Here is a 143,171-nt window from a genome sequence, read left to right as displayed (position 1 = left end):
CCTCTGTACAAGATAATCCCTCCTCGTTTAAGTTGCCTTGGTTGGATATTTTGACCCAAGGATAAGAAAAGTAACGAATACAGGTACTAATAATTTTTTAATGTAAAAAAAAAGTAAGTTAAAGTAAAGGAAAAATAATAAAAGTTTGAAATGGCTGCTGAGACGGCTCAGCAGGTAAAGGCATCTGCCGCCAAACCCAGCGAACTCAGTTCAGCCCCTGGGTCCTCCATGAAAGCGGTAGAGAACTGACTCCCACAAGTCTGACCTCCATGTGTATACCAAGGTGTGTTTTACCCACACAAACACACACGTATGCAAAATAAGTAAATCAATAGAAAAATATTTTAAGGTAAAAATACTTTTGTCTGGTTTTTGTTGTCGTTTTGTTTTGTTGTGCTTCATTTTGTTTTGAGACAGGGTCTCACTATGTAGCCATGGCTGGCTTTGACATTGCTTTGTAGAGTCTCAGACCTGCCTGCCTCTGCCTCTGCCTCGTGAGTGCTAGGATTAAAGGCAGATGCCACTATGCCCAGCAAGGGGGAAAAAGTACATTGTCATTTGATTCCATATGACAGTCCTACATGACTCGGTCCCTGTGGTCTCAGTCAAGTGTTCTGTATGAGTATTACCATGTCAAACCCTCTGCCTGGAAGGAGCTTCTCCCACAGAGACATTCCACACAGGTGACATTCTACATAGTCACTGACACCCAAGGGAGCTAACCAAATAGAATGGCTGCAGCTTGAAGGACAGGGGCAGAATCCTAGAGACAGAGGGATGCCTGGGAGGAGCAGAAACATGGAGGCTGAGTGGCTCAGGGAAGCCTTTCAATATTCAAACACTACCAGTGTTCCCATGTCAGCCTGGCTCAGAGAAACCTGCATCTCCACTCCTCCTGGAGGTAAACAGGGAGGACTTTTTCGCTCTGTCCTCCTTCATTCCCTCCCTCCTTCCATGTTCTGGGTTAAGTGTCCCGCTGAGTGATAAAATCCAGCTGCCTGTAGGAGCTCCTGGCCTACCTTCCTGGGAGAACTCTTTTAGGAATCTAGGCTAGTCGAGCCCTAGGCTGCCATCTTGGTCCATAGACTGTTAGGAAAATTGGATTCCATTTTTATGGGTTCCCAGCCTTGTTAATAATTTTATAAGAGTCTGAGAGAAAAACAACAGAGTAAGCAGGCAATAATCCTGGCAGGGGGTGGGAAGAGAGAGAAGGAAATGAGAGAAGGCCACACCTTCCAGGTTTCAGTCCATGAAAGCTGACATTGCAATGGAGGTCTGCAAGCAGCTCAAGAGGAGGGGAAGAGGGTGTCTTCAGAGAAATAGAGGTCTCAAAGAATCAGCAGAAATATCCTAAAAACATAAATTTAACAGAAGGGGGAGGGGTGCTGACAAGATACACCAGCGGACGAAGCACCTGTACAGGCCTGATCACCTGAGTTTGAGCTGCACAGTTCACAGAAAGATGAAGGGAGGGAGCTGACTCCAGGAAGCTGTTCCCTGCTATCCATATGAGCGTCAGGGTGCTCAAGTGCCCCCCAACACACACTACAATTTTTAAAATAAACCAAAAGGATCCCACTTTAAAAAGAGGAGAAGGAACTGATACTTTTTGACTTAAAACTTAAAATGGCCAGGCTTAGTAAAGCAGATACTCTATAAGCAGCTGTTAGGGGGTGGGACAGGGCTTCTGTGAAGTGTGGATTCATTAGATCCTTAGAGGGTAAATACTCCTCACGTCTCTTTGGAAGACTGGCAGGCGAATCAGCTTTCATGAGGCACAACTTTTAGTGCACGCCGAGTGCCCATGTGCGTGTGTATGTGCATGAGTGCCTGTGTTCCTGCATGCATATGTGCACATGTGTGTGTATGTGTGTGTGTGTGCTCATACGTGCATCCAACCCATGTGCATGTGGAAGTCTCAGAACTTACAAGAGTTGGCTATCTCCTTCTACTATGTGGGTTCAGGGAACTGAATGCAGGTTGTTAGTGTCTTTACTCAACTGAAAGGTTTTACCACTTGGATTAAGTTTTAAGGGAAGGAGACAATAGTTTCTAGTGTTCTAACCTTGGGGACAAATCAGAATGCCACATCTCTACCCAGGACCATTATTATGATCAGAGGATATAGTTTTCAGGGAAACAGGAGGTAAGTCCAAAGCTGACCATAATGGAGAGGTTTATCTCAGTGGCCCTCAAGGTTGCTGATGTCTGCCTACCTACGTAACTCCTAGAATGGAGAACAGATCACTGCACTCACAGAAAGCTCGGCCCTTTCCAGCCCTCAGTGGATCCCATCCTTAATAGCCAATTAAAAGAACCAAGTTGGGCTGGAAAGATGGCTCAGCGAGTGGTTAAGAACACCAACTGCTCTTCCAGAGGTTCTGAGTTCAAATTCCAGCAACCGCATGTGGCTCACAACCATCTGTAAAGAGATCTGATGCCTTCTTCCAGTGTGTCTGAAGACAGCTACAGTGTACTCACATAAAATAAATAAATAAATCTTTAAAAGAACCAAGTCGGTAGTAAAAAGAAACAATGTAGCCACACAGGTGTGGCTTCCCAGTGTGGGAAGGACAATAGCAGGCACACACAACCCCAAGTCCATCTCCAAGGTCCTGGCAGAAGAGGAAGGTACAGACGGCAAGAGGCCCAGGCATGATGTACTTGAGACAGGCAAGCATCTATAAGTTTGAGGCCAGCCTGGTCTATAGAGTATGTTTTCAGAACAGCCAGAGTTACATAACAGAGATACCCTGTCTCGAAAGAAAGAAAGAAAGAAAGAAAGAAAGAAAGAAAGAAAGAAAGAAAGAAAGAAAGAAAGAAAGAGGAAGAAAGAAAGAAAGAAGAAAGAAAGAAGAGAGAGAAGGAAAGAAAACGGCAGAGAGGAAAGAAGGAAAGAAGAAAAGAGAAGGCAAGAGACATGTATGTGTGTCTAAGCAGTCTGGAAAAGATGTGGCCCCCTCACCCACCATTGTTTCAGCTCAGAGTCTCTTTTTAAGGTCACCACTTATAACTTCAACCTTCTCTTCAGGAATATGCTCATGAGGAAATTTGATTTCTTGGAGTCTTTTGTTTTAATAGTCTGATAACCAAAGGCAGGAACACAAGGCTGCTGGGTACAGAAGGATACAAAGGGGACTGTCTGTCTCTCTTCCATATGGGACCAGCCTGGACCCTCATCTTTTATAGTAACTTTTTACAACTAAGTGCTGGACAGTGCAGTGGTGTTGTTTCTCCTTCTGCAGAGTTGATTGGTAGTTGTAGTTTTTTTTTGTTTTGGGATTGATTGATTGATTGATTGATTGATTGAAGTTTTAGAGACAGTTCTCACTATGTAGCTCTGGCTGGCCTAAAACTACTATGTAGACCAGCTGGCTTTGAATTCACAAAGATCTGCCTGCCTCTGCCTCCTGCATTCTAGAATTAAAGACAGGTACCACCACATCTGGCATGGTTGGTATTTTTTCCAGTTTTATTTCTCTGGCCTAAAATGTTTTCAAGATTCCAAACTCTGTTCAGGGAGATCAGTTTCTCTCCTAGCTGAAAGAGAATATTCTCAGTGTCACACAAAGAAATATACCGGAGAGATGGCTCAGTGGTTAAGAGCACTGACTGCTCTTCCAGAGGTCCTGAGGTCAATTCCCAGCAACCACATGGTGGCTCACAAACCATCTGTAACAGGGTCCAGCGCCCTATTCTGGTGTGTCTGAAGTGAGCAATAGTGTATTCATATACATAAAATAAACAAATAAATCTTAACAAAACAAAACAAATATGTGAACAGAGCAAAAGTAACCTGGCAAGGCAAGTTCTTTTTGCAAAAAGGGTATACCATGACTCAAGCAAGCTGAGCAAGCACACTAAGGGGCAAACTCACCTAGCTTTAAATCTAACACTGTATCTCATCCCATTGGTAGGAACTTGATTGTGCAATATAACAGGATTGACAGATTCATAATCTGTGCAAAGGGGGAAAATGTGCTAGAGTCAAGTCTCAGGAATATCCAGGTGTTAAGCAAAACAGACATGCGCAAGAGTTTCAAGATGGGGAGGTTTGTGGAGTAATGGTCTTTGGAGGGCCATCTACCTTTGATAAAAACAAACCTATTTCTTACATCTTGGGGTCAAACAGCTGGGGCCGAGTCTTTCAAAGGGCTGAGGTCCTTTATCTCAATCAAATCCCACGACCCCAAGCTAAGCCCTTCTTCTCTGTCTAGTTTGGAGCTCTTCCATCATCTTGGGAAGTTAGGGGATTTCCTTGTTAGTTTGAGTGCAACTGTCAGTCTTCAAGTGTTTTCTGTAACATCTATATCAGAAAGAGAAACTCTGGAATAGAAATTTCCAACTATCCAGATAAGATCAACCGCTCCTCTGGATGGTCAATGAACCCATCTCCCATCAGGGGACAAGTCCCCGAGTGACCCACCAATATCACAGATTAAATGTGGACAGTCACTGCCTTTATTTTTTCAAACATACAGCTGAGTTCAATTTGCAGGATATAGCAGAAGAAATTACTCTCATGCGTGAAAGCCTAGAAAAGCAAAGTAGAGAAGCAGAGGAAAGATTTCCATGGTTTCAATCCAAAGAAGAGGACACTTTGAGGGATATCCATCTTCTGAAAGGGATTGGTAGTGTGGGACTGTGAAAGGCAGCCTGGTTCCTGGTTGAGCTAAGGCTAGAAACCCCGGTGACCTTGAAGGAAGAAGGTAGGTCTTTCACCTGACTCCTGAGAAACCAGGCCCCTGTCACTAGCCACAGCGTCCCATAGATTTGTGGCCATCAGTCACGTAAGGGCAATGCTCCAAACCCCTCCACAGGTAGAGGACATGACCACAGGTCACATAGGCTCAAAGAGGTCTCCATCATAATGAGGTACCTCAAGACCTGGAGGCTTAGCCAATAAACTTTCCTTCCCAGACACTCCTTCCTGCAAAAGGTATTTAATCTCAGGCCCACCTGAGAAGTGGGGTACAGTTTTACTCATCTACTTTCTGCCTTGACAATATATGTCTCAAAACCACGGACTGCCTCTTTTCATCAGGAGTCCCCCTTTTCCCCCTTGGCCCCGGGCTAGATCCAGCCCTCCTCCTACTCCATTCTCAGCTCTTCCATGGCACCCAGAGCCACCTGGGTGTCCAAGAGCCTGAATCTCAGATGACCCCGCCTTCTTCACAGGCCTGGGGACTCCCGAGCCAGCTACAGCTGTGTCCAGCACCTCAAACCATGAGGTCCCAACCCCCAGAGCAGCTTCCCTACAGCCAGATATGCGCCCAGAAACAGCATGGGGTGAGGAAGGTCAACTTCCCATGCCCTGCCTTCCTAAGCAGCTGTGCCCTGTGGCAGAGCAGACGCGGCACCCCACCACCACCATAACCCAACATGGTAGTATAATGGGGAGCTCAACAAATGTGTATGTGTATATCTCTGTATGGTGTGTGTGTGTGTGTGTGTGTGTGTGTGTGTGTGAGTGTGTGTGTGTGTGTCTATGTGTGTGTGCATGTGTTTAGCTCTGGGGATTAAACCCAGGGCCTTGTGCATACTGGGTAAACACTGTATCACTGAGTCATATCCACTGTCATTGTTTTCTCTGAAACAGTCTTGCTGTGTAGTCCCATTGGCCCAGAACTCAATATATAGTCCAGGTTCCTTAAAACGTGCAATCATCCTGTGTCTAGCTTCTGAATGCTTGCAGTACCGATATGTACCAACATACCAGTAGATATGTGTGTTTGTACACAACTGAGTGTGCACTTGCATGGAAGCCAGATGTTAACATCAAATGTCTTCTCAGTCACTCTCCACCTTATTTTTGAGACAGGGTCTCTCACTTAACGTGGATCTCACTGATCCAACCAGGCTGCTAACCAGCAGGCCCCAGGGACTCTCCTGTCTCTGCCTCCCAGTGTCAGGATTACAGGACCATGCTGCCATGTTTGTTTTACATGAATGCACAGGATCCAAATTCAGCTCCTCATACTTGTACATCAAATACTTTACCAGCTAAGTTATTGCCTCAGCCTCTCAACAAAACGTTTTGTTTGCTTGTTTGGTTGGTTTTTATTTTTGTTTGTTTTGTTTTTTCAAGACAGGGTCTCTCTGGGTAACCCTGGCTGTCCTCAAACTCACAGAGATTCCTCTTTCCCCTGCCTCTGGAAGTGTTGAGATTAAAGAACAACAGAGCCAGGCTCAATAAACATTTTAGATGAACCCCCACCCCACCCCCACCCCTGCCAGGAGGCATCAGTAGCTAATGCTGAGGGCTGTTGAAAGAATTCAGTAATAAAATATGTAACATCTTGGCATATGATGGGACTTCAGAAAAGGTAAATATTAAATACTCTTGTCTATGAAGGCAAAGACCTGTGCAAATGGCTTCCCTTGACTGAGCTCTCGCCTGTACCTTGGACAGTAGTGGGCTATTTCTGAAGAATATAAGTCAGCCCTTCCCACTTGAATGGCCTCAGTATCTGACATGAGCCCATGACTGAAGATAAATTGGCTAAATAGTAGTTGGAGTCTGGGCTGAGCATTGCTAGGTTCTTGACCTCCTATCCGAAGAACTGAACATAAGGGTTTGTGCAGATTTAAAAGGATGCAGGATAATTTCACTTGAAGCAATGTGCTAGTGCAGGGAGAAGAGAGCTACTCTGTCAAAACTGACAGCAGGCCACATGGGAGGAGGTTTAAGGGCAGGAAGGGCTGTTTTTGAAGGGTTGTAGTTTGGGTGGTTGCCTATTTTGATTGATAGATAAGGTTATATAATCATCTCTCTACTGCAAATATTCCTTCCCACAATGCATCTGACTTTAATTATATCCACACCCAAGCTATACATAGGCATAAAATGGTAACTAAGGGGTTCTCCCCAAAAGGTGACTAGAGGACACAGCTTTTTCTTTTCCTTCTGCACATGTACCCAAATAGTTCAGGCAGGATTGGCCTTTCTATTTTTCAGACCTGGACACACAGGGAGTAGATTTAATTAAAAGGTGTCTACATTTGATTGTTACATCAGACCAGGGAAACTCATACTGTTGTTCAGAGGTGAGAAAACATGTATCCCATTGCAGGTGGAGAGTCGAAAACTCTGACAGCTTCAGGTGCATGTCTGGAGAGGGGTACACTGCTTAGTGTGTGCAGAGGAAGGAAGGCTGCCAGGTGCATCATTACAAGAGCAGAAAATGCACATAGCCAATGCCAAATGGGAGTCCCGGGATACTAATCTATCTTCCCTGCCTGCCTACCTCCCCATCATTTATCAACTGGTCCCGTCCTGCATAAGGTCCCTGATCATATTACTACTGGGATCTCCCTCTGGTCTCCCTTTGGTTCCACGGTCCATGCAGTCTCTGTCAAATAAATTCAAATAAGACACACAGAGTACGGTGTAGAAGATGGGTAGAGTCTATTACAAAATGGCAGACGCTCTTAAGGGTGGTGAAGAACATTGGCCAAAGAGCCCCCTGCAGAGGAAAACACTCTCAGGGCTGAGAGTGCACTGTGCTGACCTCCTTTTTTGGTAGACTTTATACTGTTTCTTGGGGTTTCTGGGATGGTTTCCTGAGGCATGCTTACTGTTCAGGTGATTGACGGGCTCATTTGAATTGACTTTTTTTATGGTAGTACTGAGGATGAAGCCTAAGGCCCCATACTTGCTAGGCAAGGGCTCCCTACACCTGAGCTCCAGACCCAGCCCCTGTTTGAGCTAACTCTCCCCAGAGGGACAATGGTATGTCTCTGCCGTTTTCCACAAAGCCTTCGCTGTATAGTCATCGTCCAGACTTCCTTGTGATTTCAGAGGTACAACTCATAAGCCAGGTGTCTTTCCACAATGCCTTTAGTCTCAGCACTTGGGAGGCAGAAACAGGCAGATCCCTGAGTTCAAGGCCAGCCTGATCTACAGAACAAGTTCTGGGACAGCCAGAGAAACCCTATTTCTACAAACCAACCAACCAAACAAAAACAAAATTAAATAAACAAGAATCACCAAAACCCCTCACATTCTATCCTTGACCAGTCCAGAGTCCCGATGTTCCAGCTTCTGGATTTCCAAGTGGCTGATTATGAGGGAGGGGCCCAGCCTCAGTGACTTTTAAGGCTGCAAGCCAACATAAGGATCCTATTCCCCCATGGACATTTGTGCTGCAGAGACTCTTTCTCTAGAAATCACATACTTGAGCGATTTGTGGGGAAGAGCATGCACTTAATAAGTGATAATTGACTTACTTCTGCATTTTAATTAATTGAAAGGTTTCAGCTGCCAGAGCCTCTAGTCAGCATGGGATAAGATAATTTTAGCCCAAAGCAAGGAAACAAAGCACTGGAGCCAGGCTGTGAGGCTTTTGCTGTAAGGGAGCCCCTCCCCCATTCCTAGCCCCAGTGTTTTAAGGCTCTAAATAAGAAAGTCCTGCCCTGAATAATCTTCCAGCATCAGCAGTGCCACTAAATGGAACCCAAGGATAGCACTAAAGTGGTATCTAAGGTGGTTCCCAGGGGCAATCCCATGAACATTACAATCTCAGGAGGCTAGCTGGCTATGGGGAGGGAAGAAGGGAGTTGACAAGGTGTAAAACAGGAGAGTGCATGCATATAAATGTGCATGTATGCCTATTCATGTCTGCATTGCACGTGTGTGTGTGTGCATATCTCTTTGTACAAGTTTCTCTGTGTGCACATATGCATTTGTGTGCACATGTGTATATATGCATGTATGCATGTGCATATGTGTGAGTGTGTGTGTGTCTTTGCGTCTGTGGTATTATAACAACTTGTTTAGTGGTTGGAAAGAGGTCCCATCAGTGAGGGACTTTCAGCTATGGACTATAATTATAAATAATAAATGTCTGTTACATGACAGGCAATCTGATTTAACTTAAGCCTGTTCTTCAAAACTATTAAAGGTTTCGTCCTCCACTTTACAAATGAGTAAACTGAGTCTTAACTGGTCTCAAGATTAAGTCACCAGTAGGTCAAAGGCCAAGCTCCTCTGACTCTCAAGGCTAGTCAGTCTCCAAACAACAAAAGAACATCTCTCCTGTTCGTGAGTCAGTCATTTGGAATCCTGATTCCAGCTCTGCTTGCTGGAATCTTCTGGGAACTTTCAAAAACACCCAGGCCTGCCTCCTACTCCCAGGGACTTTAATTTAGGGGTATGGCCATCTCTAAAAGCTTCCAGGGTGGTTTTAACATGCAACCAAGACTGAACACCACTGGCTTAGTACAGGGCCATCCCTCAAGGCCCCCAAGCTCATTTGCTATGCCACCTGACCTGACTGTCCCTGAGTAAGACTGAGGACCCCCAGAGTTACAATTTGGTCTCAGTGATCTGGATCCAGGTCTGGCTCCAGAGTCAAGCCAGAGAACAGGCAATGGTAACCAAAGTACAGTAGCAGTAGTGGTCGGAGCAGTCACTTGATAACTCATCGATGGTGATATGCCAAGTCCTCTGTGGTTTGTCTCATTTGTTCCTTACAGATGTAACAGAGACAGTCTATATTTGTAGAGGACATTGCTGCAGTCATATCAAGGGGCCATTTGAAAGCTACTCAGCTAGGCTGGCTGACCTGTGCTTGACAGCACTAGCTTCTCTGTCATCCCAGGTCACCCCCAATCTTGTAGTCCTTGGACCACCTCCAGATACCCCCTCCACTTACAGATCCTGCTGCTGAGCATGCTCAGTGCCTCTCTGCCCCAGGACAGGTGGGTAGCCATGGTGGGTGGGATGGGGTACTGGCTCTCATTCATCCTTTGTGGGGGCTATCAGGTCAGAGCACGTAGAATGAAACATTTCTGGAATGACTTTCCACCAACTCTCTTGGTCAGCAGACTCCCAGGTCCCACAGTTCTCAAGAGGCAAGAGTAAGGGCTGGGTGCTGGAGCCTGCCTCTGCACCAACCAGTGCTTAATGAGATGCTTGGTCCAGGTTAAACACACCTCTTTCTTCATGGTCAGCCATCTCGTATCTTTGGACCTCACTTTTTCACCTGTGACATTTCAGCTCACTGGGAAGACTGGACTAGTCCAGACACAGCCTGGGTTGGAGTTTTCCTGGCACGGAGTGGACACCCGGCGCCACAGACACCCCCTTACCCTGCATCCTGGCGCCTGAGCTGGCCGTGAAGTACTTCCCAGCACTGGCTTCCATGGGGGTGGAAACTCTGAGACAGTAGTATCTCTTTGTATTTCCTCAGCAACCAGCCACGCTCCAGAGCTGTTGGCCAGACCCAACTGTTCTCAGTTGGCAGCCTGCAGGAATGACTCGCCCCTCCTCCCAGGGAGATGCCCCAATCGATCTAGCAACCCTCATGTTGGTACTTGCTAGAGAACACAGTAAGTACTGGTTTTCAATCAGGACTGCACAGAAGAGTTGGTCAGAGGATGGGAAACAGGAGAGGGCTTTAAAGTCCTGATTCCCAGAACTCCCAGCTGGCCCAAAGAAAGCAGGTCTCTACTCCTGTCACTAGCAGCCCTTACAGTCAGTCTTTGTTTAAAATACAGACTCCAAGTGCAGGGCACAGCCAGATGCATAGGACTCTGGGGTTGGGCAACAGGATTTATCCCTTGCCCCACTTCCCTGAGATTGCCACTTCTTCTTCTTCTTCTTCTTCTTCTTCTTCTTCTTCTTCTTCTTCTTCTTCTTCTTCTTCTTCTTCTTCTTCTTCTTCTTCTTCTTCTTCTCCTTCTCCTTCTCCTTCTCCTTTTCCTTCTCCTCCTCCTCCTCCTCCTCCTCCTCCTCCTCCTCCTCCTCCTCCTCCTCTTCCTCCTCCTCCTCCTTCTCCTCCTCCTCCTCCTCTTTCTCCTTCTCCTCCTGCTCCTCCTCCTTCTTCTTTTTTCTTTTCTTCTCCTTCTCCCCCTCTTCTTCTTTTAATAGAATAGAGTTTTGGGGGGTATGGGAAGGGGAGCTGAGAAGGAACTAGAGGCAGAGAAAGAGAGGGGACAGAAAGAAAGGAAATTAACTTCTTTATCATGTTTCTCCAGTAAGGTTTAGGCATCTCTACGGATAAGAATCCAGTATAAGGCATAAACAGGCTTAGCTGACTGACAACCTTCAGTGGTTAGATCGGAACATGTACCCAGTCCTGCCCAGGAGGAGGAAGGGACTTGCTGGGGGTTGGGGCACTCTGAAGGGTAGGGTAGATGTTCTAAGAGGGTTTCTAGAGAACACAGCTTCCCATTCATTCATTGGAGCAAGATCCTTGGGTAGGCTTTCAGGGGCTGACTAGAGAGTAAGGTGAGGCATAATCATTCCCACAGTCCCCTGTCCCCTGCTTGGGTAATCTGCTGCCCCTAGAGCTGCTGAGCCTCTTGGGTAGATGTGGCAGTCTGTTGAGGAGACTATAACAAGATGTCACAGGCCAGGTCCTTAGCACAGACATTTATCTCTCATAACTCGAAGGCTGCAAGTCTAAGATTAAGATACCCACAGGCCACCCTTTAGTCTAATTTCTCAGACAGCTGTCTTCTTGTGGTGTCTCCAGGAGAAGAAGAAAGAGAAAGGCTGAGAGGGCAGGAGCACACACTCTCTCCCACTGCTGTCTTCCTCTACTCAATCGGATGAGGGCCCTGCCTTTACACACTCATTCAGAAAGACTGAGATTCAGCGAGCAGGGCAACCCAAGCTTTACAAACCAGAGGTAGAAGTCAGGGTAGTCTCAAGGTCAAGGTCAGGAGAGAGTAGAATGTTAGGGACCCACAAGGAGCTGCAGTTAGTTGAGAAATTACGATGAAAAGGGGACCAGAGGAAGTGAGCAAAATTGCTAGCAGGCTGATGTGCAGGGCCAGAGGGACAGTCCAAGGGAGGCAAGAAGGTAGTTTGTTTCAACAGGACTTAAGTAACCGGCATTGGTTCAAACTTCCAGAGTCTGACCCTGAGTGACTTATTTTAGGCATATTTAACACAGCACAATTTGGTGAAAAATCCCCTGGTGATAATGCAATCTCACAATACAGCTTAAGATGTAGCTACATCAAAACTCTTTATAAAGTACATATAGTATCTTCCATGAAGATGGGGGTCTATAGATTGACTGTGTGATGCCTTCCATAAAGATAGGCTTTAAAGGAGTTGGAAAGATGGCTCTGCAGTTAAGAGCACTGACTACTTTTTTAGAGGTTCTGAGTTCAATTCCCAGCAACCACATGGTGGTTTATAACCATCTGTAATGGGATCCCTTTCCCTCTTCTTGTGTGTCTGAAGACAGTGACAGTGTATTCACATGCATAAAAAAAAGACCTAATTTATTTTTCTTTTAAAGATAAGGTGTACAGATAGACAATCTCGAGATAAAAGTATGAGGAAGGGTCCAGGGTGGCCTTGGCCACACATAGTGTTGAGGTCACCAGGCTATTAATCATTCCTCTCTCAGCCTTCTGGGCAGAAACAGTTTGTACATCTCTCCCTTTAAAGAGACAATCTTGTGTGTTTAACATTCCTGGTTTTCCTAGAACTTATCTGTGAGCACAAGAACCACTATGCCTCCCACCGTCCCTGGGCAGGCAGCGTTAACTGGTCAACCTCTCCGCCCTGCTTTGTAGCTACAGAGCCTATGTGGCCTGTCTGCCCATAGAAGCATGAAAGCATTGGCCACCCGCACTGACTCTCAGACGATGCATTCTGGAAGCACCAGCAGAGCTTTAAAAAGCACAGCAATCGCTAGGCATAGTGGCTCACACCTTTATTCCAGTATGCTGTGAGTTTGAGGACAACCTGGTCTACATAGTGAGTTCCATGCCAGCATGGGATTCGGGATGAGACCCTGTCTCATCAAAAATAAAACAAACAACAGCAATAATAACAAACCAGGCACAATGTGTAATACCTATAATCCTAGCACTTGGGAGGATCGATACAAGTTCAAGTCCAGCCTTGTCTACATAGTAGGCTCCAGGCTAGCCAGGACTATTGTGTACCTGAGACCTGTCTCCAGTCCCCCTCTGCCCTGACAAAAGTACAGCACTGATCCACTGATGTCTTCGTATCTCTGCACTTCTCAGAGATCCCCAATTTTACAGTCTATGCTGCAGCACAGGTCAAAGGTAAGAGACAGCTTGTGACTTCTCTCCTTTCATCCAGAAGGAAAACACTCCCAGAATCCCTTCAGTAGAGACCTCTTGATTCTCACTGAGCAATCACAGGCCACCCTAAGCTGAGGAGGGTCTAAAGAAGTTCATTTGGATTTTCTGGGTTTCTGTAGTAAAACAAACAAACAAAACAAAAACAAACAAACAAACAAACAAAAAACCAGGGAGGGAGGTGGGGGCTAGAAGAACCCATTGAGAGCAGCTGCTGGTCATCAGAACGGCAGACCATGCAAACCCAAGATGGCCATGCATGTGGAAGAGAACAAATTAAATTATTGAGTAATCAGCTCATTAATCATTTGAGAAAGCAAGCCAGTATTGAAATCGTTAATTGATTTGATCAAAAAGTTGTCCCTTTTTTGTTTAATTTTCTTCACATTCAGAAAACATCTCTGGAAGGTTTTCCTTAACACAATAAGCTCTTTAGAGACTGGAATTTGCATTTGTATGTAAGTTTTGGGTGCTGTTACCAGTTCAGTGCCACAGCAGTTGGTAAAATTGTAAGCAAGAAGATTAAAAAAAAAAATAAGGTGAACCACAGTTATTAACACTCTTTAAATTCTTTTTTTTTTTTTTTTAATGCACTGTAGCCCTGTGGTACAGTACACTTTTAATCAGCATTCGGGAGGCAGAGGCAGACAGATCTCTGCGTAGCCTGGCCTACAGAGCTAGTCCCAGGACAGTCAGGGCTGTTACACAGAGAAATCTGTCTTAAAAAACAAACTAACAAAATTTAAAAGGCACAGCCTGAAATAGCAGCTTTCGTATATATTACTTTGGGGAATTTGTCCCTGGAATAAAAACATGTACAAATTCCAGATATTGTCACTGCCAAAGCTGCTCATAAAAATTGAAAACAATTAAGAAGAAAATTGGATATAAATGACTAAGGACCAGAAATTAGCTAGATGGTATAGCCAACACATAGCAGAATACTATAGACAGCGCAGAACAGTTCGTATGGCATAGGAAGTGAGAGAAACAGGATAAAGGCTGTGCGAGCACAATCGTCTTCATTGATTAAAGCATATTTATGCCAAAAACTAAACCCAAACAAAAACTCTAGGATGAGATGGGGCCAAACCAGGGGGCATCATGTGGGCTTAGCAAGCAGACTGCCACCTCCCTTCACCTCCTACGGTTTTTCTCTTGGCTTGCCTATGGTAGCATGTTGGTTTTACTGCAGGGAGAAAAGGGATAGTCACTAGAGGACCAGGTTCCCCTTCTTCCACCTGCTCCTCATTCTGTGCCCTACCCCGGGCCACACAGGAAGGCTTTCTTGTCTCTGGGTGCGCTCAGAGGCTTCTGCTGACCCAGTCCTTCTGCCAAGCTTCGTTTCAATGGAAACTCTTACTGTTTCCATTGTCTGACTTGAGAGTCTTCTAATGACTGCACTTAATTATGTGTGGATGGGTGTTATTTGAACAGAGCCTCTGGCAGAGCTTTCTTCACCTGTGCTTTGTGCTAGAAGCCAAGACAGAAAGGTTTAGAGGAAGGGCAGGGGGTGGGCCTTGAATGGCAGCCATTCTGCTAGAAGAAAGATCGGGCTCAGGCTGGCAATGAGACCAACCAACAAGAAATGTGCTTGCAGCAGCTGCAGCTGCCTGGGATCTGAGGTGAGGCAAACATCAGCTTGCACCCCAGTTCTGGGAGTCAGTTTTAAAAGCACATATCATTTGTCCCAACTATGATGGACACTTGTTAGTAATAGACAAGTCTCACTTTGTAACCCAGGCTAACTTAGAACTCACATGGTACTCTCTCAGCCTCCTGCGAGCTAGAATTATAGGCATGTGCCAGCACATAGGACAGACAGACACTATATACTAGGGGCTGAGCAAAGCTGTCAGCTCAGCAGAGTCTTTCTCTCTCTCTCTCACGTGCGTGACATACACACACACTCATTTTATTTTTTGAGATAGGGTTTCTCTCTGTGTGTAGCCCTGGAAGCTCTGGAACTCTCTCTATAGGCCAGGCTGGCCCTGAACTTCACCTGTGCCTCCTGAGTGCTGGGATCAAGGACTAGTACAAAGGCTCTCTCTCTTTCTAGGGACTGAAGATGGGGTGCTGAGTGGGAGGGACAACTAAGGGAGTCAGCAGTTAGACAAAGCAATGCAGTGCCAGAGGGTAAGAGGGATGAGGGACAAGTAATGGTGGGAATGTGAGAGGCGGTGGGAAGGGCCACAGATCCATCTAAGGATCCAGAGATAGTGGAACCAAGGCTGAACATCTGCTGGGGCGTACATGTGGTTTGAATGTCCCTACACGTCATGCCTTCCCTACTCACCTGCTCTCTCTCTCCTCCAGGTTGCATCCCAAATGTTGGGGAGCTGAGTCTGCATGGTGTGGGTGGCACTTTATTGTTTGTCGTGTGTGGATGGTGACCTCACTCCTCACTCCCTCCGGAAACGTGTCCACTGACGTCATGGAGCCTCACTGCCTGGGTTTCAGGCATTAGTGAGCAGGTTAAGGAGACCATTGGGAGAAGTGTGATATCTCCAGATTTCACAGTGACAGGCAGTTGGGTGTGTTAGGAAGAGTGTCAAATTAGTCCTTTGAAGAACTGGGACCTGGGCTGGGGGTCTCAGTTACCAGACCCAGTGTGCCCCATCTTGTCACTCTCCTGGTTTTATATTCTTGAACTATTTGTAAAATAGAGCTAAGAATTATTGCCCCCATGGGATGTCCCCACATGCTGATGTGCACACATAGTATCTACATACAGAAGACGCACATGTGGCATTTGACTACTGAGGCTGAGGGGAAGGGATCCCTCTAGCTGGCACTAGACAGAGGTTGAGCATTGACTCCAGACAGATCATGGCTCAGCAGCCTCCACTCTCCTTCCTTTGTCCAGTGTCCTAGCCCTTTTGCCAGGGGGTGGGGTGGGACTAGCCTTGGCCAATGACATTACATGACAGAGGGGCAGAGAGATAACCTCTCTCAGAGCCCGATGACATGAATTCCATCCCTAGGACTGGGCGAAAGAAGAGAACCCCAAAGTTTGCCCTCTGACCTTCACACATATGCAGCGTTCTTCCCACAATAATAAATAAAATGTAAATGACGTGATAGGAAGCCCATGTCTAAGCAGAGTGAAACATCCTCACATGACGCTGCAGCCTCCTTTGTCCCACTGTGGCAATGCTAGAGGAGGCTTTCTGTTGACACAAGGGTGGAAATATCAGCCAAGACAGCTAGATTGCTGTCTCATTGACCAGGAAGCATCTATGTGATGAGGAGAGGGAGGGGAACACATTAGTTATCAGTGGATTCTTCCTTACACTACACAGTCTAGTCTACACTGAAATCTGAATCTCAGTTTCCTCCTCTTTGAGAGAGTAACACCTATTTTGCATGGTTTGCAGTGAAGCTTTAGTAATGGGATATATGTCATGCTCTTAGCCTGATGGAGAATCTTATGCTTCCCTTCTATGGCAAAGGCAGGTAAGCCCACCTGACCAGACCTTCCCATAGGCCTCTTGGCCATAACAGGAGGTCAATAGTTCCTCACTGAAGCAGACACACAATCCCTATTATGCACAAGGCAAGGATTAGAGTTCTGTCTTTCCACACTTCTCATTTCTTTCATATAAATCCTGCGGCAGTAATTTGAGGCTGTTGAGAGATGTGCTTCTGACAACCACTGATGTCCATTTTCCATTTGTAACAAGCTGTGATAACTCCACCTTATCCCCCTCCCCCAACCCTTCATCTACTGGACGCTGGCAACTAGAGGATGAGAGTCTTCCCACCCCATTCGTCATGATTTGGCCACTCAGTGCCAAGAAGGCGAAAGAAAAATTTGGGAGTGTCAGTATTGGGGCTCTGACATCTCACCTGACCCCTGCCTGGACAGTAATAAAAATAAATAAAACTGAGCTGTGGGGGAGCCTTTGTGTTTTGTAAGTAGATTGGTACTGTTGGGAAAGAAGGAGAGGGGGAGAGAGAGAAAGAGAGAGAGGGGGGGGTAAAATAAGCCAGCCTATATACAAAAGAACACCATTTCCTGGGTCTTAGTGGCCTCGGTTTTCTTCTACACATTGATCCTGGTAAGTCACTGAGAAAAGCAACTTCTTCTTGAAACTCAAAGAGAAAGTGAAACAGTGAAGCAGCTTAGCCTGATGATGACTTGCAGGAGTCAAGGAGTTTGAGACCAAGGGTGGGTGGCAAGGGGTAGAGGACTAAGGGTGTAGAAGTGGGGCAGCAGGAGTGGGGGAGGGGTGGGCAACATTTCAAGACTCAGCACAATGTAAGGCAGAACACACTCAAACCAGCACATACTCACAGAGCTCTGATGGAGAGGAGGGCAGCATCCACAAAGTCCTTATCCTCAAAGTGTAGTGAGGCTGTGTTGGGGCTTGGGCCTGACCCACAAGAGCTTCCACAGAACAGGTAAGGGGCTATCCAAGGCAGGTGGCGAAAGTAAATTCCATGCCACATTGCTTATGAGAAACAGATGACTCCTAACACCTCCAGAAACCATCTCCGTCTCTCCTTTGTTCCAAAGCAAACACTTCCTTGGCTTCTGTTTCATGCCCAGCTGAACTCTGTGGGAGGGAAACTCCTGGAACCAAGCACCTGGATGGGAATAGCTGTCACCAAGCCTCTGGGCCAGCTGTGGCCACAGGATTGGGGGACTGCTTTCATAATGACATCTGAATATCCAAATAAGTGTGTTTCGGTATAATTAACACCCATGCACTCCATGAGTTGACTTGAAGTGGGGCAGCGACAGCAGGGCATCGACATTTCAGCATGTGTGGCAGAGACCAGGGACTGTGCTCAGAGCTTATGGATATAAGCCCACAAAAACCTGTTAACAACCAAGGAAATCGAGGTCCAGAGAATCACATCCTGTGTTAGGATTTCGATTGCTGCAATGAAATTCCATAACCAAAAGAGAGTCAGGGAAGAAAGGGTTTATTTGGCTTACACTTTGATATTGCTGTTCATCACAGAATGAGGTCAGGAAGACAAGGTAGGAACCTAGAAAACCTAGAAGCAGGAGCTGATGTAGAAGCCTTAGAAGGATGCTGCTTACTGACTTGTTCCACCACCACCACCCCAATCACTAATTAAGACAATGCCTAAGAGTTGAATCTCATGGAGGCATTTTTTTTTTCAACTGAGGCTCCTTTCTTCTGATGACTCTAGCTTGTGTCAAGTTGACCCACAAACCAGCCAGTATGTATCCCTGTGGAATGAGGAAGCCAGAAGATGAACCCAGGCTGTGTGACCTCATTCCTCTATGAATGTAGACTGATTCTTAAAGCTGGGAATGACTACAGTGTTTCAGATACCCACTGCAGCTGTGAGGGTCCATCTGCCATCCTGGAACAGGCAGGACATATGAAACACACAACCTTTCCTAGTGTCACCACAGTGAGAACATGGTACTAGGAGGCCATAGATTGGCTGGCCAGTGGTCCTACAAGAATTCTTAGAAATGGCTTAGGTTTTGGAAACACACACAGGAGTTGGAGAACCATTTACCAGACTGAGCAAGTCATCCAACTTGGCACAATGAGGTGTGTTCTCTACAAACCTACACAAGTCTGGTATCTTGAGTGTTTCTTATGGTCATGAAGGCAGCTGGAGAAAAGCTGTTTCTGGGGTGGTAAGGAATTTATTCCCAATCTGAACTGCAGTCTGCCTCTTTGTCACTGGTTCTTATTTGAACCCAAAGGCAAAAAGGTCCTCTGCCCAGTCCACTCTATCTTAGCAAGCCCAGCTGTCTACTTACCAACCCAGGCAGACTAGAAGCGGCAAGTTGGAAAACACAGATGCACATAGCTCCCGGGTTCCACCTCACACTACCTGTGTCTATGTGACATGCTTAGGTCAAGTATGACATTGTTGTAAAGTCCAAAAGGTAGATTTAGCCAGAGGTGGGGATTGCTGCATTGAGAAGAGAGTAGCCTGGCTGGGGAGATGGCTCAGTTGATTAAGTACCTAGTGTGCTCGCATGCGAACCTCAGTGTGATTCCCAGAACCCATGTAAGAAAGAGAAGGGGGAAAAAGCTGGATGCGGTGGTGTAAGCCTGTGATCCTGATGTAGGGAGGTAAAGACAGGAAGAGCCTTGGGATTGCTGGTCAGTAATGTAGGCTCATCATGGAGTCCTAAGCCAGTGAGATAAGTCAGGGGAACTGACCTCTCACAAGCTAGACAGATGCTCTACCGTTGAGCAGAATCTCCAGCTCCTGATAAGATTCTGAATCATCATCTAATTTATTCTAAAATTAGAGTGACAGACAGGCAGACAAAGAGAGAAGAACAGAAACAGAGAAACAGACAGAAGCAGAGACAGATAGACAGCATATGGGAGAGTTTATTTTGGCCTCTCCAGCAGTTCCTCAAGAGCAAAGCTATGCTCTCTGTCCTGGCTGTGCCCTTGGGTCTTTGGATCAGTGGTCATTCCCATTTCCTTCCATGGCTGCCCCATCCTCAGCTCAAGAACACTCTCTAGTTTCGACAGAGCAGGTGGAAATTTCAGGTGAACAATAATCTTTGCTATGATTTACCTATCCAGCTTCTGTCTGTGAAGTTTACTCCCAGGCTCTGTACATGGGATTGCATCTGGTTTATGCTTGAAGTAACTTTGTGTCATGGTTAATTTTACCTGTCAGCTGGACAGGACTGTGGGGGTGGCCAGTGACTTAGTGAAACACTATCATTGTTGTCAGTGAGGGTATTGTTTTGGCCTAGACTAACATTTGAATCGTTATCATGAATAAAAGCAGTCTGTACTCCCCACTGTGAGTGGGACTGGTCTAGTTGCTGAAGACTGGCTGGAATAGAGCAGGAAGGTTCGTCTTCCTATGGTAGAGAGGCTTCTTCCTGGCTGCTGCCTGTATATCAACTTCTCAGCTTCCCTGGGTCTCAGGTTTGCAAGTCTTTGGTATGGGACCACACCAGTGGCTCTCCCAGGTCTCAGCTTGCTGACTGACTCATCCCACTGACCTTAGAACTTGCCACCTTCATGATTAAGCCAGTTCCTTATAGAAACACACAGATACACACACAGCTCTTGCAAATGAAAGCATGTTTCCAACTCACAGCCACCAATGACTTTACCATAGAACCATCCTGGAAAACGCGATAACATGTGTTCATGGTCAGTTACTACTGGTGTGGTGATATGAACCAGGACTTGAAGCAAATTTAATTAAGTTTTATATTGGGGCTCTCACCAGTGCTCCCTTCACCAACCATGGGATCTTGCTTGAGAACCTGACCCTGGTTGGGGGGATGTTCCTAGGCCTAGGGTCAGCCCCTGCCTCCGAGGAACCAGAGAAGACTGGAGATTTGTTTCCCTTACCCTATTGTCTCTAGGTTAAAACTAGCTCTCCTGACATAGATCATGGGCATCCACTCTGGAATCCCCTCCTCCCCTCTCCAACAGTGTGGGTTTGAGTTCTAGCTTTCTCACCTGCCCCTCTCCCTCTTCCTCTCCAGGTTTGACTCTGTTCTGCTCACCTGTGCAGGTGAATACTCCCTCTCCAGCCTTTCTCCTCAGTCAGGCTGCCCTATCTGTCTGTCTGTCTATCTATCTATCTATCTATCTATCTATCATCTATCTATCTATCTATCTATCTATCTATCATCTATCTATCTATCTATCTATCTATCTATCTATCTATCTATTGATGATGCTCTTTCCAGGAAACTGGGCCAACCAGTGTTGGGTCGGTGACTGAAGAAGACACTGTCTGTGTCCCTAGAGCTGATGTCACGTCTTTCTTCCACAGGTGAAACTATCTCGGAACTCTCTTTATCCCCTTTTGTTCTCAGTCTCTCTGCACAGAAGGCCCCACTCTCACCCCCACCTCTGGCTACAGCCTTTTGCATTCTGCATGATCCTTGCCTGCCTGCAGGGTTATTTCCAAAACAAGTGAGGGATGGGCGCTTCGAGGGCCCACACATTCTCATCTGCTATGGCTCCCAGAGACAATCTGGAGAAGGAATGTGTGTCTTAGCAGGAACTGAGTTCGGCTGGGCTAGCATCTTGATTTCTACACGGAGGGAAGAAGGGCAGAAGGAAAAAGAAACAGGAAGAAATGGCTAGCAGCTTTCAGCAACCCAGTGTAGATGAATAACTCTGGAGGAACAGCTTGTATTTGTAGGTACCCTATAAAGCTGGCACACTGACTGAATATAAGGGGACCAATGTCAGCATGCCACATGCCACTTACACAATTGTACATCTCAACTGATTCCCATTCTCCGTATTTGAAAACACTTCAACAATGTTCTTTCTTGTTCCAAACACAGGAACGTGTAAGGCAACAGGGGACTGCTCAGGAGGGTGGGCATGGTGGGGCTAGGAGGACTTTGGAGACCTGGACAACCACTTCTTCAAGGTCTCCCCTCAAGGCAGCTCTCTGAAAGATCATTAACAGGGTCCAAAGCTGTGCCAAGATGGAGTTACTGGGCTCATGGAGGCCTTTTGGGAACATAATAAGAGGGCCTTGAAAACAAAGGTGTGTGGGAGTATGACAGGTTGGCATGAGGTAATGTTCCCAGAGTGCATTGGTTAAAGGACTATTTATCCTCGAGTCATTATCCTGCCTAGTATTTGTATCTGCAACGCCAACTGTGACAATGGAGCCCACAAAGGCCAACCCGAGGCTGCTGTTGCCTAACGTGCATAGAGAAGGCTGGAGGCAGACATGAGTTGATGAAGTCTGTCTTTGATCCAGGCACAGGTTCAGCTGGCTGGGGTCTACAAGAACGCCCAGATGGATTAATGAAGAGTTAATGTCTTCTGAGCCTCAGCAAGGGTGGCAGCTCAAATTTAGTTTGAATATATGTAAGAAAAGGCTTGAAGTGCTCATTCCTTCCTTCTTCCCTCCCTCCTCTCCTCCCTCCCTCCCTTCCAGATGGGATCTCTGTCCTACAATTCATATAGACCAGGATGGCCTTGAACGTGAATCCTTCTATCTGACTCTTGAATGCTGGGATTACATGAGTGTGTCATCCTATCTTGTTTCAGCATCTTTTGTGAGAGGCAGAGCTCAGGGTGATATCCCAATGTATGAGGACCCTTAGTGCTAGGCAGAGATCCTACAGGGCAAGCAGTACGCCTAAGTGGATGGGCCGGGGTCTGATTTCTGTGTGGCTCAGCCACACAGGCCAGAGCTGCTCTTCTCCATCTGGAGACAACTCGAATCCCATTTCGCGCTGCTTGGCCCTTAGAAAGAATGGCTCAAGTTCACCCAGAAGCTGGAGATCTGGGCTTCCAGTTGGAATATTTCCCCTCTGCCTTGTCTGCAGCCTCTACACCCAGCCAGAAGCTGGTAACTGTCCCTATCCCAGCTGTGAGGGATAAAGCCTGGCCAGCATCCAGTTCTTATTATACTGGCTGTGCGTTCCAACATGTGCTTTCAGAATGCTCGTTCCATTATCATACATGTCAGGCATGGGCTGGGATGTGTGGTTTGGGGTTAGACTTTGGTCACATCTCTCTTGCTTCTTCTTCAGGAAATGGACATTAACTGTCATGCATCACACGCTTGGTGAGTGCTCTGTGAAAGACGGCCTTCCAGATGGATGGTGGCGGGGCCACACCTTTAATCCGGGCACTTGGGAAGCAGCAGTGGCAGGCAGATCTCTGAACTTGAGGCCAGCCTCATCTACAGAGGATCTCTGTGAGTTTGAGGCCAGCCTGGTCTACAGAGGGAGTTCAAGTACAGCCAGGGCTGTGGCATGGAGAAATAGTGTCTCAAGAAGAAAAAAAACAACAACAACAAAGGGGAAAATAACGAAAGAGGAAGATGGTGAGAGGAGAGAGAATGAGAGAGAAGTGGGGGTGGGGAGAGAGAGAGAGAGAGAGAGAGAGAGAGAGAGAGAGAGAGAGAGAGAGAGAGAGAAGGAGGGAGCTATCCAAGATGGAAGCGAAGCCCTCAAGAAGGTCCAACTCTCAAGATACAGTACTGAATGAAGGCTCAGGAATAGAAGGGAGAGATAACATTCTACACCTCAGCATCTGTGTGTACACGGCATCCCTGCCTTCTCCATAGAAGCTGGAGTTTTCGTGTCTATAAAAATGGGATAATGCGAGGAACACAGAAACGCTGGACCATGGCTTCATGGCTGGAGATGAGAAGACGAAGTAGAGGCAAGCATGTGTTACTTGTGAGGTCAAGAAGTACAATGAAGCTTCCTCTTCACTTTCTCTCTCTTGGATTCCTCAGCTCCAGAAAGTCAGCACCATGTCTGAAGGACACTTAACTGGTTACAGGCAGCCTGGGTGGCAGGGAGCAAGCCACATCAGAGCACCATTGGGACAGATTACCCCTCAGGCTTCAGTCTGAAGTCAACAAAGAGACTGTGAGCCACAGCTTGCCCCCCCCCCCCCCCCCCCGCAGCAGTGCCCTGCTTGTCCTTTGAGTCTGCCAGCTGAATCATGCAGCCATGTTAACCAGCTATTGGCTTACACAGAGAGGTGTAGGTAAAACTTGAAAGCAAGGGCTCAAGATGACGGTACAGCAAACCAAGCAAGGTTAGCACACATCTGGAATCCCATCACTTCGGAGATGGAGACAGAGGATCAGGGATTCAAAGGCATCCTCAGATACATACTGAGCTTGTGGACAGCCTGGATTGTGTGACACCTCACAGAGATGAGACGGCTCAGAGGTTAAGAGCACTGGCTGCTAGGACTTTGGGTTCAGTTCTCAGCACAACCATCCTTAACTCTAACTCCAGGGATTCTGATGTCCAGAACTTCATTTTTCTTTTGTTAGGTTTTTGTTTTAGTTTTGATTTGGCTTTTGTTTCGCCTTCTCAGTTTGAAAGTTCGAAAGGCTGAGTTTTAGTGCTGGATCTCAGGGGAAGGCAGTTTCTCACTCAGCTCTCATTCTGATTGGGTGTCATGATCATGCCCAAATCTATCATTATGTCTGATTGGTCAGGCCCGGAAGGGGTGGAGTGAACCCTACCTGAAGCACCAGGGCGGTGCTTTCCCACAGGAATATAGAGGCACAGTTGCCAGGAGCAGGAAGCTGTTGCCGAGCAGCCAAAGAATAGATGCTTATTGTCCCTGTGTTTTTATTGTGTTCTTCAGTGTGTCTCGGTGTGGCTCCCCTCAAGCCACCTGGCTTCCTGGCTCTTTGTAGAATGCTCTTGTTTCTTCCTCTCATTTAGGTCTGAAACGCCACCCTTCAACACTTCCCTTCAACACTGTTTTAATCTTTTCCAAAGTCAGTTGTTTTTTATATGACTGTGTCTGTGGTGTGTGAGCACAGGTGTATTTGTGTGTGACATATGCAGGCGCGTGCACCAGTACCACAGGAAGATGCTGTGTGTATCGCTTTATTGTTTTTTACCTTATTCCTTTAAGACAGGGTCCCTCCCTGGACCTAGGTCTAGAAAACAGCTATCTCTTGCGATCCTCCTGTCTCACTCCCTCATCGCTGGGGTGACAGGCACATACACTGTCATGACTGCTAAAGGAGAAAAGAGGCTAAAGGGAAAAAACCCAAAAAAACCTAGAGTTTGTACCTAGTTTTATGTTTGTGCATATTTTAAAATATTTTAAAAATTGGGTGCAAGAACTCATGCTTGTAATTCTGGCACTAAGCAAACGGAAGCAGGAGGATTGCTGTGAGTTTGAGGCTAGCCTGAGCTACAGTCTTTTAACTTGGGGATTTGAACTCAGTCCTTTATGTCTTTGCAGCAAGTGCTCTTAAACATCGAGTCATCTCTCTAATAACAGTTTTTAAATTATTTATTGATTTTTATTTTATGTGCATGGATGGTTTATCTGCATGTGTGTTGGATCCCCTGGACTGGAGTTACAGACAGCAATGAGCTGTCATATGGGTTCTGGGAATTGAACCCAGGTCCACTGGAAGAACAGTCAGTGCTCTTGACTACTGAGCCATCTCTCCAGCTCTGAACTAGCTCTCTAATCTGAACCTCACCTTGAAAACTCAAGTGCCTTTTCTCCCTTTTATCTCTTCTAGATTCCCTTTCCCCTTTTTACCCCTTGAGACAAGGCCTTAATTATTTTATCAGCCTCTCCCACTGAAATGTAAGCTCCACAGGGCAGAGACTTTTATCCATGCTGGTCCCTGCTATATCCTTTCTACCTGGTGCCCATCACAATGTAGGTACTCTATAAGCAAAGGCTAAATGAAGAAAGGGGTGTGCACAGCTACCCCAAGAAGTAGCTGAGATGAAGGTGAGGCTTTTGCAATTACAGATGAGGCCCTAAAGCTTAAAAGATCTCCTTGGTTGGAAAAAAGCAAAAACAAAAAACAATTGCTGTTCTAAACACTAATTGTTGAGTGTTAATGAGAAAACGTCAGAGGGAAGCTTCATGCTTTCTAGTGTGTTCCCAGAAAGTGAAGGGTAGAAGGCACCCTGATGCAGCAGTTCAGACTGAGAAAGTGGCAGGGGACTGATGTCACTGTCACTGCCTGGCTGCTGGTAACATGTTTCATCCCAGGCATGGAGGAAACACCTGCCTCAGTTCAGGTCTCAGTAAACAGCAGAGGTCACTTTTAACGTTACAGGGTTTATAGCTTCTTTGAAACAGAATCTACTTTGCTTTTTTATTGTCAATGCTAAATGAAAAAGAAAAAAAACCTAAAAAGTTTGTGCCTGGTTTTACGTTTATGTGTGTGTGGAAAGAATATTCTAAAAATTGGGCGTGGTAGTGCCTGTAAATCCCAGTGGATGAGGAAACTGAAGCAGAAGGATTGCTGTGAGTTTGAGGCTACTGAGCTACCTTGTTTCAAAAAAGGGGGTGGCGGTGGGAGAGGATGAGAAGAGAAGGGAGAGGAAGGAGAAAAAGAAAAGGGAAAAGAAAAAGAAAACGATAGAAGAGGAGTGGAAAGAGGGGGGAGTGAGAAAAATAACCAAGTGTAGCGACATAGGCCTGGCTGTTACAATGACAATGTCACTTTGTAAGCTAACAAAAGTAACTAACTCAAACATTTGAACAGAAACTAGTAGGTTTTTAAGCATTTGTATCCTTTACAAAGAAACTTACTACTCCAGATGGCCAAACACTTTTGAAAGAGTTAAAACTTTTGTCTTTGGCACGGGAGGTGGGAGTCTGAGAAGGTTTTCAAGGGAAGGCCCAGGAACACAAATGTCACCTGGCCAGCCCAGTCTCTCTGCCTCTTCTAAGTAAAGGCTAGGTTTACTTAGCTCAACTCCAGGCTCAATTCCTGACCTTCTCACGCCTCCCACCTAGGAAGAGTAGACCCCTCCCCCCAAAGCAATCTCATCAATTCCAGGAAGTGACCTGAAGGGCCTCTGGGGTTGAGAGCAAGTGCTCCTAGTCCCTGTCTCCCCCAGCCTCAGGAATTTGCCTGCCAACACCCAAATGGTGTGTGTGTGGGGGGGGGGGTTACTCACCAGGAATTCCCAGCTGTACTTTGGGTGTTTGCGTGTTGATTATTTGCTGGGAACTAGAGATATCTGGGAGGTCTTCCCAGCTTTTCTTAGCTGCCTGGGGCAGGGCAGCTGTCGAGCATGGCTATCTTTGTTCTTAGAGCTGACCCCAGAATTGCTGCTGGAGCTGGAGATTAGCCTAGTGTTCTTTCCTGCTTGTAGCCCAGGAAGTTGGGAGAGAGACACAGAGAGAGAGAGAGAGAGACAGAGAGAGAGAGACACACACAGAGAGAAATAGTTTGCTCACTGAGAAAAAGAGGATACCAGAAAGCTAGTTGCTCTGTCCTGAGACCAGAGATCTGGGCACAGTGTGGGAAGCAAAGAAACTCTTGCCAGCTTCAGGCCAGTCTTTTCTTAGAGATCCTGTGAGGGCAATCTGCCCACAGTCCCACACACCCTGCAGTCTGTGGTGGGAGGGGAGGAATGGCCCTCAGGAAACAGTTGCAGTCAAGTAGAAGATGAAGTCTGGGATAGGCTGACTGGGCTGAACAACACAGACCACCCCAGCATCACTTTCCCCAAAGGCTTGAGAACTTATGAGCTGCTTATGTAGACCACGACAAAGGAGTGGCTTCTGTCTCAGGTTTGATAGGGAAACTGAGGCAGAGGGCTAGGATTTTACTTAAGCCATATTTCCTACAGCAAATAACTCATAGAAACACTGGAGGTGGAAAATGTGGACAAAGGGCTCAAACAGAGCAGAGAACAATGTCAGATCAGAGAGGTGTGCTGTGAGGGTTTCAGAGAATGTGAGTTCAATAATTCATTTGCTAATGGGTCTGAGGACCAAGCTGGTTTCAGCCTTTGGGACCTAGAAACTCAAGAAATCATAGTGTTGCTTTCTGTTACCATGATAAACACCATTATCAAAATATAACTTGTGGGAGAAAGGATTTATTTCATATTACAGCTCCAGATAACAGTTTATCACAGAAAGAAGTCAGGACAGCTCCTGGAGATAGTAGCTGAAACTGAACCCACGGAAGGATACTGCTTACTAGCTTGCTCTCCCTAGCTTCTGCTTAGCTAACTTTCTTTACAGCCCATACCTCGGTCGAGGAATGATACTCCTCACAGAGTACTGGACCTGGACCTTCTTATATCAATTAGCAATCAAGAAAATGTCCCATAGAGATGTTCACAAACCATTCTGATTGATTTGGTCCCTACATTGAGATTCTTCAGAGGACTCTGGGTGTGTCGAGTTGACAGCTGAGGCTAACTAGGGAGACATAATTTCCCCATCTCCTTCTACCATCTATGGCTTAAAGTTGAATATCCTTTATTCAAAGAGCTTAGGACTATGAAGTGTTTTTGGTTTCAGGGTTCCCACCCTTGCTTTGGAAGTACTTACATATACGTAATGTGGTATCTTAAGAATGGAGTCAGAGTGTTAATACAAAATTAATTGCTGTTGTAAATGCACAGCCTATAGGTAATTTTACACAATATTTTTAGTACATCTGCATGCTAACTGCAATCTATCATGTGAGGGAGGTGTGGAATTTTCGACTTGTGATGTTATGTTGGCACTCTTGAAGTTTCAATTGAGAGAACATTTCACATTTTGAATTTCACTGTGCATGGTGATGTATGCCTGGAATCCCAGCATCTGAGGTGCTTGAGAGATGGCTTAGAAGTTAAGAGCACAAGCTGTTCTTCTAGAGGACCTGGGTTCAAATTTCAGCACCTACATGGCAGCTGCTCACAGCTATCTGAAAGGACAGTCCCAGATCTGAAGTCTTCTTCCCCAGACAGCAGGCACACAAACGGTGCACTGAATTACATGCAGACAAAAATACCAATACACGTAAATAAATACTTAAAAAAAAAAATTACAGCACTTGGGAAGTGATGGCAGGAAGACAAGAGTTCAAGGTCATGTTGAACTAAGGAAAGTTCAAGGCCAGCCTGGGCTGTGTGAGAACTTGTCATAAAATAAATAAATAAATAAATAAATAAATAAAACCAGGAGCTAAAGTGATGGCTCAGCAATTAAGAGGGCTGACTACTCTTCCAGAGGTCCTGAGTTCAATTCCCAGCAATCATATGTTGGCTCACAACCATCTGTAAATGGGATCCAATGTCCTCCTCTGGTGTGTCTGAAGATAGTAAGTGTACTCATATACATAAAATAAAGAAACAAATCTTTAAAAAAATAAAAAACAAACAAGCAAACATAGTGTGGCAGTTCAGACTAAGGGTGTGTATTCATTCTGTGTTCAAGTGACTACTGTGTCTCTGTGTTCTTAGGAAACGTCCATAGGAACCCATGGCCCTCACCCTATAAAGGAAGAGAACCCAGGACCCAACCAAGGGAATCCCCAGATGATGGACTGGGGGCCTCACAGTGGTTTTAGTTTCTAGTATCTTACAGGTCCTACTTCTCTGGGTTTCCCCGTCAGACTCTGCAGGGCCCATACCTCACAGAAGGGCAAGGAGAATGAGTGGGAGCGGCTGTTTGGAGGTCTGCTGTCTACCAGGCATTCCGTGCTTTTTGCCTCACTTCAGATGTCAGTCCAAGGACCGGGGCTGTAGCTCCGTGGAAGAGTCCTTGCCTAATGGGCACGAAGGCTCAGGTTCAGCCTTCAGCAGAAAAAGAAAAAAATACATTGACTTGCAGTTGCCTTAACAAATTCGAGTCCAGTTCATTTTCTCTCAGATTGTGCCCGTCTGTAACTAGCTGTTGAATGGCCAGAGTCTACCAGAGGAAGCCCCAGGTCTGAGCCCAGCTAGGGCATTTGCTCTTTGGAAGCCTTCTAGCATGCTGCCTGACATGGAGTGGGGGTGTGCTATGCATTCCCAAAATTCTCAGGCATCTCTATGCCCCCTTCTTTCCCAGAGAGGTTTGTTCCTCTACAACCACCAGAAGGGCACCTGTGGCTCCTAGTGACTCACTGAAGCAGCTGCCCTGAACATGCCTAATGGAGGAGGCCGCAGCAAAGTAGGAGGTGACGGCCTCTCTCTTGAGAGGCTCCACAGAAAAGTCTGACATGGTGGAGAAGCTTCAGGGTTCTCATCTTCGTCACCACCTAAGAGCAAATGTCTTAGGTTTCAGCCCCCACCCTCTAGTGTGTATAATGGCAAAAGCTCTTCCCACAGCCTCTGCTCTGTTGTACCAGAGAAATCCAAAAGATGCAGAAGAGAGTTCCGGCTGGGCCTCCAGGAGGGGTCAGCATGGCTTCCTAGTTGACCCTTTGCTCTCTGTTCACCACTTTGCCTCCATTTTCTCTGCACATATAACTCTAGGGAGTGATGGGAATTGAACCCAGGGCTCCAAACACACTACATACCTCCACCATTGAGTTACACCTCCAGCCCAGGACTCTGTTTTGACTTGTTTGGTGTGTCTTCTTACGTTACCCAGGCTCACCTCAAACTCAGTCTTAGTGGTCCTCTCCATCTACATGGTAGTGGTCCTCTCCATCTACATGGTAGTGGTCCTCTCCATCTACATGGTAGTGGTCCTCTCCATCTACATGGTAGTGGTCCTCTCCATCTACATGGTAGTGGTCCTCTCCATCTACATGGTAGTGGTCCTATGAGTATGAGCCACCAGCCAAGGGAGAGATATATTTCTTTTAAACTTTCATGTCACCTGATGCATGGAGGTAGAAGACTTTAATCCCAGCACCCAGGATGTACAGGCATGTGTATCTCTGTGAATTCAAGGTCAGCCTGGTCTATAGTAAATTCTAGGCTGGCCAGGGTTGCACACTGAAATTTTTGTCTAAAAAAAAAAATAATAATAAAATTAAAAAAGAAAAGAAAGAGATCAAAATCAAAGTGAAATGTCATTCAAAATAAACTTTATTTATTCAGCTGGATCATTTCTACTACAGCAAAACAAAACACCTTCCACTTAGAGACAAGCAGTCCTCACAAGCAACCATCCACTGAATGCTCACTAAACATACACTGTTTTAAGAGACACAGGCTCACGGCTACCTTGCTGGCCAGCCCCATGTCTCACCTTTTTGCTTTGTTGTTTTTTGATTTTATATTTGCAGTAGCATGTTGCTATGCTGCTAAGTCAAGCCTTGCACTCAGGATCCTCTGTCTTTGTCTCTCAAGTGCCAGGATTAGAGATTTGTGTCATCACAGTCAGTCTCTTTACTGTGTGTTTGTGTGTGTATCTGCATGTGCATGTCTGTGTGCTGCATGTGCAGCTTCGTGTCAGGGGTTTTCCTCAATCACTCCATCTCTTACTTCTTTGTCACTTATTGAACCTGAAGCCTGCTGATTCAGTTAGACTGGCCGGCCTGAGAGTACCTGGAATCCTCCTGTTTCTGTCTCCCCAGTGCTGGGATGACAGGTATGTGCTACCACCATGCCCAGCTTTTACTAAGGGGCTGAGGATCAAGTCCTCCTACTCACGCAGCAAGCACTTCATTGAAGGAAACATCTCCTCAGCCCCCTTTCTTCATTCCTCTAGCACAGTGCCAGGCACAGGTAAATACCTGGTGAGTGCAGGAAGGAAGGAAGGAAGGAAGGAAGGACACTTGAGGAATTAGTGGAATATGCATGGCAAATAGAGAATGAATTACTACTGGATTCTATGGTAGCAGGGATAGGTGTTATTTATTCATTCAGATAATTAATGACACATAAAAACACCCAAAAGAGCCCACTGCTTACCCACCATCATGACTTTTTTAAAAAACATTACCTGGTGGTAGGAGCACCTGAAACAACTGAAGTCCTCATTTCCTGCTGCTAGAGACTAAGTTGTTACAGCCAATTTGAAGAACGGTTTGAAGTGTATGTGGACCTTGTGACCTAGCCGTTACACTCAGAGGTATACATTCAAGAGAAACGAATGCTTATGTTCATCAAAAACACACAAAAATGTTCATTGTGGCTTTCTTCATAGTAGTTACACCAGCAAGCAGTGAAAACGCCTGTGGACAGTACTCAGGATATACTTGTATAATGAAAACACACACACACACACACACACACACACACACACAGCTATGACACAGGACTAGTAATATAATTTCTTTGATAGAATATGGCCTAGCATTCACAAGTCCCTAGTTTTAATTTCTAGTAGTGCATATACTGGGTATGGGGGGGGGAAAGAAGTTCAGGGTTATCCTCAGCTACATAGGAAATTAAGAGGCAGCCTGAGCTACATGAGACATTACTGCAAAACAAGAAGACAAAGTTAAGCTTTGTGGCCACTGCTTTTAATCTAGGATCTTGGAGAGAGAAGCAGGCTGATCCCTTTTTAAAAAGGCCTGCCTGGTTTACAAAGTGAGATACTATTGGGAAGGAGGGGGAGGAGGTGGAGGAGGAGGAGAAAGATGGTAAGAAGAGCTTCAGGGTATGAACCAGGCTGGGCCCCAGAAATGGTTTGTATCTTTATTTGGCTGACAGGCTGTAGATGCATGATGTATTCTTGATTAACATACTTTTTCTTTAGATATGGTCCCAATTAAAAGTGGATGTTACAAACCTGCAAACACATTAAAATCTGTATTTAAAAAAAAAGAAACACTTTTAGTAACTATGTTTTCTTTATAGCAGGTTGCATTACTTTGGGATTAATGTCACCGGAGAGAGGATCAACTGTGAGAAGGTGTGTTCATCAGCTCTGGCCCACCTTTCAGGTCTCCCACCCACTTCCTGACCCACCCTACATTTCATGGTCACCCTCATCCATCATTACTTCTCTCTTACAACATTCAGGTCTTCTCGGGAACAACCCATTCTTAAGCTGGTGTCTTTGAACCCACATGGTCCTGTCCCAAGAACTTCATGCAGTCCCTCAAACCTCACTTTCTCGTTTTCAGCCATCTCCTCCAAATTGAATCTGTCTTTCAGACAACAAGTAAATCTTCCTTTGATTGCAGGTCCCCTCTGTTGGCCACATCTCCTTCTGTGTTCATGATCTTAACTTATTCAACACTTAATGAATACTTTTCTTCTTTTTTTGTTTTTCTAGGTAGTCCTGGCTGTCCTGGAACTTGTTCTGTAGACCAGGTTAGCATCAAACTCAGAGATCTGCCCACCTCTGCCTCCCACTAAGAGGCTGTTACACTCACAGCTGTGGCCACTCTATTGAAAGTCTAGACAGATGAATTTTCAGCTCTGAGGTCCAGAGACATAGTTTTAGGCGTAGCTCCCAGACTTTTCTAGTATTTCTGATGTGGCCCATTTCCCCCATCCTGAAAAGCTATCAGCCCCTCTACTTCTGTGGCACATAAGCTCCAAGTTCTCTCCCTCTGTTGCTAACTGCTTTTTCTTTATCTCTTTCATGAGTTCGTGCTCTTTACTTTTTCATTTATTTTCCTCCCTCCCTCCCTCCCTTTCTTCTTCCCTCCCTTTCCCTTTCTCCCTTCTCACTGTACAGGGATCAAACCCAGAACTCCATATATGTGAAGCAGATGCTCTAGCATTGAGCCACTGGACTCTACCTCCTAAGTGTTGTGTGCCGAGGATCTGCCTTTGACCCCTTCTCAGTCCACACTGGTGTCCATCACTGCTGCTCTCCTGGTATCGATACCATCCATACACAGATGTTTCTCACATCTGCTTCCTCTGAGGTCAGACTATGAAGCCAGACTGCTTTGTAGACAACAGAAGCTGGACATTTGAAGGGTATTTCGAGTATGTTCAAACTCAATCTACAGCCCTGCACCTAAACCTTTTTATCCCAGCTCATGTGGGCAAACTCCCCTCATTCACCAAATTTCCCAAACTACTAATCTTTGTCAGTTCTCAGCCTCTGCACTAGGGACACTTTGAGTCAGAAAATTCACTGTTGTGAGGAGGTTGTTGTAGCTAATGTAGAATTCAAATAGCATCCTGGCTTGCTATCAACTAGGTGTCAATAATGACAACCAGAAAATGACTCTGCCTTGAACTCACAGAGATTTGTCTGTCTCTTCCTCGTGAGTGCTGGGATTAAAGACATGTACAGCCACAGCCTGGCTTCATAAAGTGATTCTTGAAATTGAGATATCCTCCTGTAAGGACAGGGATTAGAATCTACCAGGATCGAAAGACACTAGATTAAAGGCATGTGTTTAAGCATCACTGTGCAACCTGGACAAGTTTCTACTTCTCTGGGCTTTGGTTTATTTTCTGTTATATGCAACTTAAATATTTGTTACAGGTAAAACTCATGGTCTGTTCCATAGTTTATCATAGAGAAATTGCTTCTCCTCTTTATATCCAGTTAAACGCCTGTTTGTTTCCCAGTATGGCCTCTCTTTACATCTTTCCTGCTACAGCCTGATTTCTATAACAGGCCTTTTGGTTTGCAGCCAGCTGTTTCCCTCTGGACTTCACAGGACACACTAGGTCTCTCTAGCCCTGTTCCCTTTCCCTGTTACAGTTCAGTCCGTAGTCTCCTGCTCCTGTGTGCTAACTTCCCTGGTCCCTCTGCCTGGAATAAGCTCCCAAGCTCGCCTGCTTACCCCTCCCTAAAGCTTACTCAGCTTCTACCTGGAGCCTTCCTCCCCACGAGGCTCAGCACTCTTCCAGGTCCTATGGAGACGCATCACATCTCCTCCTGCTTCTGTCTCATTCAGGTACATCTTTGCCTCCAAGTCTTGTCTCTGATGTACTTGTGGGAGGGAAAATTGTGGATTTTCCATCATTATCATATACACGGCGTCTAGCATGTTCCCCAACATGCAGAAAGTATTCAGAAGCTATTTATGGAGTGAACGAACAGATATAGCACCATTGTTGCTCTGTTAGATTTAGAGCCAGAGTTTAGAAGTGCTTATAAACTAGGTCATAAATGTGCTGTCTGTATCCCAGAAACAGTTGTTTTCTTGGCCAGGGGCTTGGGGAAGACAGGGCACTGATGGTAACACTAGCAGGAGTGTGTGCGGCTGACTCATGGCTGGAGGATATGTTTACACCCCATCACTGTGTCCTCTGACCACCAGAGGTGCCTTTTCTCTCCTACTCTGACCATTGTGGGCTTCAACTAACCTAATCCAGAACTCTTCCTGTCAGTAAACGCCTAACAAGTAAACTACACGATTCCTCTGGATTAAACAGCCATCCTACAAATACAACTGGCCTCCCTTTTCACATTTTAGAATCTTGGATTGAACTAACCACGGATTAAAAGTATCCCAAAGATGGGAGATTGTTGACCCTGTAGATGTCATTTTCCTGTCAGGATTTTCTCAACAGTGTAAGTAGTTACATGATATTTCTTTTATTATTATTATTATTGGCTTTGTGTACATCTGTGTGACAGTATTAGAAGCCCTGGAACTGGAGTTACAGATAGGCCTGAGCTGCCATGTGAATGCTGGAATTGAGGTCCTTCCCTCTGAAAGAGCAGCCAGTGCCCTTAAATGCTAATCCATCTCTCCAGCCCTCGAGTCACATGGCATTTCTATTCGGGAATGATTTAAAGTGTACAGTGGATATATGAGGGTTACATATCAATCAATCTTGTTCTGCTTTATACATGTGAGACTTAAACACTTCCAGATTTTGGTATCCACAGTGGTTCTGAAATCAGTCCCGAGTATTAAGGAATGACTATATAAATTAAACCCTACTGGTGCAAGAAGGATGTATCTGTTGTCCACATCAGAACGCACAACCAACTGCAGGTTTCTTTGCTACTGATTTTCATACTCATAATCCCTCAAAAGACCACCAGGAATCCAGACGGCCTCTTCCCAGGATGCAACACTGCTGGACCAACAAATTCCCACCTTCCTTTACTGATCCCCGAGCCAGGCACCGGGCAGTTTAGTTAGTCTTGCGCCGTTTCTTCCTCTTCCAAGGTTAACAAGGTTTTGTCAGGCACAAAGTTACACACAAAATGGGCCTGTAGAGTCCAGGCCTGCTAAGTTTCTTGACTTAGCTCTTTGAGCCTCAGTTTCCCCATCTGCTAGGCATATGATTCATGATACAGGTAGACCATTTTAGGGCTCTTCCTAGTTTCAGGAAAGTGTAGGGAAGCAGTAAAAGTGGGGAAGGAGGAAACTGGTCTCCAGAAGGTAGCTTCAGTTTTGTCAGTACCCCAGGGCATACCTGTCAGGGAGCCTGAGAAGCCCGGCAAACACACAAGGAGTCCGCAGCGGGCCAGTGCACCGAGCCCCAGAGAAGTACCCAAGGATCCTTGGCGAGGCGGGAAATTCAGTGGGTTGAGAAATGTCAGCTAGCCACAGACCTGGCTCTAAAAGGACAGGGATCAATCAGCCTGATCTCGAGGGGTGGGGCTGGAGCGGTGGTGGAATCAGGAAATTCCTTTTTAGGCCCTTCCCACCCCTTTCCAGGGTGCCAGCTTGTCCCAACCTAGGTTCCCCCGAGAAAGAGAAAATGAAATATGTCTCGGATTTCCCCGCGTTCTGCCGGGATTTGTAACTTGCATGGGACCGCAGGAAGACCGGTGTGTCCGAGTTCTGGGCCTTCCCGCCGGCAGGGAACGGGACCAATCCTCGGCGACTCCTAGGGCTCCCGAGCATAGTGCCATTTGGTCCCCGAGCTCTGGGAGGCGTCCCCGGGCTCCACTCCGGTTCAGCTTAAGGTGGTGTCACATGAGCGGCGGGGGAGTGGGAACCCAGGGAGTGGGCGGTGGCGTGTGCGCTCGGAGGGGGCCGCCCAGTCCACCTATATGCACAGAGACCCGCCTGACGGATGCCAGGAATTCCCAATGAGAGACGCTGGGGGGAAGTTTGGGCAACTCGGCCTGGCCAATGGAGAACCTCGGGAGGGCTCTGCCCCTTCTCCCCGCCCCCGCCCGCCTCTGCTCCCGCAGCTCGAGTGTTCACTGAGCGCAGTGTGCGTGGAGATTAGGTCGGAGCGCGCGCCCTAGGAAGGCAGTCCGCGAGCTCCAGCCGCCGTCAGCAGCAGCCTCTGCGAGCAGAGCCGCGGCGGAAGCGGGCGCAGGGGAGCGAGCCCGGCCCCGCCAGCCCAGCCCAGCCCAGCCCAGCCCAGCCCAGCCCAGCCCAGCCCTGCAGACTCCCTCCCCACGCCCGGCCAGCAGCCGCCGTCGCCTGGAGAGAAGGTGGAGGAAGAAATCCAGCCCCTAGCACGCACGCACCATCATGGACCATTATGATTCCCAGCAGAACAACGACTATATGCAGCCTGAAGAGGACTGGGACCGGGACCTGCTCCTGGATCCGGCCTGGGAGAAGCAGCAGAGAAAGGTTAGCGGCCACCCCCACCCGCCACAGCCCCGATCCCTGATCCACTCTGCCCGCTGCACTCCTGGGCTCCGGGTTGGAAACCAGTTCCCGGCGCGCCAGAGCGGAGGCGGGGACATCGCGGCCACTGCGAGGTGGGGTATTGGATTACAGTCACCGGGCGGGAGAGGGGAGCACCCCTGCCCTGGAGCCCGCGAACTGCTAGCCGCCGCCGGCGGGCAGATCGCCTCGGAGCGGGTGGTCCGGGCCACCTCGGTGCTATCGAAACCGTCTCCCCCTGGGCAAGGCGTGGGGCAATGCTCCAGAGGCTGGGGCTGAGACTTAGGCTTCATGGCTGCTTACTCGGGATCGATTTTCCCCCTCCTTCTCTTTTTCCTGGCGCCTCCATATGGCGTGCGGTGGCAGCACGCTTCCTGGGCTGCCCCTGGGGCTCTGTACCATAGATAGGGGCAAGCTACCCCGGACTCTGCGCCCCGAGCTGGGTCCGAGGACAGTGGGCCAGAGCTGGTGTCGGAGGGTTTGGCGGCCGCCTCGGGGTCTACCTAGAAGTGGACGTGCCGAAGTGCGGCGGGAGCTGAGCAAATGGGGGGTCGTTCGCGAGCTCCCTAGGGCCTTGTGGGGGCGGGGTCAGGACGGTGAACCGTTTTATTGCTTAACTCAGTGAACTGGTGACTGCTTGCCTTGCATCTGCGTTCTGCCCCGTTCTTTTGCTGGTGAAACGCGAGTTTGAGTAGCTTGGCTCTAGTTGGGCTCCTGGAGGAGGGACAGTCTCAGGAAATATTTGAGGTTGTTCTTCGAGGATCCCTGCTTAGCCACGGCCCTGTATCCTAGTCGCTATCAGCCAGGTTTGGGATATGTTGCCCGGTCTGAGCTGGGAAATTGGCGATGGGTCCCTAGCCTAATGGCTAGTGGCAGGGAGAGGTCAGAAATCACTCTTGGTTGGGTAGGGGAAGGCATTAACCTTACCATGGCTTCCTGCCTGAAGAGAGAGCGCTTTCCTAAGGCGGCCACGTACCCCAACCCTCAATTCCCGTCCAGTCCCTCCCTATTTTATACCCCCCCACACACTTCGAGCTCTGGGAATGGGGGGGGGTGTTACAGGATGGCGCGTCCCTCTGGATAGTGCGGTTAGGGCTGGGCTTGAGGGAGAATGCTTATGTCCAAAAATGGTAACATTCATCCCCTTTTTTAAACTTAAAAGGGGGGGAGTTTAGTGAGTCGGCTGAAGTTTTTTTTTTTTTCTTCTGCTAAAGGCATCCTGTATTAGCTCACTCTGGAATCCTAGGCTCTGAAACAGTGCCCTTTTACTTCATCAGACAAGCAGAGGTAATTTAAAACACACCACAATGGGCTTCCTTAAACAGGCGACCTGGGGCCCTGCCCCTGTCTCGTACAGCAACCGCAACTTAAGAGCATCCCTTGGCTTTGAACTGACTTCTTTTGTAATGTATTGGTAGCTTACAGACACCGCCCTCTTCCTGTCAGCCCCCTCCCCCTCTTCTGGGAGGGCTGAGGGTCTCTCCCCGTCTACTTCTTCACTCCCGAGTTTATTTCCTGGAACTGTTGGTGGGAGAGAAAACTGAGTGAGCAGTTTTGAGATTCCCAGGGAAGACAAGAGATCTCCCTCCTTCCCCTGCTTCTTTCTCTGTCAAAAATAAGTTTCTTAAAGTGACTTTTTTTTTGTGTGTGTGCATTGATGTTTTGCCTTGCATGTATGGCCCTATGAGAGTGTCAGATCTCCCGGAACTGGAGTTACAGTCATTTATGAGTTGTCACATGGGTACTGAGAATTAAACCCGGGTCCTCAGAAAGAGCAGCTGATGCTCTTAACCGATGAACCATCTCAACAGACTTTAAAAAAATCTTAAGAATAGATCTTAGATAGTTGGACGGGGGTGGGGGGGGGTGGATCACAATGGTGGAAATCTTGAGATCTTCCATAGAGAATAGAAGTCTGTTCCAGGAGCCCACCTGGAAGAGAGGACACAAAGCTCCATCTATTTGGAGCTATTGAAGGGCCAGGCCAGTGTCCAGATACTGAACCTTGGGCCTATGTACTCATTCAGTATAGAAAAATGAATGGCTGAACAAACATATTCAATAGAGTTGAAGAGGAAAGGATAGCTTCCCAGAACACTTGTAGGAACAGGCATCAGGGGAACATGGTCTGTCATCTCTGGGCACATGTAACATATGTAGGCTAATGTTGGCTAATGTGTGGCAAATGTGTGGCAGTATGGTACCCATTTTACCTTGGAGATCCCAGCAGCCCTGTGAGCTAGACACATGTGAGGATGAGTGTAGACCAGATAAGAGAGAAGTAGCCTGGGCTGAGGGCTGGTGTACAGCGCACTGGAAGCATCAGGAGGAAGAATGGAGAACTAAGTCTTGCATCCCAAGCCAGTGGGTTTTGGACTCAGGGAATCCACGTTTGCTTAGGTTAATAGAGCCTGTCAGAAGGCCCTCTGCTTTTGACTGGAAACCCTGGTCCAAGGTTGTGGCCCTGGCCGTTCATTCTTACTGCCTTCTGTGAGCATAAGTTCCCCACTGCGTAGTACTTAAGCTTAGCAGAATGATAGGGGCATTTCTTAAGGCTCAAAGCAGCACCGTGCATGGTTTGCTATTCTTCCTGCTGACAGGAAGTGGGGCGTGTATTATATGGGACCACCACCTAGCACCACCCACGAGTGCCAGAGGAGGCGGGGAGGGGGGGGGGAGAATTGAGGTGGCTGGTGCAGAGGGAGCCAAAGGACACAACCTGCTTTCCTGGTGTACCATAGCCGTTTGTGGCACTGGGGGCAAGTCACTTACTTCCCTCGCCTCTGTGTGTGTGGGGGGGGTGGGGGTGGGCTGTGTGGTGGCTAGAGATTGATGCTTGGTGACTTCCTGAGTCACTCTTTACTGAGTAGAGTCATTCTGTGTCCTGCCCTGGATGGCCTGGAACTCTGCAATATTGAACAGACTGGCTTTGAACTCAGAGACACCATGTGTCTCTGCCTCCATACCTGGCCAGCTCTCCACTTTGTTTTTTAAAACAGGGTCCCCCCTCCCCCTCCCTCCTTTCCTCTCTCCCCCCCCCCCAAACCTGGAGCTCTTGGTTCAGCTAGTATGGCTGGCCAGCAAACATCAGGGATTTGCCTGTCTCTCTGTCTCAGCCAGTGCTGAGCTTACAGGCATGAGCCGCTGTACCCAACTTCTTATGTGGGCACTAGAGATTGAATTTAGGTACTTAATACTTGTGCAGAAAGCCCCTTCATGACTGGGCTATCTCCCCAGCTCTGAGCCTTTTTTAGCTATGATTTTTCAAATGCACCGTGAATACTGACTATGAGCCAGACTGAGTTCTGGGTGTTGGAAGTGGGACAGAGCAGTTCCCGCTGTTGTTTCCTAATCTGTGGATGCATTTCTGCCCTATCCCCCTCCCCCAGCCCCACATTCCTCAGCTCTTACCCGCTCCTCTGAAATGGTGGGGTGGATTCAGGTAGAAGCTTGAGCAGGCAGGAGGCATGACTCAAGGAGCCAAAGTGGTGTAGGGTGGCTATGCTTATCCCTTCTCCAAAGAACGCTTTGCGGCAGAGTTCTTGGGGCTCATCCACATACCTCCAAATGCAAAGTAAGGTTATGGTACAGAACCTGTGGCCTGGAGGAGATCGCTTGGATCAACCTGTCCAGGATCAGGCCTGAAGTCAACTTTCTTTCCCGAGACAGTTCTTTTCATGATGACCGAAGGCGTCTCTCTGTGGGTTCCCTCTCCAAGTTTTTGCCACACCCTTGAGTGTACTAGCACAGGTGTATGTCACATCCTTGAACTGTCCTCTTTCACTGTGACCTTGGGCCAGGTCCTTTCAGCTTCGGCTCAGGCTCCATACTTGTACAAAACCAACTGATGCAGATTTTTTTTTTTTTTTTTTTTTTTTTTTTTTTAATGTGCATCGGTGTTTTGCCTGTATGTCTGTGTGAGGGTGTTTGGTCCCTTGGAACTGGAGTTTCAGACAGTTATGAGCTGCCATGTGGGTGCTGGGAAGTGGACTTGGGTCCTTTGGGAGAGCAGCCAGAGCTCTTAACCACTGAGCCATCTCTGCAGTCTCCTAGGTGATGCAGCTTCAGCTTGAGATGTAGGGTGGTGCTTTTGCTGGTGAATTACGTTCTCTTCTGTCTGGTCTTGGATATTCTGGGTGACTGTATTTCCACAGGTGTCAGTCAGCCTTGGGGCTTTTTGTAATGAGACACTTAATCAATATTTGTTGAGTATTCACTAGCTGTTGGCAGGTGAATGAAAATGGCTGTGGATAGGACTCAGATCCTGATTCTGCACCAGTGATAGGCTGGGTTTCAGCAAGATAGGCCACCTCATCTACACTGGTTTCTGGGCAGCTGGGCAGTCTCATGGGAGCTTACCCATAATTCCTGAAAGAAAAGGGCTTGCATGGGAAGGATTAGACATCCCAAACCAGGATGGTTCCTGGCAGAGGTGAAATTAGAAAGAGCAAAGACTTACTTGGCTCTTCCATCCTCAGACTTCTTCCTCTTTGTCTGTCCTTCTGACTGCCATGCCTGTGGCAGTGTCTTTGGGGCCAAGAGCCCAGGCTGCCCTGTTCTTTCCTGAATTTCTGATGCTGAGCACATTGATAGGACTGACTGAGGCTGCTGCTTGGGGACATAGATGCTCTTTGTTCTAGATAAAGACCCAATCCTAGGCCTGCATTCTGGTTCCAGCTTCTGCAGATGAATATGCACTGAGTGTGCTGGGGTGGGGTAGGGGGTCTAAATGTTGGCTTCCTCACTGATTAGCTGTGACATCTTAGATCTACATAGTGAATTCTAGGCCAGCTTGGGACCCTGTCTCAAAGTCCCCCTGACCCTCCCCCCGAAAAAAAAACCCAACCAAAAAATAAAAATAAAAAACCCTAATCAGAAGCCAAGTACTTAAAACTTGTGTCATTGTATCATAGTTGCAAGAAACTTGACATACCAAGAGTGAATGTCCTTTTTTCAAAAAAAAAAAAATTTTATTTTATTTATATGAGTACACTATAGCTCTGTTTTCAGAAGCGCCAGAACACAGTATCAGATCCTGTTACATGCAGATGGTTGTGAGCCACCATGTGGTTGCCGGGAAGTCAGGACCTCTGGAAGAGCAATCAGTGCTCTTAAATCCTGAGCCATCTCTCCAGCCTGTGGAATGTCCTTTAAGAACCATTTAGCCCAGGAACTTGCCCTCCCCTCACACCTCTCAGCAACTTCCCCAAGCTCACTCATTCTAAAACTTGATGGAGCTCCTTCCTCTTCAAATCCTGCTCCACATGGGTAGGCAGGGAACAGGTGACTTCTCCCCCAACTGGTTCAGCAATGGACAAAGCCTGAAGTTGGGCAGGGCAGGGTTGAGCCATCAGACCACAGATGCCAGCTGGTCCCAGACCAGGCAGGTATGAGAAGGCCTAGCTTGTGTCCTGACAACCAGATCTTCTAAGATGAGGGACACTGGAGGGTGAGTTTGAGGGAAGAAGAGGCTGACAAGCTCCCGAAGGGTGTGTGGTCAGTGTCCTCTGGAAGAATCTCTCTTCTCTGAGGATGGCTTAGGGAGGTCCCCTCTAGAAAGGCCTGGCACTGGGCACCTTGCTGATGGCCACAGACTAGAAACTGGTCTTAAGGGTTTGTCATACAAGATGTACATTTTATGGGTTAGAGCTGAGATGGGGTAGCCCTAGCCTGAGATATGACCTAGCCATGGGTGTTCTGCTATGTGGCTCCTGGAGAGAGTTCAGACCTAATGTCACTGAGTTACTGAGATGACTACTGGGGCCAGTTACAGGGTGTTAACTGAAAACCTGGAGTACTCTGTCTTGTGGGTCATGACAATGACCTCCTGCCTCTACATCGTAAGTGCTGGGAGTACCGATGTGTAACAGCACACACTGTGGTGCTGGGAATTGAACTCGGTGTTCTCATGCATGGTGGGCAGGTATTCTACCAGCTGTATCTATCAGGCCCCTGGTCCTTTACTTCCTGAGAGTGATGCCTAAGCTAGGCTGTCCAAGCAGGTCACTGGTCATGCTCCTAAGGCTCATACCTTAGGTACTGTTGGGATCCTCCCAGCCAGTCAGCCCCAGTGCTCCACAGGCTGACGTGCAGCCAAGGATTGCCTGCTCTACTGGCCTTACCTTTCTCCTCTGGATATGGCCAATGGCCTCACATCTCTACAGGAGCAGTCCTGTGAGCTGGGCCCATTTATCCAGCAAAAATACTGTCAGGACTAGATGTGGGGTGCACCCCCTTCTTTAATGGTAGCACTTAGGAGACAGAGCAGGTGCATTGTCTACCTGGTCTATATCTTTAGTTCCACGCCGTCCACACAGTGAGACCCTGTCGAAGTAATAATGTGCTGTCAGGTTCTACAGCTGCATGTGACGGTGAGGGGGACAAAGAGTTCTACTCTCAGGCCTTCTTTCAAGGCTTCCCACTGACTGGGGGTTATTTCACAGGACTTTGGTGGGTAGAGCACTAGGAGTATGTATAGAGCGCATACAGCTTCCAGAAGGTATCCTGAGGGCCTGTGTGCATGTATGTCCCTGCCATGTTTCCCGGGTGGAGAACTGTCTGACCTTTTCAGGATCTCAAGGTCAAAGTGACAGTGGCTTCAGGATCCGAAGCGGGTGGTCCCACCCCCCTCTGCTGTTTGCTATGCTGTACCCCTTATAACATAGTCTGCATGCATAGGAGCATTAAGCAAAGATGGATGTATACAAATAAAACCCCAGGGGTGGACATGTTCTGGAATTAGACTGTGGTGGGGGTTGCATGGCCTCGTGAGTGGATTCAAAATTACTGGATTGCACATTGCGAACATGGTGACATTGATGTTATGAGAATTACGTCTCAACTGAAAAACCCAAGAAAAGACTAGTAATGTAAAGAAGAAGCTGACAGCTGCCTGTCATCCCATCTCCCAAATGTGAACACTGTCACAGGAGTTCAGACGGTAGCTGCCGGCCCTGTCTTTGGTAACAGCTCTCCTATGCTCTTTCCCCCCCCACTCCATTTCTTCTTGTTCACTGTCTGCTCCTGGACTGGGATTTAGGACCATTCACTGTGGTAGGAGCAGAGCTGAAGAGTCATCAGGAAGAGAAGCGAGTCGTCTGATTGGCCTCTTGGAGACTGCCTGAGAATGATAAACATAAACGCCAGAACAGGGCTGGAGAGGAAAGGTGGATTTTCTTATTTTCCCAAGTCCCAACCTTGTGAGAGAGTCCTGGGGACGTTCAAATACAAACCCTGTTGTGGTCACGTCTCGCCTTCTGCAGTCCCCAGGGTCAGCAGGCAAGAGTGGCTTTCCTTGGGGTCCAAGGGCACGCGTGGGCTGGGGAGGCAGCCCCACCTCCTGGGGAAGTTGCCTAGCAATAGTGGGTAGGTGACTTAGCCCACTATAGAGGTGGGAGGAGAATAAAAGGCAGTGAGGATGAGAACTGGGTGGAGTTGCGGAGGATGCTGTTCCCCTGGAAACTGTCTGCTTGGTCCTTGGCTACCATGGTCCTCTTGTGGGGCTATGATTTGCTATCCACTGGGATGGATCAGAGTCATCTCCAAGATTGTGTCCCAAAAGTTCTAGGGGGGAGGAACCCTTGCATGCCAGCCTGTCGGTCAGACACACTTAGTGGCTTCCCTTAGCATTCCTAGCAACAGGGGACAGAGATGTAGGGTGGTTACTTTTCCTGGAATGACCTGGATTTAGGGTCACAGTGTGTAACATGCTCCTAGGCCCACAGAGAAAGGGGTGGACACGAAGACCCAGGTGTTATTTTTGGTTTAAAGTATTTCATAAGCCCCAGGTACTGAGAGAGAAATATAAATACTGTCCACCTCCTGGGGAGGGATGAGAAGATTCTCGAAGGTGGACTGGCCAGGAGAGCTGTCTGCTTTGCATCAGTCAACCAACTAGTTTTTTTATTAACAGTAAGTAAGTAAAGAGACCAACAGCTCGCAGTTATTAAGGGTTAACAGACCGAGATGACTTCAGTCTGCACGCCTCTTCAGGGAAGGCACTAGAAGGGGATTGAAACACGGAGAAGAAGGTTGCCCAGGAGCTGAGCAGCTAAGCTGAGTTATGAACAAAACTAGGCGGATTAACCTCAGAATTCTGACTTTTAGCCATCAGTACAGACAAACCCTCTGCTGTGTAGGGGCTTATGATGTAGCCGAGTCTTAAGTGTGAGTGAATACCTCAGGGTAGTATGTAATCAAGGGCTCATTTTATGATTCATGGCTTTTCACATTTATATTCTTGTATTAATCATGATGGGATTTCTTGCCATTCATGACGATGAGCAAACTTGTGAAGACTAATCTCCATTTTAGGGTAGAGAAAACGGGGCTCAGAAAAGTTAGGTGACTTTAACCAAGGTCTGGACACAACTTGAATTTTAGGGGGAGTTTTGGCCAAAGTCTTTGGAGGGTCTCTTAGGCTGACGGATTCTGGCTGACGTGGACACGTCTGAAGTTACTTTTCTTAGCTGGAGAGAGTGGAGAATGCCAGTGGTCACACTGCACACCTCCAAGCAGCTCTTAGCCTTGACTCCAGCTTTTAGGGAGTAGCTTCCCTGCTCTGGGGTTCAGCAACTCCCTTCCAGCTGCTTCTTTTCCTCACCTGCCCTGCCCTTTGTTTATGGCTACCTGGGACCAGACAGGCTTTGCCCCGAGTAGCAGGACTATTTTGGCTGCAGGTGTTCATACTTGCTTGGAGAGTGATGTTCAGAAAGGTATAGGGGAAAGTTGAGGCCTAGGCTGGCTTTTGCCAGAAACTGGAAGTTTCTGGACCAGGCTGAGAAAATAGCTCCTGCCAGAGGACAGTGCCATTTATTGAGCCCCAGCACTGAACATCAGAGGGCCTCAGAGGGTCTAAACCAGAGGCTCCAGCTGTTGGTTCTGGGTGGAAAGGCAGTCAGTTGGGGCGAGTGCCTCTTTACCTACCTTGCGACTGCTGCTTGGGGGTTGGGTTCTGTAGGGCTGTCTGGAGTAGGGTTGCAGGCTCAGGACTGTGTTGCTAAGCTACAGCTTATAGGGCCCCGAAGACTTATTTATTTTAGTTGTTTGAGATAGGCTTTTGCTCTGTAGCTCAGAATGACCTGGAACTCACTGTGTAGCCCACTCTGGCCACAAATGCTCAACAATTCTGCTTCAGTCTCCTGAATGCTAGAATTATAGGCATGTTACAGGTGTGAGCTGCCACACCCCTCTTCTGAAGAAAGATACTTTAGTATAGGCTTAGTCACAAGGGTAAAGGGAGAGAAAGGTGCTCAGAAGAAAGTAAGGTTCACCTGAAAGCGTGAGTGTGGGGTTCTCAAAGAAGAGTCTCAAAAGAGACAGACATCAAATATAGATATGGACTCTTGCAGGGAAAGTTGCCCTTTTAAAATGTTCTTTTAAAGCCATCTGCAGAGGTGGATATGATGGGAGAAAGATGGTGTTGGGTTCCCTTTTTCAATCCTTTGTAGGAAAAATGCCACAGGGGACAGAACCTGGAGGTAAATGACCTCCTTCTTAATGTATCTTGTCTCCCTTGTAAGGACATGAGACCCCTTCCCTTTCGGATGGGGGGGTTGTGAGGGTCAGGTCCTCTCTTCTCATGTCCCACATAGAGAGGCTGAACAGCTTGTATTTTGGGGGTGGAGAAAAAGTGGAACTTTTAATCCCTCTCAGTCCAATGCTAGCCTAGGAAATGGGGCCCTGCCCTGATCTGCCATGCTAGCCAAAGAACAGACCCCTTTGTGTCTCGCTGGCTGCCAGCGGCTCCTCTGTTGTTTCTGGCTGAAGCCCTGACTCTGGGGGAGTGGTTCCTTCAAGCACCACAGACATCCTCCAGATAGTACATAATGGCACCTTCCAGTCCAGTTCTGGATATTTCCGAAAGGCCTTTCTTTCCAGGAACCCAGAAGTGCTTTTCCAGACTCCACTCTGGGAGCTGGGATGAGGTGGCACACGAATGTGTTTTCCTGGAGGCGGGAACTGGGCCCGGATTCGTTTCCTGCCCTTTGGGTGACTATGGACAGGACTAGAGGTGGCTGTGCACATGAGGCCCTGAGCTCACTCACCCACACCTGTATCTCTGGATCACCCCCAGCTCGCCACCACCGTTAACAAACTGTTGTGTGGTTCTGGGAATGTGTTGCAGCAAATATTAAAAAAATAAAAATTGGTTTATCTCTTTACCGGCCCTGAGGTCTCATTCCTCAGGCCCAACCCTGATACGGAGTCGCACGCACCTCTGGAGCCTGGTCCGAGCCACCACGGCTCAACTTGTCCATGCAACTCCCTTCCTTTGGCAGTTTACTACCACCTGTTCTCCGCCTCTGTCCCGGGGTATTTCTGTACCCCCAAATTCCACACAAACACAACTCTACAGGCTGATAGCTTTTCATACAGGTTTGTATGTTCAACTCCCAATCCACAAACCCTCTACACAACAAGATTACATCACATAGACAAAGATACAAACTGCCCTTCATATAAGATGCTAGGCCTATAAAATCCTTAATGTTCATAGCTATTTAACACCAATTAATATCACCTAGGTCTAGCTGGTCCTTGGGAAACTGTTGCCAGGACGACCTTCACCCTCCATCCTCTGACCTCCTTAGAGCTCTCAGCCCTCTTTACTTCCCTTGCCCCGCCCAGTCACTGGCTTTCCTTTATTTTACTAATTAAAATGGGAAGGGTCAGTTAGAGTCACTCGACTAGGCAGCCCTTCTTGGGGAAGTGGAATTAACATTAAAATACAACAGCTTCAGGAAAATCTACAGGAATGGGCTCTGGCTTGGACTTTGTGCATACCAGACCAGGGTGACACTCCTACTCTCTTAAAATTTACCTTAAGCAATGCGGGGCTGGTGAGATGGCGTAGCAATAAAGAGGACTTGAGTTCAGAGCCTGGAACCCACATAATGGAAGAGAAGAACCGGTTGCTGGAAGTTGTCCTCAGACCTCCACATACAGGTGCATATAAACAAGTTAAGGTGTAATGGAATAAAATGTTTAACAGTTAATGACAGTCAGCTTATACTCTGATTAAATACATGCGTAACTTTATCTTATTTGTGTTTGTGTATTTGTGTGTGTAAATATTTACTTATTTATTATTTTTGTTTTGTTTTGAGACAGGGTTGCTCTGTAGCCCTGGCTGTCCTGGGACTCACTCTGTAGACCAGGCTGGCCTCCAACTCAGAGATCCACTTGCCTCTGCTTCCTGAGTACTGAGATTAAAGGTGTGCACCACCACTCCTGGCTTTATACATTTATTTTGAAAATTAAGAACTACACCTTTGATGCTTGTACTTGGGCCTGTCTACTGCTGCTCTACCAAGGTTGCTTGGCACTGAGTGGTAGGGTTACTTTGGCACCCAGGGATGCCTGACTGGGGAACCCTCCCCTCAGCCTTTCTCCATAGAAACCCCTGGTTGAAGACCAAGTCCAACTTTGGGTTTACCATCCTGGTCCTGCGACTGTGATTTAATGTGTCCTGGTCCCTCTAAAGCACGAGAGACGTCTATAGTACTGTGGGTTGGGCTGGGCACATTGTCAGTGTTTCCAGATAGGCTTGCATTTTGGGCTCACAGCCCTTGAGATGAAATGGCTGTCGGGGAAGTGAAGGGCATCTGGGGTTCCTGAAAAGACCTGAAAGGTTCGGGTGAGCACAGCAGGTGTTTCCAGAGTGTCTGCTTTCGAAGCTAGTTCTTGAAGTATGCTGACTTTAGAGTTCTATTTTAAGGCAATGGCGCAATGGAGGTGAGCTCCAGGAGCATTACTCTCTGGAAACCCATTGGCTTCCCTGGTGGCATGAACCTGTATCCTGGGTTTGATGTTTTTGTTAATAAGCATATGTTCATATTAACCCTGTCCAGGCAGCTGACATCTATCTATCTGTGACCATTTTAAAACTGGAGATAATGGAGCTGGAGAGATGGTTCAGTGGTGTAAGAGCTTTGACTGTTCTTCCAGAGGACCTGAGTTCAAATCCCAGCACCTACACAGCAGCTCACAACTGTCTGTAACTCCAGTTCCAGGGGATCCGATACCTTCACACAGATATACATGCAGGCAAAATACCAATGCACATAAAATATAAATACATACATACATACAAACATACTGAAGATAAGCTCATAGCCCCCTCATAGCCCCCATCCAAATACTGTATCCCATGTCCTGTTGAGGCCTGGAAGAGGCTTTGCCCGGGTTTCATTGTTCCTTGCAGGTGACAGGTAAAGCCAGAGCCCAGCTTCCTGCCTCTGTGGTAGGTTCTCTGAGGGAGGATGGAAGTCAGTCTCTGTCCCGCGCAACCGTCTCGCCTGCAAGAACGACGCGGCACACAAAATAGAATCCTTCTGCGGTAAACTTTATTAATCTGGAAAAACCGGTACTTGCTTCATGTAACGAAAAGGACGGGGAAAACCAAGAGATCCAAGGAGACGAACAAGACGAACAAGCTCCACGAGACGGCCGAAAACCACGAGGGGAAGAGAGGAAGAAAAGGGGAAGAGAGAGAGAGAGAGAGGCAGAAGAGAAAGAAGAGAGGAGCTATCCAGCCCATCCCCTATAAAAGGATCAGTCCTTGCCTTGGACGCGGAGCCCCCTGATTGGTTGAGACTCAGCAGGCCCTATGACGCCACGGGAAGAGGCGGAACTCATGAAGCGGAAGTTACCCAGCCTGTGCGCACATGGCTTGTTTACTGCTAACTCCAGCCAGATATCAGCGCCATCTTGTAATGGCGAATGCGTGGGAATGTGTGGGCGGCGCCCCACAGCCGGATATCAGCGCCACCTTGTAATGACGGAAGCGTGGGAATGTGTGGGCGGCGCCCCACATCTCCCCCTATCTTTTATACTTTAAGCAAAGTAGGACACCCATGTTAGGAGGGCGGAGATAGAGGTCAAATCCTCATTAAGGTGTATAAAGACCATGTACAGGAGTAACCGCTAGGCCTTTTGTAGCCCGCAGTACACCTGACCTGTCACTCTGCCGTTTTTCTGAGGGAGGGACACTGGGGCAGGAAACCCTCATACAAATGGCTTATCTCCCGGAGAATACCCCGCGACCAGGGGTTTCTCAGTGCGATGCTAAGCTCGGCATCCCTCATGGGCTGCTCAAACCAGACACTCTAATCCTGTGCAATGAACCGAAGTTCTAGGAGTGCAAGAGCTGTCTGGCCGGCGACCTACTGCTTAAGCAAAGACAAACAGATATCGGCTGATGCTGCATGTTCTAGAGCGACAGGCACTTGGGCAGTAACCACCTTGTCTCTTTTTTGTTTGGGCCTCGAGCTTACAAACCAGCCAGAGAAGCAACGCAAGTCCGCAGCAAAGGATTGCTCCCAAGAGTCCCACCCCCACCCAAGTTAGTATTGGGGGTGAAAAGGTTAGGGGAGACTGTAGCATCAAGTTCCACTGGAATTGGTTTCAGGAATGCCGACAGAATCGCCCATCTCGTCTCTTCTCTGGCTCTCTGGTTCCACCGCGTCAGGAGCAGGGCTGTCATCAGGAGTCTCTGCCGTTTTTCGCGTGAGCCTCTCGGGAACCCAGAAAGGATTATTTTTATCCTGAGGAAAAACACAAACAGCTCCCCTGGATCTTATCAACACAAGATCCGGTCCTTTCCATTCATTAGTTATGACATCTTTCCATTTTACCATCTCTTTTGGTTTATCTATGGGTAGGCAATGCCTTTTAGCTGCCGTATGGCCATGGTCATCAAGATTTAAAAAGTTTAAGGTGAACAGTGCCATGGATACTGCTGTCCTAGGCACAGGGGGCAAAGCCTGCATAATCCCACCTTTCTGTTTTATTAGATATGATTTAAGAGTGCGGTGAGCACGTTCCACAATACCTTGTCCTTGTGGATTATACGGCAAACCTGTAAGATGAGTCACAGCCATCTGGCTACAAAATTGTTGAAATTTTTGTGAGGTAAAAGCCGGCCCGTTGTCTGTCTTTAAGAACTTTGGCTTACCCCAGGCACTCCAAGCCTCCAAGCAATGTTGGATGGCATGTGAGGCCTTTTCTCCAGATAAGGGAGTGGCTACAATTATTCCTGAACAGGTATCAATGGATACATGTACATATTGCAGCTTACCAAAGGCGGGGACATGGGTAACGTCCATTTGCCATATTTGAAGAGGCTGGATGCCCCGAGGATTAACCCCCGAGTGGGGCGCAGGCAGAAACTGACTGCAATTTTGGCAATTGACAACAATATCGCGAGCCTGTTTTCTGGAAATGGAAAAGCGGCGCCGCAAAGTTTCGGAAGTTACATGAAAGTTTTTGTGAAAACTTTTAGCAGCCTCTAGCGGCGAAGACATGGCTATAGCAATTATTTTTGTAGCCCTGTCTGCCAAATCATTGCCTTTAGCCATAGGTCCTGGCAATCCAGAATGAGCTCTAATGTGAGTAATATAAAAGGGCGATCTTCTGGCTAGAAGGCAATTTTGAATTTGCGCAAAAATTGAGGCAACTCTGCTAGACGGTTTAATAATGCCAGCCGCCTCAAGCAAATTGACAGCATTAACATAAGATGAATCAGACACTATATTTATAGGCTCTGAAAAACGTTGTAAAACCTCAAGAACCACTAAACATTCTACCACCTGTGGGGAAGTTTCTGCATATTGCCTCGAGTAGACCTGACCGTTAACCACAAAAGCCCCCAGCCCAGTTTTGGAACCGTCAGTATAAATAACTAACCCTTCTTTTAGGGGACTACAGGACGTTACTTTGGGGAAAACTACAGGTTGAGTCAAAGCAAACTGTAAAATTGGGTGTTTTGGGTAATGATTATCTATTTTTCCTGAAAAGGAAGTGACTAAGATAGCCCAATCATTTGAAGTGGCAGCAAGAGTGGAAACCTGCATGGCATTATAGGGAACAATTAACAGCTGTGGCTCACTGCCAAAATGCGTGATGGCAGATTTTAGCCCCCTCAGCGCTAATTGCGCCACAGCATCTGGATACCAGTCAATTATTTTAGCTGGCGAGGCATTAGGATGCACCCATAATAAGGGCCCTTGCTGCCAAAGCACTGCAGTAGGGAGCCGGTTTGTTTTAAAAACACATAATGAGAAAGGTTTATCATAATCCATGCGAACCAATTGTGCATCCTGTATAGCTTCTTCTACCAACTGTAACGCTCTTTCTGCTTGCGGGGTCAAACTTCTAGGTGAGGAAACATGCGGATCCCCTTCTAAAACATCGAATAAGGGTTTAAGTTCAGCAGAAGGAATCTTAAGAAAAGGTCTAAGCCAATTAATGTCTCCCAGTAATTTTTGAAAATCATTAAGAGTGTGGAGGTGATCCCTTCTTATCTCAAGCTTTTGAGGGACAATCCTATCAGGGAATACCACAGACCCTAGGAATTGACTAGTATCAGAAATCTGAACTTTTTCCGTGGCGATACGTAAGCCCATATTTTCTAACGCTTGCTGCAATAGGGGAAAAGCCTCTGTTAAGATTGACAAATCTTTGTCACATACTAGGATGTCATCTGTATAAAGAACCCAGGTTAATGATGGAAAATGTCTTTTAACAGGAATAAGGGCTTGGTAAACATATAACTGACATATAGTCGGACTGTTAGCCATGCCCTGAGGCAGGACTTTCCATTGAAACCTCCTGTCGGGTTCTGCATGATTAATAGAAGGAAGGGTAAAGGCGAACCTGGGCCTATCTTGAGAATGTAAAGGTATGGAAAAGAAACAATCTCTAATATCTATTATCATTAAAGGCCAATGTTTTGGGAGCGCCGTGAGAACCGGTAGACCGCGTTGTACAGGGCCAAGCAAATGCATTTGTTTATTAATGGCTCTCAAGTCATGCAACAATCGCCACTTTCCCGATTTCTTTTTAATCACAAAAATGGGGGTATTCCAAGGGGAGGTTGAGGATTCTATATGACCCAATTGTAGTTGTTCTTTAACTAATTGGGTAACAGCTTCTAACTTTTCGGAGGTAAGCGGCCATTGAGGAACCCATACTGGCTCCTCCGTTTTCCAAGGTATGGGCCGTGCTGCCTCAATGGCGCTTAGGAAAAACCCAGACCCTGCCTTTCTTTGTTAGGGTTAGGCGAGGCAGGCTCTAGGGGTCCTTGTTCGTAGCGTCCTAAGCCTTTTCCCTCTTTATATCCCATCTTACCCATAATATCATAAGCCTGTGCCGAATATTTATTGGACAGAACTAGCCCCATCTGTTGCATTATATCTCTCCCCCATAAGTTAACCGGAAGAGGAAGTACATAGGGGACAAACTGCCCACATTGGCCTTCAGGGGTTTTCCAGGTGAGCGAGGCTGCACTAATGGTGGGGCAGGACTTATAACCCAATCCTTGTAAGGAGTGTGATGACTCTACAACCGGCCAATTTTTGGGCCACCAATGAGTGGATATAATACTCTTATCAGCCCCTGTGTCAAGGATACCCTGAAATCTCTTCTCATTAACCCACAAGTTAAGCCTAGGCCTGGTATTCAAAGATACCGCTAAATAAGCTAAGTCGGTCCCAGAGGAGCCCATCTGTTTTTCTGCCTTTTCCTTAGTCTTTCTATTAGAGCTATCAGGGAGGAGCAATAACTGTGCAATCCTGTCACCCTGAGTTACAGAGAATATGCCGGTTGGGCTGGAGCACAGTACCTGTATTTCGGAGGAGTGGTCACTGTCTACTATGCCTGGGTGGATGATTAATCCCTGCGCTGTAAGGGACCCCCGTCCGAGGATCAGTCCTAGGGTCCCCGAAGGCAAGGTGACCGCTCCTACAGGGATGGGCTGAACGCCCATCTGAGGCATTAATACCAGTGAGGAGGAGGCACGCAGGTCCATTCTTGTTGGCCTGTCTGTGTGCTCACCTTGCTCTCCCCTAGGGGTTTGGAAAATTTGCTCCCATATCTTTGCGGGCCCTGGGAACGGGGGCCCAGTGACCCGTTTTTTGGCATCTCATTGGTCTGGGCAGTCTGACTCTCTAACGGGGGAAGGAGCCGGCCTCTGAGGTCCCTAACAGAGCGGCAATGTTCAGCTTTATGGTACCCCTTGCCACATCTTGTGCAAAGGGTCGGAAGGTCCCTAGAGACCATCCGACAATCCTTTTTTAAGTGTCCAGATCTTCCACATCTAAAACAGACCCGTCTATCAGGGGCTCGTGGCGGGCCCCTCTGGGACTGCAAAATGGCTGCCGCGAGACCTGCATTAGTAAGTGGCCCTCCCAGTTCCCTACAGACTCGAAGCCAGTCTTGAAGACCTTTGCCCTTTCTAGGGGCGATAGCGGCTCGGCATTCTTGGGTGGCCTGCTCAAAAATAAGCTGTTCAATAAGAGGGGCGGCCTGCTCGGGATCCCCGAAGATCCGACCTGCCGCCTCGGTCATGCGGGCTACAAAATCTGAAAAAGGCTCCTGGGGTCCCTGAATGATTTTTGTAAGCTGATTATCGGCCCCTCCCTTTTTTGAAAGTGCCTTCCAGGCCTTAATGGCTGTGCTTGACACTTGGGCATAGGCGCCCCAATGATAAGCTGTCTGATCTGCCGCATAGCGACCTTGGCCCGTCAACAGATCAAATGTCCATTCTTGTTGTTCAGGAGTCAACGCTGTAGCATTGGCTCTTGCTTGGGTTTGGGCAGCCTCATACCAAAGAGCTTTCCACTCCATATACTGTCCCATGCTCGGTAGAGCAGCCTTGGCGATTGTCTGCCAATCGGAGGGAGTTAGGGCAGAGGTAGCCAATCTATCAAGCTGAGCGATGGTAAAATTGGCGGTTATCCCATATTTTCTGACTGACTCTGCCAATTCTTTTATCTGACTATATTCTACGGGGGCATGAACGCGGCCACCCTCAGCTGTCTCAAACACAGGGAAAGCGAGACACATCTGTCTTCTCACCCTTTCCGGGAGGAACGAGAAGGATTTTACAGGCGTGCGTGCCGCGTATGGAGGAGGGGCCACCGGTAAAGGGGGCGCTGTGGGGACAACTGGGGACAAGCGCGTGGGCCTATACTGCTCCTCAGGATAATATCCTTTTTCCTCATAACTAGCTGCTCCTTCATCTACCCCTGCCTCCTCTTCTGGGTCTAAGCCTTCTCGCTCATAATCATCATCTGAAGTCTCGGGGCTATCAATGTCTAGAGCCTCGAAGTCTTCTACAGGGTACAAACTGACTCCCCTTCTCCTAACATCAGAGGGCATAAGGGAATAATAATCTGAAGGTTCGTGGGTAGCTACTCTCCCGCTATACCGCGTTTCTGGAGGTCCTTTTTCCTTAGGGGGATAATACCTTTTCCTGCGCGCGCCCATTCTCTCACTCTGTTCGGCTTCTGATAGCCTATCCTGCGCTTCACTCAATACCTCTTGCCCCGCAGCGACGGCGGGCCTACAACTCTCATCTCTTAAACAATTTTGTACCATCGTCCAAATAGCCATGGTTCCGGGCCCGAGGTTTCCGGCATTCTGTGCACAGTTTAATTCTCTACCCAATCTGTTCCATGAGGCTGGTGAGAGAGACCCCGAAACCGCAAACCAAGGGGCCGTTCGCTCAACCTCTCTTACAAAACGCTGCAAGATGCGGGTGGGCAATTCTAAATCTCTCTGCTTAAGAATTGACTGCAGGGCTGTAATGGTCGAGTGTGAAGAGCCCATCACAGCGATGTAATGCCCGCGGCTTATTCGCGTGGCGGCCCAAGGCGAAACTGAAAGGCAAGTCTCAGCGCGTTCTCGCTTTTTTTATCTACAAAGACTTATGGAACGCAGGGGTGCCTCTGCTTATCTACGTCCGACTTAAGCACAAAATTAACACCAGCCCCGTTGGACACAGAGGAAATTAAGAGGAAGAGAATAAAAACTGCACTGACGAAGACCGGAGCCTCTACGGACCCTTCACACGGCCGTGGAGGATTTAAACCAAATTAAAGAAAGATCCAGGATCAGACATACCTTGCCGAACTAATCTCCCCGCAGTTCTGAATTCTGTGGTGCAGACGATGGAGTGGTCGAATTTCCCGGGTTTGAGGCACCAGATGTCCCGCGCAACCGTCTCGCCTGCAAGAACGACGCGGCACACAAAATAGAATCCTTCTGCGGTAAACTTTATTAATCTGGAAAAACCGGTACTTGCTTCATGTAACGAAAAGGACGGGGAAAACCAAGAGATCCAAGGAGACGAACAAGACGAACAAGCTCCACGAGACGGCCGAAAACCACGAGGGGAAGAGAGGAAGAAAAGGGGAAGAGAGAGAGAGAGAGAGGCAGAAGAGAAAGAAGAGAGGAGCTATCCAGCCCATCCCCTATAAAAGGATCAGTCCTTGCCTTGGACGCGGAGCCCCCTGATTGGTTGAGACTCAGCAGGCCCTATGACGCCACGGGAAGAGGCGGAACTCATGAAGCGGAAGTTACCCAGCCTGTGCGCACATGGCTTGTTTACTGCTAACTCCAGCCAGATATCAGCGCCATCTTGTAATGGCGAATGCGTGGGAATGTGTGGGCGGCGCCCCACAGCCGGATATCAGCGCCACCTTGTAATGACGGAAGCGTGGGAATGTGTGGGCGGCGCCCCACAAGTCTCAACATTGTCTTTTTTCCTAGGCTTGTGTTTTGGCATCTGGCTTTCATGACCTGTGGTTACCTGCTTCCATGTCCTGCCTGTCATCCTGGGGCTTTGAGGTTAGGGTCTTGAGGACTTATACTTCCTTGTTATTATCTTTCCAGGGTAGCATCTTCTTTCCTTCCTTCCTTCCTTCCTTCCTTCCTTCCTTCCTTCCTTCCTATCTAACTAACTATCTATCTATCTATCTATCTATCTATCATCCATGCATCATATCTATCATCCATCCATCCATCCATTTATCTATCCATCCATTCATCTATCATCCTATCTATCTATCTATCTATCTATCTATCTATCTATCTATCTCTCTATCTATCTATCTATTGTGATTTGCTTGATATAGTCTCATGTATCTCAGGTTCATTATGTAGCCAAAGATGACCTTGAACTTGTGATTCTTTTTCTTCTAAGTACTGGAGTTACAGGTGAGTTCCACTAAGTCTGGTTTTCAGTGGTGATGGGAATTGAAACTAGGGTTTCAGAAGCTACTTGTACTCTGTGAGACAGACATTCCTGACGGGGGCTTAGATGAACATAGAAGTTTTAGAAAATGGCAGAGGTGGGAGCTGTGTTAAACCCCTGTTGTTCAGTCTCAGTCTCAATCCCAGAGGACACCCCCATCCCTGCCAGGCTTCTTTGCTCCCCCTTCTTTCTCCCCTTGGCTGTCAGCCACTTAGCTGTTACCTTGCCCAGTTGGCACCTGGGCTTCTAGGATGGGTTGGTGAGAAACTTGGAAGAGGCAGATGTGTTGGCAGACTTGCTATACTGTCTCAGAGCGTCACTGTGAAACTCTTGGCTCTGAGGACATTTGGAAGATCAGTGACCTGAGGTGCCTTGGGCAGTAGAAGGTGTATGCTTGTGTGGTTTCCTGGCTTCCCCTAGCAAGTGTGAGTCTTCAAAAGCCTCCCTGACAGGCATTGTCCAGCTCCCTGAAGACAAGGCGCATAGAAGCCTGTGTATAGTAGCTGTCTTCCAACTCACTGGGCGCCTCAGGCTAGGGGTCTGGGGAGCAGGAAAGTCCAGCAGGAAGGCCTTGTGTGTCAGGGTCTGAGATCAGTGCTACTCCAGCCACGAGGTTGTGTCCTGGGTTCAGGACGAAGGTCTGGTTGGCTCCCCAGATTCTGGTGTAGCTTGGAACCATTCTCACCAGTGGACTGAGTCAAAGCATTGGATGAGCTCAGAATCTGCTGAGCCTCCTGTCACTGTGCCTTCTGTGCTCAGTCACAAGGGTGCACTTGATTACCTCTCAGCTTCCTTGAAGTCAGTCCGGCTACGGTTTTCCTCTTAGCCGAGTGCACACTCCAGATTTCCTTCCTGAGGGACTATCCATGCCGACCCTTCTCCCAGTGCCCCACCGCTTTCTCCTTGAAGCTTGGGTATTTGGCTCGGATCCCTGCTTCAGAAAATCTTAGGAAGTTTCTGGTCCTCTTGTGTTTGCTTGGGGGCCCCAAAGGATGTTAAACTAAGGTCTCAGCCACCTTAGCCTTGGGGTGTTGTCTTAGTTAAGGTTTCCATAGCTGTGACAAGACATGATGACCATGGTGACTCTTATAAAGGACAACATTTAGTTTGCTCTGGCTTACAGTTTCAGAGGTTTAGTGCATTATTGTCATGGCAGGAAACATGGCAGCATGCAGGCAGACATGGTACTGGAGGAGAAGCTGAAAGTTCTACATCTTCATCTGCAGGCATCGGGTAAAGACCTGTGCTACATGTGGGCATAGCTTGAGCATAGGAGACCTCAAAGCCCACCTCCACAGTGACATACTTCTTCCAGGAGGCCACACCTACTCCAACACCTCCCAATAGTGTCACTTCCTATAGACCAAGCATTCAAACACAGGAGTCTATGGGGAGATTTTAATCAAACCACTATTGGTGTGGAACAAGATGGAACCATGGGGCCGCAGACTGGCCAGGACGTGGTGTCCAGTAAAGCCTTGGTTCACCTTGTTACCTCCCTGTTGGGACTTTGGAGAGTGGCATTTGGGACACTGTCCTTTTTTAACTATTAGCTCCAAGAGCTGCTTAGCAGAGTCCTGTCCCGTTCTCTCAGCACAGGAACGCTGGTGCTATGAAGTGCCAAAGCCTCAGGAGACCCAGGGATTTTTGTTGGTTCTGGGCCAGTCAGTCTGTTTGTTTTGAGACAGGGTCTCAACTGTGTAGCTCTGGCTGCCTGGAACTCTGTATGTGAGCAAGCAGATTTCAGATGCAGAGAGATCTGCCTAGAGGTGTGTACCACTGTTCTTAACTTGTTGGTGGTAGACTTTTAAGGTTTGTTTTTATTTTTATTCATGTGTCTGTGTGAGTGTGTATGTGTGCACTTGTGTTTGGGTTCCTGCAGAGTCCAGAAGAGAGCATCAGAGTTATAGGTGGTTGTGAGCTGCCTAATACTGGGGCTGAGACTTGAACTCAAGTCTTCCAAGAGTAGTAAATGCTCTTAACCACTGAGACTTCTCCCTGGCCAAGTTGATCCCTTCTGAAGGGACACTCAGCGGATTCAAGCTCTTTTTTAGGTGATCTTAAGATGGGCCCCTGGGGTTTCCCAGCCTGTCTCTGAAGCTAAGCATTCTGCAGTCTTACTTTTTATACTCAATGTTCTGGAGTTTCTCCTCACCTAGGTGGTGAGCAGGGCCAGGTGGGTAGAACCAAGTGAATGTCCTTTCCTTACCCAGAAGTCAGTGCTCCATGACAACGTAGGCTCAGCTTTCTTTGTCTTGACTCAGGAAATGCTTGGTTAGGGTGTGGCCTTGAGTGGGAAGCCAGTTGCCCCAGGACATCTGAGTGAGACCTTGTTTGGAGTTAGCACTGGTACCTTAGCTTCCGTCCCTTAGCCCGGGCTGCTCCAGGCATGATCTAGAATTGGTGATTCAGGGAAGAATAGAGACAGTTTCTGCCTGTGGTAAGATAGGCTGACACAATCAGCCCCTGCATTGCCTTGTCCACCATCGCCTATATGAGGGAAGCTGCTTCCTCTGTGGACTCTGTGGGTTCAGTGGGCCTGAGAACCAGGCAAGACTTTTTGCATGGAATCCAAGGAGAACCAGTGTCACAGGTGGCCTCGCCCCTCACTCATTCACACTTAGAGCCTGCTCTTACCCTTCTTTCTCCAACAGCAGTTTGAAGAAAGTAAATCATTAGAAGGGACCCAGAAGGTTATGTGGCTGAAGAAAGAAAGTCCACAGAGGCAGTCTGACTTGGCCAGGGGTACTCTGCCATGTTCTCATTCTGCGAGAGGCTAGCTCATTATTCAGAGTACATGGGAAGGAACTGTCTTCTCCCATCCCTGCAAGCAGGCTGAGGAACCTGAGAGGGGACATACATGTCCAAGGGGACATGTCCTGCTCGGGCACACTGCACACCAGGGCAGATAAAGCTTTTGGGCCAGTATGTGGGAGGCTCAATTTCAAGTGAATTTTGCAAGTTAGAAGTAGTGATGGGCAGGTAATCAGAGCTATAGGGACCCAGCAGCATGGAGGTGGTGGTGATGGCCGTGGTGACAGTCCTGGTGATTACAGCTCATACTCAACTCCCACATGCCCAGTCCTGCACTATCAGTGAGTCATTGTAACCACCTTCTAGAGAAGTGGCACTGTGATATTCAATTCCCTCTTAGCAAAAGCAGCCTAGGCTTTGATTAAGTCATTTGCCTCAACTCACACAGCTCTTTGTGGGAGGCTGAACATGACTGCAAGGATTTCCTTGTTCAGAGCACATGGAGCTACTTGCTGTCCCGGCTGCCTGCCTACTGCTGGTGATGTCCCAAGCCCTGCCTGGAACAGGGACCCTCCTCAGAGATGGAACTGAGTCCCAGTAGAATCTCTTTTGAATAAATAGCACAGCACATTACTAAGGAGCAAGGAGGTGGTCCTGCCTGATGTCTCACGTATATCAAGTGGTTGAAATAGGGGTAACCTGGGATCATGTGAAGGCTTATTATCCCCCAACATTTCCTCTTTTGGCTTTCATCACCAAGGATCATCTTGGAAGTGAGGATGTCTTGGGCCAGCTTCCATTAAGGCAGCCCTCCTAGGTCCCAGGGACTTGGTCTTGGTCCTGCTGCTGTAGGGGGCCCTGAGTGAAGGAAGCCCTTCCCTGGTTGTCGGTTGGAAGATTCTGATCTGTAGGTATTTCAGGACTCCACTCTCTGGAGCTGCTGTGGTCATGGTGACCCTCTGTTGCAGTCTATGTTGACTGCTGCCAACACACCATCTTGTTTTATCGCCATAACAAACTAGGGGACACTTGGCTCTTTGTGGACAGGTGCCAAAATCAACTCTTGGAGTACTCACCTGGGTTGTCAGAGCAGACAGACGGCCACACTAGGTCTGTTAGACTAACACCCCCAGCACTTTAATACTCACAGTGAACAGAAAGTGGTAGGTGGCTCAGAAACCACAACACACTGTCTAACCTGGCCCACAGACAGCATCCTAAGTCTGTGACGTTCTCCTTAGGCTGTACATAAAATGGTCACCAGGTTTCTGGGAACTCTCCCTTTGTTACATATAGCTGGGGTTGGGGCTGGGCCAGTCATTACAGAAAATCCCAGGCAGGTAATATAAAGATAGCCAGAAGCCAGACTGAGGCCATGCATGATGTAGAACTTATAGGTAATTTTCATGTAGGCACAGAAGAAGTCATTCGAATTAGTGTCAGAACATGCCTGAAGTATTTCATTGTCCTGCTTGTTGTAGTGTGCTGAGATCTGCATGCTCTTGTGACCTGCCAGGAGTGGCTGGAGTAGAAAGGCTAAGGAGAGGAGATGCCATCCTAGTACAAATGAGCATCCACCCTTTCCTTGTGCAGGCAGTTACCAAGGGGTTTGAACTGACAGCATACATCACTGACTGGGTGCCATGACAGTGGGTGGTTAGCAGGTACACACAGTTCTCACATCCGTGTGTTAGGAATGAAAGCACTAGCCAGCTGTACCGAGTTCCTCTGCTCAACCCACATTTGCTGTGGATTCTTTCTTTATTTTAACTTAACATCGTTTCTTTTGTTTATGACATGGTACATGTGTGGTCAGAGGGCAACTTGTAGGAGTTGGTTCTCACTTTCCACTGTGGGTCCTGGGGGTTGGACTTAGGTCTTTGGGATTGGTGGCAGACATCTTTAACTGCTGAGACATATCCTCAGCCCAACCCTTTACCCCTTCACCCCTCTGTGTAGTCCTGGGACTCTCAAGAGATCTTCCTGCCTCTGCTTCCAGAGTGCTGGGATTAAAGGTATGAGTTACCACTGCCCAACACTCGTATTTAACAGATGTGCTGTGTGTCAGCTCAAAGACACAGTCTGAGATCTGAGTCTTTTAGCCATTGTGTCATTGTTGAACAATATACACATCTGTAACTTGTGCCAATTACAATATTACGGAGCAGTAAGAATTTTCTGCTCTGTTAGAATCTTACAGGACCACAGCCACCCCATTGTTCCATCTGGTGATAATGAGGCACCTACCTCCCCTAAGCCCTTGTCCCATCCATATAACAGCCAGGTGTGTGATCTTTGCCAGTGAACCGACAAATGGGTGAGAGTCACATGCTGGCATATTTTAAGGACTCAGGGGTCAGCCCCTGCTCTACCTGCAGGAGACAGGTAAAGTGACACTGAGCCAAAATCCACAGGCAAGGAAATAGTGATACTCGGAGTCAAAATCCAACCTGGAGGACTTGTGATGTAGTTCAGTGGGGGAGCATTTGCTTAATGTGCTTGAGGTCCTAGGTTCTCAGTGTGTGTGTGTGTGTGTGTGTGTGTGTGTGTGTGTGTGTGTGTGTACAAAAAAAGCAGAGCATGGTAGGCATGGTGCTGCACACCTGTGACTCTAGGGCTGAGACAGGAGGATCACTACATGTTTCAGTCCCACCTTGACAATACAGATGGGATAGCCTGGGCTACAGAGTAAGACTCTGTGTCAATCCTCGCCTGCCCCAGGAAAAAAGAAGAGAGGAGGAGGAGAAAAAAAGAGGGAAAGAGCGAGTCAGGCAAAGGTGTCAGGAGTAGGGTATGTGGAGATGGGCAGAATGTAACGAAGGGCAGGAAAGAGGGAGCATCAAGCTCTGGGGACAGAGGGGCCAAGTGAGTGGGACGGAGTGGGCTGGAACACAAGAGCTGGGGGGATTGGGTAGCCCTGTCTAGCCCTGGCTGAGTCAGTAGAAATATAAACTGGCCATCTTAGCGATCACTAGGCTTGTTCTGGAATCCTTGAAGCTCGAGACCATCCAACTTGTGTGCTACGTGTTGAGGGGCCATGGATTGATCTAATATCATCTACAGAAGCTCACGGGGGGGGGGGGCAGGGCGGAGACTCGCATCATAGGGATATTTGGTGGAAGCTGAGTTGGTTTGAGGACTTGTGATGAGAGGGGCTGCGTGGAGGTGGGCTGAAGCAGAAATAGGTCTCTGTGGGAGCTGTGTAGGGACGAGGGCTGACTGAGTCGGGTATCTAATAGTGCTCTCTGGCTAGAGGGAATAAATGGATACGGTGGGATTAATGCCATCTTGAATGTGCTTGGCCAGACTCTGTCCTGCAGCTGGGTGGGGCATGTGCAGGGAGAGAGCTCTGCGATGTCTGGCGTCAAGGCCCTTTACTGTATGCTCTAAGAATTTAGGCCGGAGACGGTGACTGTGGGCATAGGCACTCCGAGGAAGGCTGTGGAGGAGGAACTGGCCTGTTGCCATGGGAACTCTTTCTGCTGTGGGTTTCTACTTACAAGGATGCCCTAGAAGGGAGTGAGCTCATCCTACCTGCAAGGTGATGATGATGAGTCAGCCCTGCCTGCGCTGCCAGATGGAAGCTTGAACTACAGACCCCTGCCTGCTCTACAGGCCACCCAAATACCCTGCCCAGGATGTTCATTTTTGTCACCAGACAGTGAACATGGCTGCCAGTCATTCATTCTGGCCATACTAAGATTCCGAGTCCAGGAAGTCTCCCGTCACCTCAGCCAAACCTTAGGCCTCTGCACAGGCGATCTCTGCTAACCCCTTAGCCGAAGTGCACTGGGCCCCAGCCACAATTGTGCTGGGTCCAGGGTTTACAGCTGGGAGCTGGGCAACTGCAGAAAGTGGGGGCAGGGGTCTAGGGCTCGATTTTTTAATAAATGGAGGCGATGGGAGGACATGGCAGGTACTGAGTAGTTTTTTAGGGGTGAATGAAAAGAGCGTTCAGGGGGTTAGCTGGTGCTGATCTATCTGATGGAAGGAGGGGCTCCTTCATGGACATCTCATCTGACCTGTTCCCAGTCATGAGAGAGTCAGCCACTGGACGGTGATGTACTGGGAACCTGGAAGACCATGAGAGAGCCAGACGCTTGTACCTTTGCCACTGGGGGCCTGTCATGCCCCTCTCATGACGGCCTGTGACAGCTGTGCTCTCCTGGCTCTTGATTCAGTGGCTTTACAAACCACACGTCCCCTTTCCCCCCCATTTGAGAAGATAAACGACTTCAACAGGAAAAGGACTGTCTAGCCCTTTCACCTAAACAAAACCGCTTATGTTTCCAGAAATCTTTTGGTGATTTAATCTTCCCCGTAGTATTTGGATAGCAGTAATCATGGCGTATGTAAAATTTGCTTGGCTTTTGTATTTTCCTATTTGGCATTTTACCAAAAACATTTTTTTTAAACAGAACTTTGCAACCTTTATATTTCTTCCCCAGAGAAAGTGAGATCCAGGAATAGAGGTTGTTTTCATAGACGTGTGTTTATTTGTACATTTCCTGTTTCTTTCCCTCGAAGCATTCGAGGCATATGCAAAAGCTTCTGCGTAGCCAGGCCTCGGGGTCGGAAGACCCAGAACACTGGAAGGTCAGGGTGAGGCCTTTGAGGATCAGTTAGTTAGAAATTGTTGAGAAAGAAGCTAGTTCGGGAGACTAGAGAGCTGGCTCGGCAGTTAGAAACATGGACGGCTTTTTGAGCAGATCCAGGTTTGATTCCCAGTTCCCACCACAGCAGCTTCCAAACATCTGTAGCCCCAGCTCCAGGGAGTATCTAACATTACTGGCTTCTTTGGGCACCTGCACCTATTTTTGCACGTGTGTCCTGTACACTGTGTGCACTAATTTAAAAAAAAAAAAAAGAAGTTAGTTTACTTGTAGTTTCAGAACTCTGAGAGGTTGAGGCAAGAGATGAGTTCTAGACTAACCTGGGCTACAAAATGAGCCCTGTCTCAAAAGTATTTTAAAAGGGGTAGTGGTTGTTATCTAGAGATGGCTCAGTGGGTAAAGCCCAAGGAACTGAGTTCAGTCCCCAGGGCTTACATGATGGAAGGAGAGAACTCATTTCCACAAGTTGTCCTCTAACCTCCACTGCATGCCACAGTGCAGCGATGGCTCAGTGGTTAAGGTCTCTTGCCGCTCTGCCAGAGGACCTGAGTTTAGTTCCCAGCACCTACATGGTGGCTCACAGTCATCTGGAACTCTATTTCCAGGAGCTGATCTCATCTTCTGACCTCCTTGGACACCAGGTACTCAAGGTACATATGCATATATATAGGCAAACACATTCCTGCACATAAAAGAAATAAGTCTAAAATTTGTTTTTAATCCCCAAAGGGAAGAAGGTTTGAGAGGTGGCTCAGTGGGTAAGAGTACTTGCTGTGTAAGCAGGAGGACCCGTGTTCAAATCCTCAGCACCCACATAGAAAGCTGGGCACAGTCACATGATCCTGTATCACCGGCCCTGGAAGCCTACGGAGACAGGAAGATCTCACGGCAGGCTTGGTGAGACGCCACCTGAAAGAGAAGGCAGAGAGTGATAGGGCAGGCAGCCGATGTCCTCTGGCCTTTGCACATGGATGTTTGTGGGTGCTCATGTGCATGTGTACACAGATGTGCACATAAATAAGTAAATAAGAGCAAAACCAAGACACAGGAATGTAATCTTTTTTCAATTATACCTCAAGAAAAAAGCTGAAAGGATAAAATAAATAATATGGGGTGGGGGTTATGTATACCTGTGTGTGTGTGTGTGTGTGTGTGTGTGTGTGTGTCCTTTTCTTCAAGGCATGATCTTTGTAGTCTAGCCATAGTTCTGCCCCAGTCTTTGCTATTTCTGAGGTCTCCTTCAGTGTGTGTGTGTGTGTGTGTGTGTGTGTGTGTGTGTGTCCTTTTCTTCAAGGCATGATCTTTGTAGTCTAGCCATAGTTCTGCCCCAGTCTTTGCTATTTCTGAGGTCTCCTTCAGTGTGTGTGTGTGTGTGTGTGTGTGTGTGTGTGTGTGTGTGTGTCTTTTTCTTCAGGGCATGGTTTTTGTAGTCCAGACATACTCCAGCCCCAGTCTTTACTGTTTCTGAGGTCTCCTTAAGACTCCTTACTTGAGATTAAGCAGGCAGCACCTTTCTGTGTAGCTTATTTCACTAAAAGTGGTCAGTTCTATAAGTCAGCACTGGTCTCTGTTTTAACCCTTTTGGCCTCCAAAAGAGAAGGGAAAACTGGAATAAACTGTTTGTTTCTAGTATGAGGAAGTCTATGGGCTCATTCATTTACGAGCACTAACCCACCAAGGGCATGAGCAGTGAGGAGAAAGGTCCACTGGACGTGCGGTCAGAAGTTCATGGAACACACAGAAACCTCTTCTGTATTCTTGGTTTTCAAATGAACTCAGAGTAGAAGCCAAGGCTTGGTGTTAAATTGCACATGTCTCTAGGTATTGCTGTGGAAAGTGGAGGTCGTGAAATCCAGTGATACTGTTTCTTGAAGCCTAATGGGGAAGAACATAGGTCCTTGGAGATGCGCCACAGTGTTTCCTGAAGACTCCAGCAACAGTCTGTGCAGTGCCCCAGCTTGGAGTCCACAGGTTTTTTGAGACCTTTACTATGAGACGAACTGTTTGCTTCGCCTGCTGGGTACCAAAGCAGCTATTTTGTTATGAACATGAGAACATGGCCACTCCACCGTTGCAGCATGCAGGGAGGAGGCCAGAGTTGTCTCTTGCAGGCCATTTTGCATCTTGCAGTTGTTGCAAAATGGCCTCTTCACACACCAGGGTAGAGGTACTTCAGGGAAGAAGCCATGTGATTGGGCTGGGATGTCACCTTTGTCTGCCATCTTAGCTTCCAGCTGACACTGTCTAACAGTGTCGCCATGAAGGCATCTTTCTTTCTTTCTTTCTTTCTTTCTTTCTTTCTTGCTTTCTTGCTTTCTTTCTTTCTTTCTTTCTTTCTTTCTTTCTTTTAACTGCTTTTGGTCATTATAGACAGTGACTTTTCCTTTCTTGGTATTCTCGAGAGAACTGTGTAAACTGATGGGAGGTGATGAGCAATGTGTGTGTGTGTGTGTGTGTGTGTGTGTCTGTCTGTCTGTCTGTCTGTGTGTCTATGAGTCTTGTGTAGGTAATGATTGTCTTGAATTTCAGTCCTCCTATCTCAGGCTCCTGAATGTTGGAACCTAAAGGCAGGAAATGAAGCAGAGAACGCAGAGGAACACTAACTTGCCTCTAGGCTCACATTTTTAATGACCCAGGCCTACCTTCCCAGGGGATGATGTCACCCTCAGTGGGCTAGGCCCTCCCACATCAGTTAGTAATCAAGAAATCCCCCAGAGACGTGCCCACAGACCAGTCTGATGGAAGCAGTTCCTCAGTGGAAGTTCCATCTTCCCAAGTATGTCGAGTTGACAACGAAAGTTACCCATCATGGTCTGGAACCAAGACAGTAAAGATCATCATAGTTTTACCATCCCAAGTGAGCTTCTGCCTTTGGTGAACTTACTTTGACCTGTCAAGGAGTAGGGACACAGTTTTCAAGACAGGGTTTCTCTGTGTAGTCTTGGCTGTCCTGGAACTCACTCTGTAGATCAGGCTGGCCTCCAACTCAGAGATCCACCTGCCTCTGCCTCCTAAGTTCTGGGATTAAAGGTGTGAGCCACCACTGCCCAGAATCTTAAACTATCTCATCCATGAACTTTGGGCTTACATTGTCGGGGTCTGAAGGCCATGTTAATTGTTTGGTGCTACATGGAGTGTGGTTTAGGAATTTCTCAGTGTTGAGAGATTAAACCACCAGTGCCTGTTACTCCTTAGTAACTTCTTCAATAGCAGGAATAACAGGTGAGACATCAAGACATTTGAGACCTCGGTGGTGGACAGAAGCCAGCAAGCTTTGCTGAGAGAGCTATCCAAGCATGGAATTTGTGTTCAAGAGTATTGTGCCTAGATCTGGGTACTAACCATATCCCCTAAATTTCTGCCTATTGGAGAGGCTTGTCTGTACAGGCAGGGTGTTTGCTAACATTGGAGGGAAGTGTGAGGAAGCCTAAGTCTGCTTTCTCACTTCCCTTCCTCACTTCTCTGAGCTGACCACACCATGACTCAGGTGCACACTACCCTCCACTCCCCCATCTTCAAGAGGAAGCTCCTGGGCTGGGGACCTCTTCTGTGCCGGCCATCCGGCTGAGCTCTTGATCTCCTAACCTGTGGAACATTACTTCTCATCTGTCTATTGTTACCCAAGCCATTATCTTCTTATTTCCCAGAAGCTGGGACAAGGAGGAAACTGTTACTGGAGGAATTGTTTGTCCTCAAATAGGGAATGAGGCCTAAGAATTGATGAAACACAGGGCTGGAGAGGTGGATTAGAGGTGTGATTCTCAACCTGTGGGTTGCAATGCCTTTGGGGGCAGGTCAAACAACCCTTTCACAAAGGTAGCTTAAGATCATTGGTCATAAACTAGCAATGAAAATAATTTTATGGTTCATGGTCACCACAACATAAGGAACTGTTAAAGGGTAGTAGCATTAGGAAGGTTAAGAACCATTGGCTGGTGCTTCAAAGAACATATCATATGTCCCCTTTGCAGCCTCTGGTAGTTGGGAGAGCTGACCCTGTGGTCATGAGAGCAGGAGAGCTGGCCCTGCCCCTCACCGGCTGCAGCACTCAGGAGAGCGGACCCTGCACCTTATCTGAGTAACATAGTAGAGTTGGCCCTGTTGGTGAAAGCATAGGTGAGCCAGCCCTTACAGGGTATAGCACTTAGGAGAATGTTCCAGGCCTTGACTGGGCAGAACAGTGGAGCTGGCTCTGGAGGCATGAGTGTGGGTGATCCAGCCCCAAGGGTATGAGGGCCAGACAGCTGACCTTGCCTCCTGCCAATGGTGGCCTAGGGTGGCCTAGCAGGAGCAGTGCTGGAGAGCTTGCAGTAGAGATGTGGAAGAGCTGACAGGCTGACCAACTTAGCTACCACCAAGTTACAGACCTGGGGCTTTGAGTTGACCCACCCAAAATTCTACATCATCTGTGAACTGTTGGGGCATGTGAAAGGGCCAGTCCTGTTATTAGAAAGTACCAGGATCTCCATGATACAGGGCAACATGATAGCTGGGAGGAATTCTGATGAGGATCCAATATTGACGGAGTCACAGAAGCCAGAGATCTTGAACCAGACCAATGACTCATTGCAATGAACATTTGCAAGTAAAGATGTGTGGACAGAGGGGTGTACTGTGGACACACTGTGACACACTGCAGCTTCCACCATGGGGTGTTTTCTATGCTTTGTTTTGCTTTATTGTGTGTGTGTTATTTTGGGGGGGGATATCAGGGAAGGGCAGATATCGGGGAATGGAGTATAAATGTAACTTTTATTTGCCAGATGTAATTGTCATCTTGGAGGCTTACTACTGAATAAGCTCACCCTTTGAAGTTCTTTCTGAACTCTGGTTGGCTGGTTCAATTCAGCTGTTCTGGCTCAAACTCTTCTCCAAGCTGTCTGATTCAAACTGGCTTCTCTCTCAGCTTCTGACTGAATTGCTCTGCTTGGCCTCAAACTAACTCTCAAACTTACTCTAGCAATTTGTTCTGATCTTCTGCCCCTTCTTATCCTCTCTTCAATGGCCTCTGCTGCTCTGCAGGGCACAGTCTGTACATAACTGAACAGAACTCACAAATGAACTCACCTGTACTCAGCTGTGCTAGAATGGCGCTGACTGAACTGATTCAACTTCTGCTTTCTCTGTGATGCTCTTAAGTAGCCTCTCTTGTCTGTTCTCATGAGAGCTGCATCCTATCTCTGACAATTCTGTCAAATATTTCTCTGATTCGTCACTTTGCCCCTCAATTAGACATTAGTTTCAAACGTGGCTGTTTCCTTCTACAAACTAACTTTATCTTCATTGTTTGGGATCAAAGCTACTCAGGTAGGTCTGATTCCATATTAAAGATGTGTCATTCTAGCCAGATCACAGAGACCTAGAAGGTCTTTGGATGTGATCCTTTGTCAGAGCGGCAATATTGCTGGATTAAAATTGTTCTACAACCGGGAGATGAATGGGGCTGGGTTGCATGATTGAAACTCATAAAGAATCAATAAAAAGTTGGTTTTTTTTTTTTTTTTTTTTTTTTTTTTTAAATCACAAAAAGTTCTTGTAGAGGACCTGAGTTTGATTCCTATCACCCACAGTGGGTATCTCAACATTGCCTGTAGCTCCAGCTCCAGGGAATCTCATAATTGGCCCCTATGGATACCTATACTCAAATGGTCACACACACAGAGATAGGTGTGTATGTTCATGTAATTTTAACAACTAATAAAAATGAATGTTTAAATCCACTTAGATGGCATCGAATGACAAAATTGGTGTGTATGCTGGCACTTGGTATTGTATACACAGCAGTGACTCACTTGGGTGGCTGAGGTCTGTTCAGTGAATAGGCACTGAAACCCAGGTCCCTGTCATCTGTAACTCCGACTGTTTCATAGAGTAGAATAGGTTCTGAGCTGGGACTGTTACAAAGTGTGTAAGTGTCTCTTGAAGGAGGAAGAGAGAAATTGCATGAATGATGGTGTCTTACCATTGTCTAAACCCCTGTACCATATGTGAAACAGTTGCTCTCTCAGAGATGGATATAGAAGATGCTTAATGTCCCATGTCCTATGCTAGCCACATTCCAGAACTGATTCCCAGTGGCTATAGAGGATCAGAATCATGGGATGCACCAGAGAGACTCCTGGCCAAGGGCTCTTTCTTATGATCAGTGATGAGAATACCACTACACATCTTCATCACTCTTGATAGTGCCTGTGTAAAGTAATCCCCATTGGAACCTTGTCCTGCCTACAGCTTGTGGCCACGTGGGCTAGTGGGGATTGATTTGTTCTGTCTCAAGTAGGAATTGATTTGTTCTGTCTCATTTGTTAGGCACAGTGCCCTCCTTTCTTTCCACACTGAGTATCCCACTACAGAAGGCCCTCTAAGATCATGTTGATTATGAGGTAGAGCTGGCCGCTTGGGGAAGGCAATGGCTTTTGGTGGTGGCCAGTGAAGATGTTGCTTTGTAAGCATAGTGAAGGGCCTCCTGTTTCATCCTTCACTACTCAGTCACCTGTTCTCAGTGACCACAGTTTCTCTGTAGGTTTACCGTTACTCTATTGTGGCTATCCTTTGTCATCCAAGAGGGGACTTTCACTTCAGGACTGTATTTCTTAAAGAATGATCTATAGGCTTCCTGGGCACCATCCAGGCCCATGAGCCACATGGGCCTGCCAGAGCTCAGGTGTGTGTGTTTCTGACAAGTATACCATGTGATTTTATTTTTAAGATAAAGCTACAGAAGAGTATCACTCCTGTAGTGTGAATATGGGAGTAACGGTTAAGGTCAACACGCTCAGCCCCTTCACTCGTATCTTCCCTTACCTCCAAGACACTCTGCCAGAGCCTTCTCTCCATGTGGCTCAGACCCTCAATTCTAGCTGCCCCCAAGTGGGAATGAAGTATTCCCTCTGGACCCTAAGCCCCACCTCCATTTACTAAGAGTGAAAGAAAGGAGAAGGAAGTGTGGTTGAGGTTGCCTTGGGTCTGGAGCTGGTGGGCGGGTAGACTACCTGCAAGGCTACTCTAAACAGGTTTTGCAGTGGCTACAGGGGAGCCTGCTCTGATGGGTGTCAGTCATCCTGGGGATTCTTGGGCATGTTTTCCTGGGTCATGGTCATGGGTCCCTCGCGGCCTGTGTTGTCCCTCTGCTGAGCACAAGTTACATCCTTTACTGACCTGCCTAGATCTGCTGTTTGGTGTCCTGTGGAGTAAGGAGGGTTTTTTAACTCTGCATCCTGCCTTGCTTGGGTTCCCTAAACCGCCTTAGTGACTTCTGTTCCTCTAGTCCCCGTTTAGCCAACTTCTGTCCTAGAGGTCTCTGTCGTGGTTCTGGCTTCCATATGGCAGCGTGACAGCAGGGGATTAGGTTGGCCCTGAACTTGCAGCTTCCTCGCTGCTGTGGGACTGGGTCATTTTACCTGGGGGTCAGCCAGCAGCTGTGTTTGCTGGCAGTTTCAAACTGCCTTTGTAGACAAGCCCTGCGAGGGAAGCTCAGGAGGCTTATAGGATACAGTCTGCCAGGATAGCCCCTCATGTTGCGGTGTGAAGGACTAGGGCTTGTGTTGGGAGTTACAAGAAGAAATGCTCACCCTGGCTGCCTCTGTCCAGGGAACTTCTCAGGAGAGATGAGAGCCACAGCTCAAAAAAGAAACCAGAAACTTATTCTTCAGCTAATTTTCAGCTACTGCCTTGGACTCTGTAGCTGGTGGCCTTTTGAGCAGAGACAGTGTGGAAAATTCATTTATTGTTAACATTTGGTGTGAAGTCTGTGAAGTGTACAGACGTCACAGAGGGTAAGGCATGTGTAGGACATGGTTCAAGAAGGTGGGAGATAGATTTATACCTTTGTGGGAGTGACCAGATTACCCTGTACAAAGAGGTCATCATCCAGAAAAACCTCAGAAGGGCAACAGACCCCAGTTGTCATGAAACAGACCTGCTCAGACTGTCTTGCCATTGTGAGTTCAAGATTAAATGAGATGTCTGTCATCCATCCTGCTTTCTAGACCCTAGGAGCTAAGTCTAAGAAGACTAACTCTTTTGTTGTGTCCAGAGCCTTTTGGGTCAGAGCCGGTGGGTAGGCTGGGCTCCTTCTGCAAACCCCCTGTGAGGGCAGCCTTCCTATGCCCAGGTTGTCCTGTTTGTCCCTTTGTGTTAGGCACTCAGGAGGCACCACGCTCAGCATTAGGAGGACGTTGACATTTTGTTTAAGTGGGAACATTATTGAGAGTGTGCAAGGGTAAGAACTGGAGGCTCTGGCTCTTTAAGGCTGGACCTTCTAGTGAATTTTGGCAAAAGCCATACTGAGTGTTTAACTTTAGGGCCAAGGAGGGGGCTGGGGAAAAGTCCCCAAGCATCTGGTTTGTGTTAAGCCCTTCCTTTAGAAAAAAGGCTGTGTTTATGGTTAAAATCCGGCAGAGATGGCTGGGGGTGGGGGGTTGGGGAGTAGGTTGAAAGGGATACTGTTATCCAGCACCAGACCTTGCCCAAAGAGACAATGCATGTAGCCACTGTCTTGTCCCCTGACCCCATCTCAGCCAGCTGGTTCCAACTCTGAGAAAGCGGCCATACTATTTTCATCTCTGCCGTTAAAGCAGGATGTTTGCCTTCAGACAGCCTCCAGCAGCTGGACTTTGCCAGGCTGAAGCTGTGTCCCTTGTGCCTCAGCACTCCCTGGAGTTGACTGCCTGTCAGCTCATTTGTCTGTGGTCTGCCGTCTGCCGGCCCTGGGCGGGTCAGCCACTATTAGGTCGAAGCAGGGGCCACAGGAAGCTGCAGGGTGGCTCCAGCAAGCCTTCCTCCTGTGATTCCCTACTGTCAGAGGGTCCCCAAAGTCTGTCCTCCCTCTGCCAGTAGAAAAACAGAGGGGCAGACGAATGACCAAGCTCTTCCCAAGTCTCACGGCAAGCTAGTGTCAAACTCAGGATTCAAACCAGACTCTGGATTCAAATATCCTCTACGCTCTTTGTGGCTCTGCATGGCTCTCTCTTGCTTTGTTGTTCAAATTAGCCATCCTTCCCTCTCTCTCAGCCTTCCAGGTCCCCAGGCACAGGCTCTAGGCATGAGGGATAAGGTCTTAAAGGTCCATGGAGAAGTTTCACCAGGCTGTGTACACCTCAGAGGCTGGGTTTGCACACCACGGTCTTCCAACAATAGTAGCCTGCGGGAGCTACTGAGTGAGTGATGAGACTGCTCGGCGTTGGGGGAGGGGCAACACAAGTGTTCCAGTTGGAACCCGTGCTTCTGGAGGGGTGCCAGCCATGAGTCTGTACTAAAGCTTGCTTGGTTCCAAAGCCACATCCTGTGTTCTCCTGTCTTTTCTCAGCCCCAGTATATCACCCAGCTCTTCCAGAAACCTAGAAGCTCAGATCTTCTTCTGTCCTGTCCATTTAAGTGACTGACCACCAGTGTTGGGATTCTGTACATCTTTTCCTTACAACCAGAGCATCCAAACCAGAGTGGGCTGAGACCTTGCTTATGACTCTCCCAGTGTTGGGAGCTGAGTGTAGGAGGTTGGGGCTGAGCTAGAGAGGGATGTCTGTATCCTGTCCTTTTGACTTCCTGTCCTGGAGGATGGTGTGTGGGGCGTGCGTATCTCCAGTGCAGGTGGAATGAAGTGGAATCTAGTAGGCCCCTAGGATTAAGCTGAATCATTCTCTTGTGTCTTCCTAAAAGGGAAAAAAAAGCAGACTGGAGTGGCTCACTTCCTTCTGGAGAAACTGGAGCCTGAGTCACCCTGGAGTCAGGACCTGGGGAGGGGCCCCCAGTTTGCTTCTCTTCTGGCTATGGAAGAGTACTTCCTTCCTGCCCATCTGCCAGGGCAGAGGGCAGGGAAAGACCTGAGGCAGTATAGTTGTCTCTACCTTCCCCTGTCTTAGGAGGCCTTAGTCCTTTTTTGGAGCTGATGGGGAGGGAGAAGTCATGTGATAGTCTAACTCAGGGTTTGTCACTATACTCATTTGAAGTGGTTTTGGGACCTCATAGAGTGGACCTGTTTTATGCTTGCCCTTTTGTGATTGGTTTGCTTCACTTCAGGTTTGTCCAAGTGGAATCCTGTGTCAGAATTAACTTTTTAGGGCTGAATAGTACTCCATTGTGTGTATTAGCACATTCTCTTTATCTGTTCACAGATGTTTGTGTTACTTCAGTATCTTGGCTGTCGTGAATGATGTTGCTATGAAGTTTGGTGGAGTATTGAGTCTTGACATCTCTCTGTATGTGCCCTCAGGTGGGGTTGACAAGTCAGCAGAAGGCCTTAGACACTACTCCATTCTTTTCTCCCCCTGACTGGCCTTATCATGGTAGCTGTCTGTAAAGGCCAGTGGACTGGCCAGCTGTGTCCCCAAGGACACATCACGTCTAGCGCTGGCTGCCACACAGTTTTGGGGAAGTCTGAAACTATACAGTTAGCTTAAAGCTTCAGTATCTTCTGTTGAGAGAAGAATGCGGGGGGGGGGGGGGGGGAAGGCAGGTCCCACCCTCTTTAGCCTCAGACTTGGGAAAGGAGCTTGCACCCTCCTGTGCACTCCGGGATTAGTGGGGACCCACCCAGTTTGCTGCCGACCCCACTTCCTTTCATTCACTTCATTCCCAGTTTTTCTTCTGTCAAGGTTAGCACAGGACACATTTTTGGCCAGTGAGTTAGATACACTAATGCAAAACTTCCTAGCTTCCCCTGGAGCTGAGCACCATCTGTTTCTTTAGCAGCAGGATCCTCTGTCCTGATTCCTCCTCTCTCTTAGGTCTCAGGCTGCTGTAACCAGCAGGTGGTTGGCCCCTGTTTTTTTTTCAGCCTCCAGATACAAGCCCTTTCAGACAAGTCAAGTGTAAGGCAAACCAAACCGGTCTCTGCCTGCTGCTAGTGTGGGCTGTACTCCAAGTAGCCGGTGTTGGTGTCCATCCTGACCCCGCTCCCCGCAGAGATCTGCATGGGGTCCCCTCTGGGGTGCTTCATGCTACTTATAAAGCATGTGCCTCCTTGATAGTGGGCCTGTCAGGTAATTGGAGTTCCCTGGAATGGGACCAGTTTTTATTCTTTCCCAGGGGCTGTACAGATGCTTCTTGACTTGTAATGAGGTTGGTCACGCTCCCACTTGGGAATATTCTGTCAAGATGCAGGTAACACAACATCTTAGCTTAGAAAATGCTACACTGCAGAGCACTGGTTGTACCCCTACTTCTCCCCCTACATTTAAAGAGATTTTATTTATTTATTTAATATTTTATTCTTTATGTGTTCTTTATATGTTCTTATATTTTGTTCTTTATGTGTTCATGTGTGTGTGTGTGTGTGTGTGTGTTTGATGTGCTCAAGGAGTATTGAATCCTCTGGAGCTGATGTCCCAGGCAGTTGTGAGCTGTCTGGTGTGTGTGCTGGGAATCAGACTCAGGTCCTCTTTAAGAACAATGTGCACTCTTAACTGCCACCTTTCCAGCCCAAGATTTGTGTTGTCTGTGTGTAGTATGTGCATGTGAGTGCAGGCAGTCACAGATGCTAGAAGAGGCGGGAAGATCCCCTGGAGGCAGAGTTGTAGATAGTTATGAGCTGTCCAACATGGCCTTCTCTCCAGCCCAGCTGTTCCCCCCCCACACACACCCCATGAATGCATTGTCCAGTGGTGTGATGGCTCACTGCCACTGTCCAGTGTCACAAGAAGATAATACTGAAATTCACTGCCCTGGGGAACGATCAAGGTTCAGAATCCCAATATGGTTTCCGCTGAATTCCGATCTCCCCGAAAGTTTAAAACCTGTTAAGTCCAATCATAGGATGGCCTCAGCCTCTGTACTGAGTGGATGCCCAAAGTTGGCAGGAAGGCACAGGAAATTAAGGATCTGGTGCTAGAGAACTCTAATTTTGGGTTTGGGACGCGCTCTCTCTCCGCTCCCCACCCCCCTTAATAAACACAACATTCTGTATGTATATGTACGTGTGTGGGTATGTTCATGGTGCTCATGGGAAAGTCAGAGGACAACTTGGAGGAGTTTCCTTCCATTGTTGGAGGGGTTGGACCCGGGTTGGTATGTCTGGCAGCAAGCACCAGCCCCCCCCCCACACACACACCCCGTGCTGTCTCTTTGCTAGCTGTGTTACTTAACCCTACTGAGTGTCGATGTTTCCATCTCTAAAATGGGGATCAAAGCAACCTACCTCTTAATAAACTTAATAAAAACAGTAAGTGTGACCCTTGGTATAAAGTGCCGACTAAATAAGAGCCAGCTGTTGTTGGTAGGTTCCCTGCACTAGCTGGGTGAAGCCTGGGGAGGACTCTGGGGGAAGGCGGAGTCCCACTCCCCCATCCCCCATGCTTTCCCTAGGTTTCCCCTGGGTCAGGCTCCTTGAAACTCTCAGGCTGCTTGAGAGGAAGAGGGGACAGGTGGTGGGCAAGCTCTCCTGTATAAAGGGAACTAACCGCCTCCTCTCTGGGCAGAGAGGAGTTACTAAACGCTGGCATGGGGCTGGCTGTGTGTGAGCTCTCAACTGGGATTATGTGTGAGGGTGAGAAGGGTTCCCAGAATGCTTTGGGCTTCATTAAGATGTGCTGTGCTCTCTGATCTTGAACATCCTTCCCTCCAGCTCCGGGCATTTGGGAGGATCCCGGCTTCTCTGGTTACTGTGTTACTGTTTCATTGGTGGGCTTGTTTTTTTTTCCCCTCTAGCCGGCAAGCCCCAGAGCATCTCTTCTCAGTGCAGCCCAGCGTCCTCCATTTCTCCTCTTTCACTCTTGTGCAGGCCCTTGTCTAGGCTCTGGGAAGGGCATAGGCTACTAAGTCATGTTGGGAGCAACATTTGCTGCTTTATTTCCACAGGAGAGAGGCTCTGTAGCAGATGTAGGGTATTTGGAAGAGTTGGCATATTAGCAGCTGTGTCTTTGAGCCTCAGTTTCTCCCCCAACCCCCGTTTCACTTTTGTGTATGTGTTTGTGTGGTTGCACACTTGCATGTGGGCTTGTTGTCGGGGTGTCTACTTAGCTGTTCAGACTGAACCCAGAGTTCCCTGATTCAGCCAGGGAGCTTGAGGGGTGTCACTTGTCTCTGCTTCCTTAGCACTGGAGTTTACTGTCATGTGTCACCAACCATGTTTTTTACGTGGATACTGGGAAATCTTGGGCAGCAAGCACCATACTCACTGAACCCTTTCCTCAGGTCCCAGTTTCTTCATCAGTAGAGACAGACAGGGATGCCTGCCCTGTGGGGACATTGCTAGAACTAAACCAGCATGACAGGTGTAGACTCCCTAGGCTGGTGTCTTGTAGCTGGTGAGCTTGTGTGGACAGGTATGACAATAACGGGGTGAACCGAATTGTGTTTTAGCCTTCTTTTCGAAGTCCGGGAGCCTCAACTTTAGCCCACAGTTGCCCAAGCTTGCTTGATTACAGGATTTGCCTGGAGTACCTGTTATAATACCGATTTGTGGGCCCCACACCAGGAGTTACATTTGTCTGGGTGGGATTTCTGACAGTGTTTGATGTAATGGGGCTAATTTGAGAAATGTGATTTTTTTTTTTTTCCTCCTTTTTAGCTCACTCGCCCTGAATAATTGATCTTAACCGGATGTAGCCCATTGGTAGGAGGCAGGTACAAATCCTCTGGAAGTAGGGGGACATTGTAGAGGGAAACCTTGTCTCCAGCAGTGGACCCAGAATTAGAACTCAGGTCTTCTGATGCTGTGTGTCCATTTTCCTGCAAATCATCCTTTAAAGCAGGGGAGTTACGGGGTGGAAAGAGGATGACCGGAAAGGGTGACTCACTCAGGTTATCTTAGGTCCTATAAAGAGCAGCTGAGGTGACAGGTGGTAAGGTGGAGCCCCAGGTGTGCCTTCTGAAAACTAAGACCCAGCAGACCTTGGGCTTCGTCCTAGCACCATTGAGGTGTTAGAATGCAAAAGGATGGGAAAGGCAGGTTTTAGGTGGCACAGGCTAGGTAGGGTGGGCAGGACTGCAGTGCCTGCAATGGCTAGGCTGTTGAGGAAGTCCCTTTGTCCATCTTGATTGGTCCGGAGAGCTTTGTAGAAGCATGCACAAGGCTAGCTCCCCAATTCAGATGGGAATGTGTGTAGCAGCAGCCGCCAGCCCTGCTTACTGACTTGTTGGCCCAGTGCCTGGGAGATGATCTCTAGGTTCTCTACACCCCTGGTTTACCGGAGACTCTCCCGGCTCACAGGGTAGTTTGGTTGAGTGTTGGTGAACAGCAGGAACCAGTGCTGAGGTAGTTGTAGGAGGCCGGGGCCCAGTGACTCTGCCACCTTCCCTCTCTCTCCCTATGGGTTCAGCGCAGATCAGACACTTGGTGGGGTAGGGTTAGGGTGGTCTCGGAACTCTCCCTCCTAGAGTGTGTCGACTCCACCCTCTTATCTGTCTTCACTAGCTGGGGGTTGAGCTATCTCGTCTTAGGTCACCTCTTTGTCTACATCTGCTTGCAGCAGTGGGAATCTCTTTCCAAGACGAAGGTGTCATTGTGTGTTAACCCACACCCACACCTCACACCCCACTCTCCTATTTATTTCAGCTGAAATCCGACCAGAGATCTTCAGTGGCTTCCATTGTTGTCAGGAAAAATAATCTCAACCTGCTGTGGTCACCCAGGCTCCTGGGCCTCTGGCATTGTGCTCGCCTCTGGTGCTAGCCATGGGCTAACCGGTTTGTTTTTATTTTATTTTTTGAGTTGGCTTCCACCATACCTGGAGCCTTGGTTGTTTTGTTTTTTCTCCCCTTACCCTGTAACATAAGCATGCAGCTCAGCTCTTACTGGAGATGTAATGTAAATTGCTTTTATTATCAACCAGCCCCTCCCCGCTTTTTAAATTATTATCAGGAGAGCCTCTTTGGCAAACTTTCACCTAAGTAACCCTCTTTGGAACAGGGGTCAGGTGAGAATCCAGCCTTGAATGAGCTCATACCTCTGTGACACTTCCTATACATGCACTTTGTTTGCCATTAGGTCCTATGACCTAGGAACTGGTTTTATTTACTTACAGTATCAGTACTCGCTGAGAATGAATGAATGAACAAATGAATGAATGAGTCAGCTCCAACTCCCTGAGGGAGGTGGGGAGAGAATGGGCCGATCAGGAGGATCTGCGCTGGCTTGCATCCAGAGAGGCTGCTGACTGGGGGCCAGCCCAAGCCCAAACAGGGTGTTGCTCACACCCTGGCATCCACACCACCAGCTTGGCTGTCTCTTTAATTATTCATTGTCTTTCTCAATGGGCTTTGTGTTTGGAAGCCAAGAGACAAGAATTCAAACCCACTTTCTACCTTCCCAAAAACTGAGCCTTAGAAGAGAACCCTGCCTGACCCAACCCATTCCGCATCCCCAGGGAGCCACAAGGCAAGCGCCCCTCTTCTGGCTGGATCTGAGCATTGGAGGTGATTCTTCAGTCTGTGTCCTGGGCTGCCCTTGAGCTGCCCTCTTCAGTCCCAGACTGGGAACAACTAAAAAGGTCTTTGCATGGCTGTATATCCCGATCTAGAGTTCTTACAGGGCGCAGGCAGAGAGCTGGGTGTTCAGACTGTGTCTCTATGACTGGCTGGCTTTTCTAGAAGAGACGGAGCTGTCCCGTGAACCACTGTAAAAGGTTTCAGCTCATCTGGTGCTGTTGAGGTTGCCGCTGCCTCTTACCCCATCTCCTCCTTTAGTGGAGGATTGTGGAGCAGATCTGCCTTAGTGAGTTGGATATACATACTGAGTGAGCCATCCCCTGAGTGTTCTAATAGCCAGTCATTGATTAGCTGATTGATTGCTTTGGCTCCACTTGGGGCTTGGAGCTGTTCTCTTAGCCCTCAGTGTCCATCTGTTATGTGAGGCTGTAACACTGTTTCCTCTCACTTTGGAGGAGGCTGGTGTGATGGCTGTCCTAGGACTGGTTATATAGCCCAGGAGCCCTCCCAGGGGAGTGAACGGTAGACTCTTTGATCTCAGAGGAGGCCAGCGACCATGCTGACCCACAGATGAAGCCCCTGGCTCTGCTCCGGACAGAGGTCTCTGAGCATCCCCGCACAGTCAGGGTCTGCCAGATCTTCAGTTCCACAGTCCCACAGAAGTGTATCTGTGCCTTAGCTGCCTGCTGCAGATCTGTGCTCTGTCCCTGGAGTCAAGCTGGTCATGATGAGGGGTTGGCCAACTGCCAGGGCAGAAAATCTGTTAGGCTGGGCTCCTGATACCCCTGGCTACTGATGGTTCTCCCAGACAAGCTGGGAAAGCAGTGATGGTAACAGGCCCCATCAGCTAGACCATGGGTCAGGGTTGGCTACTTCTCCTTACTGAAGGGGTTTAGAGTTTCTATGCTGCTCTTTGTGTGTGCATGCACATGCGTGTATGTAGTTCTGGGAACTTGTACATAACTTGACAACTCTAACACCAAACTATATCCTAAAAGCCTCTCTGGACTACTTTGTTTTATTTTGTTTTTCAAGACAAAATTTCTCTGTGTAGCCCTGGCTGTCCTGGAGTTCTTTCTCTCTATATGTAGACCAGACTATCGTCCAACTCACAGAAATCCACCTTCCTCTGCCTCCGGAGTGCTCGGATCAAAGGTGTGCACTGCCACCACCAACATCACCACCATCGCCACCGCCGCTGCCACTACCACCCAGCTCTGAACTGCTTTTTAAGGTGTTGGTCTGTACTGTGTGTGCTCCAGGAAAAGAAATGTGACTGGACCTCAGATTAAGGGAATTAAGGTAATTAGGTTCTTTGATCGTGGTCCACTGTCATCGATGGTCCATGCAAGATGACTAAAGTCCCCCCACAACAGACCCTCTGGGACCCCCTCCACTCTTTACCTTCCAACCAGTATTCAGCCATGGGAGGACGTCCTGGATGGGGGTTGTTGGATTATAGGGTGGGTGCACATTGAATCCCTCATGGGATGCAGACCACACTCTACAAGTGTAGAGTCCCCTTGTCACCCAGCATCCTCTAGGAGCTTTCCAGGGTTCACAGAACCATTTAGTGCACACAGTAATTCCACAGCCCCAAGACGGTTCACATAGTCTCCTTTATTTGTGTTCTCTCCCATACCCTTTCCCTTCTTGTACCTTAGACTTGGTTGACTGCCTGTGGCATTCTAGGCTTTTTACAAGGATGAGCTCCTTGAATGACGTCTACCACTCAGCAAGAAAGGTATCTTGGAAACTGGGGCTCAGAGAGGTCAGGAATCAACCTATATTCCAAGGTCAGTAAAGTGGCAGGCCAAGAAAGAGTGCATTGGGTCTCCTGTGCCCAGACTCCTCTTAACTACCAAACCTGAGGTCCTTAGACAGTAGGGTCCACAGAGCAGTGGCATCTAGAGAAATAGGATGTCTCTACTGTCCCAGAGCTAAGGAAGCAGGAGCTCCGGCGAGGGAGGGACACATCCATACTTGTTCTAACTATGGTCTTGCTGTGAGTTCAAATCGGAGAACCATTCCCTTGAAACATTTCCTCTATCCCAATGTTTTCCCATCCTTTCTTCTCCCTCTCCTACATTGGGTTAGTCTGTGTGAGTCCAGATTTTTGCCCAGGCTTCTTTTCAGGATGTCTATTACAGACAGATGCATCTCTGTGGATCCTGAGACCTCCAGGGGCTCCTCTCAAATATCCAAAAGCTGTTGGCAGGACAGGATCCCAGCTGTGTCAAGCCATTGTGTGTGTGGGGGGGGCAGAGTTTCTGGACACTGGGTCAAAGGATCTGGAGGAGCCTGGGTGTGGACTGTGGTCCAACTCAGCAGAAGGGCCAGAGTGACAGGGGGAGACCTGGACAGTTTCTTCATCTAAGCAGTACTTTGTCCTGGGAACTTATCATCTGTGCTAAGGATGTGGTACACTGGTAAGAAAAATGCCATCACATAAACCGATCTGTCTGCTGTCTGTAGAATCAGGAGTTCAAGGTCAGCCTCTGACATAGTGTTAGGCCAGCCTGGGTTACGTGAGAGAGACTCTGTCTCAGAACAAAACCAGACAAATTATAATTTGTGGTTTGACCCCTGGAGAGCAGATTCCATAGCAGCCTTGGAATCCAGTCCAGCTCCACATCTCTGGTCAGCACAGTGCATTCCACAGAGATGACCCAGGAGGGGATGGCTGCTAACCTGATCTTGTTTTTTGGACCCTCTTCAGAAACCAAGTGTTTTCCCATCTCACAGAACGGGGTAGATTCGATCCTCTCACGCACAGGTGCAAGCATTACTGTGTCAATGCTGTACTAGGTAAGGAGTGTGTTAGGGGCTGGAGCCTGCCAGACCACAGAACCCCATATTGAAGATTAGCAGACTTGTCATCTGTGGGAGTTCTCTGTGGAACTGGGTGACCTGTAGGTCTTAGGATCTGTGCCAGACAAAACCAAATGAGCTCACTTTTAGGTGGCTTTTCCTTCTATGGGGAAGGAATGTGCAGGCTAGTTCTGTGGGTCCTAGCTTGCTGAGGTCTGTGTGCTGTCAGATCAGCAAGGGCCAGAATCACTCTAGATGTGAGTCAGGGATAACAGCCATCCCTACTGGCCTCCTGGAGTGGGATGCTATTCTGCTTAGAGAAGACTTGTTCCTTCAGCCTTCAAATCCTCATCCCAACTTACTTGACTGCTTTAGAATAGCAGTGGAGTGAGCAATGGGGTGAGCTTAGTTCCTTCTTCCATCATTAGCCATGAAGGATCCAGGGTTTGCTTTTGAGACTGGATTCTTCCAATGGGCCAAGTAGACAGGGACAAAAACAAACAAAAAATAATATCAGAATAAAAGATTTAGTGGGATTCTAGAATATTTTACTTGTATTTTAAGAAAAAAATATATAACTAGTTTTATGGGGGTATAATTTTATAACAATGATTTTTTTCACTATTTTATAGGTGAATGCAACCAGTTTGAGAACATGTAAAAATACATTTCATACCCCTTGGCTATTATCACCAGTTCTAAGCAACCACTGTTTAATTTGTTAATTAATTTTGGAGCCAGGGTCTGATTACATATTTCTGGCTAGCCTGGAACACACTGAGTAGACCAGGCTGGCTTTAAACTCACAGAAATCTGCCTGCCTCTTCCTACCCAGTATGTACCACCATACTCAGCTGTATCAGCTGTATTTATTTTTGAGACAGGGTCTTACTCTGTAGCCCAGAGGCTGGCCTCTACTTTTTTTTTTTTAAGATTTATTTATTTATTATATATGACTACACTATAGCTGTCTTCAGACACACCAGAAGAAGGCATCAGATCCCATTACAGATGGTTGTGAGCCACCATGTGGTTCCTGGGATTTGAACTCAGTGGAAGAGCAATCAGCTCTTAACCACTGAGCCATCTCTCCAGCTGGCCTCTACTTCTTAATCCTCCTGCCTCAGGCTTCCAAGTGCGAGGCCCTTTGCCTAGCTTTACTAATGTACTTTCTGTCTATGTGGAAGGGGGTGGAACACACACACCATGGAATGAGCTCTGGGCCTGAGCCCTTTGTGATAGCTCACAGCAGTCCTATGGCATGAGGTTCTTTTTACTCTTGTTTTACTCGTGCTGGAACCAAGACTCAGAGACCAAGCAAGTCTGGAGCTATAAAGGTGGTGATGGACAGAGCTGGCGATTGCTGGGCATTTGCCATAGACTCTTCTGTCTCCTAGGAGCAGAGCAGTGATGTGACAGGGACAGATGGGTAGGTGCAGTTGACTCTCGGTAGCTGGGAGCTAAGAGGACAGACTGTGCGTCTTCACTGATTATGTGTCCCAGTGTCATGAGTTCTCCCAGGTGTGCAGGTTCCATCTGCACAGGGCGAGGAAGACCATGCCAGGTCCTCATGGTGGGCCCTTTCCAAGCAGGGATTCAGCAGCCTTTGACCCAGTGATCCTCCTGCTCTCTGGCACTGAGTCTATTGAAATGGGCTCTAGATAGACATAAATCAGAAAATACAGCTTCCCTTCGGCTAAAAGCTGATGTGTGTCTCCTCATCAGTGGGAGAAAACAGGACCTCTTGATTGCCAGCACTTAGTTCTCTGTGAATGATTAACTCTGATTAAATAGAAAGGGGACAGGAAGTGACAAGGGACATTTATTGGGCTCCTACTATAACCGGGGCATTTTATTGGCTGGTTAGCATGCATTGTCTTAATCCTAAAAGCCCTGAAACTCAAAGTAATGACATTGTTTATTCTCTTTGTCCAGCCAGGCAATGAAGACCCAGTTGGATTAGGTAAGGTCACTTGGACCAGCTGGGTTGGCACTGTTAAGCATCTGTCTGCTGTGGACAGAACACTGTCTATAGGTCTAGTTAACCCCATTTTACCTGTGAGGATCGAAGGCTGAGAACCTTGCCCGTGGAATTGAGGCTAGTGAGAGGTTAGGTTGGATTCCAAAGCTTAGCCTGTTGGCCATCTTGTGTCCTGGGTTTCCTTGACCCCAGCATTCCTACAGGGATGTGAGGGGTGGGTGGGGAGACTTAGAGAACAGCCAGTGGCTGAGGATTCCTTCTCAGCAGCTCCCAGGTGGGTGGAAAGTAAACAGATCTGGGTGGAGATGTTCTGTGGAGTTCTGCCTTTTATCTGTGGATGAACTAGCTGATGATGCTTGCTTTGAAAGGCTGGCCAACTGCCCTTTATAAGTTAACCAGACACTCTTGTTGACATTACCAACACACCAGAAATCTGAGATCTCTTCTGGGTAGGTCTCTGCTTAGATAAAGGACCTAGAACACATGCCCGGGCCAAACTGGCCATATGTGCATGGACTCTGAGGGACTCTAGGGTGGCCCTCCCCATGTCAGCTGGCAGGTGGAGCAGGGAACTTACAGCCAAGCACACCAGGAACTGTGGCCACAGCTGGGGTCTGGCTTTGTCCAGTACGCATAGCATCTCAACTAGCATGGTGCTTGCAAGTGGAACTGAAAGACTGTAGGGTCCAGTGAGGGTTTGTTTGTTTGTTTGTTTGTTTTACCTAGACCTGCTGGCTTTGCTCCAGGGAAGGAAGGTTCTGTGAGGGGAGCCAGTTTGTATAGGAAGTTCCAGGTCAACCTCAAGAGGCTTAGTTTCTCCTTTGGGTGTTCTGGGACCATGTGGCTAAGGGGCTTTGACTTTTCCCACAATTAACCTTTATAGACTTAGCCGTGGGGGAAATGTGTTTCAGATGCCAGACTGTCTCCCGTCCTGTGTCTCGATATGCCTTTTCTTATAGGATTTTATCAGGGAATGCTTTCAGAGCCCTCTGTCTCTCTCTTACTTTGGCTTTTGGTTTTGTTTTGAGTCAGTTTCTCTGTGTAACCCTGGATATCCTGGCACCCTCGGTCAGGCTGGCCTTGAACTCACAGAGATCTGCCTGCCTCTGCCTCCAGTGCGCTGGAATTAAAGGTGTGCACCCACTGTGTGGCAATCATATTTTCTCTGTGTGTATGTATGCATGCATGTATTGATGAGGCAGGATCACACATAGTCCAGGCCATCTCCAACTTAGTATGTAGCTGAGGAGAACCTTGAATTGATCCTTCAGCCTCTAGCTCTCAAGTACTGGGCTTATAAGCACAAGTCACTATATACAGCCTTCATTCCTTTAAATATAAGGGGTAGTTTCCCCTCTTTATTATGGAAACTATCAATAATACAGTAATAGCATAGACATCTCTTCCACCAGATGATCCCAGAGAAGCAGGAAGCCTATTCTGTATCATCCCAGAAGCCTTATGATAATGTTGAAATTTACACACTTCTGACAGACTCTCTTTACATTTGGATGGGTTTTTAAATAGATAATGACAGCATGTGGTATAACATTCAAAAGAAAACAAAAGGATACTCTGTGGAAAGCAAACTGCTCCCCTTCCCCAGTCCCAAACCTCTCGCCCTCCACTTTAGAGCCAGCCTCGGTTCCCATGTTCCCTTGCGTCCTCCCAGGAGATTCCAGCTGCAAGCTTTGGTTTGGTTGGTTTTGTTTTTCAATTTTTGAGAGAGGGTCTTACTATTATCATCTAAGCTAACCTCAAACTGATGATTCTCCTTCCCCAGCCTCTGAGTGAGTGCTCACTTGATCCCAAGTTTTACATGACTTACAGTTATCTACTGGGCTGGGAGGGTCAGGAGCTGCAGTCTGGAAACCCAAACACCAGTCATGTTTTGAGTCCCTTGAGGTTAAACTATCTGTCCCTGTAGAATTTATTGGGAAGAAACTACAGAGGAACAGAAGATTGTTACCGAGTTTTTATTTAGCTGTGTTGGTGAAGCACCAGATGATTTCAGAGCTGAGAGAGGTTAACTTATCTGAGATCACGTGCCTGGCTGAATCCGGGCAGGCCCAGGCTTCCTGACTGACTCCAGTCCTTTGTACATAACTTCCCTGAAGTGAGCCAGGACTGGTAACCTTGGTTCCAAGAGACAAAGCTGTGTCCAGGAGAGGTGTGGCCGCCAGGTGAGGCCTAGGCCTGTGTTTGGCTGCTGCTGTCCTGTTCCTGCCTAGCCAGTCTCATTTGGCTGCAGGGCATTGTTTACTTTGGACTGGTGTCCCTGGGAGCCTTTCTGGGCAGGTCACTTGAGTGTGGACAGCCTGGATTGTGGATGGAGAAATAAACGTCCAAAAGAAGAAGCTCGCCGTGGGAGAAGGCAGAAAGCGTAGCCAGCCAACTGTATTTATAGGCAGTTGGGCCAGGAGAGCAGCTGAGGATGCTGGGAACTTTAATTCCTGGAGCACAAGTGTGTCTGCATTTAGACATGCATTTAGTCATTTGTCATGTCTGTGTGACTGCACACAGCTTTAAACCTGTGTTTACAATCAGCAATGCATGCAATCTTGTTTCAGACTTCGTTGTTAATTACACATGAGCATTTTCCCGTAGTCAGGTAGTTTTAGGACCCATCATATTGAGCATTACTAAGTGGACATGTGGTGATTTACTTAACTATATGCCTTATTAATACAATTTGGGGTCTTTTTGGTTTTCTTCTCTTCAGTTAGGCTAGGGAGCAAGTTTTCATGCTTAATGCCTTTTCTTTATTTGGCATTTTATGCCCGGGATAGAGTCTCTGAATTGAGTTGTATAGTTCAGGCCTGTTCTGGTTCAAGCTGATTTCCTCTAGAGTTGTAACCAATCAGCCTGCACGCTGTATGGGGGGTGTGTCATTTTCTTGCACACAATAGAAATTAGCAGGAACTTGTTTTGCAAATACAATGGATCCTAGCTTGCTTTTTATTGCTGTGGTATGCACCGGTGTGAGAAACTTGGTGGGTGGGGGTGGGGAGGAAGAATTTATTTTGCTTCCATTTTCAGATTGCAGTTCATTGGTGAGGGAAACCAGGGCAGGTATTCAAGCAGAAGCAGGAACCATGAGAGATGGCAGCTCATTGGCTTTCTAAGGCTCACGGTCAGCTACCCCTTTTATATTTCCAAGGGCCACCTGTGTCCAGGGGTGGCACTGCCACAGTGAGCCACCTTCCTTCCCACCCAATCAATCCATAGTTTAGAGGAGGCCCCCATAGATTTGCCACAGGATAGTCTGATGGACCCTCAGTTGAGGTTCTCTCTTGCCGGATGATCCTAGCTTGTGTCAGGTTGACCAGTCAATCGGCACACTGAGCTTACCTGTTGTTTTAATTCACGGGGCATGGCAGAATGTGTGTAGCCATCTACTGTGCTCTGTGAAACTTAGAAAGGTTCTACACTTTCCCACGGTGGGAGCAGAGATACCCAGTGAGACTTAATTTAGACTTGGCTGCTGACTTTTTTTTTTTTTTTGGAGGCTGACCAGGTACTCGTGGCATTTCAGCTGTAGCAGTATTTAAAGATGGAGCAGTTCTACATAGAAGTCTAGGTTTCTGGCCCCTTTCTTTTCTTGTTGAGGCATCACTGTGAAGATCCATCACTGTGAGGATCCATCCCATAGTAAGCATGTGCATGCTTAGTTAGCACAGCTGTTGTCATGTCAACTGTGCTATGTATGTTTGCCTCTTCGGCCAGATTCTCCACAGGGCATGTTAGATAGACTGTTATTGACATCTAGTGGGTAGGGTCCGTGATGGGTGCTAAGCATCTGCTGTCTAAGACCACGCTTCTCCTCCAGCTGCAGAATATTCTGACCTTAGATCCTGAAGTGTCAAGGTCAAGATCCCCTGCTTAGGTACTGAAGCATGTGACCCTTGGTGTGGCTTAATCTGTCACTCTGGTTTTATGGAACACTTTGAGGGGCTGCCTGGGCTTTGGTAGAATTACCATCATAAAGGGCCTTCCTCAGCCCTGGGAGGGGGTGGGGGTGAAGAGAGAAACTATGTGAATCCTTTCAGCATATTCACACAGGTGTTCTCCCGTGACACACGTGTCCAGCTTTGGTTCCCTCAGTCCACTGAGCTCTGATCTTTCCAGAGGCTCTCTGTCCTTTATCCTCATGATAGCAGCTGCCTAGCATCTGTGTCACAGTGGTCTTCCAGATATGGTCATGGAGAGCTGCAGAAGTGAAGTCACCTGCATTTGGGTGCAGCTGCAGAGAATATATCTCTCAGCAGCTGCCTGTTCTGCCTGGGGGTGAATCAGGCATGTTTCTTTGACTGGAAGTCGAGATGACCTCCTTAGACATGTCTGTCTCCTGCTGGTCAGAGACCCAGTTCCTTAGTCCTGTTGCCCTGGCCATCTTTCTGGTCTACTTCCCTTTGGGGGAGGGTGATCTCCCGTCGTTGACAATCACCCACTATCCCCCTTCTTACATCTTAACACCAAGCTACCCAGAAAGGTCATCTCTCTTGCCAGCACTGCTGATGCTGGTGGGAGTTTCCAGAACCCATGTGGCTTTCATTTTCCAGCGACTGGCTTTCAGTGGAATTTCATGAAACTTGGCTCACTTGTGTGAGCACTTAAGGTTTCAGCCTTGGTTCTACACCACTTCCCTGAGCCACTGAGCCACAGAGCCATGTCATTCTGGGAAGCAGAGTTGTGACCCGAGTTAGAGGGCTGAAAGGTACTTAACCCTTTCTGATCTTGCGCCCTCAGTTATAAAATGAGGATGTCGAACTCAACACTTAAACACCTCTTCAAGCCTAATGCCATCAATGGAGTATGCTTATAGTATGCACTGTAAAGACGGCAGCTTTCTCCCTCCATCATGACAATAGTGGTGCTTAGAAGCTGTAGCGTAACCCTCTCCCCAACCCCCAGCTCAGATACCCCCTTCATGCTTTTGTTTTAAGATAGGGTCTCACTATGTAGCCCTAGCTGTCCCGTATGTAGATCAGGCTGGCTTTGAACTCATGGAGAGCTACCTACCTCTTTCTTGAAGTGCTGGGGTTAAAGGTGTGTGCCACCTCCCTGGGTTCTAAGAGGACTCTTTTGTAAACAGTCCACAGTGTCACAGTATTACTCTCATGTGGCTGGCTGTTGGACACCTAAGCTGGAGCGGTGACAGGCCACTCACCCACAGAGATAGATGTGGGGTATTTGTGGGCATCTCTGTAGCCACCTCACCTGTGTGGTCCTGTGATTCCTGTGGAGTGAGGCCACATAAGCTTGTGGCTTTCCTGTGTCTGTTCCCCTAAGGTCAGGGCTATGGCTGACACATTAAAACCTCAGCCCCAGTCCCTGCTGGGTGTGACTATTGGGAAATCTTAATAGGAACAACTATGGAGGCAGTCGTGATAACAGCAGGGGTCACTTCAGGGCCCTTTCTGTATTTCAGACACATTAATATTTTGGAGCCATTATTAATACAAACAAATACTACACTTGGTTAGTATCATTTCACCTAAGCCTTGCCTCAATCCTGCCTAGTAGTTGGCTGTTGTCCCCATTGTATTTAAAAACTGAGGTATATGGAGAAGATTGTGTGGTTATAGACACCTTTGAGACAGGAGACAGGAAGGACACCGTCAAAAGCTAGGGGCATTAAAGGGGACATGTTTCCATGGTCATTGTTAAGGGCAAAATGAGAACATGGTAGAAGTCGGGAAACTGAGACCCAGGCCCTAGGAGCTGGGACAAGATGTATCTCTCACTGGCCAACCCATGTACTCCTGTCCTTTGTGTCCCTAAGATTCCCTGCTATGTGAATGCATTCTTCCCTTCATGCCACCATTAGGTACCAAGGTCAGGGAGGGATGAGGGGACCCCTTTTTCTCTCCCTGTCCAAGATCTGCAGAGGCTAGTAGCTGGATGCACATGAACACGCATGCATGTATGTGTGTACATATGTGTGTGCGGGGAGAGGTACCGGTGTAGAGTGGTACAGCAAAAGCACTGTCACAGCTCTGGGAGTAGGTCTCAGTGTGGTCCTTGCCTAAGCATGGCTCCTGAGATCCTGTGTGTGGCACACCCCTCCTCCAAGTACATTTCTAGAGCACAGAGGATCCTGTGAAGGGGCCAAGCATCATCTCCCTCTCCCTGTCTCCTTATGTAAGATGAACAGGCTCCTGGTGGAGAGTGAAGACTTTTGGGTGAAGGAACCTTAGATAAAGGAAGGCCCTGGGATGCTGGCGGGCATGTGGTTGGACCATTAGGCCCCTGGGCGTAGCATTATCCACCCTGTTGACTGTTGTGTGGGGCGAGGAGTTCGTGAAATGGGTGTCCTTTAGCTGCTTTCTTTTCCTCCTTGCTAAATCCTGGGGCCACTGCTAAGGAAATGGTCTTTCTGTGGGGACCTTGCAACCTGGAGGGAACATAGTTGCACTGTGTATGGTGGTCTGTGGCTTCTCCGCTGTGACGGACAGTGGGGGTTGCTGCCAAGATTTTACTGCCCCCTCTGCTAAATTTGTTCTTTGAACACACATTAGCACTGGTCCCAAAGGTTTCTCAGATCAGCACCTGAAAAGGTGGGGCTGGGGAGAGCTTGGTGGCTGAGGCAGGGAGGAGTCTTGGAGAGGGAGCTCTGAGTGGAGAGCCAGCATCCGGGCCCTGTCATGTGCCCCCCCCCCCCCCCCCGCTGTGTGGGTGGGCATCTTTTTCTTTCTTACTGTTAATGGCACCCTCACTACGTGGCAGGCACTTTGTAAATTGGTTTTTAAATCCTGTGGACTTGAAAGTGCCTTGCAACCCCCATGTTACTGCTTAAGAGAACTGGAATTCAGAGAACAGTGGATTCAGCTCTGGCACATAGAAGAGTGTGTCCTTAACATTGTATTACTCCACGTCCCCGTGCCTGGGCTTCATGGCTACTGCTTGTGGGGTACTTTAATACTTTGGAGGGGTTCAGGGCACTAAGCCTTGGGACTCTGGGGACTAGGGCTTTTATGAACTCCTCCTTGAAAGGCTTATGAGCCCCAGAGCTTTGTTCTGGAGACCTGAACAAACACAGGTGTTGTTTTGGCCTCGGCAGCTTCCCCAGGAAATGGGGGTAGCTGCTTTCTACAGCACTTTGCCTCTTTCACAAGCCAGTGTCTTCTTACAACAGCCTCTCCCCACCCACCCCCCCAGACCAGGTTAATAGACAGGGAGAACTCACAGTCCTGAGCCAGGCAACTCCCATGTTGTCTTCCAGTTGCTGGCCCTGGCCAGTTTCCCTGGGAGCCTTGGGAAGGAAGCCTTTGACTGAGGGCTGAAGGGACTAAAGGTTGGAGGATGGGCCTGGCAGAGGCTTAAGAACAAGGTGTTGGGAGATAGGAGATGCTGATCATGGAATAAGACACTCACTCCCATCCCCCGTCCCAGTGAATGTGCAGCGTGGTGGCTCTGGACCAAAGCGGAGTATGCACAGGTGGCAGTTGGGAGAGATTGTGTAGAAACAGAGTAATTGTACTTACTCTAAAGGTTTACACATCCTTTGCAATATTTGAAACGTAACTCTGCATGGGTGGTGGTGGTGGTGGTGGGGGACTTGGCAGGCCTATGCCAAGATTCCCTCTTGAGAAATAATGCCATGCAATATACCTAATATAAAGGAGGTTTATTTGGGGGAATGGGAGGGAGAGAGGGGTAGAGGCAGACAGACAGGAGCAGAGCCATGAGGGTAGAGAATAGGGACAGAGGACAGAAAGAGGGAGGAGATGAAGATAAGGGGGAAGGAGAGGGAGAGGGAGGCTGGGAGCAGAGAAAGAAAGAGAACTGAGTCGTGAGCAGCCCTTTTATACCTCACCCATGCCTGGTAGTGGCAGGTGATGCCGTCCTCCCTGGGAGAAGCCTAGCAGAAGTACCTGTGAGCTAACATCTCTCCCTTCTTGTTTAATTAAAAATGAGGAGCTAGGAGCAGGTATATGGTGGGGCAGGAGTGAGGTTGTCCTGTTCTTTAGACTACTTCCTGACGACTGGGGGCAGTTATGTCTTTGGGGGCCCCAGGAAAACTGCTGCTGGCCAAGTCCTGGAGATCTGGCTGCTTCACTCCTGTTCAGGATCTGTGAGACCATCAGCAGCTGTGAGAGTGAAGGTCCCGGGTAGGCTGGAGCAGCTGTGGGGAGCTGGCCTGAGCTGGCCTGAGCTGGCCTGAGCTGGCCTGAGTTGGTCTGAGCTGGTCTGAATGTAGATTTTGAGCAAACACCTGGACCTGACATATATACCGAGGGCAGAGGATAAAGTTAATGTGACCGACCATAGGGAACAACCACACTAAGTTTCTATGGATTCCGCTGAGGGGTGGCCATCCTATCTGGTCTCTTCATGTGGCTTGTATGGTGAGGATGGCCCAAGCCTGTTGAAGACCTTTCACAGAATAACTGTTACGGTGTGGGGTGGGGGCCCTGGAAGCCACCAAGGCCTGTGCAGACTGACCATCTGCTTTTCTTCCCTTTGTGTTAGACGTTCACGGCCTGGTGCAACTCCCACCTGCGCAAAGCAGGGACCCAGATCGAGAACATCGAAGAGGACTTCCGAGATGGCCTGAAGCTCATGCTGCTCCTGGAGGTCATCTCCGGTGAGTCGGCCCTGACCCAGGATGGGCTGGTACCCTCTGGGCCCTGTCCTAGCTTTGGTTGTGTTCTGTTCATGCTCACACTGGCCTCCCTGAGCACCAGGCACTCGCATGGTACATTTGCATACATGCAAGCAAAATACTCCTATAATTTAAAAAGTACAAAAAAGAATTAAGATCATCACTTTTAATTAAGTAACATCATGACAATAAAGTAACAATACTTACTCGAATTCTTTGGAGATATTATTACCCTAATGACCTTATCAGCCCGTCTTACTACTTGGAGTATCACTATGCTGGGACCAGCCAAGCTTCCGGGACCCGAACCACTAGGGAATAAACCATATCCAAACCATAGCATTGTTCCTGTCCTCGTGGTGCTCAGGCCCTCTATTTTTGCTGCAGACTTCATCTTAAAGCAAACCTGGGACCACAGACTGCTCTGCCTCTACCTTTCTTTCCTACTTGACATTTGCTTTCTTTGCCTTTCACGATCTCCTTTTAGCCTTTGGTCTGGTGACTCCCACTAGAGGAAACCGTGGAGGCCTTAGGTTCTGTCTTCTCCTCCCTGCAGTCCTGCTTTGCGAAGCTGCCCCAGGCCTAAGATCCTCTGACAGCCCAAATATGGTTGAGTTGTTCCCTTGCTGGGAAGGCTTTTGTGCCTCCCCAGGGCTTCCAGCCTGGGTTCACATTCCTTTGTAGAGCCCGAAGGATCATTTGAGAGCTGGCACCTGCTTTGTTTCCAACTAACTCTTCCCAAAAAGGTAGCAGACCTCAGGCCCTCTGCCACACTGGGAGGCTCTCTGTCTCCCCAGATGACACGCTGTCCAGTTCCCTGTGTTTGCGTGACTTCTGACAGCCTCATTTCTTTAAAAACAGCTTTTCATATTTCCTTTAAAGTGAAACCTGAGCAGGGCAAAATATACACAATGGAAAACATAACCATTTTGGTTTTTTTTTTTTTTTTTAATGGGAGGGATTATTTATTTTGGCTCATGGCTTCACACGTGTCAGCTTGTTGTGGCAGGGAGGATGTGGTATTGCAGGTCAGGTATTGCTATCATGATAGCAAGAGGCCAAGAAAAAAGTACGTGAAGTGGCCAGATTGTTTCTCCAGTGATATTCTTCCTCCAAGAGCCCTGCCTTCTGCTTTCACGACCTTTTGAGTGAGGCCCTCATATTACGAATTTGTCAGGGCATTAACCTGTTGATTGGGTCGGGTCCCTAATGATGTAATTATCTCTGAGAACACCCAGGCGTGCACTTGACTAATCTTGGCATCTCTTAATCCATTCAAGTCAACACTTAAGACTGAGCATCACAATCTGCCTCTTGTCAACTTAACACCTGAAATATCACTTTAAATCATAACATTCCACCACAGGACCCCAAAAGACTACATTTCATTTATATTGGATCACAGGACCCAATGAGTCCTCATGGACTTAATAATTCCGACTTGTTCAGAAATCTAAGCCCAGAGTCCCTACTGAGACTCAAGGCAAATCCTTAGGTGTGAATTCCTACAATAAATACTGTGGTGCTAAAGAGATAACTGGGGGCACAGGAAAGGAGGATAGTACCAGACTAAGACCAGAACTCAAGGTGAAGATTGCAGCCTGCACAACCATGTCCAGTCCTGGGGAGGCATGGTGATACGATATGAGCATAGGTGGGCTTGGATAGCCCTTCCTTCCTCGTGGTGTTTCCTTGTGTTGGCTGCATCCACTGCCTGAGGCTTTCATTAGCAGACATTCCATATTCCCAGCATCTTCAGCATCATGGGGTTTCCATTACAGTGTAGGCTTCACCCCAACAGAACTGTTTGTAGGTAATTCAACGGTGTTATACATTTCCCAGCCTCCCAGGCCTTCCTTTGAAATCTGGATAGACACCACCATTGCTCTGTAACTCTTGAATTCTGCACACCTACAAAACCAGCATCATAGAGATGAAGCCAAGCTTTCTGCACATCCCCCTGTCCCACACTGCAGTGCCCTCTGAGTGCTTGGGTGTTGAACATAGGAAAATGCTTCCCAGAGCTCTCTCTTCTCAACAAAAACCCTTTTTCTTTATGTCTTTTGTGTTATTAATTTTTAGTCACCATATAAGGTAATAGGCTTCATTACATATGCACATGCCTGAATACTTTGTTCTGATTCATCTCCCTCCCTCATTGCCTTCTCCTGGAGGGAAAGAGTCTTTCAACTGAGTTTACAGTGTTATATTATGGAGTCTGTGATGGGTGGGTTTGGCCAGTTTCTTAGATGTCAAAGGCATCCTTATTATCAATACGTATTCCTCCTAACTCAGTGTAAGGTACTTGGCTTTTTGTTTTGTTTTTTAAAGAGAATAAAATATAGATTATTTTGGGGCTGTTTTTTGTGACTATGATCTAGAAACACAGATTTAGTTTACCCTAAATTCTACATTGCAACATGGATCATAAAGTTTTTATAGTTGTACAGAACTAAGAAAGTCATAAATCAAGACAATTTTAAAATACGTTGGTGGTTGCATCAGACAGACAGTTACAACAAGATGGGCAGGCTTTTCTATTGTTCAAGATGCTATCTGATGACATTCTAAGCTTTGATGGGAGCTAGTTGTCTGCTAAGTCAATGGTGTTCAAAATATTTCTATCAGTTACAAGTAGTTAGGTCCCACACAGTGGAGAGAGGACTAGCTGGGGAAGGACATTAAGAAAGAAACTCCTGGATTGTATTAATACTGTCTGGGGCTTCTTTTTAATATCACTGATCTCCAACAGTCACATCCTGCCTGTCTATGGCTTTTAGCTTGCTCTTTTTCAGGTGAGGTTTCAGGATTTCCAGATCATTCCATGCTGCTCTTTACCCCTGATTCTCACCTTGCTAAGAACACCTGCTAATAACCATGCTGCAGCCTGGATGTGACAGATGCTGTCCTGAGTTTCATTACTCCCTTACTTAGCCCGTTCCCCTTAAATGCAGCTTCCTACAGTTTCAGGTCATCCTCAAAACAGACCAATTCTTTGCCAGACTGTAACGTGAATACCTCATGTGCCCTTGCCCTGTCTGCCTGGCTTTGTTTCTGTTGCATTCTGGTCTTCTGACTCACTAAGCTTTGCTTACAGCATACTCGGACCCATACTTCCATCTTGCTTCCATATATCTGTTTCATGCAGCCTTTTGGAGGTGTCATCTCATTGTAGTGTGGAGGTGTGATGGTCCTTTGGATAGGTCCCTAAATAGTGTCTCTTCAGAGGGTAAAGTGCTTTTAGTGGAGTATTTGGAACCTCCCCCCACCCCCATATTTTTTTAGGTCTCCTGATCTTGAAGCTGAAAGAGCAGAGGTCCTTCTATGGAAAAAGGGAGGGTGTGAATGGAAGCTAGCCTGGCGTGGAGCTGAGGGTGTCCACATGAAGGCAGTGTCACGGCACAAGCAGTGGTGGGGTCAGGAATACTAGAGGCAGCTCCAGTTCAACACTTAGCAAGTGGTTTTTTGAAAATGCTGAAAAGTGGCCTGTACCCATGTCCAGAACAAAGTGCTCTGCCCCTTTGTGTTCCTTCTGCTGTGGGCCTTTCATCTTTCTCCTCTCTTCCTTCCTCTTTTCCTTCTTTCTTTCCCTCCTCCTGCTCCTCCCTCTCTCCTCTTTAGAACAACACAGATCCTTCTTGATAATTGCTCATTGTATATGTCTATTTGTTTACTATTAATTTTACATAGTCTTTCCTACCGGGCTACAGTTACCTTAAAGGCAGAAAACTTGTTTATTCTCATATTCCGAGCACCTGGCCAGTTTCTGGCATCTGTGAGTAATGTTATAATAAATGCTGAGGCCTAGAGACATTTCTCAGTGGCTAAGAGGCTGGCTGCTCTTCCAGAGGACCCAGGCTTGGTACCAAATATCCACAGTGGGTGGCTCACAATTCCCTGCAACTCCAGCTCCATGGGATCCAGTGCCCTCTTCTGGCCTTCTCAAGCATGTGTAAGTGTGCACATGTGCGTGTGCACACATGCAGTTGCATACACACACACATACACAGACACCTTAAAGATATAATTTTTGAACAGACACACATAGGCTTGTCTATGAGAAATGGAAGATGAAGAATCCAGGTAGACTCAACTTCCTTCTTGCCTGCCTGGATGACAACTCCAAACATATGACAGGAACATATGCCCATTTAAGAAGCGCTTTGGGTGAAGGGGAGCGTGGGTCACCTGGGCTCCAGGACACTTGTACCTCATCTTCATTTTCCTTCCTCTTCATCAGGTGAACGCTTGGCCAAGCCAGAGAGAGGCAAGATGCGAGTGCACAAGATCTCCAACGTCAACAAGGCCCTGGATTTTATAGCCAGCAAAGGGGTTAAGCTGGTGTCCATTGGCGCTGAAGGTAAGGCTAATCTTCTGTGACCACTGCTTTCTTGATCCTTTCTCCCCTGACTCCTGGGTTCAGGTGCATCTGGAAACAGGTCCCTACCACCTCCATCGTTCAGCCACTCACCCCTTTCCCATTCTCTCACTAAAGTCTTTATGATGTGCACCTCACCTGTGACACTCCCCTCCACCCCCCATGTCCTGCGGGGTGCTCTGTGGGGGTGGGGCAGTACAGATGGACTCCTACTGGCTGACAAGGCCATGGGGGAGACTCTGCTGTTCCCAGAGTAACTTTATTTTATTTTTGAGACAGGGTCTTACTATGTAGTCCTGGCTATCCTGGAACTCACTCTGTAGACCAAGCTAACCTTAAACTCACAGAGCTCTGCCTGTTTTGTTTGTTTCTCCTGTGTGCTGGGGTTAAAGGAGTGTGTGCCCACCACCACCACCACCTTTTGGAGAGGGCCAAAGCAACATCCTTAGTAGCTTCTCCCAGCGCCATAGTTCCCTGGCTCTTTTCCCATCACTTCTGAACTCTTTGTGTGTTTTTTTTTTTAAACAAAAAGCTGTTGAAGCCATTGCTGAAACGCTCGTCACAGTTAAAAGAATAGAGCAGGACTCCTGGTCTATGTAGTGCTAGCTCTGAAGGACCAGCTAAAATATTCTAACCAGGCCCTCTGATGATATGACCGTTGGGCACAGCACATGTTCACTGGGCTCCCACTGGGGGGATGTCAGGGATTGAACAACACCTTCTTGACTCACTTGGTTGTGAGGAAAGCCTTGCTGAAATGCTTTAGCCAGAAACCCCACCACCCCCAGGGTAGAGTATCTCTAATGCTCTGTAAGAAATGCACTGAAAGAAAATATATCATGCCACATGCTTGGGTCTTGTCTTCTGTGAGTGGCCAACACAGAACCCCGTCCAGTCCAAGTGTGACATCAGAAAAATGCACCTGGGGGATATTGCTCCCTCTAAATCTGTGAAAGCAGATTGCTCATGGGTGAAGAGGAAAAGTCCTTTTGCTTCTAGACATGGAGGGGTTTTATGAACATCTGTCAACTTTAACAGGGGCAGCAAACTGCAGTGTGTGGTGTTGAGTCTCGCCGACAAAGGTCTTGATACACAGCTACATTTGTCCTCTCTGTCATCTGGTGCGGCTTTGGGTGTCAGCAGTAAAGCTCAGTAGTCGCTAAGAGACCACATGGCCAGCAAGGCCAAAACGATTTCGTGTCAGGCCCTTTATTGGGAAAGTTGGCTGACCCTGGCCTTACCTGTCTGGGTTGGTGCTTAAGGTGGCAGTCATACCTCTGGATCCTGGTACCCTTGCAGCCCTGCCCATCTCAAGGGCAGGGGCTACATTCTCTTCACTCCGAGGCCATACCCAGCTGATGATAATCAGTGTAGTTCAAAACACGTGTGTGGCAGGTACTCAACTTTGTGACTGGAAAAACATTTTTTTTTACCTCTTAATGAGAATAAAAGAACATTGTGTTCTGCTAGGAGGGATTGAAGCCTTGGACAATTTTTTCTGGCAGAGGAAGCCAAGAAAAATGTCACTCAATAGTCTGGCACCAGTTCAGGTCCCCACTAGAGTAGGGAAAGAGAATGTGGAAAATGAGCTTGGGGAAACAGTAGGGATAGGTGGGGACTGTAGTGAATTGAGACAGCTTTTCCTTCAAAGAGCTCACATAGATCCCATCAACTGTTGCAAGTAGAAATGCAGGACCCTTATGGCAGGTTTAAAGAAGAAACCCGAAAAGGCAAGAATTTTAGAAAGAAAAATTGGCGAAGGACCACCAAAGAGGAAGGGACAGAGGTGGAAGATGGATGAGTGTCTTGGGCTAGCCTGTGGAAGATGGATGAGTGTCTTGGGCTAGCCTGAGCCTGACCCAGCAGGAGGTGTCTGGTGATTACCTCATCGGGACAGGCTGGTGAAGTGAGTTTGACACACTGTTTTAGGGTGGAGGGTGCTGAGGCTCAGAATAATTGCCAGAGAGGTAGAATGTCAGGTCGTCCTGAATTATTACTGCTCCTTCATAGCAGAGTCAGGCCCAGGCCTGGGGCTCAGGCTTCAGGGCCAAGTTCTAGCCCTTTCCCTATTTTGACAGGCTCCACTGTGCCCCCTGACACACTATAGCCCCTCTAGTACTGCTCAGACTCTGCCAGGCCACGTGGGTCCCTGTGCCCCACTGCTGTGCTGATCCGGTACTTCTGGTCCCTTTAACCTTATAAAGTGAGATATTCGCTGGCTTCTTACAGTCGTGGGAGGCAGGTCAAGACTTCTGGGTTCAGTGCAAGCCTGGGATACTCTGAGATGGCCTTAGGAAACCAGCTGAACACACTCTGGGGTTTTGCTTCTAAAGGACAGCATTCAGCGCTGTGGGGCAGATCTCCTAGAAAGGAGCACTTTTGGAAGTGGGGCGACCTGGGGACCTCTAAGGACCTGGCAGGATGTCCCTCCATTCCAGCACTGGCACTCACTGACCAAGCCTGGCAGAGAGACCCTCTGTGTAGACCAGTCCTGGAGAGTTTGCCAGACCCTATGAAGTGGGAACCATGCTTCTTTGGGTCTGCCTTGTCCCTGGGGTGTCTAGATGAAGCAGGTTCATGTCAGAAGCAGGGAGTTAGAACCAAGCCCTGGGATTTCTTCTACTACACTTGTGTCTGGGATGACTAGATTTCATGAAATGTGGAGGCTTGGTTGGAGGAGAGCTTAGGATTTAATCTGGGGAGACGGGACCTATGAGGGACTTTTTAAATTTTCAGATTTTGAGAGGAAGCTTGAAGTTTGGGCACCAAGAGATTGGGGCCATCCCCACAGTTCAGGTCTGTCAGGATGGGAGCAGCGTGGATGCAGAAGCCTGGGCATTGGCCTGGAAGCTTGTGGCCCCTGAGGTGCCATGCCTTTTACCTTACATGGGGTCATTCTGCTCTTTGAATGTGAGCAAGTGATTGCATTCCTGGAGTGGGGAGGAGAAAAAGGCTGAGCTAGCAGGATGTGAGCAGAGTTTAGCTCACCGTGGATCCGTGGATCCGGAATGACAGCGCACCTCATTCTTCTGTGAGGTGGAGTATCCCCGGTCTGCATGTGAGCTTCGAGGGTGGTATGAGATTAGTAGGGCTGAGGCATTGAGGGCTTCTGAACACACCCCACCATCCTTCTCTTCTCTGGCCTCTTCACTATGACTTAGAATATACACTACATTCTGAGAAGTGGGAGAGAAATTATTAGGAATCCCCAAAAAACGAAATCACCTCTCCCTCATACTTGACAGGTCCCTGTGGGAGGACACTGTGTTTGGCCCTCATGGAGCCCACTGGAAAAGAAGTTCCGTTCTAGAAAGGCTGAACTTCAGTGTTATCACTTTTGTAAGCCTAAAAAAATGTCCCCTTAGAGTCAGAGTGCTGCCCATAAAATTTCACTGTAAGCCCCTCCACCCCCGCCACCCAGTATTAAAACTTCAGGAATGCAACGTTGGGTGGCTCTGTTAGTATCTATTTGAGCACAGCTGAGCTCTGTCACCTGGGCCCGCCTTGGGAGTGACTGAGTGAGTACTTTAAGTCCTCGGGGGCCAAAGACAGGCCTGTGTGCCTCTCTGCCTATCATGATTCATGCCTCATTCATTTGTTCCTTCATTCATTCATGGAGACCTCGCCCAGTACTAGGTCTGCCCTGGGCTCTGAGTACTGATGCAAGACAGGAAAAGTCCCAACCCTTGTCTCTCCAGAAGACAACAGGAAATCCCCACAGCTGTCAGCTGGAGTACAGTGAAGGGTTAAGGGGTGGTCAGGGAAGGCTGCGGTGAGGAGGCCTGAGGGGAGGGAGGGACCAGCCATATGGATATTCTGGGAGAGGGAGCAATGAAGATGCAGAGAGGACAGAAGGAGGGACCTGAGAGGCTCTACTAGCCCAAGAGGGCCTTGCTGGCCACTGGACTCTGGGTGGAGTGGAAGCCATAGCTTTGAGCAGAAGAGGAGGGTGGGGCTCAGGGGATTTGAGTCGCTCTTTGTGCCTTGAACATAGTTTCCATGATAAATAACTGAACAACAGGTTATTTATACAGAAACCTTACTCTGTGCTGCAGGTCTTTGGCCAGGGACAGAGATAGAATTTCCCTGCCAGAATTGAACAGCTTTGAGATGCTTGGTCCCCACTGCCAGCTCTTTCAACGAGATTTTTTTCTTTTTAAAAGCCAGATTATGCTTAGAGCTGCAGTATTCTAGTGTGTGTGTGTGTGTGTGTGTGTGTGTGTGTGTGTGTGTGTTTAAATCTGCATTTAATGTTAACTAATGTGATGTCTGCAGTGTACTAGTGTGTGTGTTTAAATCTGCATTTAACGTTAACTAATGTGATGTCTGGGGAAGTGAGACCTGATTTCATGCCTCTCTCCTGTTTACAGATGAGAGCTTAGACTCTGTGCATATGGATTTAAACCTTTGTTGTGGTACAAATGTTAAAATACTGGAGGTTGTAGAGCAGTGGTTCTTAATGCTGTGACCCTTTAATGCAGCTCTTCAGGTTGTGGTGACCCCCCAACCATAAAATTATTTCCATTGCCACTTGATACTTACTACTTTTGCTGCTGAGTTTTAAATACCTGATATGCAGGGTATCTGATATATGACCCTGTGAAGGAATATGCCTGACCTATGGGGCTCAGAACAGCTTTTGTGGATGAAAGCACATTTTTTTAAAAAGGTCATTATGAGGTGGGGCTTGGTAACACACACCTGGAATCCCAGCCTTTGGGAGATGGAAGCGGGAGGAGGAGCAGGTCAGCCTGGGCATAGGAGCCTGCCCGCATAATGATCCCTGTGGTATCCCCTGCTGAGCTCCGGCCGACTGCCACCACAGCTCTCTGGGACTCTAACATGGGCCTGCTATCCATGGCCATCTGTGGCTCTGTTAGCAAGTTACAACATGCCTTGTGTCCCAAGAGAACACTGGGTGTTCCTTTGCCCAGCACATCAGTGCAGACCCAACGCAGTAGTAATGTGGAGGGGAATTAATAAGACATCCCGTTTCCACTGAGAGCAGCTCACTGTCTGGTTCTGCAAACTGGTTCGGATTAAAGAGCCTCAGCTGAACCTCACCTTTCAACCCACAAGACCGAAGAAGCAGCTCTGTGGCTTAGGCCAAATTATAGCTTTCATCTGTTTTAAGATATACTTACTTCTATTTCATATGTGTTTGCCTATATGAATGTCTGTGCTCATGTGAGTGCCTGCAGAGGCCAGAAGAGGGCGTGGGATTACAGGCGGTTGTGAGCTCCAGGTGTGGATGCTGGGAATCAAACCTGGGTCCTCTAGAAGAGCAGCCACTGCTCTTAACTCCTGAGCCATCTCTCCAACCTTGATTTATATTTTTTATTCTTGAAAGCAAGCCTAAAAATCAAGAAAAAAATGAAATGAAAGAAAGAGGAAGGAAAATATGATAGAATTTGTAGCAGGTAAGGTCTGAAAAGTGCAAACACTAACAGGGTGTCCGAGCTGTTGTCTTGAATGCATTTTAAAACAAAAATCTATTTTGAAACTTAAGAGCATATTGAGGTTGACCAATCGGGGGGTTGGTTAAAATGGCACCTCTTAAAACGGACCTGTGTAGTTTTCTCTTCCCTCTGGGTCTGCAGGAGTGGCTCTTTTGAGAGCTATGATTGTCCACAGACCCCCAGTTCATTGAGCCCCCATCACCTATGTGAGGGCTTAGAAATCTGTCCCCTCCCATCTTCAGAATGGTGACAGTGGTTCAGGGTGTAGAATCGCATCCTTTCTGACCCTATTCCTTCCTCATACCTCAGACAGGCTTCTCTCCTGGTGGATCGCACCAGCTTTCACCAGGTTTCTATGTGGAGCCGGGTGTGGCTCAGAGGAGTGTGCTAGGTGTGAGGTGTATGAGCTTATTCCCTTGCACAAATAAATAAAGGAATAAATACATTAGTAATTTTTCCCTCCCGGAAGTGGGCGATTTGTGCCGTGGGATGTCTAAGTGGTGTGACGTGGGACTGCGGAGAACGTGTGTCTGTCTTGCTCTGACCCACCTAACATGTCCTGCCACTGTTTCCTGTAGAAATTGTGGATGGGAATGTAAAGATGACCCTGGGCATGATCTGGACCATCATCCTTCGTTTTGCTATCCAGGACATCTCCGTAGAAGGTGGGTTTCTGCTTTGTTCTGTTCCTTTTCCCCCTGCCTTCCCTACTCAGTCTTCCTCTCTAAGCTCATCCAGAACTCCCTCATATGGTTTCAAAATAACCCCCAAAAGTATGTCGGCCCAGCCGCATTCCTCTTTGAGAAGGCCAAAGGCTGTTGTGGTTAAGTGTCTTAAAAGCCTCACTGGACCCTTAGTGGGAAAGGATGAGAAAATAGGAGGAATCTTTGGAAAGCGAGGGGAGCCCATGTCCATTGATGCGCTCACTGCTCCCCCTGGTGGCCACCTCTCAGATGTACACAAGTTGCCCTGGTATGAGAGAGTAATTCCTCTGTATTCCTTACTTCAGCCGTTTTTGTTTTGTTTTGTTTGGTTTGGTTTGGTTTGGTTTGGTTTTGGTTTTTTAAAGCTTTGCACCTGATAGTCTGCTCTTATCACTTACTGTTCATGGTTTTCTGTGTACATGATACATACATACAAAACCCCACTTTTTTAAACAATGAGATTGAGGGGGCAAATGCTTTTAAAATATACAGCTTTAATTTTTTATGTGTTTGGGTGTTTTTACCTGCGTGCATGTCTGTGTACTATGCACGTGCCTTGTGCCCCAGAGTTCAGAAGTGGGCATTGGATCTCCGAACACTGGAACTACAGTTGTCAGCCTCCCAGTGTGGGTGCTGACAACTGAACCTGAGTCCTGGAAGAGCAACAGGTAGTCTTACCCACCGGTCCCGTAAAGACTTGTCTTATTTTTATATGCAATGTGTATGTGTGTGCTTATATACAGGTGAGTCCTGGTGCCCTCAGGGGCCAGATGCACTGGCTCCTGGAGCTGGTATTGCCAGCAATTGTGAGCTATTCTAACACGGGTGCTAGGTACCCAGTTCAGATCTCCTGCAAGGGCACTGAGCCACCTTTCCAGCCCCATGCTAACTCATAAATAGATTATTATTTATTTAGAAGCAGGATCTCATCATGTACCTCTGGCTGGCCTGGAGCCTGCTATGTAGACCAGGCTGCCCTTGAACCCCCAGAGTTCTCCCTGCCTCTGCCTCTAGAGTGCTGGCATTAAAGGCGGGCCACATCACACCTGGCTCCGGTGGGAATTTTATAATTTGTTGCTCGTACTTGAGTAATTATAACCTCTGTACTGGTTCTTTAGCATTGTTTTAAGGTCCATTTTATGAATTAAATACGCGAGGTCACTCAGGAACCTGCCTTAGAAAAGGATAGCACCTGCAGTTCACAGATCTGAATACAAGGAGGCAGTGCAGCCTGCAGCCTTGGTGCTGGGAGTTCACCGTCCCCTGGGTGCCTGGATTTACCCTCCCGATCCACGTAGACTGACAGGGCAACAGACTCAGATTAGTGCAGTAATAGGAAGAAGCCTTCCTGCAGATGAACCTGGACAGAAATCCTTTCTTCCTGGTTCTCCATGCTCACCCTGTCATGCTTACCTGTGTCTTGTAAGTTTCAGGGACTCTTGCAGCTTGGAGCAGCCGTCAGTTGCTGACTCAACCTTGCATTAGTCATCTCTTGAATAGGAAGGTGTTAGGTAGCCACAGAAAGCTGCTGCTGTCTGGACATTTTAGTCTATGGTCTAAGTGGCTTGCTTTTTTTATGTTCTTGAATAGCTTTTTCACCTTTGCCCAACAAATAGATATGGTAGCCTTGACTTTCTCCTTTCTTGTAGCAATGGAGTTGAGCTCTTGAGGTCCCTGTAGAGCCTCTTATGAGCAGTGTTCCCTTTTCCCTGGATGAGCTCACTGACCTCCTCCCTCTACCCCTTTTTCACAGAGACATCAGCTAAAGAAGGGTTGCTCCTGTGGTGTCAGAGGAAGACAGCCCCGTATAAAAATGTCAACATCCAAAACTTCCATATCAGGTGAGTGCTGGAGCCAGGGGCTCACATGGAAGCTGACCTGCCTTCTCAGGGCATCCCCTGCCCCACCCTTGGTTGGAAGAGTGGGGGTGTGTAGTCTTGTTGGGAAGGGTGTATCCCTTTGAATCTGCCATCCCTCTCTGTGGTGTCTTGGACCTGACTGCTGGCTAGCACACCTGTTGATATTTGTGACCCTGGGAAGACCCCCAAAATTATGTCAGGAAGCCCAGGGTTTCAGACCAACAGGCTAAGCCTTCAGGGAGAGGGTTGGGTGGGTGTGGTGGGTGCCAACCACACAAAAAAAGCTTGACCCCAATACCTGTCAAGGACTTGTGGCAGGCAGAAGTCTCCCTTTCTGTCCCCGACTTCTAAATCCTGCTCCAAAGAATTGCTTAATAAACATCAGAAGTCATGTTCCCTTCTCTCTCCCTGGACAGTTGGAAGGATGGTCTTGGTTTCTGTGCCTTGATCCACCGACACCGGCCCGAGTTGATTGACTATGGGAAGCTTCGAAAGGTACTTGTGCTCACTTGATCTCATGCTGTCTTTTCCTGCTTGATGACTGGTCCCTAGTGGGTGGAGACAGGCTGGGGGAGGATAGGACAGGACCACTTCTGAGAGCCCAGTGTCCAGCCTGAAAGTTGTTGGCCTTATGGACCAGCTAGACGAGCTTTTTCTGTTCATTCCCCAAATCCCTTTACCACTAAGAAAGCTACTGTCATGAGGCAGCAGTGTCTGAGCAGTATACAAGGTGATGTGTTTCCTTTCCATTACTTCTGGTTTCATAAGGTGACAGTATTAATTGATGATGTAAAGCATCTCTTATCCCGAGGGACATTTCGTCCCTGTGTTCCCGTGTCACAGGCAGGCATTGCGGGTTTGATTCCTTGTGTTGCCCCTCAATTTTACTTATGCTTTAGAGATGGTGGTGGGTTTCACTCTGGTGCTTAGGCTGGTCTTCAATTCCTGGACTCAGGTGACCCTCAACCTCCCAAGTCTCTGGGACAGAAGCCATGTGCCATCATGTAACCATTTATGTCTGGGTGTCCGTGATTTTCTTGTATGAGAAATGTATGTTGAGGGGTGAGGAGGTTGTAAGCTCATGACAGTGCTGAGTTTTCAAGCTAGTCAGCGGGCACCAACCTAGACACCTTGGTGAGGTCTGTCCTGAACATTTTTATCTACCTGAGCTCTCCCCAGCTGTACACTGATCTGGGGAGGAATGAAAATGGAACCTGTTGGTGTATAGCCCTCTTGGCAGGTGGTCTTCTAGGATGGACAAGCCTGTTTCTCCCCTTTTCCCAGGATACCTGAGGGCAGTACCTAGCCTCCTGCCTCAAGCAGACATGCCTGTGCCCTAGGGCTTCTTGCTAATCAGGAACCAGGAAAGCCCTGATGGCTCCTACCCAGGCAACTGGTGTGGCAGGACCTTTGGTCTTAGGGTGTAAGAAAAAAAAGATTTCTGTGAGGTAGAAAGAGCAGATCCCCACCCTCTGGCCATCCCTCTCTCTCCACGAATGGAGAGGAGCCTGAAACCTGGCACTGTGTGCTGAGCTAGAGCCATTGTTCTCAGGCTAGGGGGGAAGTGAGCCCCAGCCCACTGGCTCAGCTGCTTTTGCATGGGCGAGAATGTCCCATATGTCACGTGCCTAATGGAGAGCCCTTGACTTCCTCTTTCTGACCTGTGAACAAGTGTGCCCTGAATTCCAGTGTACACATCTCTCTCTGACACCTCAGTTTCAATTCTTTGGTTGCCTCTCAGAATCCCCATGTTAAATTTTTAAAGATTTTTTTTTGAGATTATTAATATAATTACATCATTTCTCTCTTCTTCTCTCCAAATCCTCCCATGAATCATCCCCTCCCTTTTTCTCTCTTTCAAACCATGGCCACCTTTTCTTTATCGATTGTTGCTGTTGTTTTCTTTAATGATTGTTGCTGCTGCTGGGGTGTGTGTGTGTGTGTGTGTATTCCTAAATACATAAATATGCCCAGTCCATATGTTACCTGTATGTTTGTGTCTTCAGGACTGACCCTATAGTTTTAAATAACTGCTTGCTGTGCTCTTCCCTGGGGAAGGCTGTTTCTCCAGCTCTCTTGTTCCTCAGTTGCCTGCCGTTCTTTGTCAGGGTTGAGGCTTCCCCCTTCCAAGTTAGCAAATCTACTGTCATGCTGTTCAGGTCATGTGTAGACAGACATGGTAGCGAGGCTTCCTGGGAGTAGCTTCTAGACTTATAGGAGCTACAGTCTCACAGTAAACTCTTCAGCTCTTACAATAACCCTCTTCACAATAATCCCTGAGCATTATGCAGTATAACTTTTTGAGGACCTTCCAAACTGTCCTCCACGGCAGCTGCACCATCTTATGAGATTGACATGTGGCCCACTGAGCTGAGAAGGTGCCTACCTCCATTTTACGTTAACTCCATATTTGAAGTACACTCCGGGCTGCAGGGATCCCCGAGCCCCCAACATCCTTTGCTACCTTTAGCTTTCGGGAGAAGATCGCCAAGAAACGAGAAAAGCCACGGCTTCTTAGAATAACCCAACACATGGGAATACACAGTGGGCCACCTTGAACTTCTCACTAATCTTTACAGACTAAGAGCACATATCCCAACTATTGAGTTCAGATGGGGAGACTAAGTCTGAGTTCTTTACCCACATGTCCTGCCGAAACTGATGGTTCTCGGTTCCACTTCTTAGTAGTTCCTTCCTACCACAACTCTAACATCAGGCCTATGTTTTTACCCTATTTCCCCCACATACTAAAGTGTGATGGGGGAAGAGAATGTTTCAAACCTCTAAATAGTGGTCCCTATAAAAGGCCTTGAAGCCAGCCTTTCTTACCCAGAACCTGAGAGGAGCTGGTAGAAACTCTCTTTTTCTCTGTCTCTCGGTCTCCTGCCTGCCCCATGCCTACCCTGCTGGGATGAGCTGTGACCTGTGACTCTCCATATGCTCACTTTGTCCTTTTCTCCTTTAGGACGATCCACTCACAAACCTGAACACAGCTTTTGATGTGGCAGAGAGGTTCCTGGACATCCCTAAGATGCTGGATGCCGAAGGTAAGGGCTTTCTCCACTGTACCCCCGGAGCAGCTGAGGCACAAAAGGGGTGGGTCTGTGTTCTGGGGTCTCAGCTTGAAGAGCACTTGCCTGCCAGGGATTCTGTGTGGCTCATGCTGACATCACACAGCAGCATGGAACATTTCTGCAGAGGGAAGGCAGGCCTTCCTGCTCAGTCCTTGCTTTTGGAAGAAGCAGGAAGCGTGACCACCGTCCCTTGGGCTCTTGTTAATCCTAATGCTCCTGTGCTTTTTATGGTGTCTTATCCTCATACTGGGGAGCTGAAGCGTGTCTAGGGTAGAGTGTGTTGAGGCAGGGGGATTGTCCAAGATTGCCCCCAGCTCTGTACTCTCGATAACCCTTGGTATTTGAAATTTTCTTCAAGAAGATCCCAAACATGGACAGAAGCATACGATGATATAACACCCACCATTCCAGAAGGATTTTTGACATTCCATCACACCTTTTTTTTTCCGTATCCATTTGCTGTCTTCATTGGACTGTATTAAATCTCAAATATCATGTCACCGCTACCTGCTTCCAAGCACATGCCTCAACGATACCGGGTATTTTTGCGTATAACTAAAATACTTTCCACGGACCAGATGTGGTGACGTGTGCCTGTAATCTTAGCACTCAGGGGCTAAGACAGGAGGATCATGAATCTGAGGCCAATCTGGGTTCTATAAGTGAGACTGTTTCAAAAACAAACAAAAATCAGTTTCACATCTAGCAAACATGACTGGGATTCCAATATATCTCTTACCATGTGCATGACCAAAATCCCCCTAGTTTAAAATGGACACTGAAGGTGAGTTGGCTGTGCCTGTGCATGTATTTGGGTGGTGAGCTCTATAGGTCACTTCCTCCTTCCTTCAACCCCTTCTATTGATGTCATTAACTTTGTAATTGGAGAGGGCTGCCAGGTGTGATAGTCTTTGCTAGCATTCTGGGACATCACCTCACCCATGCCTCTATGGCTTATGCCCCTGTTCCTGGAAGTTGATTCTGAAGGCTGACTAGATTCAGGATGGACCTTTTGACACTTCAAGGTCCACTGGCTACTGCATCCCTTTAAGAGATGTGTGCTCACCAGATAGCTTTAACTGTAGCTCTTTCTCTCCACAGACATCGTCGGAACAGCCCGGCCAGATGAGAAAGCCATTATGACTTACGTGTCTAGCTTCTACCATGCCTTCTCTGGAGCCCAGAAGGTACCTGGGGCCCTGCTCCTTCTGTGCCTAGCACACCTCATGCCAGATCCCAGCCATGCCCTCCTGCCTCTCCCTTTCTCCCCCTCCATATGGCAGTGCAGGGGCCTAGACAGCCTGGTCTTGTGGGTAGTTAGCTGTGCTTCTGAAGAGGTCTTGTTTGTTTCCTCCCCAACCACATTTCTGCTGTCTCTCACCATCTCTCAGGGTGGAAAACACAGCAAGTGCTAGTCCTCTGGAGCCTCATGCCCCGGCTGCATGGCCCAGGGCGGGGTGTGTGAGAGATCGGTGGTTCCTGACTGCAGGAGACCGTAAGCCACAGTCCCACCCCTGTGAAAGTGACAGTCTTGACAGTACTGGGGCTTCCGTTGGGCTGTGGCACACCTCCTCTCTTCAGTTTGCCCCTCAAGTATAGCAAGTCTGTCTCCAGCCCTTGAACCTGCCTAGGACGCCCATGTGGACACTATGCACTTTGTTCTTAGACATGAGCATGGCCCGTGGGAGGAGTGGAGGGGATGTGAGTGGCAGTGAGGCCCCTTCTGGTATCCTGTCCCAGAATGCTCCGGGAGGCAGAGGGGCAAAGCCAGGTTGTATGGTTCTGTAATACACCAGAGCCCAGTTCCTGCTGTGGGCACTGAAAAACTGGAAGTTGTCACTCGATACCATGCTTATCTGGGGCAGCAGACTCCCCGCCCAGAAGCAGCAGCACATGGCTGTGACCACAGAAACCTTCGTGGCTTTGGTCCCTAGGCCTGCCACATGTTCCTCATGACCTCTGAGTGACCTGATGAAGTGCATGATGGGAGGCTCTGCCCTCCACCCCTACCTCCCTTGCTCATCTCCCTGTCTGCTCACCTCCCTTCTCTCCTGATGCTCCCTCCCCTTCTGTCTCGTGCTGTCTGTCCGCTGCTGCTGTTTGGGTTTGCTCTGTACTGCTCTACTCTCTCCTCAACCTCTTCTCCTTCTCTGTGCAGATGTGTAGGCACGGTAAGGCCGGAGGGGAAGGCCATGTGACCTAATGTTTCATGTCACTGCCACGCCTTCTCGGTGCGCAGAAGGTGAGCTCACCCTTGGCCTCGCCCACTCTCCTGGCTGCCCTTTGGCCCATCTTGTCCGCCTCAATGGACTCAGGTCCTGAGTGAGACGGGGTTAGTTAATTCACCCATCCCCTTGGGGGGGACAGGACACTTCAGAACCCTGGAAGTACACTTAGGGATGCCAGAAAAGCCCAGCCTCTTGGTCGCCTTCCATTGAGTCACGGGCATAGTAGACCCCACAGAGGGGAAGGCAGACGAGCTGTCAGAACCTGGATCCTAAGCCATTCCCTTAAATACCCAGAATCCCTTTCACCTCTGAACCTTCCTCCTTCCTGCCTGGCCAAGGCCATCTTCTCATATCTAGGCAGCTGTCAGGGCAAGGGAGAAATCTTCTGTCTTGATGTCCAGACTGGGTCCTGCATGTCCATGGATAGTTACAAACAATACAAGAATGCCATAGACTGGAGCTTTGAGCATTCATCACTAAAACCTACCCTGCAGACAGCAGCAAAACTTCTTTTCTCGTTTTTTTTTTTTTTTTTTTTTTTTTCTCTCTTTCTTGTTTTCAGTTGGTCTTTTCGTTGGTTTTTTTGTTGTTGCTTGTTTGTTTGCTTTTTTGTTTGTTTTTTCTCAAGACAGGGTTTCTTTGTGTAGCCTTCACTGTTCTGGAACTGGATGTGTAGACCAGGCTGGCCTTGAACTCACAGAGGTCCACCTGCCTCTGCCTCTCAAGTGGTGGGATTAAAAGCCTACACCACCATCTGGCTTTTTTTTTCCTTCATGGTGGTACTGAGGTTGAACCCAGGGCCTGTACTTGCTAGATAAGCATTTTCCCACCAAGCTTCATGTCCAGCAGTTTAAAAAAAATGTCTTCTAAACAAATCAGTCTCTCTCTCTCTCTCTCTCTCTCTCTCTCTCTCTCTCTCCCTCCCCCCCCCCTCAGATAGAATTGCCTTTAGGAAAAGGTACCTCTAAAACATTGCCCAAAGACAACCAGATGAGCCTGTAGCAGCCCTGGTTCTCAGAGGGTGGGTACCTGGACCTGCCTTTCTACCAACTGCAGAGAACGCAGCCCTTCCTGTTGGTTCCTCAGTGGCCAGCCTCCAAGGGATCTTCCCTGCTGGCTTCCCAACTCTCCCTCTGTCCCCCCACCTCTGGGGCTCTCCTGCCGACCTCTGAACCCTGTCCCCCACCTCTTAGGCAGGACCTGAGCAGCCTCTCCACTCAGCCTGCTAACCACATAGAGCACACGGTCAGGCTGACTTGAGGTGGTCTCTCCATTCCATCCAACTATCCCAATCCTCTTTTTATGGCCCTTTGCCTTTAAGGATTCTGCCTAGGGCTTCACGCCTGCTGACACTGGCCTTGCCTGTCTTTGATGCCTTCTCTGTGGCCTGGCTGATGATAATGCTCAGTAGGGGTGTGTGTGTGTGTGTGTGTGTGTGTGTACATTTGTGTGTATGTACATGTGCATGCACAGATGTATGGCGTAGATGAGGCGTATGTCTCCTATGTGTGGTGGGGAGAGTGTGGGGTTTGTGTGGCTTTCCCTCTGAAATCCTCCTCCCCTGTGCTCTCTTCCCTTTCCTCATCCCTGTTGCAATCATTTCATGCTTTTGTCCAGATCCCAGAATGGGAGCACAGACAGTGGCAGAGTGTGGGGCCTCAACCAGAGTTATTCCACAGTACCTACATAGGAAGACCGGCTCTGGAGGGATGCATACCTCTGGTTCGGGGGAGATGAAGGAGCCTTTCTGCATTTCACACTCTTGTCTTGACTCCCCTTGTGGCTAGTCATCATGACAAATACCTTCCAGAGCTCTATGCATGGCCCACCTTCCTCTACACACTTTTCTCTGGTCCGTCAGACATATTAGAAGTAGAAAAGCCCCAGATAATAGTCATATACATTGGCATGCAAGCATATGGTGGACAGACACAGCTACTGAGAGACTGCCCTCGTTGGTGAGGACCAACTTTGGCTGGTTTGGGTTCTGATTTCTTGCTTTCCTTCCCTGCCCAGGTTTAGAATGGGTGGGGTGCATCAAGCTTTTGTTTGTGCTGCTAGTGTTGGGGGTGGTTTTCTTGGGAGATATTTCTAGGATTGGCTCTTAAATGAGAAGACTTGATCTGATGCGGGTGTTTCTGGTTGCTTAGGGACAGGTGGAGCTGCCTGCCTCCATCCACCTGTCCATTAATCACTCGGTTCACTAGTGTAAATCTTCTAAGGGGCAAAAACTATTCCCATTCACAGAAACTGTCTGGAAAAGCAAGGGGGCAGTGTTCAGAGCAGGGCTTGCACTGCAGTGGGTCTGTGCAGAAGAAATGGTTGTGGAGCTGCAAGATGCTTTCTGGGAGCATCAGCTTGGAGCTTGGAGGCTTACATTTGAGATAAGGTGCTCCCAGGGAAGGCTCAGGTACCACTAGGTTAGGGCAAAGAAGCCATCATAAGGCGTTACATTACTAACAGTGGTGGCTAAGGTCAGCACAGCTAAGGCAGAAGCTTCGAGGTGTGAAAGGAACAGCCGGCATTACCATGTCACTATTGGACAGAAGTTCTGGAGAAACTGAGGCACAGATAGAGGGACAGATACGTGTCCCCAAACTGATCCCAGCCTGCTTGTCTTGGGAAAGCTTTATTTTAGGACTAGGAGCCATGATCTGCTGGGCTTAGTAAACCCAAGGGAAGGGTGGTAGTAGATTAGACAGGGGAAGGGATAAACCAGGCAGTAGTAGTCAGTGGACTAGGGAGGAAGCAAAGGCAGTTCAAGCTAGAATTAGGAAAATTTGCAAGCATCAGCAAGGAGACCCCTGTAGCAGTCATGAACTATGAGTTGTGGGTGAAGGAGTCCTGGTATGTCGCTTTGCCTAGTTTGAGTATTTGATAACACTTTAATTGTTGACAGCCTTTCTATAGATGGACCTATCTCAGGTGACTTGGCACTCTGATTATCAGGGCAGAAGTTTGGCACGGGATAGCTGAGTCTCTAAGAACAGTGGTTCATGGCTTTGTAAACAATATATAAAATTAAATGTGTGGCTGGGTGTGGTGATACATGACTTTAATTCCAGCACTTGGGAGGCAGAGAGGTAGGTGGATCTCTGAGCTCCAGAGCAACCTAGTCTACATAACAAGTTCTAGAATAGCTAGAGCTACCTAGAGAAACCCTGCACAAAAATAATAATACTACTAATAATAATTTGTATGTTAAGTTACATGCACAGCACAGTTGAAAGTGGTCACAAACACTGAAAATACACCCCTTCCTCTGGCATGTTTGCTCAGCTCATTGGCATCTAAGCTTTTCTCACATATTATCTCACGCAGTCTGTCATTTGGAAAGACTTGGGCAGCCTAGTTCTTGCATGGGTTCTTGCCCATTCCATCATAGAAACCCAAAGTCAGACAGGTCCAGGTTTTCGTGTGAACTAGCTGCCATCTCTGCCTTTCTCTCATGGCCATTTCTTTCCTCTCCTGGGCCAAGTCCCTCCCTGGTGCTTCTGAACTCCAGCAGCCTCACCAGGGTTGAGTATGCACTGTGCCGCTATCCCCACCCCAAGGCTCTGCTCCCACCATGCCTTGGGCTTCTCTGGTGGGAGCTCTGGCAGGAGCTCTTCTCTAGCTCTGAGGAGAGGAAGCCAGATATAGGGCTGCTGCTGCCATCTGTGGCCTGATTCCTTTCATTCCATGTGTGAGAGATGCAGGGCCAGCTGGGTTGACTTGTCTCACCTCCTTGACTAAGGTTGGTTGGTAGTGACTAGACTCTCTTCATAAGGGAGCCACCTGAGAGCACATGTCACCTATGTCCCTAGAAGGCTTATTCAGGAAGTGGACAAGCAGTGTTCTGAGGACAGCCTCTGTCTTCAAGAATCTGCTTCTCAAATGTCGAGGACTATTATGCCTAAAGGTGACGCACAGGTGTTCACAGATGGGACTTTTATAAAGAAAGCACTCTTATGTTCTGTTGGCTTGTCTTTACCAAAGGCAGGTCCTTCTAGAATGCTGGTAGAGTCCTCAGGCTTTCTCTCCTGATGAATCTAGCCTGAAAAGGATAGGCCAGGATATAGGCTTGTTTGTAAAAGGGTTGGATCCTTGCAAAAATCCCCCAGGAGTCCTATGTGAAAGTCTTCCCCAGATTTCATCCAAAGGAGTCATCTTTGGCTGTGGAATGGTCCACAGAGTGTGGCCAAGCTTTAGAGTCTACTGAGCAAAGCTTTCAAAATTATGCAAACTCTAGCTGGGCAGTGGTGGTGCACATCCTTAATTCCAGCACTCGGGAGGCAGAGGCAGGTAGATTCCAGGCCAGTCTAGTCTACATAGTGAGTTCCAGGACAGGCAAAAAAGGTACAAACTTAGACCCTACTCAGCCTACTAACTTGGCAAACAAGTGGAAGTTTATGGCTGTTGAACCCAGGATTTGAGGGTGCATCTGGAGGACAGCATGCTTAATGTGAGATTTATTTACATTAAAAACCATAGCAGCAAGCTAGCATGGTGCTGCACACCTATAATCCCTGTACTCAGGGGTGTGAGGCAGGAGACTCTTAAGTTCTGGGCCAGCCTGTTTATCTACAATGAGGATCTGTGCATGACTTGTTAGTGGCAGTGTCTGCAGCTGCACCACCTCCTGGTTGACTGTGGTCCTCTGCCCTAACTTCAGTAGAAGTAGTTTTGATAACAGCAGGCAGATTATCACCTCAGCCAACTTCATGGAGCATACTGACTTCGTGTTTATAAGTCTGCAATCTTTGTGGATCCTGCCTCTGAAGGAAGCAATGGTTTGCTCAGTGCCTCAGGTTACTATAGTTAACTCGGTGGTTCTCAAGAAGGATAGCAAACAGGACATCTGTATGACAAAGGACCATGCCGTCTCCAGGACAAGGGTTGAGGGCAGGGATGATGACTGAGGAGAGCCAGGAGGCCCAGAGTCCCTATCCAGATGACTCTTAGATCCCCTCTGCCCACTCCCATATTTTCCGTTTGGAGTCCCAACTGTTCTAGTGCCCACACTGTAGGATGGTCTCTTGGCATTTCCCTTGAGCGGGCTTTAAGACATAGCTTTATGCATGCCCTGTGTGTCCCCAGAACACTCACCCGCAGGCATGGGATTTGGTCGGCCTTGCCTTTTTGAAAACACTTTCTTGGAAAAAGCCGCATGTCATAGACTTTCCTTCCTGTTCTCAGGAAGTTCTTCACACTCAGGCTCATTTTTGTGGTAACAGGAGGTCTTTTTGTTCATTGAGCAGATTTGGGTTCTGCCGTCCTTTCTCTTACAGTAGGTGTCCTTTATCTGTAGGTCACCTGTCCCAGGGTCTCAGGGTTCATATATACCTTTTCACGGGCATTGTCTTTTGTACCCCAAACCATCTCCTTTCTAACCCGTGGTCCTGAAAGAACCCCGAAATCAAAGTGTAGAGTTAGTATATGTATAAAAACACAACTCAGCTTCAGAACCACTCAAGTAGGCCAGAGGTGGTAGTGAATACCTTTACACCCAGCACTTGGGTGGTAGAGGCAGGCAGATCTCTATGAATTCGGGGCCAGCCTGGTCTACAAGAGGTGAGTTCCAGAATAGCCAGGGCTACATGGTAAGATGCTGTCTCAAAACAAACAAACAAACAAACAAACAAACAAACCCTCAAATCACTTCATTTAAGTGGATTTGGAGCACAGGGTCCCTTCTGGTGTTGGAGACAGAGCATCTTTTCTAGACACCAGAGTCTCCATGGGGCTAGGCCTTGTGCCTGGTAACCTTTACATTCCATATTGAGGACAGTCTCTGGTCCATCATGGCCCGTGTTTGGTCCACAGTGTGGCCTGAGCTGGGCCATCAGTATCTGTGCTGGTCTCCTGGGCTTGCCACCAGTGTTGGGTTGACCCTTACATCTCATCCTCCGACATTAGATTCTCTGTAAAGGGCTTTGAGTCAGGAGTCTTCAGAGAATCTTCAGGGGCCCTAAGAGACCTCACTGTCAGCCAGCACTTTATCCTCACATCTTCAAAATCCCATCAAATCTAGCTCAAGATCCCAAGTCCTGTGATTCCTGGAATTCCGGGCTGGGCATGAGTTTCTTCCTCTCTCCACCTGGCCTGAGATTTTGAATACCTTGGTTACTTGATTAATTCCTTCCCAACATGCATGATAGAAATCAGCCCTTGTCCAGGGCTGGCAAAGGGGTGCTGATGGAGAAGTCAGAGTGGGTGGGGTGTGTGTGTGTGTGTGTGTGTGTGTGTGTGTGTTAGCGGGGTGGAAGGAGTTTGTTGGCACACGTGTGTCCATATACCTCTGCTGCTGGGGCAGGCTGGTCATGACTTTATCTTGTTGCTAGGCGGAAACAGCAGCTAATCGCATCTGCAAAGTGTTGGCTGTCAATCAAGAGAATGAACAGCTTATGGAAGACTATGAGAAGCTGGCCAGTGATGTAAGTACCCCTGTGTTCTTCTAGCCTTGCCCCAGCAAGGCCCTGTATTACACCCTGAGAGTGTGAAGCCCTCAGGATCTGTACCTGTATTATCGTTCTGTGGACAGTTAATATAGGGCAGCTTGGTTCTGAGCCTCTGGGAGAGCAAAAGTGAAGACAGAGATGGTCTCCGGGTTACAATGGGTCTGGGAGATGCCTTCACCTCTCTGCCTCTTGCTTTTTCTTTCTCTTACTGAATGGGAGTTGAGCCCTTGGATCTCAGAGGCATTTGCAGCCTGATAAACTGTCCCTTGGGAAGTTTTGCCTGAACTAGATAGTACAGGGCTATGTCTGGGAGGGCTCAGTGCTGTCTCAGTCTTGATACTTAGCAGTACTTGGTAGTCAGGCCATTAGGGGACAGGATGAGGAGTTAATCAGCTGACCTGCTATCATTTGGTTAAGGGGCTGCTTGCAGAATCCTTACAGAATCCACCCCTTTGAACTGTCCCCCTGGCCTTCGGTGGCTTTGCCCTCCAGCTGAGTGAGAGCCAATTGCTTAGGCTTTAATCCCTACTTTGCTGTTCCAACCAGTCACTGCAGCAAATTGCGTGACCTGGCAGAGCCTTGGGTGCCTCCTCCATGATGTGGGGGTGATCGCAGCACTTGACCACGTTGTATTTCTGTGATTATTCCTGTGACTCACTTTGTGGGGCGTGCCTGGCATCATGCAGGTGTTGCATACGCTTCCTGTCACCCATCCCAGTAATCCTGCATCTTCTTCCTCACCCTCACCATGGCTCCAGGATAGACATCTAGGCTGACCCAGAAGCTAGTCTCTGCCTTTGGGGCCAGAGGTTCCCGTTCTTTTACACCCCTGCATGGTGCGGATGAAGAAACTGAGGCCTGGCTACACTTAAGCTCAAGTCTCCCTGCTTTTAAAGCAGCCAGTGATTCTTTGGTTCTTCCTATATTGGAGCAGAGATGAGGGGCGTGGGCTCTGAGTTGACCATATCCTGGTCAGCTTGGAGGAAGCACCCGGAAGCCTTGCTGCATGGCATGGTGAGGTCTTTGTAGGTAGTTAGTTGGAAGAGAGTGTGCCAGAAGGAGAGAACTTTTTGCCAGCCCTATTCCTGGGAGGAAAGGGCCTGTGGAAGAAAGGCAAACTGGCCTTGGCGCTCCTTACCCTGTGCCTTTCCTCTGTTTTGCCGCCTTAGCTGTTGGAGTGGATCCGCCGCACCATCCCCTGGCTGGAGAACCGGGTGCCTGAGAACACCATGCAGGCCATGCAGCAGAAGCTGGAGGACTTCCGAGACTACCGGCGCCTGCACAAGCCACCCAAGGTGCAGGAGAAATGCCAGCTGGAGATCAACTTCAACACACTGCAGACCAAGCTGCGGCTCAGCAACCGGCCCGCCTTCATGCCCTCCGAGGGCAGGATGGTCTCGGTGAGTGCCAGGGGCAAGTCTGGGGCCTGCCTGGCTGCCTCCATTCCCCATCTGCTTGGAGGTGGGTTTTTTCCTACCTACAAACCTAGTCCATGTTTCTTATACTTTACCACATAGGCATGAGCCCGGCCAGCTTCTCCCCCTGACTGTTCTAGTTCAGGTTTGTCCATCTCAGCCCCTGAGCATTCCAGACTTCCCTACACCTTAAAAAATAAAATTTTAAACAGAATATCTGGTCATACTGAACCAAGCAGTAATATTAAATTTTAATTTCATATAACATTGAGTACTTTCAAAATAAGATAACAACAACAAAAACAAAGCAAAACAAACTTTGGTTATCTTAAATAAAAATTAATTTTTGTAGTGTGGCTATAATATGCTAATATGTAAAATATTAAAAAGTAGATGTCATTTATAATCTTACTACCTACTATAAATTTTGTTTCAATTTGAAAATATTTTAATTTATTATTATTGTTGTTGTTGTTGTTGTGATGATGATGATGATGATGATGATGATGATGATGATGATGATGATGATGATGGTGTGATCCTAGGCACGGAATCCAGGTCCTCATGGATGTTAGGCAAGTATTCTGATACAAAGCCTCATCCTCAGCCCCTATTTTATTTTTTTTCTGTGAGATAGGGTCTTGTTAACTTATCCAAGCCGGCCTAAGACTTACCTGTGCCCATGAAGGATTCTCCTGCCTTGGCGTTCCAAGTAGCTAGGATTCCAGGCCTGTGCTACTAAGTCCAGTTTTAATCTTTATGTATAAATATTTTAAGTGACTCTTAAAGCATGTTTTATATAAGATTTCTTTAAAAAAACAAATACACCTATAACAAGTTGGGTGTGACACATGTCTCTATAATCCAAGCTCTTAGGAGTTGGAGGCAGGAGGATCCCAGCAAGTTTGAGGCCAGCCCAGGCTATATAGCTAGGCCCTGTCTGGAAAACAAAAAACAAAGCCCTAATGTTGCAACCAGTCTTCTGTATCACTGGTCCCCCTCCATTATGTCCTCTTTTGTGTTTTTGACATCCCTTCCTTCCCCAGGACTTTTTGAGACTGGAGAACACAGAACAAAGTTATCAAGGCAGAGAACCTTTTATCTCCTCAAACAATGAGTAACATTAACATCAAAAACTAAGCAAACAAAACCCAAACACACTGAGCAGGACTGGAGAGGACAATCCAAGTGGGAGGAGTCAGGAGCAAAGCGTCCTTACACAGAGAAAGTAGGCCTGTTGTACAATCAGTTCGGAATACTTTAAAGCTCAGGGCTTAATCAAATGCTTTGGTGTTGTTGAAGTCACTGTGAGCTAACAGTTACTCTGGAGAGATAGAGGGGGTGCCTCTGATGTGGGGGCAAATGCCTGGTGTATGGCCAGGAAGATGGTGCTCAAACTGGCTCCGCTCTAGCGGTACCAGCTGGGTGCATCATGCAAAGGGTATATGCATTTTTGTTTTCTCATGATCATGGCTGAGTCTCATTCGAGCTGCTCTCCAGAGCCTAAAGTCTAGAATCTGAGATCCTTAGCTTTATAGGATGATGCATATCTTGGATCTTGTGTGTCCGATGGCTTGTTCTTGGACCTCTGAGACTAGCCAGCATCCCGTTGGAAGCTGGTCAGTGTAGGGAGGCTCCATGGCTGGATGGCCTATGTGGACTCAGATTCCACTCCTATCCAAAAGTCAGGGAATTACTAACAGGAGCTAGAAGAGAGGTAAGGGATGCACACGGGCGCTAAGATCTGGAAGCATCTTTTTCTAGAAGGCTTTGGTCCCTTCAGGTTCTCTGAGCCTGTGCCTCCCATCTCTGCAGGATATCAACAACGCCTGGGGCTGCCTGGAACAGGCAGAAAAGGGCTACGAGGAGTGGCTGCTGAATGAGATCCGGAGGCTAGAGAGATTGGACCACCTGGCAGAGAAGTTCCGGCAGAAGGCCTCCATCCATGAAGCCTGGACAGATGGTGAGGCAGAGCCAGCCCTTGCCTCCGACTCCCATCCTGCAAGCCCCCAGCTATACCTCCTTTCTTTTGCTTTTGCTTGTGGCATCTCACCTGCCTCTTCAGAGTTCTCTGGCATTAGACAAGTTCATTAACCTCTGGGTTGCTTTACCTCCTGTGTTTGTAAAGTAAGGACATTAGTACCAACGTTCTAGTTCCGTAAGGGTTCAATGGCGAGGTCACAGGCACGCTGAGAATTACTGAGAGCAGTTTTGTGAGAGCACCATTCTTTCCTTGTCTGCATCACTGCCATTGATTTTTTTTTCAAGTCCTTCAGTGTGGCTCTCAGTCCCAACTGTCTCTGAGAAGCATGGTCAGTTTGTCTGTTTTCAAATCTCTGGCATGCAAATGGTAATGCCCTCCTATGTCTTCACCTAGGCTGGATCGGGTGCCTGTTTAGTGATGATCAAGGTTAACTGTAGAGAGACAGTCATGCAGGATCAGGCTTTTCCTCAGAGGCTGGCTTGGGTTAGAGCAGTGTTCTCAACACGTGGCTCTTGACCCCTTTGGGGGTCGAACGTCCCTTTTACAGGAGTCACCTAAGACCATAAGAAGACGCAGATGATTTATGATTCATAGCAGTAACAAAATTAAAATTATGAGGGAGCAATGAAAATATTTATGGTTGGGGGTCACCGCAGCATGCGGGACTGTATCAAAGAGTCATAGCGTTAAGGTGGAGAAGTGTGGGACGGCCCCGCCTGTTTTCCTGCATTCTGCTGGCCACATTGGCTGGAGCCCCTGAGGCAGAGCCAACGGTCACTGGTGCCATAAGACTTTATTCATCCCTGGGTCCTGTTCCGTTGGCTTTGGGCTGGGAGTGAACAGGGAGGATCAGTTAGTTCTGTAGTCATCTGGGAGTGGCCTGGCTTGGGAAGAAAATGGCCAGCTAAGTGGGCGCATTTAGGATCCCATATAATTAAGTACAGAGTGGACGGGAATGGTGGCGATGGCCCTGACTCGCCCACTTGCATTTTTTTGTTTTGCTTTATTTTTGTTCTCATTCAAAACGATTTCATGTATCCTTGGCTGACCTAGAACTCACAATGATGACCAGGCTGTCCTGGAACTCAGAGATCCAACTGCCTCTGCCTCCTAGTGCTGGGGTTAAAGGCCTGTACCACCACACCCAGTGGGAATTTATTTCTTGAGACTAAGGAGTTAACCGTAGCCATGAAGGAAATGTGCACAGGGGTATCTGTGGTGATAACTACCACAGGACAAGGTGGGGAGGGGTTGGGTGTGGTGCCCAGCAGAGCAATGAGAAGCTCTGGTGGAGGAATCTGACCAAGAGAATATTCACATCCATGAGTTCTGTGTCTCTAGATTCAACCAACTCTGAAGCAAAATAGTAAGAACAAAAAGGAATTATGTCTGTGTTGAGTTTATGTTTTTTGTCATAATTCCCTGAAGAATATGAATGAATAGTTAGCTATGTAGCATTTATACTTTAAGGAACCTGAGTGGTTTAAAATATAGGGAAGAATATATGGAGATTATATGCATATACTGTGCCATTTTATATAAGGGATTTGAGCATCTTGGGATATCCTTAAGGGTTCTGAAATGAGTTCCCTACAGACCTTGAAGGACCACTATTCCCAGGAAGACCATGAAGCCAAAGTAGAAATTAATAGCATGTGCTGCTAAATAGTTTTAAGGCATAAAACAATTTATATAGGAATAGATAAATGGGTTTGTTTGTAAATTAAATCTAAACTTACTGTGTTGTAATTTTAAAGGGGAATGGGGGGATCCAATACCAGAAAAGAGAAAAATGCTTTACTGATGGGCACAGCTTAGCCCCACAGGCCAAGAAGACACAAACATCCTGTGGTGGTACAGACAAACATGTAAGCCAGGCTGTTTGCCTCTGTCCTGAGAGGCTCCTTCGTGAGGCAGCTTGGAAGCTTTTTAGGGAGGTCATTTTTGTTTCTGCCTTCCTCTCCTGAGAACAGGTTCAAAAATTCAAGAGCTGTCCTTGCCGTAGGCTGGTACATTACTGATGGTCTGAGAAGGATCTAGCCACCAGTGGATGTGATCAGCAGAGGGTATAGATCCCTGGCTACACTGAGACTGTCTGGGAAGGGAAGGGGGGTGTCTCTGCAGAGCTCTCAGGACTCACCCATAGTAACCAGGGCATTCTAATCCTGGGTACTGATGAAGAGCTTTGATTTTATTTTTTTCTGGTTATTTCAGACAGCATATATTTCTGTGTTTCCTGATATTAGCAAGTGAATGTCTGGCTTCATGCATTTCTACATCTTCCTGTATAAACTTCATATACAACTAGTTTAAATGGCCTGGACATCCTCCCTGGAGGCAGTGGTCTTTCAGTCCTTCCCTATATTTGGCTGTTCTTGCTTGATGTTCACTCTTCATAGATTGCTACACAGTGAGCGCCTCCGTGGGAAATACTCTGACAAGCAGAGCTTCTGGGGCTCTAGTGGGATGACTAGACCAAGCATGCTTGCCTGGCTCCTGCTCATCCATGTTTCCCCCACCCTCTCTGGCCTCAGGCAAAGAAGCCATGCTGCGGCAGAAGGATTATGAGACAGCCACCTTGTCCGAGATCAAGGCCCTGCTCAAGAAGCATGAGGCCTTTGAGAGTGACCTCGCTGCCCACCAGGACCGTGTGGAGCAGATCGCGGCCATTGCTCAGGAGCTTAAGTATGCCTGCTCTGACTTCTCTCCCTTTAGTGCCCCTGCATGAGGCTGAGATCTGCTTTCTCAGCTGTGTGGATGAGGGTGGGAAATAAGGGAATATACAGATCGTGCTCGGGGCGGGGGTAGAGTTGTGTCCGTGTAGGAAAGGAGACAATACAGAAGGCAAGGCCCCTTCTTAGTGGGAGAGAGCCCTAACCATTCCATTCTTGTGCACACATTTGGTTATTACCTATCACCAGAGCAAGACCACAGGGTGTCTACACCCTACTTTACTGGATTTTGGCTTTTAATTAATGTTTTTTAGGTTCACATAGGGTTTGTTATTTTATTTTTATTTATTTATTTATTTTGGTCTTGTTTTTAAATTGAGAGAGAGAGAGAGAGAGAGAGAGAGAGAGAGAGAGAGTGTTTTTGTGTGTGTGTGAGTGCGCTTGTGGGCATATGCTCGCCATGGTGCAATGGTGGTCAAAGGACAACTTGAAAAAGTTGATCCCTTCTCTGTTTTTATTGTGGGCTACACGGCTTGAACTCAGGTCTTCAGGCTTGCACACAAGTGCCTTTTTCTTGTCAGCTCAGATTTTGTTTTTGGTTTTCTCTTGAAACAGGGTTCAAACTGTAGCCTAGGCTGGCCTAGAACTCAGTGTGTAGCTCAGGGTAGCCTCACACATGTGGCAATCCTCCTGTCTCAGCACAGGCATGAGTCACCATGCCCAGCTTCCAAGCCTTGGTCCTTGGCTCTGAGCTTTTCCCTTGGACTGTAGCAGCCTCCTGTCACTGGTTAGAGTCACCAACTTTGGATGGGACAGAGACTGTTGGAGGAGAACAGCCACCTTCCCTGCTTCTGGTTTCTTAAAATGCCAAAAGTGCAGGACACTTTCAGTTCCCCCAGCATCCCCAGGAACAGGAACAACAGTCCCCCCCTTAGCCCCCTCAGCCTGTGTCATTGTCACTTGACTCCTTGTCTCCTCCCACTCCACAGTGAGCTGGATTATTACGACTCACCGAGTGTCAACGCTCGTTGCCAAAAGATCTGTGACCAGTGGGACAATCTAGGGGCCCTGACTCAGAAGCGGAGGGAAGCTCTAGAGGTAGGACCCTCTTCCTCGGTTCTCTGCTTTATGAGTCCCCAGGATTCCCTGGACCATCCCTAGCTCTGGCCTATTGGAATGACTCCCTTTGACCAGAATGTGTGAGTGGAGATCTGTTGCTGGACTTTTTGGCTTCTTTGTGGGTTCTTCTTTCTTCCACCCTTCTTCTTCTTCCACCCTTTCTACCCCCTAACACTAGGTAGGAGAGCAAAGGAGATAGAGGGGAAAGGAGTAACATTATTGGTAGACTACCTCCTGCTGCTTAGGGGCATTGAGTTCCTTGGGGGCAAGTTTGATCTTTGCCGTCAGGTTATTAAACTTCTTATTGTTTTTTTCCTTGCACACAACTATTTAACAAACCACAACAACCACTGACCGACAACGCTTCTTGGGGACCTAGCATTTATATGCCCTGTCAAGAGTTCCCAGAATTTCGAATGCCATACACTTGCAGAAACTATCTGCAGCTGACAAAATCATGGCCCTGCCAGAGCATGAAGCGAATCCTAGTCAGCCACTGTGGACAGTCTAGAGCAGCCCGTGTCCCACACATGGGATGGAAACGGATACACATTCCCATAACATTTCTGTTATTTCAAGGAAACCAAAAGTCTCACTTCAGAGCCCCTCCTCCTGTCACTTTAGCTCATCCTGCAGCTCAGTGAACTTGTCAGCCCAGCTCCAGCCTTTTCAAAGTGTCCTATTGTGTAAACCAGACCCTCTTGGGGCCTGGACAAGTTGATTCCAATGTCAGACGCCCTGTCAATTGACAACCAAGATCCAGAGCCACTCAAGAACTGATTCTTTCTGCCTCATCAGCCCAGTGCTCCTAGACCAAGATGGGAGGGGGGTGGGGTCCCTGACTCTGGGTGTCACTGACTCTGGGTGTCACCCTGCTAAACATTCTGCCCCACTTGATACTCCTAGCGAACAGAGAAGCTTCTGGAGACCATCGACCAGCTATACCTGGAGTACGCCAAGAGGGCTGCACCCTTCAACAATTGGATGGAGGGAGCTATGGAGGACCTTCAAGACACCTTCATCGTACACACTATTGAGGAGATTCAGGTAGGCAACCCAAAGAGGCGGGTCCCTGTTAGGATAAGTTGAGGTGCAATATCCTAAGGGTTCCATAGAGTAACAGTATTAGCATATGAGATCACGTGACTTTAAAAAAAAGATTTCTTTATTTTTATGTTGTGTATATGGGTGTTTGCCTGTATGCATGTATGTACACCACTTGGATATGGTGCCCATATTCCCCTGGAACTAGAGTTACAGGTGGTATGTGTATGTACATCATATGTATACCAGGAACTGAACCCTGGTCTTCCGTAAGAGCAGCGAGTGCTCTTAACTGCTGAGTTATCTCTCTAGCTTCTTACCCTACGGGGTCTTTGTACTCACTGTGTACTCCTGGTTAGTCTGGAACTCATGCTCTAGACCATGCTGGCCTCAAACTCACAGAGAGTCCAAGTGCTGGGACTAAAGGAATATGTCACCATACCCAGTCTAGCACTTGCACTATTTTGACAAGGTAATATATGTGCATAGTATAATATCCTAAAGATAAAGGGGTACTAAGGCAAGGTTTTCTTCCCATTGCCCTTTCTGGCCCCCTTTCAGGGGTAAGTAATATAATCTGGATCTCCATTTATATATATGTGTGTATGTGTGTGTGTGTGTGTGTGTGTGTATATATATATATATATATATATATATATATATATATATATATATATATATTTGTATATAGACAAATGCATTATCTATGTGTTCTTTGTACCTTTTCCTTTGTGTACACAAAAAATGTAGACTTTACTATATATCATATCCCAAATCTTAACTTTTAACATTAATCTTGGCGCTCCCATTGGCTCCCATCTTCCTCAATCTTTTATGTAATTATAGAACATTAGATCAAAATGTTTGTAGGAGCTAAGGATATAGCTCCGTTGTTATCATGCTTGTCTAGCATACATGAAGCCCCGAGTCCAATTCCAACCACTGCATAAAATGATTATGTTGACGTATGTCTTTAATCATCGCATTCTCAAGGTAGAGGAAGAAAAAGGGATTTTTTCAAGAAGCTGAAGGAACTAGTGTTGGAAGAGGTCACCTGGGGAGCAGGGCTTGCCTTACCCCCATCTCACTGATCTGATGATACGGTATTGAACATCCCTGAACAGTGACTGCCGAGTGTACCAGCCCTCAGGATACAGATGTTGCCTAGCCGGTTTTGCCTTTGCCTTTCTCTAGCTATCCTGCCTTGCTGGTTCTCTGCCTTAAGAACTTGGTTTGATGTCTCCAGGTCTCCTCTAGGTGTGGAACTTGGCCCTCAGGGCCCTTCAACCCTTTCTTTGCTACCTCTTGGACTCACTTTGTTTACTGTGTCTGAGGAGAGCCCTGACTCCCCTGAGTATCAGTACTAATCATGCCATTGTCTATCCAGGGACTGACCACAGCTCATGAGCAGTTCAAGGCCACCCTCCCGGATGCAGACAAGGAACGCCTGGCCATCTTGGGCATCCACAATGAAGTGTCTAAGATTGTCCAGACCTATCATGTCAACATGGCAGGCACCAACCCCTATACAACCATCACGCCTCAGGAGATCAATGGCAAATGGGACCATGTGAGTTGAAGGGCAGATGGGCATAGGCCGAGCCATTGTCCATTTGTTAAGAGAGGGATTTTTATCTTTATCTCATTGATTTTCATTTCTTTATCAGTGAATGAATTTTTAGTCCAAGTTGACATCCTCACTCTTGCTGCGTTCTGACTTACCTCTTTCCCTCAGTGGAGCCCCCATTTTTTCACCTGAGAGGTGTCTGGCCTACCCACAGAGTTCCTTGTTTTCCCACCCCAGGTACGGCAGCTGGTGCCCCGGAGGGACCAGGCTCTAACGGAGGAGCATGCGAGGCAGCAGCACAATGAGAGGTTACGGAAGCAGTTTGGGGCACAAGCCAATGTCATTGGGCCCTGGATCCAGACCAAGATGGAGGTGAGTTTTGTCAGGGGAAGCAGACTGGGAATGTTCTTTCTCTTTCTACTTAACACCATTCCAGCCAGCCTTACTAGTAAGGACCGACGTCCCGAGGTCCGAACCCATGATTATTTAGTTGCAGGGAATGCTGATGGCTCGGTCCCTGTGTCTGATTGGAACAAAGTAGGATGATATTAAGGAACTACCTATGAAAGTTCCACGGGAAGAGCAGCTGAATGCCTTGGTCAGCTCAGGCCTTCTGGGTTGTCTTTTCTCTTTTACTATTCTCCTGGCAGTGGGGCCTGATTCTTTTCAGAAAGAAAGCCGAGCCTCTCAACAGGTATAAAATATTTCATAGGATGGAGAGGATCGATCAAAGGAGGAGCATGGCCAGAGTGTGATCACTGAACATCTTGTGTGTGGTGTCCATATCAAGTGTGTGTGGGTGTACACATACACACATACATGCACTCTAGCACACATGCACACACACTCAATGGCATGCATCCCCAAGATGCTTGTAAATGCTTGATACATTTTAACAGGACTGAACTAAATGAACAAAACTGCTTTCACCAAGAACCACTCACATGTGTGAGTGGCTGGCAGAAGTGTGCATTAGGCCTGGCTCCTGGGGGTGAGCGGGTATCAGTAGGGACTGGACAGCCATCCTAGGAGGCAAAACAACAGGGTTGTAGAGGAGGTACATCAGGTGAATTGAGAAATATGAGGGGTCCTGGCTCATCATGAGGTAGTTGGGAGATGGTTGGGTATCATTATAGGATGCAGCTTCCCTACCAGAGAACATCCCTGTTAAATATCTTTTCCTGATGAGTGTTGCCAGTGCTAACCTCTTTAGGGCTAGGAGAGGTGACCATAGGGACCGGTCCCTGCCCCAGGAGTGCAGAGTAGGGTGGTATGACAAGACATCTCCTTCTGATGAGCAGGAGATTGGGAGGATCTCCATTGAGATGCACGGTACCCTGGAGGACCAGCTCAGCCACCTGCGGCAGTATGAGAAGAGCATCGTCAATTATAAGCCAAAGATAGACCAGCTGGAGGGCGACCACCAGCTCATCCAGGAAGCACTTATCTTCGACAACAAGCACACCAACTACACCATGGAGGTAAATAGGCCTGGCCCTACTCTGGGAGGGATCTTGGGGTTCTTCCTATCCTCCATGTGGGGCAGCATCTCCCAGTGAATCAGGCTAGAGGAGGAGTATGCTCTCTCTGCCCCTGAAACTCCGCCCCTTCAATCTGCAGTACCTTCTGGATGTCAGAGAACATGTTGCAAGTGTACACATCTTGTCCCTAACTAGAACTTAATGAGCCTTCATTTTTAACAAGCACTCTCCAGTGATTTTAATGCTCATGGGCTCAAGATCTCATTGGCTTGGGTACCTGCTTCCTAAATGATGTTAGCTGGTTCATTCCTTATCAACAGGACATGTTCTGAGGTTTGCCTTGTTAACTGGTCTCCTGTTGTTCACATAGGAGATGCTTCAGTGTTCCTATGTAGTCATGGAGACCACCATGGTGTATTTGGCTTGTCATTGACCAGAAGGCCATTATATGGTGCCTGCTGTATTGGTTTCTATCAAAGGTTTATTTGTGGATGTATATGCCTGTATGTGTGGCTGTGGGGTAGGTCTTGCAGGGATGGAGGCATTCTGGTTTTTGTTTTGTTTTGTTTTGTTTAAAGCTTTTCCCACCACAAAATCTACCTTCTTCACTAGCAGAGTTCCAATGGCAAATCCAGGTCTTGTTGCTTTTCCAGGCAAAGGCCTGTTCCTTCCAGCCCCTTTGAGGCCTTCCATCCTGATAGAGTGCTGTGTCCCTCCTGATGGTGATACTGTAACTCCAGATAGATGATCAAGCTAACTGTTTGGTCTTTAAAATATTATTTTTATTTTATGGCTCTGAGTATTTTGCCTGAGGGAATGTCTGTGCACCTTGTCTGTTCTTGGTGTTCGGGAAGGCCTGGAACTAGAATTATAGATAGTTGAGAGCTGCCATAAGGGGTCTGACAATTGAACCTCTGGAAGAGCAACAAATGCTCTTAGCCACTGAGCCATCTCTCCATCCCCTACTTTTGCCATTTCTGAGTTGAGAGGAAGAATAGTTAGTTGGAGAGCCTGGAGCCCAGATCTGGCACTCCTTTCTGATGTGCTCATTTCTTACTCCTAGCACATCCGTGTGGGCTGGGAACAGCTGCTCACCACCATTGCCAGGACCATCAATGAAGTGGAGAACCAGATCTTGACCCGGGATGCCAAAGGCATCAGCCAAGAACAGATGAATGAATTCCGGGCCTCCTTCAACCACTTTGACCGGGTGAGAGCCCCCATCCTTGCTCACCTAGAGTGGCCTCCAACCCCCGACCCAGAGCCCTGGAGGGCATTGCCCAGGGCATGAGCCTGGTCCTTAGGTAGGTGAGGAGGAGAGAGGGGAAGAAACTGGTAACAGCCTGCCCTGACTCAGTATACCCCACAGAGCCAGGCTTTCTGAGCTGACCTTGGAAACCCCACTTTGCCCTGCAAACCTTCATGGTGTTCCTAGAGAGAATGCTAATATTGTGGGTGAGGAGAGGAGAAGTGCCTCTTCCAGCGTTACTCTTTGTCTCCTGTGAGAAATCAACCCTTGAAAATGAGGCTGCCAGAGCCATAAGTAAAACCCTGTCCTGTGGCTATGGGGACTGTCCCTTACCTATGCCCCTACCCCAGCTGCCTTTGGGACCCGCTGTTGGGGACATTAGAGTCCACTATCCTGGGTTCTCGTGTCAGCTTCAGGACAGGCTGCATTGTCAGTGGGCTGCACATTCCCAGTGCCCTGAGCTTGGGGACAGCCACAAGGGAGGTGGGGCATGAGGTCAGGTGCTCTCTCACCACCCTGCCTGCTTCAGTGCCCTCCAGGTACCTGGCGAGGTGGGGGGGTAGGGTTCTGGGAGACATCAGGTCACCTGGGGCACTTCTGGGAGCTTCTCACCCTTGTGGCTCATCATGTTACCCTCTGGCCCTGCTTTCCCAAGCAGGACTATGTATGCCAGGGACAGGGCCCCCCTCTGGAACCTTGTCTGTGTGTCTAACTGTGTGCACTTTTATTTCCCCTTTCCCCCACCCTTCCCCTCCACCCTCTCCATCCGCATGCCTTTGTCCCTGTGTCTCCCCACACACACCACCTTCCACCCTGGGGCATGGCCCACCCTCCCCACCCCCCCTCACGACCTCCTCTTCCCTGGCACCGCATGGCTCGCTGCCTGGCGCACCACGGCCCCAGGATCACTCCGGCACGTTGGGTCCCGAAGAGTTCAAAGCCTGCCTCATCAGCTTGGGTTATGATATTGGCAACGACCCCCAGGTACTCGCCTCCTGCATGGAGCACGCTCAAGGGTGGCCTCTGGGGCGAGAAATAACGCATTTCTCCTTTTTTTCTTCTCTCTCTGTCTGACTCTCCCTGTCCCCCTTCCTGTGGGCCATGGGGCTCATCCTCTTCTGCTATCCCTGCCTGCCCCCTGTCGGGTTCCTCTGACTTCCGACCTCTGCCTTCAACTATCTTTCCTGGGAACCTGCTTGGGTATCCGCCTCTTCTCCCTCGTCACGTCTCTTCTGTGGACTGGACTTCCGCATTTCTTTGCTCTGGTCTCCTTCGACATGTTCCTCCTCCTACCTTCCTCGGCTCCTCCTAATCTTCACACCATAAACCGGGCCCTTCCTTTCCACTGTCTTCCTGGCCTCTGGCTGGCTCCTCCTCCCACCTGTCTGTCCCTCCTGTGTCTTGGTGCCACTGCCCCACAGAAGAAGACAGGCATGATGGACACGGACGATTTCCGCGCCTGCCTTATCTCCATGGGTTACAACATGGTAACGTAGACCCCATCCTCCATCTGCCAGGCTCTCTGTTGCCCTGGCCAGGAGGCAGCCACCTGACTGAAGAAGCTAAGTCTTAGTAATGGTGGATGCAAGCTCTTAGGTTAGAACTGTCCTCCTCAGGGGGAAGTCCCTTATCGCCACCATTCTTGGGAAAGATGGCATCTGAAAACCAGCCCACCCACGGGGCCAGGGTGTGGCTGGGAGGCTTGGCCTCCTCCTTATGGTCTCTGACCAGTTTATCTTATGGTACTTACTGTGGACAGCTAACCCCAAGGCTTACGGAATGATAACTTTGCTTTGTCGTCTATGAGAATGGAGGGTTATACTTCTGCCCCATAAGAACTCCATCCAGACCTGCCACCACTCAGACTGGGCAAGGCCTTTCTCTAACCTTGTTCTGTCCCCTCTGCACCCAGCTTTCTGAGCAGGATAGGACCTTAGCTAGACAGATGGGTATCCATTGAACCAATACAGAGCCCATGGGATGCCTAGAAGTGTACTCAGCAAATCCCATATTGCTATCAATAGCTTGTGGTCTCAGTCGGAGTGAGGAAACCTCACAAAGCCGTTGTAAGAGTTAAGTAAAGTGATCGAGAGTGCACATGTCTGGCACAGAATATTGAGGAAACAGCAAATGTTGGAACCAGACTGTGTGAGTCCTAATTCTAGTTCCTACTTAGCTGTATGACCTTGGGCAAGTTACTTAGCCTATCTGGGCCTCAGATTTCCCATACAATGAGAATGCTATGATTTTTATTCAGTTGTGATGATAAGATGAATTCAGAACACTAGCTGGCCTATAATACATACAGTACATGCTGTATGGGTGTTAGCCATTGCTGATGTTACTGTCATTATACTTAATACTACCATCATTTTCTGTAAAGGAAACCCAAGGCTCTGTAGGGGGTGGGAAGTCCTGAGACTCCCAACTATTGACTTACTTTCGCATCCTGGGGCAACCCAAGCCAGATCAGAGGTCTGTTGTGCCCTCCTGTTCCAACCATAGGCTACTTAGGGCTGGAGGTACACCTGAGATGCCCCAGTCGGCTGTTAGGGTGACAGGTGTGGGTTGGCTGTTTCCTCCAGGGAGAGGCAGAATTTGCCCGAATCATGAGCATTGTAGACCCCAACCGATTGGGGGTAGTGACGTTCCAGGCCTTCATCGACTTCATGTCCCGAGAGACGGCAGACACAGATACGGCAGATCAGGTCATGGCTTCCTTCAAGATCCTGGCTGGAGATAAGGTGGGTCTCTTGTGGCTCGGGCACTGTTTGGTCACAGAGTTGGGATATGAGCATCCCAGTCACTCCTCTCAGGGTCCCGTTGGGTCTTGTGCATCTCTGCCCATTAGGACATGGTGTAAGTATTGCAAGGAACCCAGCAAGTCAGCAAAAACCACGTGTGTTGAGTGGGAAGGAAGATGTAGAGTAGTTGGAATATGTAGGACCCTCAGATGCCATCTAGTTGCAGTGACTAAATTTGTAAAGGAAAAAAGCTCAGAAAGAGGAAACCTGACTTCTGCAGTAAACAGCCCCATTTCTTTCTCATTCTGAGCCCCAAAGGTCTCAAGGTTGAAGGGCTTGTAGCTGTCAAGTCTTTGGTAAATCCTAGAGCAGCTATTCGCAACCTTCCTAATGCTGCGACCCTTCGACACAGCTCCTCATATTGTAGTGACCCTCTAACCATAAAATTATTTTGTTGCTACTAAATAACTGTAATTTTGCTTCTGTTATGAGTTGTATCAGAAGTATGAATGTAGTAAATATCTAATATGCAACACTGTGAAAAGGTCATTGGACCCGCAGGTTAGAACCACTGTCTTAGACCCTTCAGCTCCTAAAAAACAACTTCCATATTGACTTACCCAGTGGGGAAGGAAAAGAAACCAGAGGCCCAGACTGGGAATGGGCTGCGATGTGTGGCAAGGCCCACAGTCCTGTAGACCAGTTAATGAAAACGGCCTAAAATGAACATTCCTTTTATTCTGCGGGACACTCACGATTAGACACGGGCGGAGGTCTCTAAAGAGGCCAGTTGGGTGGATGTGGAAGGCTCCTAGGAATTTAGGAGTCCTGCCAACGGACCTGTTGCTGAGCCAGCACGTGATTACTGTAAACCAGTATAATGAATGAAAAGAGTCCGGGTAAAATAGCTTTGGAAGGAAGTTGAAGTAGTTACTAGAATGGAAAACATGATGTGTTTAAAATACCATATACATATGATATATAATTTGTAAATATATAATATGTACTTAAAATATGTCTACATACATACAGATGTCTGTGTTATATGTATACATGCATGTATTGTACGGATCAAGCAGATCTAGGAGAGGAAACAAAAAAACCCACAGGTTTCTAAAACATTCCTGGCGAGTTTACGACCTAGTTGATGCCGCAATGCCGCGTTGCTTTCCGGCGGCTGCCGGATTTTGCGACCATGACCATGCTTTCTCCGCAGAATTACATCACGATGGACGAGCTGCGTCGCGAGCTGCCACCTGACCAAGCCGAGTACTGCATCGCGAGAATGGCCCCTTACGCAGGCCCAGACTCCGTGCCCGGTGCTCTAGACTACATGTCCTTCTCAACAGCGCTGTATGGCGAGAGTGACCTCTAACTCGCCCCTGCCTTCCCCCCACCCTGGCCTTCTGCGCGTGCGCCCCACCCTGCTCTTCCTCCGCCCAGTCTGGCTGTCTGGGTTTGGTTTCAGCTCAGCCACCAAGGGGACAGAGCTCCAACCCAGGTGGCACCGAGCCTTCCTACCCACAAAGTGACAGTTTACAAAATTATTTTCTGCAAAAAAGGAAAAAAAAAATAGTTACATTAAAAAAAGTTAAAAAAAAAACCAAAAAACTACATATTTTATTATAGAAAAAAGTATTTTTTTCTCCACCAGTCTTAAATGGAAAAAAAGAAAAAAAATAACTATTTGCACCGAAATGTTTTTGTTGTGACATAGGAAAATATCCAAGCACAAAGTTATATTCCATTCTTTTTACTGAATTTTTTTTCCTGCTACCTGTTCCGTCTGCTGTAATCATTTCTCTAATTTCATGTCCACTTGGGGGTGGGGTAGGTGGGTACTCTTGTCAGAGGCACACTGGTGCATGTGTGTTTGCCAGCTCACTTGTCCATGAGAATATTTTATGATATTAAAGAAAACCTTTTGAAATGGCTGCTTTTCCAAGAAGATAATTCATGGCTTCTCATTTTTAAGTCTCCTCAAAAGTGTGGCTGGCTTGTTTTATGACTGCAGAGTTGTTTTTCGTTTTTTTTTTTGTTTTGTTTTGTTTTTTTTTTTTTTTGTTTTGTTTTTTTTTTAATTTTGAATATTGCCTATTAACGATAGGACAAACTTGGAGATTATGATGATGCTTGGCACAGACTGTATTAAAACAACACTCCCATGACATTACTTTGCTCGTTCCTTTTGCTGACTTCCAGAAGTGGGGGGTAGGTTGTGTCAGGAATGGAGCCTGGTATGGTCAGTCTTCTTTATTTTGAAAAGGAAAAGATGGTCTCCCTGATGTACTGGGGGTTAAAAGGTCACGAGTGCATGAAGGATACCCTGATGAAAAGCCCCAGGCTCTGAATTCAGTCTCTAGAGATGCACCACAGATAGCAGCTAATGGTGTCCTGACAATGCAGATTGCCAGAACTTACCCCCCCCATCCAAACATATAATGATAAGCTTCAACTTATCATTTATCGTCTAAGTATATGAGCCTGTTGTTAGAAGTCCTGTTCCCTTTCTTCTTCTTCAATGAGTTCAGAGCAACACAAAGTGGATCAAGGTTAAAATAACTTAGCAAGTAGAGTTGTATCAATGTGTTTGGGAGTTCTGCCTGGAGTCAGTTTTAAAATCCCTGGCTGTGTCCCCTAAAACTGGTGTGCTGGCTCTGCCATGTTCTCGGTCACTAAGTGGCTCTGTTACAAAGGTGAGGGTGGAGTGCTGAGAACCCCAGTCTGCATGTGTGTTGGCTGTGGCCAATCTAATTTCCACCCCAAAGATTCTGTTCAGTTGGAAGAACCACTTAAAAGTAGGCCAGTGGGTAGGGAGGGCTCTGCCACCAAGCCTGAAGGTCTGAGTTTGAACCCTGGAACCCACATGGTAAAGAGTACCAACTCTCAAAAGTTGTCCTCTGACACATGGATGTGCACAAAAATGCTCACATGCACCAAAAAGTTAGATTTAAGATTTTTTAAAAAATAGGACAATCCTTAGCATAGCATTAACTGCAGTTAGGGGGACTAAAACCATCAGAGCTTTCTCGGCTGAACTAGAGAAGTCTATGGTGAAACCTTGTAGGGATTGGTCCACGGGACATTCTTGAGCTCTGAGTCTGGTGTGGCTGCTAGGCCACTGAGAATACTAGGTGAAGGACTGGCACTTGCCTTGGGAAACTTATGCATTTCCCCTTAAACAGTAGGAAGCTTGGAAGATAATAACATTTTGATGCTCCAGTTTCTAAAGGTGTGGTTAATCTATGTTTAACAGTGCTTTAAAGAATATATTTTTGAGCATTTGTTTACTGGAGATTAGGGGTCATGTGTATACCTCAGAAGGTCACGGGATGACTTGGAATTGGCTCTTTCCTTCTAACGTGGGTTCCAGAGATCAAACTCAGATTACCAAGCTTGGTGGCAAGTCTTTACTTGGTGACTGGTCCTTCATCAGTGTTTATTTTTAACAATCACATAAGTCATTTGAACAAAAGTGTGCCCACCAGGTTATCCCATAAATTAGTTTTTAGTCTGTTGAGGATAAAGATCTTTAACCTAGGTTCTCTTTCATCGCTGAGCATGCATCCCAGAGCCTTGTGTAACACTCCACCACTGAGTTAGTTTCTCCCCCTCTTCAAACATTTAAGGCCATCATACACATCTTGTGGTTTTGTTTTGTTTTTTTTTTTTTAATCATTTGTTCATTTTAACAGATTTGGTTTCTCCCCCAAAACAACCCCATCAGCAAACCTCATTAAACTCCTCTGAACATTTAAACCATAATTACAAGTTTTAATGGTTTTTCCCCGGGATGTTAGACTCCAGAGACATCTTGCTGAGCACAAAACAACTGAAAATGTTATACGTATAATAAATCAATTCCTGTGAGAAGTCTGATGCTGCTTGACTAACATCCCCTCCCACTGCCAAAATTAAAATCACGTGCCTGACTTAGTCACGTATTTTAGACTAAAACCACAAAACCAATGCATGGCAGCCCCTTTTATTTGTTTGTGACAGTTGGTCATGATGGGGACAAATCAAACACCAGAACTTCAGTCCTGGTTATTTATTTGTTTATTTTAGATTCAAAGTCCTGTACTACATGTCTCTACTTTTGAGGTTGTTACGTACCACGTGGACTTTGTAACCAGGCACGTGACAACCATCTTCGGGGCTGTTGCACTTAAGGTCATTCAAGGTGAACCCCATCTCTTAATAGAAGCTGTCTGCCTATCACCAGATGGTCCAGCCTGCCTTTCATCACTTGTCCCTGGACATCTTGTGTCTTATCCTTGGTCAGTACTTCAGCTTACTCTAAATGCTTGGATGGCATTCCTTTCTGTGACCCTGCTAGCAGCTAGCTCTTCTGTCTGTGGGAAGCTTCTCTTTCTTGCCTGCTCAGATGACACGTTTTAACTTTACATCTTCATCCATCTCAGACCCTACTTCTTTGGGAACTGTTGACTGCCCCACAAGGCTGGTCTGTGGATATGGCGCCTCTTTCTGACTCACCAGCACCTTCGAAACCCCAAATGACTATTCTGAGCACCCAGGCTGACTCAGTGCTGTTTCCATTGCTAGACTATCTCTAAGTTTCCCTCTGGGCACAAACTCAGTAGCCAGAGTGCAGTCACTTGGCTAGTGAGTACTGAGTGTGTTATCCAGCTTTCTATCAGAATGATGAAATACACAGAGTAATCTAAGAGAGATGCTTGACTCATGACTCTGGAGGTTCCAATCCATAATCACTTGGCCCTGTTGCCTCTGGGCCTGTAGCAAGGTAGCACATGGTGGGGAGCACATGCTGAAGGAGGTATGTGCTAGCTGCAGCCAGGCAGCAGAGGTTTCCTTCTACAAAGCTCCACTTGAGGGTCCACCCATTTCACACGGTACCCCAGGCTGTAGCAGGGCTGTCGATACATGGCCTTTGTGGGACATTTCTGATCTAACCCCACAGCACCAGGTTAGAGAGGGCAGCTGCTTCAGAGAGGCAATGGAGATGTGGCAAGTTCCACCTTTTGTTGTATCCACAGGTGGGGAGGCTACTTACTATCTAAAAAGAGAAGAGTCATAGAAATACAACCGCCAACACAAGAGGACCCTTTGTCAATGACATGGACTAGCTAGCCAGCTCAGCCATATATGGTAGGCTTTAGAATGATGAGGAATACAAGCGCTAGAAGGGGAGGTTCCATGTAGGACCAGACACAGAATCTGGAAAGCCTTGAGGTCCTGCTTTCTCTTGCTGTTGTTCTGTGGGTGTCCCTTTTCTCCTCCAAGCCCCACTTTCTGTGCTCATGACTTCCTGAGGGACAGAGGCTAACCCCACAGAAGCTAGTGCCAATCCCAAATTTCCAGAACACACTTGGACTGGTCTGGTCTGTTTGGTGGCGGCTTTTGCTCATTGGTTAGGTAGGGTAGCATCCTCACTATAAGGGGACCTTGTCAGAGCTATTTCAGCCCATCAGTTTCCTGTTTTGTCAGCTCTGAAACCAAGGTGCAACTTGCCATCAGTCAGACCAGATGCCTTCAGTAAGACATGCAGCATTGTCAGAGCTGGCCAAGTAGCCGCCTGGGGAGAACAGGACCCTGTACAACCTGCTGACTGTCACATGCGGCATTCGAGGAAAGTGTGTGAACAAAAGCACTCCAAGCCTGACAGGGTTGGGCTCTGAGCTTAATGACATGGTAATGGTTAATGAGGTACATACTGACAAAGGTCAAAACCAGGCCTATGGTCTACACCATTGGTGAATACATGAATAAAACTCTAAATATGAAAACACTGTTGCAGTTTAACTAGCTACACTTTCTTTTGTCTTTTGAGACAGGGTCTCATGTGACCCACAGGCTGGCCTTGAATTTGCTAACAGGTTGGGGGAGTTGCTCCTGACCTCTACAGGAAGTCACCCTCATAATTTAAAAAAATGAAATTAAAAACCAGCTACACAGTGGTGACACATGCCTTTAATCTCAGCAATTGGGAGGCAGAGGCAGGCAGATCTCCAGGTTTGAGGCCAGCCTGCTTTACAGAGTGGTTTTCAGGATAGCCAGGGCTACACAAGGAAACTAACTCAGGAAATAAAATTTAAAAAATAAACAAAAACCAATTTTTAAGAAAGCTAGAATCCCAGCACTCAGGAGGCAGAAGCAGCCTGGTCTTTAAGGCCAGCCTAGGCTACATAGCCAGTTCCAGGCTAGCCAGAGCTACATAGACCAAACCAACCAAATAAGAACAACAAAACCAGCAAGATATCCAGTGACAGTATACAACATGAGCATGGGGCAGTGGGCGCCACCCTCTCAAAGGAGAATGAGAGGGGTATTGATATGGATGTAAAGTGAATAAAAAAGGATTTTATATTTGTGTGTGTGTGTATGTGTGTGTGTGTGCCCCCATGGAAGCCAGAAGAGGATACTATAACTCTCTGCACCTGGAGTTACAGATAGTTGTGAATCATCATATGGGTCCAGGGAAACTGAACCCAGGTAATCTGCAAGAGCAAACATTTTTAACTGCTAAGCTATCGCTCCATCCCCTGGGATATTTTTTTAGCCATAAATTAATGCCAACATTTTATTATACATTTTACTTTTCAGAGACAGAGAGTCTCAGAACAAGCTATCCTCAAATTTACTGTATAGTTGAGGATGGCCACGAACTCCTGATACTCTGTTTCCCAAATGCTGGGGTTACAGTATGTGCTCCCACACCAGGCTTAACATAGACTTCCCCATTATCCCTTGCTGGCCATCTTTTCCAATCATTCTGTCTTCATTGGAAGCGCCCTTGAGTTCTACTCTCCTAACAACGCCAGAGGTTTGCTAACTAATCTGGGAGCTGACTTCTGAAAGTCATTTTAAAAGGTGGTATGCGATAGATGTGGTAGCTCAGAGGAGGCTGAGGTGGGAGGAGCACTGTGAGTTCGGGACAAATGGCACAGGTAACAGGTGGGCGTAGAGAAGCCCAGCCTCAGCCTAGCTCTATGAAGATGCTGTTACATGAATGGTTTTTATGTGAGATGAACGGGTTGAATACCAAATGGAAGGTACAGTACAAAGATGTCTCGGCTCTTGCTAAAATTTAGGCAGTCTGCATTTCAAGTCCCAGAGGGCACTTGACAGCCGGGCTTTGCAGTCAGAGGCTCCTCCCTCTAGAGATCTAAGTGAGCATGCTCAGTTCTTCACAGCTTATCTGGTTGGTCCCGTCTTGGTCAACACGTTTCCCTGGTGATTTGGACTCGTCAAACCCACAGTCCTAGCAAAGCCACTAAGGCAAACGGGAGAATGAGAGCTGAAAAAAACTCTTGGGCCACGCTGATGGCAGCAATTTGATAAAATTATGTATTTCCTAAGGATAAAGTTAAGGCCTGGAACTTGGGAAAACAGCAGCAAAGCAAAACAAAACAAATCCCAAACAGACAGACAGACAAAAGCCAGCTCTTCAAGTGGAAAGTGTGGATTCTGAATTTAACGAGTCCACAGTGTGTTGAAGCACTTAGCTAGGGCTGCTCCTTAACTTGGAAGTTACTGGTGGCACCTTTCCGCACCCCACCATGTCTGCACAAGACCCTTCCTCATTCAAGCTTATGTGGATTTCAAATACTCATACCCAAAAGGCCTACTCAGTGTCATAAGGAGAAAGGAGAAGGAAGTGGGAAACACCCGATAATACAAAAACCAGGATTTGTGGTTAATTTGGTACCTTTTTTTGGTCTCTTCTTGCCCATCCAGAATATTTTGTCTAGGAGAAGACCCGCAGGGCTCTAATGAAGGCAATTTTCACTTGGTAAAGGGAGAAGGGGCGGAGCCCAACGTGGCAACAGAAGAAATGCAGTAGGACTAGAGAAGGAAGGATAAGCCAGTGGATGGTGCGACCCTTTCATACAGTTCCTCGTGTTGTGGTGACCTCCAACCATACAATTTCCTGCTACTGTTACGAATCATAATGTAAATATCTATGTTTTCTGACGGTCTTAGGCAACCCCTGCAAAAGGGTCCTTTAACCCACAGGGTGAGAAACAGGGTTTGTTAGAGGTTTCATTGGCCTAGCCAAATACTAACATGAAGAGAACGAAAATCGCCGCGTGGAAAGGCCTAAGAGCACAGCCCCAGCCTTTCTGTTGACAAGTGGGGACCTGGAGTGTTTCTGGCCCACAAGTAGTCTGTGGCAGAGCCAACCCCAGTCTCCTGAAGAGCTCAGTACATGCCACACACTGGCAAAGTGTGAAGCCAGAGCAGGTGAGAGGATAGAAGGGAGTCAACCAGGCAATATGGCACTCCCAAACAGCAGAGGATTCGCTTGTAGACTTGGCCTCACTTAGGTCCTGTGCACCTCTTACAAAGGAACGTGCAGCCCCATCCCAGCCACGTGGATTCACTGCAATGCCTTAGGGCTCTGCAAGCGACGGAGACCGTCTGCCTCCCTGATGCTCATCCACTGGCCAACATGTACCACAGATACCCCCGAGGATGGGGGGTGAAGGGACTTCTGCCCTGGGCTAGAGGCTGTGGTTGGAGAAAAGGGGAGCTGGAACTGGTGAACATTTATAGGCAGCCTCTGGCTGTCACTGTCACCACACTGCCTGTATCTTCCATCTTGTTTGCTCCAGCAAATCATACATACACGCCTGTAGGGGCTTCTGCCTGGATCACAGAAGACACTCAGTCTGAAGACCAGCAGGCTCCTTCAGGGATGGGGTATGAATGGCTCCATGTGCTTACATCTGGGATCAACTGGTTTCTCACCATGCTCTATCTGCAGGCCAGTCAGGCTGTCTACAGTGTGGCCCATAGCTCATCTTTATTCATCCCTGGCTGGCTACCTGTCTGTCCCTCATTCTCTTCCCATGTCTGCCTTCTAACCTCCCATATAGACCTCCCACAGTGGTGAAGGCCCAGACAGACACACTGGCCAGTCTCAGGGTTCTGCTTGGAGAGTGGCTATCACTGGGAACCCCTATCTAGCTCATGAGATGGGAACCCTGTTGCAGTAAATATTAAAAAAATAAAAATTGTTTATCTCTCTATCTGCCCTGAGGTCTCACTCCTCAGTCCCGACCCTGATATGGAGCCGTGTGAAACTCTGTTGTTCGGCCTGAGCCCCCCCCCCCCCCCTCTGAGCCCCCACAGCCCACCTCTGACTGTGCAACTCCCTTCCCTTGGCGGTCTTCCTCCGCCTGCCTTTCACCTCAGTCCCAGGTGTTTGTTTATCCCAAAACTCAACACAAACACAACTCTACAGCCCGATAGCTTTTCACTCAGGTTTATATATTCAACTCTCAATCCACAAACCCTCTACACAACAAGGTTGCATCAAATAGACAAAGATACAAACTGCCCTTCTATAAGAGATGTTAGACTTATAAAATCCTTAATGTTCATAGCTTTTTAACACCAATCAATCCCACCTGGGTCTAGCTCCAAGTTGCCACAATCTCTAACCTCCGCCCTCTGACCTCTGAGACCTCTGACCCCCTTCAGCATCTCAGCTCTCTCCACCTCCCTCGCCCCACCCAGTCACTGGCTTTCCTTTATTTTACTAATTAAAATGGGAAGGTACCGTTGGAGTCCTGTAATTAGGCCGCTCTTCCTGGGGGAACTGAAATTAACATTAAAATACTAACAGCTTCAGGACAATCTACAAACCCAAGTTCTAGAACTGTCCTTCCAAGTGCCAGAACCCTTGGTCCTGCAGGGAGGGAAGCCATTCCTGCAGCCACATTGAAGTGGGAACCCTGAGGGTCTAGAAGGAGCTACCACCTCCCCCAAGGCTGCTTGTATGTTTTCACATCCATACCCCCGCTGGAAGGGTGAGGAATGGTAACCTGTGCAGTTGGTAAGCAGGGCTATTTTAGTGTGACACTGCAGGGACCAGTAAACTGTCACCAGGCACTTGTGGGAGGCCCTAGACTTAGGAACAAAATTGTTACTTTATAATTCGTGGCAATGGGAATGTGTGTTTTTAAGAAAAGTATTTTTAGGGTATCATATAAACTGTAGTTTAATAAGCTGTGTGTGAAATTGTACAGGCTTTGTCTTAAGTTACAGGCGGTCATAAAGGATTTCTTAGGGTAGGGTGCACATGAGTGAAATCTGAGGTAAAGTAAGAAGCTTATGTAAGTCTCAGCCAGCTTCCCTTCACCTTCCACACAACCGAGGAAGAAAATGAAGTTTTAGAAGTGTTTTTTAAAATAAGAAAGATAACTTAAAAATAAAAAAGAATCCCAGCACTAGAAAGACAGAGGCAGGTAGATCTCTCTTAAGTTCAAGGCCAGCCTGAGATACCTGGTGAATTCCAGGTTAGCCAGGGCTACACAAAGAAACCCCCGTTTAAATAATCAAACAAGCAAATAATAAATAAACAAACAAAATAACCAGTTTAAAAATAAGAGATAGGTAGATGCTGCTCCCTAGTGGCCAGATGTAAAATTACAACCTTACATAGAATGGAAAAGCACAGCCTTTCTGCCTCCTGTGATGACTTTGAAAAGGTCCTGGTGGGTTATTCACAGGATGTGAGTGACTAGTTACAGCCGTACCACAGGGTGGTGGCAGAAGCACCTTGGCACATGAGTAGGAAAAGAATGATCACCATTCGTTAAGCGCTTACTTTATGTTGGTCTAAGGCGAGCATTTTACACTTTAACTACACTTTTCATTACTACCCTTTTGAGACAAGGTCTCTCTATTTGGTCCCGGCTGTCCTGGAACTTACAATGTATATCAGGCTAGTCCTGAACTCATAGAGATCCACCTGCCTCTGCCTCCATAATGCTGGGATTAAGGGTGTCAGCTACTACGCCTGGCTTATTATCCCTATTTTAAGAGATGAGAGGCTAGGTCCTTGACTTCTCACACTGGGGTATCACTAACCCAAAAAGCAATGTTTTATCCATCTTAGGAGTGGTTCTGTGACTTTATACTAACAAGGAT

At 47.7% G+C, this 143,171-nt stretch overlaps 1 protein-coding gene across 3 annotated transcripts; it reads left to right on the top strand.

The window, feature by feature from the left end:
* Positions 1–36,271: 36,271 nt before the first annotated feature.
* On the top strand, positions 36,272–134,133 carry ACTN1 (actinin alpha 1). 3 transcript variants are annotated; one of them, XM_080930613.1, is made up of 22 exons: positions 36,272–36,630; positions 92,702–92,816; positions 97,075–97,194; positions 103,250–103,336; positions 105,129–105,216; positions 105,651–105,729; positions 108,200–108,281; positions 109,410–109,495; positions 116,860–116,952; positions 118,146–118,376; positions 120,207–120,354; positions 122,910–123,060; positions 124,037–124,145; positions 125,073–125,213; positions 126,598–126,780; positions 127,015–127,149; positions 128,079–128,258; positions 129,322–129,468; positions 130,411–130,491; positions 130,929–130,994; positions 132,093–132,251; positions 133,468–134,133. In XM_080930613.1, exons 1-22 carry the CDS (start codon positions 36,526–36,528, stop codon positions 133,624–133,626), a joined length of 2,745 nt encoding a protein of 914 aa, XP_080786739.1. In that variant the 5' UTR covers positions 36,272–36,525; the 3' UTR covers positions 133,627–134,133. The 3 variants fall into 3 exon arrangements, with proteins under 3 accessions (XP_080786739.1, XP_080786738.1, XP_080786737.1); XM_080930612.1 differs by lacking the exon at positions 130,411–130,491; XM_080930611.1 differs by lacking the exon at positions 130,929–130,994.
* Positions 134,134–143,171: the final 9,038 nt, after the last annotated feature.

This window comes from Micromys minutus (assembly GCF_963924665.1).
Source record: "Micromys minutus genome assembly, chromosome: 1".
In the NCBI taxonomy this organism is placed as follows: domain Eukaryota; kingdom Metazoa; phylum Chordata; class Mammalia; order Rodentia; family Muridae; genus Micromys; species Micromys minutus.
This window is presented reverse-complemented; position numbering and strand designations above follow the sequence as displayed.

What these genes read in the sequence shown, in the direction of transcription:
- ACTN1 (XM_080930613.1), top strand. Translation starts at nt 36,526, where the DNA reads ATGGACCATTATGATTCCCAGCAGAACAACGACTATATGCAGCCTGAA. An exon ending in GGATCCAGACCAAGATGGAG is followed by an intron (nt 127,150 to 128,078) that starts GTGAGTTTTGTC and finishes TCTGATGAGCAG; the next exon opens with GAGATTGGGAGGATCTCCAT. An exon ending in TCTCCATGGGTTACAACATG is followed by an intron (nt 130,995 to 132,092) that starts GTAACGTAGACC and finishes TGTTTCCTCCAG; the next exon opens with GGAGAGGCAGAATTTGCCCG.